At 45.4% G+C, this 142,415-nt stretch overlaps 11 protein-coding genes, 1 long non-coding RNA gene and 5 pseudogenes across 14 annotated transcripts; 8 read left to right on the top strand and 9 right to left on the bottom strand.

Annotated features, from left to right (window-relative positions):
• Positions 1-13,093: 13,093 nt before the first annotated feature.
• LOC101774899 (heat shock 70 kDa protein BIP4) lies at positions 13,094-15,097 on the bottom strand. The gene is made up of 2 exons (XM_022826670.1): positions 13,958-15,097; positions 13,094-13,918 (listed from the first exon to the last, which is right to left on the bottom strand). Exons 1-2 carry the CDS (start codon positions 15,095-15,097, stop codon positions 13,094-13,096), a joined length of 1,965 nt encoding a protein of 654 aa, XP_022682405.1.
• Positions 15,098-15,749: 652 nt separating this feature from the next.
• On the bottom strand, positions 15,750-17,853 carry LOC101784743. The gene is made up of 2 exons (XR_215229.1): positions 17,688-17,853; positions 15,750-16,181 (listed from the first exon to the last, which is right to left on the bottom strand). It is a non-coding gene; the product is annotated as an uncharacterized LOC101784743 (long non-coding RNA).
• Positions 17,854-33,813: 15,960 nt separating this feature from the next.
• On the top strand, positions 33,814-35,159 carry LOC101784344 (annotated as a pseudogene).
• Positions 35,160-42,645: 7,486 nt separating this feature from the next.
• Positions 42,646-45,641, bottom strand: LOC101783938 (protein IQ-DOMAIN 1). Of its 2 annotated transcripts, none has more exons than XM_012846564.3 (6): positions 45,456-45,621; positions 45,262-45,372; positions 44,649-44,924; positions 44,053-44,268; positions 43,770-43,889; positions 42,646-43,641 (listed from the first exon to the last, which is right to left on the bottom strand). In XM_012846564.3, the coding sequence occupies exons 2-6, from the start codon at positions 45,334-45,336 to the stop codon at positions 42,967-42,969; spliced, it is 1,362 nt and encodes a 453-aa protein (XP_012702018.1). In that variant the 5' UTR covers positions 45,337-45,372; positions 45,456-45,621; the 3' UTR covers positions 42,646-42,966. The 2 variants fall into 2 exon arrangements, with proteins under 2 accessions (XP_012702018.1, XP_012702019.1); XM_012846565.2 differs by having other exon boundaries at positions 42,967-43,641; positions 45,262-45,353; positions 45,456-45,641.
• Positions 45,642-50,498: 4,857 nt separating this feature from the next.
• LOC101774098 lies at positions 50,499-55,712 on the top strand. Of its 2 annotated transcripts, XM_012846533.2 has the most exons (8): positions 50,499-50,664; positions 51,500-51,571; positions 51,939-52,011; positions 53,629-53,936; positions 54,022-54,100; positions 54,196-54,743; positions 54,915-55,003; positions 55,472-55,712. In XM_012846533.2, exons 4-6 carry the CDS (start codon positions 53,748-53,750, stop codon positions 54,738-54,740), a joined length of 813 nt encoding a protein of 270 aa, XP_012701987.1. In that variant the 5' UTR covers positions 50,499-50,664; positions 51,500-51,571; positions 51,939-52,011; positions 53,629-53,747; the 3' UTR covers positions 54,741-54,743; positions 54,915-55,003; positions 55,472-55,712. The 2 variants fall into 2 exon arrangements, with proteins under 2 accessions (XP_012701987.1, XP_012701988.1); XM_012846534.2 differs by lacking the exon at positions 51,500-51,571.
• LOC101771259 lies at positions 52,347-93,720 on the top strand (annotated as a pseudogene).
• LOC101782711 lies at positions 56,914-59,624 on the bottom strand. The gene is made up of 2 exons (XM_004968815.2): positions 58,677-59,624; positions 56,914-57,354 (listed from the first exon to the last, which is right to left on the bottom strand). Coding segments are annotated over exons 1-2 (801 nt in total). The 5' UTR covers positions 59,477-59,624; the 3' UTR covers positions 56,914-57,353.
• Positions 67,249-68,106, bottom strand: LOC101773691. Its single transcript, XM_004971833.3, has one exon. It carries the CDS (start codon positions 68,095-68,097, stop codon positions 67,249-67,251), a length of 849 nt encoding a protein of 282 aa, XP_004971890.1. The 5' UTR covers positions 68,098-68,106.
• LOC101782306 lies at positions 70,747-71,562 on the bottom strand. The gene has a single exon (XM_022826669.1). It carries the CDS (start codon positions 71,548-71,550, stop codon positions 70,747-70,749), a length of 804 nt encoding a protein of 267 aa, XP_022682404.1. The 5' UTR covers positions 71,551-71,562.
• On the top strand, positions 77,674-78,887 carry LOC101772863 (1-aminocyclopropane-1-carboxylate oxidase homolog 1). The gene is made up of 2 exons (XM_012845984.1): positions 77,674-78,504; positions 78,630-78,887. The coding sequence occupies exons 1-2, from the start codon at positions 77,674-77,676 to the stop codon at positions 78,885-78,887; spliced, it is 1,089 nt and encodes a 362-aa protein (XP_012701438.1).
• On the top strand, positions 79,955-83,836 carry LOC101772462 (annotated as a pseudogene).
• Positions 84,511-85,755, top strand: LOC101772057. Its single transcript, XM_004971830.1, has one exon. The coding sequence runs from the start codon at positions 84,511-84,513 to the stop codon at positions 85,753-85,755; it is 1,245 nt and encodes a 414-aa protein (XP_004971887.1).
• A 4,204-nt stretch (positions 93,721-97,924) lies between the features above and the next one.
• On the bottom strand, positions 97,925-98,825 carry LOC101770873. The gene has a single exon (XM_012846257.2). The coding sequence runs from the start codon at positions 98,761-98,763 to the stop codon at positions 97,960-97,962; it is 804 nt and encodes a 267-aa protein (XP_012701711.1). The 5' UTR covers positions 98,764-98,825; the 3' UTR covers positions 97,925-97,959.
• Positions 98,826-100,398: 1,573 nt separating this feature from the next.
• Positions 100,399-103,706, top strand: LOC101770456 (annotated as a pseudogene).
• Positions 103,707-105,673: 1,967 nt separating this feature from the next.
• On the bottom strand, positions 105,674-109,219 carry LOC101781908 (G-type lectin S-receptor-like serine/threonine-protein kinase SD2-5). Its single transcript, XM_004968813.3, has 3 exons — positions 108,945-109,219; positions 108,407-108,866; positions 105,674-108,299 (listed from the first exon to the last, which is right to left on the bottom strand). The coding sequence occupies exon 3, from the start codon at positions 108,227-108,229 to the stop codon at positions 105,791-105,793; it is 2,439 nt and encodes an 812-aa protein (XP_004968870.1). The 5' UTR covers positions 108,230-108,299; positions 108,407-108,866; positions 108,945-109,219; the 3' UTR covers positions 105,674-105,790.
• Positions 109,220-118,590: 9,371 nt separating this feature from the next.
• Positions 118,591-119,627, bottom strand: LOC101781504 (E3 ubiquitin-protein ligase RNF149). The gene has a single exon (XM_004968812.1). It carries the CDS (start codon positions 119,525-119,527, stop codon positions 118,952-118,954), a length of 576 nt encoding a protein of 191 aa, XP_004968869.1. The 5' UTR covers positions 119,528-119,627; the 3' UTR covers positions 118,591-118,951.
• A 5,585-nt stretch (positions 119,628-125,212) lies between these two features.
• On the top strand, positions 125,213-131,718 carry LOC105914403 (annotated as a pseudogene).
• Positions 131,719-142,415: the final 10,697 nt, after the last annotated feature.

The raw sequence follows: 142,415 nt of genomic DNA, 5'->3' as shown, positions 1-142,415 counted from the left end.
CCTGGAGGAGCCCGGTTTTCCCAAGTTACTATTTGCCTGCATGGACCGCCTTGGAATTTATGAGCGTCCGGAGTACACCAGCAGCGAGTACGAGGACCGCGGGACCCCTCGGTGTGAGATGATTATCTACATCGGGCGAAGCAGTCGCTACCCCGACATCCAGCCATGGAATGTGACCGCCACCGGCTTCCGACACAAGGACACTTGTCAAGTGGCAGCCCGGAAGGCCCTCCGTTTTCTGTGCCAGATCTAAAAGAGTCACATCGGCCACACTCCGATGAGGTTTTACCCGCCTGTCAAGAAGAGCTGCCCGGTTTGGCTAGCCTGGGTGAGGACTTTGGAAGGACGTGGACAGCGTGAGGACAACCCCACCGTGCTCCACATGGCTGCCTACCTTCTCACCTTGGACGAGCTCTACGACGAGCAGGTTGCTAAGCTGAAGCAGCAGACTCGTAGAGCCGAGGACGCAGAGGTTATGGTGAGGAGGCTTCAGGTGAAGCTAGCCACCGCCGAAGCACGAGCCGCAGCCACCCAGAGCAATGAGGCTGCTGCTGTCGAGGCCCTCAAGGAGGCTGAGGATCAACACTCCAAGGAACTGAAGGATGCCCACCTCACCATTCGAGCCAGAAGGAGGATGGTGGCCATCGAGGATGAAGAGGCCCCGATACTTGAGGGAATTCCCATCGCCCAAGGATCCGACAAGCGGAAGAGCCCAGATGCCACCCCAGCACCACCGCCTTCGGAAAGGAACTCTGAGGTGGCCGATGGTGAGGCACCGGAACCCCTCCAGTGGGCGGGACTCTAAAGGATGAGGTGCTGGCCCTTCTCATTCCGCTAGAGGACCACTCCGTCTAGGGAGAAGACTCGCCCTGCGAGTAGCGTGCCTAGCCCAGAGTTGCCCAAGGGAATGAAGCCGTCACGGTCTGCAGCTTAGAGTTGTACCCCTTTAGTTGTGTTGTTGTACTTGGTCGTGTAGTGCGTGTTTTAGCCTTACCCCAGAAGTGTGTACCCCCCCCCCCCCCCGTGGCAAAATAAATAAAATTGTTTGTGCTTGTTGTTTGTTAGTCTGTGTGCTTGTCGACAGGAGGTGGATTTCGTCTCTTCGAAAATACAAAATAATTACCTTAAAGATCACTAAAATCCAAATCCTACTCTCATAAAGTCTCGCTCAATCTGCAGATGCCGCCCAAGTGTGCCACCAGGACCTCCCCGAGTCAGGCCCATGCCACCCCTAGTGCTGAAAGGCAGCCAGAAAGGCAAGAACCGCCTCCGGCAGTGCTTCCTGAGGAGCAGGAAGTAAGTCAGCCCGAAGGCAGGGGAGAAAGCCAAGTAGGAGCACAGCAACCACTACCCCCACCGGGCATTGATCTGGTTCAAGTGATGAACAACCAGACCCTTCTGCTGGAAGCTTTAGCCAATGCCATCACCCGCCAGTGGCCCCGCGGGCAGAACATGAATGAGAAGTTGACGGACTTCCTCCGGACCAAGCCACTCACTTTTGGCGGGTCCGTCAACCCTCTAGACGCAGATGACTGGCTGCGAGTCATCCAGAGGAAGCTGGAGCCATTCGATTGCGAGGGAAGGGACAAAGTCCTCTTAGCTGCCCACCAGCTCACCGGGATCGTTCTAGCTTGGTGGGAGAACTACTGCTCTGCCGCCCAGGATGCCTCCACCATCACCTGGGATGAGTTCGTGACGGAGTTCCGTCGCTATCAGATCCCCGCAGCTACCATGAAGCGCAAGGCGGATGAGTTCCGTGAACTCCGCCAAGGCAACAGATCTGTGGAGGAGTACACCTTCCAGTTCATGGAGCTGGCCCGTTACGCTCTAGAGGAGGTGGACAAGGATGAGAAGAAGCAGGACATGTTCAAGAAGGGCTTGAACGCAGAACTGAGAACCCTGCTCACCCCCCAGATCTACCCCAACTTCAACACCTTGATGAACATGGCCATCTTGACTGAGAGGGCCAAGGCAGAAGAGCGGAGGGACAACAAGCGTCGATTCCTGGAGAGCAAGACTCACCAGCAGGACCGATTCCAGAAGCCGAGGAGCTTTGGTCACCCCTTGCCCAGATCCCAAGCTCCCATGCAGTACCGGACTCAGTCCCAAGCATCCAGTTCCCACCAGACTTCTGCCCCATTCAAGAGCCAGAACCCTACCAAGGCCCCACAGAGCAGCGCCAGCCAAGTCACTGGCAATAGCAGGGCATGCTTTAACTGCCGAGAGCTAGGGAATTTCATCACCAACTGCCCCTATGCCAACAAGCCAGCAGCATCAGCCTTCTCCAACTCGGTGGCTGGACCAAGGGCAGCATTGTCAGGAGCCAACCGTGTGCCAGTTTGCAGCAACACCAACCCAGCAACAACAATAGCCAGCAGATGAGGCCGCCCCAGCAATCATTCGGACGAGCCCGCGTCAACCACATCAGCGCGCAAGAGGCTCGCGAAGCTCAGGGCATGGTACTCGGTGAGTTTCTAGTCAGCTCAGTCTTGGCAACAATACTTTTTGATTCTGGAGCATCACATTCCTTCATATCCTCAAGTTTTGTGGAAGAGCACAATATACCTACAGTACTACTAAAGTTACCCCTATTAACCCGGACTCCTGGAGCTGACATTCGATGTCAACTAGGTTGTTCCCGGGTAAGGATCAATTTAAGAGGGGTAGAATTTTTAGCAGATCTAGTAGTACTTAAGTCTAAGAGGATAGATGTGATTCTTTGAATGGATTGGTTAAGCCTGCATAATGGTCATATAGGGTGTGCTGATAAGGTAGTGCACTTGACCAATCGGGATGGTGTACAAGTGACTTGTCACACTCGAGGAAGTGGCCCAGACCCCATGGTTTTTAGCATGGAGACCAAGACCATAGAAGAAGTCCCGGTAGTGAGTGAATACCCTGATGTCTTCCCTGAAGAACTACCTGGAATGTCCCCAGATAGGGATATAGAGTTCATAATCGACCTTGTCCCTGGAACCTCTCCTATAGCCAAGAGACCCTATAGGATGGCAACCTCAGAGTTGGCCGAACTGAAGAAACAGTTGGGGGAATTATAGCAGAGTGGTTTTATTAGGCCTAGCTCATCCCCGTGGGGAGCCCTAGTGCTCTTTGTCAAGAAGAAAGATGGGAGCATGAGGATGTGCGTGGATTATCGCGCACTGAATGAGGTCACCATCAAGAATAAGTATCCACTCCCCAGAATAAATGACCTGTTCGACCAGCTGAAAGGAGCCAAGTATTTCTCCAAGATAGATCTGAGGTCAGGGTACCATCAACTCAAGATCAAGGAGAGCAACATTCCGAAGACATTTCTTTGTCACCCGTTACGGTCAATTTGAGTTCACTGTGATGTCTTTTGGATTGACCAATGCACCTGCTTATTTCATGAACCTCATGAACAAGGTGTTTATGGACGAGTTAGATAAGTTTGTCGTAGTCTTTATTGACGATATACTTATTTACTCCAAGAGTGTCTAGGAGCATGAACAACACATACGGGTAGTGTTAGAGAAATTGAGAGCCTACCGACTCTATGCTAAATTCAGTAAGTGTGAATTTTGGCTTGAGATGGCATTCCTTGGTCACATCCTGACCGCGGAAGGAGTCACAGTTGATCCGGAGAAAGTTGAGGTTGTCTCCAACTGGTAGCAACCCACCAATGTTAGTGAGATCAGAAGCTTTCTTGGTTTAGCTCGGTATTATAGGAGATTTATTGAGGGATTTTCCAAGATAGCCCGGCCCATGACAGAGCTGATCAGGAAGGATAAGAAGTTCACCTGGACAGAGTCATGTGAGAGAAGCTTTCATGAACTGAAGAAGAGGTTGACGAAAGCCCCAGTGTTGACCTTGCCGGATATCCAGCGGGACTTTGTCATCTATCCCGACAAGGATTAGGATGTGTCCTCATGCAAGATGGGAAGGTAGTGGCATATGCTTCCTGCCAACTCAAGCCTCATGAGCAGAACTACCCAACCCATGACTTAGAGTTTGCAGCCGTAGTGCATGCCCTCAAGATCTGGAGGCATTATCTGATTGGGAATAAGTGTGAGATTTACACCGACCATAAGAGCTTAAAGTATATCTTCACCCAACCCGCTCTGAATTTAAGGCAAAGAAGGTGGTTAGAATTGGTAAAGGACTACAACCTAGAAATCCATTACCACCCCGGCAAAGCTAATGTTGTAGCTGATGCCTTAAGCAGGAAATCCTATGGACAGCCTAGACCCGAGAATGCCCGCCTACAGGAGGAAATGGCCCGGTTGAATGTGCACATTATTCCCCAAAATACCATCTGCAAGGTAAGTGTACAACCCACCTTGGAGGATAAAATCCGCGAAGCCCAAGGTTCAGATCCAGACTTAGTAAAAATCCGCAAGCAAACCGGAGAAAATAAAGCCCCGGATTTCAGAGTGGATGACAAAGGAACCTTGTGGTACAAGAACAGAATTTGTGTCCCCAAGGAAGGTGACTTCCGGCAAACCATCATAGATGAAGCCCATAACTCGGCGTACTCCATTCATTCCAAGTTCACCAAAATGTACATGGACTTAAAGCAGAAATACTAGTGGAATGGGATGAAAGCGGACATAGCTCAGTTTGTCGCCCATTGTGATACTTGCCAAAGGGTCAAGGCCGAGCACTAGAAGCCAGCCAGCTTGCTGCAACCATTGCCTATCCCAGTTTGGAAGTAGGATGAGATCGGCATGGATTTTGTAGTGGGCTTGCCCAGAACTCAGAAAGGAAATGACTCCATATGGGTAATAGTGGACCGACTCACTAAAGTTGCTCACTATCTGCCCGTACGGACCACTTATGGTGGAGAAAAACTAGCCCGACTCTACGTCGATAACATAGTGAAGCTGCATGGTGTGGCCAGCAGAATCGTCTCGGATAGAGGGACCCAATTTACCTCTAAGTTTTGGAGAAGTTTGCATAAAGCCATGGGTACTAAATTGGACTTTAGTTCAGCCTATCACCCCCAGACCGATGACCAAACAGAGCGGGTGAATCAAATCATGGAAGATATGTTGAGAGCATGTGTCCTCACCTATGGCAAGGATTGGGAACAAAGTTTACCCTATGCAGAGTTCTCATACAACAACAGTTACCAAGCCAGTTTGGGCATGTCGCCATTTGAGGCCCTCTATGGTAGAAAGTGCAGGACCCCTTTGATGTGGTCAGAAGTAGGAGAAGGCTCTCTAGTTGGACCTGCTTTCATCAAAGAAGCAGAAGACCGTGTGGCAGAAATCCGAGAAAAGCTGAAGGCCACATAGTCCAGACAGAAGATCTACTCGGACAAGAGGAGACGGGAATTGTGTCTCAATGAGGGAGATTTTGTCTACCTCAAGGTTTTCCCGATTCGGGGTACTCGAAGGTTTCAGGTGCAAGGAAAACTAGCCCCTCGGTATATTAGACCATACTAGGTGGTAAAAAGAGTTGGAGCTGTAGAATATCGTATCCAACTGCCTAAAGAAATGTCGGATATACACCCGGTATTTCATGTCTCCCAACTGAGAAAATGCTTGAGAGTACCGGAGGAACAAGTACCGGTGGAGACAATAGATTTGCAAAAGGACCTTCGGTATCAAGAAGTGCCTGTCAAGATTCTGGACACCGTCACCAGGAGGACAAGGAATTCAGTAGTCCGGATTTGCAGAGTGCAATGGAGTAGGTATGGTGAAGAAGAAGCCACGTGGGAACGCGAGGACGCATTAAAGAAGGAATTTCCCCATCTTTTCAGGACTCAGCCGAATCTCGAGGACGCGATTCAATTTAAGTGGGGTAGGTTTGTAACATCCGAAAAATCATCAACTAAAACCACCTGTTAAAAATCACTTTCAAAATCTTTTTATCGTTGAGTTTCTGAAAATCCAAACACTTCCCGGCAATTTCGCCGTCCCGGCACCCAAGCCGACACCATCATTTTATCCTCTCCCGTAATTCTCGCCGTGTGCCGGTCAACAGACCGCCGCGCGTGCCGCAATCGCCACTGGTTTCCCTTTTCTTTTCTCTTTCCCCCCCTCCCTTTTCTTTTTCTTTTTCTCCTTCTCTTTCTTCTTCCTTCTTCTTCCTTCTTCTTCCTCCTTCCTTCTTCTCTCTCCTCTTCCTTTCTTCTTCCTGGTTTCCTGGCGCAACTCCTCCGGCCGGACCCCAGCTGGCCCATCCCTTCGGGCAGTGCCCAACCAGCCTCCACGACGCATTTACTCCAGGCGCTGGCCCCAACCCGGCTGGCCCCCGACCTCAGCCCCTGCGCACGGCCCCAGCTCCGCCGCCCCTTCCCCCGGCGCGCCCGACGCCAGCGCACCCGCCGGGCCGCCCGTGGCCGCCCCTCCCCTGGCGCCTCGGCCCCGCCCCACATCGCCCCAGCACGGAGCCCCGCCGCCGCTAGAGCCTGCCCGGCCCCCACCGCCACCTCCGCACCGCCCAGCGCCTGCCATGCGCCACCCGCCGGCCCGGCCTCCTTATTTGCCGCCGGCCGTCGCCCCTCCGCCGACTCTAAAAGGGCCCAACGCCAAGCTACCCTCCACCACCTCCCATCACCAACGCCCCAGCACCCGTCGCCCACGCCAACCGCCGCTGCCCGTGCGCCGCTCCTCCCGTGCCGCCGCCGCCGCACGAAATCCATCACCGGCCCCCCTCCCCCATCACCGGTTCTCCGAGGTACAAGGCAAAATGAGACCTCCTAAGTCCCCTCCACCTTTCCCCAACCGTAGGTGCCGCCGGTGAGACCCTGGCCGGCCGGCCGCCGCCGGCCCTTCTCTCCTCCCCACTCTCCCTCTCTATGTTTCCTGGGAGAAGGAGTAAGAAAGCCCCTCCTTTCCGATCTAACCCCCAGTTTTTCTTACTTCGTGAAACCACCCTTCCACCACTCTCAAACACTATTCATAGATAAGCCCCTCCACCTCCAGAAATATTTACAAATAGGTTCCTGGTTCCTCGCAAATCAATCCTAAACCTCCTTTTTAAGCCCCTAATCCATGTTTAACTCGTCATTTCATGCGCCAAACTTCCTCCAATTAATCCCAAATTCGACCACGTCATCCTCCAGTATACTTCCGCCGATCCATATCCAAATTTCCCAAAAATACTCTTTCTACCTATTTTCCGTTCGTGTTTTCTGTTCGGAGCTCAACGGGTAAAATCTTATTTTCTTTTATTTATTTGCGTGCCCGTTTGTGTGTGCCGTAGATCGTGGAGTACCCGAGGAGGAGCACGAGGAGGAGTTTGATCGCGAGCCCGAGCCCGAGGACCAGCAGTATGAGCCGGAACTCCCAGAAGGCTTTGAAGACGGCAAGTCCAATCTCACCCTTTGATGCATATTTATTCCTAGTTTTTCAAACACAACCTATCGGCCTGTTTTATAAAATGCATATTGTTTTATTGCAAGACATGGTTGGATAGCCACCCCTTGATTGTTATGATTACTCCTTGTTATCCTATGTTTATCTCTAAATATGACTTGCTCTGTTTAGATGATAACTACTGCTAGAATGCTTAGGAATTCGTTACTCCACTTCAATCATGATTACAATGGTTTATTTGGAGAATAAATGCGTGAGTGTGTTCAAATGGGAAAATGGGTTTCCGGGTTCAAAGGCAAGGAATGTGTAGATGAGATGGATGGGCGTTTCTGAGTGAGATGCCAGAACATTGTGCTCGTACCTTAGTGGTTGAGCAAAGTTGGGAGATATCCATCTTGTCATGGTTAAGGATCGAGTTGATGTGTCATCTTGCCTAATTCAACCATCGTGCAACCACTCGACCGTTGTATGGGTAACGGCTTAGCATAAATCCCACTAGCTGAACTGATAGTCTTCAGGTGTGCTAGTGAGCAAAGGGAGTCCATGGAAAAGGAGTAAGATCTTGGTGATATAGGTCCCAGTTACGGCCTTGTGGATGAGTCATTAACCCCTTGGGTGCTTCCGTGTTGGCTAGTCAGTCTTAGCTAAGGTGGGTAATGGCTTTGTTAGGATCCGCACCGGCACTAAGGTGATCGTGCTGCGGGTACCCTACTTGTGGGAAAAGTGTACAACCTCTGCAGAGTTAAAACCTATCGGGGTAGCCGTGGCCACGGCATTGGACGAGTTACGGCTTGGTCACATAACTAGCACTTGGGAATGGATGGTTTCATAGCGTGTGTTGGATTTTGGAAGTGTCTGGCAGTTGTGCCGTGAGCTATGGCGGACGGGGAGTCCGATTGCAGTAAAAATTTGGATCCTTTGTGTAGGATCAACCCCACTCAATGTTTCAATTACTAAAGGAAAAGCTTTACCAAAAACCCTTTTGAAAACAAACCCGTGCATGTGATGAAAATCTAGCTTTATTGCAAATGAACCTTAGCCTATACTTGTTATATCCTGTGCATATACTTGATTGTATCCCCCCTCCATGGATGGGGTTGGACTTGTTGAGTACTTTTGTACTCACCCTTGCTTCGTTGCTACAAAGGAAGACCCGGACTTCACCGCCGAGGAGTTTGAGTAGGAGGTTGTGTCCGCACCCAACGCTGCCTGTGGTGTTGACCTTTCCAAGATGCTTCTGCTGCAGTGTAGTCTCGAGTGCTGTCTTTTGGCAGTCGCTTGGTTTGCCGCCGTTATTTATTTGCTTCTTATCACTGCGTGGCTTTCACACCCACTCCCTTGGGAGTTGTACGGTAACTGAATTATCTGTCAAATAAATGTGTTATCAGCCTCCTGGGACTGATATTTGCATCACATTTAGTCTCTACTTATGTGGGGACGCTTCAGACAAGCAGCATTATAATAATGATATATATCCATTTATTTTTGTCCATTACTAATACTATTCTAAGTATTTGCTCCTGGATAACGGAAGAAAAGTGAACAGAGTGCACTACGCTTTTGTTCTGTTAGTTCGTAAAATTTGTTCGATGTCTATATTTATTTTGTTCTGCAAGTTCGTAGAATTTGTTTGGCTCTATATATCTCAGATAATCTTCCAACTTGATGAAAAATGTTAATAAAATTTTTTATCCAAATATAGTCAAGTAGGATCTTGTTTTGAAGATTTTATTGTTAGAAATCTATTGGTGGAATCGGAATTTAATTTAGATAAACGGTTTAAGATATATAGATTTTTTAGATTGAACTTTCTTTGCATGTGGGGTGATGCCATCAATTTCATCATCTATTGCAGGCATACACCGATTATTATTCTTTTACAACGTAAAAGTCCAAACTAGATTGAAAATGGTACAGCGACAGGCGACAGGTGTAAATTTATCGCGCTTTGGCGATGTATAACCGTACACGGGCAACGTGCGTACGGCAAGGCGCGAAGCCACCTACAATTTGTCAATTTGATGCTTGGGGGGTCCTGCACGGCCAAAGCTACATAGTGCATACATACTGCTGTACTTTTCTTTTTGTGCCAGAAGCCACTACCCTCCATAGGGAGTGTACTCATTTTGCAATTGAAGGGAAACATGGGGAATTGATGCACATATAACCTGAGCATACCTCGGACCGAGCTAGTAAAAAGCTCAGTTTCTTTTGAGTCCAAAATCTCCGTCCAAACCTGCCCATTAACTTAACCGGGCTAACAAAATTGGACTCAATTTAGGCTGGGCTCAGACCGGACCACCCATCATTTTCTAATGTAAATGTAATTCAATTTATTATTCGGGCTGAGCTCAAGCCCGCCCATTTTTCGGGCTGAGAAAATTAGCGCCACGCCCGACCTTAAATGAGTGTCAGGCCAGACGTAGCCCGTTGGGCTCGGGCGGGGCCGTCAGGCTGGGCCTATTTTGCTACCCTTTTCTACATTTTAGTTCCCATTTTAAAATAGATGAATGCAAGATTTTATCTTCGGCTCGTCCCTGCTCCTTCAGAAATCAATTTAGCTTAGTATTTCTCTTTTCTTTTCAGTGTAAAAGTAAATGTTATTTTCTTTCTTGCTTGTATCCACCACCACTTGGATAAGCTTCCTTCCCAAATATTTGTGCCCCCATCATCTCTTCTAGTAACATAAGCATACTATAACGATATGATACCCATGGAAAGCTGCAAAAGCGAAGGAGCTTACTTTTTAGGTCTCCTCGTTTCTCCCACGTTCGATCCTTCTTGCTTTGCACGCTGTTGGTATATGAATATTACTAAAAAACTAAGCATATAGATACACATACTCTCTATTAGAATTCATTGTTGATGCATGCTAGGAGATGAATTTGGCAGGTCCTTCCATTTATAGATTGAAATGCTTATGTTTTTCATATGCTATTCTGAAGAGGTTAAACCATGCACGGCCTGTTGGTCCGCAACGTAAAGGCGGCACCACACAACTCTGGAAGCCAACACAAGAGCCCAAGACGGCAAAAAGCTTCGCCTCGCCTCGCCTCCCCTCCGCCACTCCTCGGCTCTGGCATCCCCCGTGTCACGCTTCCTCCATTGCGCCACCCTCGCATTCGCCAAGGTGCTAGGCCACACGTACAACCTAAAACCCTACACCGGCCTGCTCCCTGCCTTCTCCATCCCATCCGCACGCGGTCACCTTGCCCTCGCCCGTGCGTGCCCGGGGCTCCGCAAACTCAACGTGCTGCTCACCCCAGAGGCCTTCCTTCTCGACGCAACGCATGCGCTCGGCGCCGCTGCGCTTTGCCATAGGCCCATCTCCAGCAGGCTTACCCACATGTTCCGGGACCTCGCGCCGGAGTTGATCGCAAAGTCTTCGGCGGAAGACGCTGACAGAGCGGAGGTTTAGCGCGTATACTCAGCTCTGGTCGACGCGGAGGATGGCCGCTTTCAGGCCGCGCTCAACGCCCTTGCGCAGATCGCCACGGAAAGCCCTCACTGCACCTCCGGGCTTGTTAGCGCTGCTGCATTCTGCGACCTGATCGGACTAGTCAACGAGGGCGATGAGTGGATCACCAAACCAGAACCCACAGAGACTTCCACGATCCCCGCTCGTGCCTCGACGATTCATACCAGCTCCCCGTGGTGATGGCCACGCTTGGTGGGGCACCGCGTGCTGTCAAGGGCTGTGAAGGGCAGGTGGTCTCCGCAGCCTTCGGATGCTAAATGATGCTCTGCGGGAGAGAGTCCACGACGGCGACATGTCCGTCTTCAAGAAGGTGCTCATTGGAGAGCTGTCGCAGTCGCAGTCGCAAGCTTTGCTGTCCACCCTGGTGCTTGGCCCTTTCCTGAAGACGTCGCAGTCGCAAGCTTTGCTGTCCACCCTGGTGCTTGGCGCGCTCCCGCTGTCCGGAGCGTGCATTCGTTCCGCTCTGCGCGTCGCCGAGCGCGATCTGGCTCGCGCCACGGAGGAGGGGGACGCCCCCACTATCGCCGACCTCCGGCTCCTCGCTGCCCTTCTCTCCTCCCGCGACGGCCGCTTAGAGGACGCCCTGGAGAGGTACGCGGAGATGGCGCGGGATGACCCGTCCGATCCGCGGCCGCACTTTCACGTGGGCTTGGTTTGCGCGCTTGCCGGGAAGAAGGCGGAGCACGACAAGTGGCTCGCAAGGTGCGCGTCGCCTCGGAATCAACAGTTGGCGATGCGCTGAAGACCCTCAAGGAGGAGCTGGTGATCGCGGTGGTGGTCGGCGGCACGCCTGTCGACTTTGATGAGGAGTCCACCCCCCTGATTCGCCTCGTCGTGGGCGCCGCTGCGAAAAGGGTGGACGCGGCGCTAATCTCTGCATTGCGGGACAAGAACATGTCACGTATGGAGCGCCTGGAGGTCCGGGCTGTTTGCACGTTCTTGTATGCCGGGATTTGGTCTGCTCTCAAGAAGTTGAAGGGGCATCCACGGTCGCAGTGACGCCGCTACCAACTGATCGAAGCACAAGGCTCGGCAAGGGCGACAAGACATTGTTCAGCTAGCTAGTCAGTAAGACAAAAATATTAAAAAAGGATACGTAGATATTAGTCAGTAAGACATTGTTCAGTTCGTATCGTTTTGAGTTAGGACTTGCTAATTTCCTTATGCTTTCAGTTAGTTCCGTCCTTCAGGACATTTTCTGTTAGTTCATTGTTTGGTTGCCCAATGTCTTTGGCAAAGTAGATTGGTGTTCCAACATCGGGGGTTTAATCTACATAGTGGTTTCCAGTTTTTGCAAAATTCATCCGATGTTTGTTAGGATGCCACATGAATCTAAAAACCTGAGCATATATTTTCGATTTGGTATCATTTATCAATAGATGAAAGTAACTGAACATAATGCTTATGATTTTACCGTGAGCTAGCCATTTAACTAGCACAGTTCGTCATATACAGCTTAGGAAATTGGCATTCAAAGAAGCGATGTTTCTACGGACGACGGACGAATATATCATTTATGAATGTAGAACAATGGAGTGAAAATGTGAAAAGGGGTCGAATCGAAAGCACGCATTCATGTTCTGTATAATGAAATGGAAAGTCCTTGTTTTCTTGAGATGCTTAGCGTGCTACAGTTACTTTGTAACTCATGTTTTAATATTGTCTATTATACTCTGAGCAGCATTGTGTTTGTTTTTCCCAGTTTATTGTCTCAAAACTCTAGTACAAATTACCAAAAGTTTAATTCTTTGTACTGAATTGATAGTTTCTAACATGAAGTAGGAGTGCTTTAAAATACTACACGGTTTTGTGAGTTTCCGAAAAAAATATGGTCATCAGATTTATACTGACACTGCTGATGGCTGTGTATTTAATATGTAACATGAAGCAATTGACGTACAATCCAGGCTCTGGATCCCTGTTTGAGTACAAGTTGATGTTCATCGTTGCAAAACAGTCTCATGTAGACAAAGAGAAACTATTGGCTGCTAATTAATGAACCTTACTTTCAGTTAGTTCAGCGTTTGATAGCCCTGACTTTGGCAAAGTAAGATTGGTCTTTCCAACATCAGTGTTTTAATCTACATGTTGGCTTCCAGTTTAGCGAAATTCACATGATGTTAGTGAAGATGGCATAGGAATATAAAAAGCTGAGGAGCATATATGACTTGGTTCAATAGAAAAAAGTAATAATTATAATAAAAACAAGATCATACTAAAATACTAAATTGAGGTTAGAAATCGAAACCAGCTAGAGGACTGTAAGTAAAACTACTTTGATAATAAAATAGCTAGTACAAGAAACTAAAATTGCCTAAAGTTCATCATGATCATCCTCGTCGTAGTTGTCTTCCCCTGGACTGCCGGACGACTTCTGGTACACCGCCGAGATGATAGGGTTGCACACATCCTCCAGCTCCTTGAGCTTCTCCTCGTAGTCCTCCTTGTCAGCATCCAAGGAGTTGCCCTCGAGCCACTCGTTGGCTTCCCTGACTGCCTCCTCCATCTTCTCCTTGTCCTCGACGTCCATCTTGTCGGTCATCTTGGTGTCGTCCACGGCGCTCTTGACCTGGTAGATGTACGTCTCCAGCTTGTTGCGCGCGTCGACCCGCTCCCTCACCTTCTTGTCCTCCTCCGCGAACTCCTCCGCCTCGCGCACCATCCGGTCGATCTCCTCCTGGCTCAGCCGGCGGTCGTCGCTCGTGATGGTGATCTTCTCCGACTTGCCAGTGCCCTTGTCCGCCGCCTGCACGTGGAGGATGCCGTTGGCGTCTACCTCGAAGGTCACCTCGATCTGCGGCGTGCCCCTGGGCGCCGGCGGGATCCCGGCGAGGTCGAACTTGCCGAGGAGCCGGTTGTCCTTGGTCATGCTCCGCTCGCCCTCGAACACCTTGATGCTCACCGTGGTCTGCCTGTCCTGGTACGTGGTGAACACCTGCGTCTTCTTCGTCGGCACCACCGTGTTCCTCGTGATCAGCTTCGTCATCACCCCGCCGACGGTCTCCATGCCCAGTGTCAGCGGCGCAACGTCGAGGAGGATCATGCCTTGGGTCTTCTCGTCGACGTGCCCGCTGAGGATACTGCCCTGGACGGCAGCGCCGTACGCGACGGCCTCGTCGGGGTTGACCCCCTTGTTGGGCTCCTTGCCGTTGAAGTAGTCCTTGAGCAGCTGCTGCACCTTGGGGATCCTGGTGCTGCCGCCGACGAGCACGATCTCGTCGATGTCGCCCTTCTGCAGGCCGGCGTCCGCCATGGCCTTCTTCACCGGCACCATCGTCTTCCGGAACAGGTCGTTGTTTAGCTCCTCGAAGCGTGCCCTGGTGAGCTGCTCCGAGAAGTCGACGCCGTCGAAGAGCGCCTCGATCTCGACGCGCACCTGGTGCTGGTTGCTGAGCGTGCGCTTGGCACGCTCGCACTCGCGGCGCAGCTTCCCCAGCGCGCGGGCGTCACCGGCGATGTCCCGGCCGTGCTTGCGCTTGATGAGCTTGATGAAGTAGTCCATGACGCGCTGGTCGAAGTCCTCGCCGCCGAGGTGGGTGTCGCCGTTGGTGGCGAGCACCTCGAAGACGCCGTTGTCGATGGCCAGGACGCTCACGTCGAAGGTGCCGCCCCCGAGGTCGAAGACAAGGACGTTCTTCTCGGCGCCCTTCTTGTCAATGCCGTAGGCGATGGCGGCAGCGGTGGGTTCGTTGACGATGCGGAGCACGGTGAGGCCGGCGATGACGCCGGCGTCCTTGGTGGCCTGGCGCTGCGCGTCGTTGAAGTAGGCCGGCACGGTGACGACGGCGTGCGTGACCTTCTCGCCGAGGTAGGCCTCGGCGGTCTCCTTCATCTTGGTGAGCACCATGGCGCTCACCTCCTCGGGGCTGAACTCGCGCACGTCGCCGTCCCTGACCTGGACCCGCATGTGCGGCTTGCCGTTCCTGTCAACGACGGCGTAGGGCAGCAGCTTCATGTCGCGCTGCACCACGGCGTCGTCGAACTGGCGGCCGATGAGCCTCTTGGCGTCGTAGATGGTGCGCTCCGGGTTGGCCGCCGCCTGGTTCTTGGCGGCCTCACCGATGAGCCGCTCGCCGCCGTCGGTGAAGGCGACCCAGGAGGGCGTGATCCGGTTGCCCTGGTCATTGGCGATGATCTCGACGTGGCCGTTCCGGTAGACGCCGACGCACGAGTAGGTCGTGCCCAGGTCGATGCCGATCACGGTGCCGGTGTTCTTGTCGCCGCCTCCTCCATGAGACGGTGCGGCAGCGTGAATCGGGGCTACGAGATTAGCGAGCAGCAGCGCGAACAGAAGCGTCCACACGCGACCCGGCGCCATCGCGTCGAATCTCTTGCAGCTAGCTGATTTTTTGTTGGTAAGAAGAGGCGATACGAGACGAGGAGGTAGGCAGGGGAAACGCCTGTATATAAAGCCAGCTGATGGGCGTGTCAAGGTGAGCCGGCTCGGAGGCGGTGTCCTATTCCGATCGACGTGCGACTTCCAATGGCTGCCGGACGCGTGGGTTCAGCGATCATAACCGTGCGTTTTGCCAATCGAGCGGCCAGGGGAGGACCGTGACGTGGTAATGCGTTGGCTGTACTTGTTCCGAACTAGTACTGCTTTCCTAATGTTTGGACGCCAGGATTGAAACCGTTGTCGACTGTATATGTGTCCTCAATGTATCTCTAAATGTCACTCAGAGACGACGAAATCCGTTCGGCCTCAGCTATAAAATTTCAGCCGGCTCCAACTTGTTTTATGAGTTGGAGTTTTGTTCTTTTTCTAGAACAACGTGTGCACGCGTTTCATGAATCAGAGGTACAAACGTGGATTGCAAGACTAACAGAGGCTGGAGCTTGTCAATTAAACATGCAAACATCCCCGGTTGTGAGTTGTGACGTGAAATTTTTGCCAGTACTAAAACAAGAACAACACAAACTATTTTTCTGAGGGACAATACGGAGTACTTCGAGAAGAATCAAACAAGCAGTAAAAATATATAGTTTTTTTTATTTTAGCTTGGATGACACATACGACACATAGCACACACATCAGAAAGACACATACGACGACATACTACATACGCATGTAGTTGCACGCTACACTCCTGCAGCTGTCCATATACCGACGCATATTGTTGCATATGCACGAGGCTGCTGCTGCTTTATTCATCTTGAGGTGACGACGAAACTTGTTTAGGGGCCGGAATGATGCCTACTCAGCTTCTTCGGCGCAAGTGAAGAAGGTGGGCCTGCTGCAGCTCGCTTCTCCGGCCTCCGTCGCCTTGCCGGCGTCCACCCTAGTGACGATCCTGGCCATCTTGCTCCGTCCCATCAACGCCACGGCTTGCCTCTTCCTGTTCTTGTCCAGCTCGCCGAGGTGGTAATCATCCCTGCAGCCCCGTGAGCAGAACCCCATGCTCCTGCATGCATGCCGCCAAAAGATTATCATCCTAATTAATGTTTAGTTACTGGACAGTAGCTAGGCAAGGAGTGTCGTAATAAAGTCATTAACAGCTCAGCTAATTAAAGGCTTGTTTACATGTACACGTAGACGGTGCGGCCGTTGGTATTGCGGCGGCAGAGGTTGCAGGTGAGGAAGGACATGTCGACGGCATGGGACGGGGTGGTGCGGGTGATGCAGCATAGCTTCGCGGACAGCCCTAGGGTGATGTCGCGGGCACTGGTGCGTGCAGGCTCGGCAACACGGACGAGGTGAGCCGACGCAGGAGGCTCCACGACGGCGGCCAGGAGCCCGACACGGGCGGTCTCCAAGATACAGGGGACCCCCATCGTGAGTGCGCCCACGAAGCGCTTCTTCTCCGTGGGTGCGGGTGCGTGCTGTGGCAGTTGCCCTTGCATCGGCATAGTTTTGGGTGCTAGTGCCTGCACTGTGTGCTCGAGAGGGAGAAGGGAAGTGATCAGATGGAGTGTGGTGTGGTGGAGGGATGGTGGGGGGTTTTCATAGGGCCTGAGGGACAGCAGGGGAAGGGGTGTTCCTTGTTGTGAATTTCTATCTAATTATTATGTGATTTATGTTTCTCTGGAGAAATCTGTTTTGTTGGCACCCTTGGTGTAGCTAGAGAAACATCATGATGCTACCCACAGGTCCCCGGGTTGTTATTGCACAGGAACATCTCGATCTAATATTTAATAGTCTTTCAAGAATTTCGAGTCCAGAATTGGATTTTATCTAGACGATAGGCGGAGATGTATATAAGTAATGGTCAAGCGGTAGCGTAGATATCTTCCAGACCTTGTTTCCAGACTTGACAAAAGGCGCATCCTTAAAGCGAAGCCGCTTTAGAAGTTGCGCACATGTGCAAGATTCTTTCATTTATAGTTGATTCAGAAAGATTTTCCACATTTGAAGTTCTTAGATACAGTACATGTTTAACATGACGATATTAAGTGCACCTACACTCGATATATAGATACGAATCTGTTGTGGATCTTTGGTGTTGAATTTAGAATAATGTGCTCTATATTCACCATTGACAAATTCCTCGACCTTGATTTTGGTAAACCTTATCTGTTGTTACCTATTCCGAAAGCTACGATACCAATTCTACCATTGAGACCAATGGCGCAATGATGAAAAGTATTTACATACTTATTCCTGTAATTGAGATCTCATATCAATATCAATTGTATCACCACATACAATATCTAGTTTCTGCCATTGCTATTGTACTCTGGATCTTCAAAGCCCTTACCTATATGGTATCTTTTTATGATATTACATATTTGCTCACAAATATTACATAGGCATCACTTGTTATAGACACTTGTGTTATTCTTTATGTTTTGCTCAATAAACTTAGTTGAATGTATATAGATTATCAAGGCTCCTATCGACACATTGCACCCAACAATTTCTTAAAAAAATGAAAAAATATAAAAAATATGGTGAGCTCATGTATTCTTACCATGTACCGATCCGCAACTCTCCTCGACAAGGTGAAAATGGACTATGAAATAATATTCCCTTATGGAGCTCTAGTATCTAGCATTCCCTCATTACCTGGCACCTGATTTGCTCTTGAACGAACTCTTGAGCAGCAGCACTTCCCGTGGCTAACCTAATCCGCAATGCACATTCTAGGCGTTCAAGGAGCCGAATCCTCTACTTTTATAGATGCGCATGACACATCATTTCAACTACGCTTTCCTTATATTCATATAAGTCCCTAAATGTATCGGCATTTACAACAAGCAAAGATATTGGCACGGTACCGCTGCACGTGTAGGGTGCAATTTTGAATATGTGTAGGTTAAGTGGTGTACACCTACCAGATACCCAAACTAAGAAGCAGGAGAAGTGTAAAAGTGAGGTGAACTGTAGCTAATGCTAAGGTTGCTGAGTCACTGACTTGCTGGCCAACACACATGTCATATGTGACACTCACAACAAACCTGTCATTGCTAGCTGCTGCACACAATAGCTTATGTGTGCATACCAACCTGTCCAGGTCATGCATCTAGGGACTGTTTGGTTCCAGCCTGGGCGGAGCTGCCTGAGCCCGGCAGCTCGGTCCAGCCCCAGGCGCTCAAAATCGAACGCCTGAGATCGTTGCTTGGTTCAGGCAGGTTTGCAAGAACCTCAACCAAAGAAACCCCTAGTCACACAAAACCTTGTTGTGGCATGCGTGTCTTCTCCTCCTTTATTTTGGCATTCACTGCAGCGCACAACTGCCTTTGCTCCAAGGACATGAGGCCTGCTCATCTCATGTGAGACTCCCAGCAGATCGTATAGTGCTATTTCGGACGTGTAAAGGATAGGAGAGTTACAAACGTAATCTGTTAGACCTCCGGCCTGACATTGCCTGGAGAGAAAAGTGAAGGTTAGCGTGCATTACTAACATTCTGGATAGGAGATGACCTCGCTTGCCGGTGGAGGCTTGGTTTCAGATGAGAGCTTTGCTGTAAAGTTTTGGCTCAACCAGAACAGACATTGTCTTAATGCCTAACAGATTTTGTATTGAGGTTAATTGCTTGTCTTCTAGCCTTCAGTTTTAAACAGTGGCAATAATTGCTCTGAGTGTAAGCTTGTGCTGTTCTCGTACATGCATGTGAAACGTAGGCGAATGAAAATGTGTAGTCGTCATTTTCAAGCACTAGCAGGCATATAGTGTGCCTTCGAGAGAAAGAAAGTTGAAGGTTAGTGTGCCTTGATACATTCTGGACACGCGATAAACTCGGTTACCAATGGCGGTTTGTTGTTACGTGAGATCTGGGCTGTAAAGTTTTGGCTCTACTAGAAGACTTTTTCTTGAGACTTCTGTACTGAAATTAATTGTTGTTGAGTAGATAATCTACTCGGACGTGTAAAGGATGCGGTGAGTTGCAAAGGTAATCTAATAGCGCATCGGCCAAACAGTGCGTTGAGAGGAAGGTGAAGGTTAGCACGCCTTACTAATAACGTCCGTGGCAGGATATGTCCTTGATTACCGTTACCGATGGTGGCTTGGTTTTTATGTGAGAGCAAGGTTGTAAAGTTTTGCCTCAACCACAACAAACTGTTTAAAGATCTAACAGAATTTGTATTGAGCTTAATTATTTTTTAGATTTTATTTTTGAGTGATGACGCTTGCTTTTTTGAGTTGAATGTAGATAGATGGAACGGAAAAAATAAAAATAAAAGATGACTCTCTGGATTATCATCCGGAGAGCCCTAAGTGAGCCGTTCGATCTAAAATGAATGGGTTATATCAAAGTGAACGAGGACCACACATTTACTACAGCGAGCGGATAGCGACAAAAGATAACTTCTTCTCTCTTCCTCCGCCGCATTCACCGGCGACGACAAGCGGCGTGCTAGCGCCATTAGGGCTTAGGGTTTCGAGGTTCCATGCTAGATTTCTTGCCCCCAACCATAAAAGATTGGAAGAAAGGGTGGACCGATGGAAGGGTAGGAGGTGGGCTGAGCGGCCAACGGCGGGTCGTTGCCGGCTGTAGCCAACAGTGGATCCTGGTGGGGATGCAGTGGAGAGGGATTTGGCTTAGGAATTTGGGGTTTCTAGGTTTAGGGAGGGGGGTTTCCATGACCGGCAGGCTTAGAGAGATGCTCGGTGGTGGCAGTAAGTCCGGCAGTGGTTGCCGGTTGTGGGCGGCGAGGCTGATGGCGATGGCGCCGCTAGTCAGGTGGTAGAGGACCCCGATGGGCAGTGCCAGCGGCGGGGCAAGCGACTTCTGCGGCTAGGGAAGGGCAGCGTCGCACGCAGGGGCGGGCCAAGCGGCGTGGTGGTGAGTCACCGCCAACCGCGGGCAGTGGTGGAGGCTAGTGGCGGGAGGGCTACACGGGCTGTTGCTGCTGCAGAGAGGAAGAAGGTGTAAAGGAGAAAGACAACATCGGTCTGACGTCATGTGTTTATGAATCTGGACAGGTTTCGTCTTCTGCTAAATCGAGAGGACTCTCCCTCTAGTTGCCTCCTAGATGGAAATTGTGATATTCTTGGACATGTAGAGCGTAGGTGGATTGCAACATAGTCATTGTTCTCAAGCTGGAAAGTTTTGCCTCAACCGGAAGACTTTGCCTTGATGGTTACACAAATTTTATATCAAGCTTATTAGGTGTGTTCTGTTTAGGTTTTCTTGTTGCTGACAATTGACCCTTGAAATGGCTTTGTGCAGTTGTAGAGGTCGGAGATTTATCTTTTTCAAGAAAAATAATCCTCGAGTAGATAATGTCTCATGGTTCAAAAGGAAGCTAGTAGGAGTTATCACAATTATTTAGCGTTCGATGGATTGTCTATATTCCTAATTTGAATAGTGCAGTGAATAGTAACTCGAATTTCAATATCCAAGGTTGCCAGTCCTAAAGATTTGTGCGCGGTCTGATTTTCGAGTCGCTTGAAGTTATAGTCCCCCTTTCAAAATCGCTGGTTACTATTCAAATTGAGGGGCACTATTCAAATTCAGGTTACTACTATAATTAGGAATATGAACAGCGCTCGGGCACTCACCACGAGTGGGTGGAGCACCTCAGCATGAGCGAAAAATGGCGGCACTATTCATTCACTATTCTACACTATTGAGCAACTATTTGGGGTCTCTTTCAGCAACTATACAGTAAATATGATATGTGCGGGTGAGCACCTCAGCATGAGCGAAAAATGGCGGCACTATTCATTCACTATTCTACACTATTGAGCAACTATTTGGGGTCTCTTTCAGCAACTATACAGTAAATATGATATGTGCGGGTGCGTGATTGTGGCGGAACCGTCCAAATTAACCTAACTAAAATGCACTTAAGTCGTCTGACATGCGATCATGCACTTTAAGCAAGTCAACTTGGTCGTCCGTCGGATTTCATCCGATAAACCACTTACACAAGATTGAGAAGCATTCCTCACACGAAGGTGAGTAGCACAGAGATTACAACATTTTCATCACATTAACATAGTTTAACAATTTATTACATCAGAGTTTTCGAAATTCAAACAAGTTTGCGAGGTTCAACAAGAAGAAAAAGCAACGGAAGCTACACGACGATACATAATACCATGGCGAAGCCGACCATGATATCCCTTCAACGATCTCCGCTGTCTGAGGCGGGTGCCCACTCAACCGACCAATCCGGAGGGAGCTGGGTCGGTCAAGTCAGGCTGGCAACCATTTCCTCATGCTCAGCACTTCCTGAAAACACAGCCACAACAAGGCTAAGCAACTAATACTCAGCAAGACTGACCCGACAAGTGACTACTTCACCACCGACTCCTAGACATGCAAGGCTTTTGGCTGTGGGTTTGTTTTTGCCAAACGCCTAATGTTGGTCCTTACTTTCAATATTTTAGCTCAAGTTCTAAGCTCATTATCTAGTCTAGATTAGCAACTTATACTAAGCAAGCATAGTTTCCAAACAATTAAAGAACAAGCATCAAGATTAAATCATCCTCATGTTCCATCTTTACTCAGTGTAGAATAGAGATCAAGCAGTCCCAAACTGTGAGAGGCAGACGAATCAATTCGAATTTATTAACCATGCATGGCGAACCTAATCCCACGACATCCGCACACCACGAAGGGTCGCTTCATTTGTCAGCCATCCCCATCGATCCCTTAGGCACGTGTTAGGGCCAATTTCCTTTGGCATGCAATGCTCCATAATCCCGGCCTCTGCTGTACTATGACCGCACTTACACCCACATGATGCACCATGGGAACGACGTTCCAAGGACAGTCGGGGGAGGGTATGACACGCCCTAGTTCAGGCAGGTATAGGCTTCCCTATCCCATACTAGGTATGAGATTAGTACTTTCAAACACCTGATCACGAACGCCGACATGTTTCGACCTTAGCAAGTTCATTGCTAGACAGACGGGGCAAACCACCACATCAGAACCATTCCCGGTCCCATCCATCATCCTTATAGTTGTAGAAAGAGTAAACAAACAACTCCTATAACTCGCGAGTGACAGGCAATCACTCGACTTTTACCGAGTCCTATTAAGCATTGCATCTACGCGACTCATCATGCTAGTGTTCAGATCAAAAGGAAACTAAGTTCATGCATCTAAGGTGTCATTCAACTCCTATAAATGTAAATGCACAATCATAAGCATCAACATATTGCATAATTTAAAAATAGGGAAGCATGCACCGGGGCTTGCCTTCAGGAAAACTTAGTGGTTCCTCGGGGTCTTGATCTAGCTCGGGCTCAACTTCAGCGTGATGTAGCTCCGCGACGGTTTCCTCTTCCAATGTAGGGTGGAGCTCATAGGTCCCATCAGCGATATTAGCTTCTACATGACATGCACATGCAAGAGTTAGATTTATCCATGCTTTTGCACAAACGATGCAAGGCATGAATTATTGCTAGAAAGAAAGTCGTATTTAGGCCACATTCACCTAAACAAGGTTTTAACTTTCATTAACTTCATAAAGTAAGGTGGGGTCGGTTCAAACTCGAGGTTGACTTTGATGGCGATTGTGTATATATATAGATTCTTACAACTTAAAGTTGTATAAAGAAGGTGGGGTCGTGTTTGGGGTGGTTCAAGTGCATTAGGACTCATATTTCTTTTATTTCTTTAACCCGATTTCTTAGCCTAGATTTGGTTCCATAAGCAAACAGTAACAAAAGGCACTGAGAAATTTACAGCACCTTACTGAAGTCATTACTAAGTTACTGTAAAAATTTGGGAGCCATTGGATTACCACACAAAGAATTAAATGTATTTTACCGCCACAGGTAGCATGCACTTAACTATTTTTATCTCAAAACCTACAGTGATTCTGAGGGTGAAATTTTAACAGTAGTTTGCAGGTGTGTTACAGATGCTTTGGTGAAGTTTTCATAATTTTTGGAGAAGGACATCTATTTCCCATATTTATCTCCTATTTATCATGTTCTATAAGGAAGGTGGATTTCTTTCTGATTTGGACCTCAACCCATAATTTTCCTACAAACTATACTGCAAAACTAAGCTACTCCAAGTGGTTTCACATTTTTCTCAGGTTTGGATTAAAACTTATGCAAAAAGAAAGATTTAACCCTAGATCTCAAATATAAGGTTAAAACAGAGACATTAAGTTCTACTCCAGGGCACAAAGTATTTTTCTGAGCTTCTACTCACTGAAACATACACCACAGAGTTAGATTTACCCTTTTAGCATTTTTCTTCTATTTACTATGATTTAAAAGGTCTAAGCAAGAAATAAAACTATAGGATATTATTTACAATAGTAACATGGGAAAACTTATTTTTTTAAGAAACTACACAGAACAAGGATTCCAACAAAATTTATTTCGTATTTTTCTGATTTTTCCTGATTTACTGGGCATTCCCAAATTTATCCTATTTCCTGCCAATTTTTATTAATTAACCGAAACACATTTGCATAGGGGCCCTACAGACTTTTCAGAAATCACAGCCATACCCTCGATTTTAGCATTCACACCCTAAATCTACTTTCACGATTACACCCATGCCCTTGGCGGCGCACGGTGGCGGGCGGCGGCCGATTTCGGCGATTCGCCGGAGGGGGTCGGGCGACAAGTGGTCGGGGGTGCGTATGGGCTCACCTGAGCTCGACTTGGCGAGGTTGGGGCAATAGAGATGGCCGGTGAGGGTCGGAACACGGTGGCGGCGACGAGCTCAGGCACGGTCGCGGCGGCTTGAGGTGTTTCGGCAGCGGGGCGGCCTCGGGCAGTCGTCTGGCGGCGGCTAGAGCTTCGGGGGCCACTGGCGGTGTGCAAACGGGTGGTGGCAAGGGGGTTTGGCTGGCGGAGGGAAGCTCTTCATGGCGAGGTGGGTGGCGGCGTGCGAAACAGAGGCGGCGGGGAGAAAAACAGCGAAGGGGTGCGGAGGGCTCTTCCGGCGGCTCCTTTACTCCTTTTATAGGGCCCGAGGGAGCGGCGAAGAGTTCTTGCTAGCCGGTGGGCCGGGAGGGAGCGAGGGGCGTTGCTGGTGCTCGGGATTGGGCGGCGGCGCCATTGGCTCTGGGAGCGGAGCTCCGGGGCGTATCTCGCCGTGGTTGGTCACGGGCGATTTTTAGCGTGGGCAACCGGTTTGTCGGGCGGGCAAGGCGGAGCGCCAAGGTGTTGGTTGGGTGAACGGGCAGAGGCGTGGGACGACGGCGACGTGGTGGCTTTTTCGGCGAGCGGGCAGGGCTCCGGTTGGCGGGTGTGGATATGCGACAGGGCAAAGGATGGGCTCGGCCGGCGATAGGGTAGCGGGGAGCTCCGTCGGGTCTTGTCGCGGTACTGGTTGGGCGTCGGGCTCACCGTCCTGTTGCTTCCCCGCCGGGGATAGGGTGCCAGCGAGCTGCCGGTGATGATGCGCCACGGGGTAGGCAGCGCTCTGGATGAACATGTCGGGGCGCTCTGGCGTCGAGGCGAGGCAAAGCAGGGATAGGGTCGACTTTGGGGACCTCTTACTCAAAATTTTTAAACTAAACGTTCGAATATCCCTTTACCAAACTTGTAGCCCTATGGTCGGAGTTCAAACTTTACTAAAGGTGTTTGTCCAGATTTTGAACGGATTTGGAGATAACTCGAGCCAAAGTTTGCCAAAAACTAGAAATTTCGGACTTAGCATATTTCGGCCGATTTGGTGGAATTTCAGGAATTTGGATGTCTTTGACGTGAATTTTGGTTAGCTTCTGAGTTGAATTAGACTAAGGTGCTATTGAAGGTATTGTTCTTCAGTCTTAGTACTTCAACTTCTATTAAGGACTTTTCTTGAGTTCAGTTTAAAAATTTGGAGGAACAAACTCGCCAAGAGGCGTGCTCTAGATGTTTTCCAGACTTGGTGCTGGAATGCCAAGAAGGCCGAGTTGACTGTTTTACCCGACTTTGACCAAGTTTTTGAGCAGGTTAGGTTACGATTTGGACCTGGGTCAGTGTAACAAAGTTAAAATACACTCAAGAGACTACAATTGTGAGATATCAGATTGCAAAGTTAAGGAAAAACCTAAATTCTACGACTTAGGTCATCTGTAGGGTTTTAATATACTCCTGGTTTGTTTCTTGTTTTTGGCCCTCTCCTACTCCGAATTAGCCAAAGTGTTATTAACAAAAGTTGTTTGAAATTAAAAGTTTTACAACTCTTATTTGGGCAAAATTTTAAGTTTGTATAAAAAACTCAAGTTTTATATTTAACTCCAAAAAGAGCTTTTTAGGGGCAAAATTGACATTTCACCTCTTTTACTTAGTGACTAATGACTTGCTTAAGTTCAATTACACCTAACTAAGGCAGAGTTGTTACAGTGATTAGATGTATAGCTTAATTATATTGATTCGCATGATCTTTGCGGGTTGGCGAGATCAAGGATTCAGCCGGTCATGCTGTTATGCTTTGTGTCACTCCTACTCGGTACTCACCGCATGCGTTGCTAGCTTGCTTCAGGACCAGGACAGCCCGGTCTTCACCCTCACCGTCCCCAACCACGCGCACGTAGGAATCAGGCTCTACCGTCTCCCTAGGCAGTTCCACCCGAAGGGAACACTTCTCTGCAGGGTTCTCCTCAGACGCCGCTACCAGGGCTAACACAAGAACGAGACACGCAGAGGTTTCTCCTCTAGAGTCCCTAGCGTAGAGACATCGCCCCATACGAACGAGTTTAAGGGAAAGTAGGGATATTACCAGGACAGCTTAATCCATTTCCATGGGACAAGCTTACATATGGCTTTCCCTTTTGGGAAACCCCAAGCACTTCGCACAAATCTTACTTACCTTACAAATGGCGGGATGAGCTTCGACAGCCTCCCTTTATTCTAATATTATAAAGGTGGTAGAGTGATACAACAGTAGTGGGGTGTTACTAGTAATGGTGGGTATCCCTCAGGGCACTTCCGAGGTGGTGGTGTTCTTCATGGAGTATTTGTAAGTGGAGTGTGAGTGGAGGTCTTCTTCTGAGCGATTGCTTCTTCTGGTCTGGTGGTGCCGTGCTTCTTCTTGGTGTTCCTAATGCTTTGCCCGGCTTCTCGTTTTATAGCCGCAGTAGAGGCTTCGGGAGATTCCTCAATTATTCACCTCTTCTGTTGCCTGGACAGCTGGACGGTGCTCTGCTCCTCAATTATTGTCCTGGCTTATACAGTGGAATCACTGTTTATTCCTTTTGCCATGTCCTTTATCGCGCACTGCCTTCTCGTGACCTTCTGGATGCTACCTTGTATGGTCTTCCTTGCCCGAATGATTGACATCGTAGACTTCAATCACAAAATCATGGCATGTAGTAGTATTTTTCCCCCGGCCGAATTGTTGTTAACACTTTAACAACAGAGGGAATTTATTCTTATATGAGACAAAATATTCTTTTATGCAAGTTATATATTTATTCTCTTTCTTCAATATCCGATTCTTCTGATTGCCATAATTCATACCATGACAACAATTCACGATATTCCTTTTTTTAGTTCTTATTCTTGGCTATCACCTCGGATATCCATCATATCATCATTAGATATTGGTATGTCCATTTTTAATTCATAATCTTTTTGCATATTTTGGAATTTTTCATCTATTTCAACCCTTATTTCTTTCAATATTTCTTCTTTTAAATTTTTCTTCCATTGGGGAATTATTGATTCAAACTTTTCTTTTAACTTCTTCTCAATATATTCTTCATTTGATGAATTTGTTTCTTTCTTCAGAACTTCTTTATATGTTGGAATCCTAGATGGTCCATCTTCTTTTATATTAATTCCAGGTGAGCTTGACTTAATTTCCCTTATTTTTTTATATTTTTGAATATATTCCTTTGCTATAGGTTATAGAAAATAATTTACTCCCAAAATATTTCTAGCATATGAGAGTGCTTGATCAATATCAGCGTATTTTCTCCACAATATTCTTCCATCTTTGTCATTTTCTATCTCTCAAATGATACATAAATTCTCGTGACCTTTCCTTTATATATGACATATATAGCTCTTTTCTCTATATTTTCAGGTATCTCTTTTGGTTGTATTAACCCATCAATTGTATAAAAATATTCAGCTAAGCTATTTAGAATAGCTAGCATATAGCCTTTATCTTCTCTTTTATTATTATATTGGTACCAGAAATTATCTAGTATGCATTCTTGTACTTCATCAAGTACAATATGATCTCTGGGCTTAAATTTATATGTATTTGGTGGAAATATTCTTAATTTATTTTCTACCCCAAAACAAAAACAATCACCCCCTATAGGGCTTACTCCTTTCTTCATTCCTGCAAAATAGATGACTGAGAAAATATATCAGGAAGGGTATTATCCTTTCCTTTTATATGCTCAAATATTACTTTATATCCATTTCCAGTAATAATATCTTCAAATAAAACCCATCTTCCAGTTGAACTTTTCTTACTATTAATTTTATTGTAGTATCTGCATATAGCTTCACAATCTGTCCTTACTGTGAACTCTTTAAATCCTAGATATAATCTAAAAGCATTTATTGCATTTATTACAGCTAATATTTCCCTATCGGTATTATTTATTGCCTTCAGATTATATTTCCCTGAAGCGTACCTGCATATTTTTTCTTCTATTTTTGGATAGTATTTATGTGGCTTTTATTTTAATATAGCACCCATCTTATTTCAGATACATCTGTCTCTATAATAAAATAATAGTCATCTAAAGGTAAATCTAGGGGTTTTAATTCTTTTACTTTATCTTTTATGATTCTTACTAGCTTTATATCTTCAAAATTGAAATGCTTTTGCCCAGTTTTTCTTAACTTTGCGTATAATGGCCCAGCTAGTTTTGCTAAATTTTCTATATAATTTCTAGCATAATTTACTATTCCTAAAAATTGTTGTAAGGTTTTCTAATCATTCGTAGCATTAGGAAATTGCAAAAATTTCTTTATGATATGATCTTGTAAATAAATTTTTCCCTCATCTATTTCATGGCCTATAAAATTTATCTTTTCTTTGCATATTTTCATTTGCTTTTTAGAAAGTATTAACCCATGTTGTTCTACCTTTCTAAAGAATGTTTCCAGATGAGCTATATGTTCTTTATATGATTTTGAAAAAACTAATAAATCATCTATATAAACTAATATGGAGTCCTGATTTTCATTAAAAATATTTTGCATTTTTCTTTGAAATAAAGCGGGGCATTTTTTAAACCTAATGGCATCACCAACCATTCAAAATGACCATGAGAACATGTGAATGCAGTCCAGCCTATTTCTTCTGCCATTTTTACTTGCTAGAGCCCAGCTTTTAAATCAAATTTTGAAAAAAAGTTTTACTTCCTTGTATTCTATTTATCCATTCTTGCTTATTTGGGATGTTATATCCATCATCTATAGTATTATCATTTAGTATTTTATAATTAATAACCATTCTTAACTTTTCTCTGACTATTTTAGCATGATTTCTAACTATAAAAGCAGCTGACCTATGGGGACTCCTACTTTCTCTTATGGCTCCTAGCTTTAGTAATTCTTCAATATGCATCTTGAATTCTTATATATCCTTAGATATTGCTTCTATAGGACTTGTCTTAATTATGTAATCAAGATTTATTATATTAAGCTTACATACATACCATTCTTATCCCAATATTCCATTGGTATTTCTCCGATTGTTTAGATTTCTTCCAACCTTTGTACTATTTTATCTATATTTTTTTTAGATTTTATATTTCTATACCAGTTTGCTGATAGCGATTGCAGACTGATGCATTCTATGCATGAATTTCCTATGTATTCTTCTATGCTTTCACCTAACTCTTCATCTGTATAGTTATCAGTGGTTTCATTATCATCAGATTCGTGAAGTTCTAGTTTAGATTTTCCAACATTAAAACTTATAGTTTTTCACACTTCTGTTATGTATGGAATATTATCTTGATAAGGAACGAAGGTAATTCCTTACTCATGTATAATCGTTGTTTGTAAGGAAAATTGTAAAAATCTTAATCCTAATATCATATCATCATTTATCATAGATAGGTCTCTTACTGTGATTTCATCCATTATATATTTTGTATTATTTATTTGTATTTCAATGTTATAGGCTAACTGATTATGAAGCTTCTTTGTTCCTGAGATATCTGTAGATATTTCTACTTTATCTTGATCTATCGTATGCACTATTTTTGGGCATCTCGCGAAATATTTATCATGTATAATATTCTTTGTACAACCAGTATCTACTAATGCTAATATTTTGTAGGTGAATAATTGAGCAGTCTCCCGAAGCCTCTGCTATGGCTATAAAACGAGAAGCCGGGCGAAGCATTGGTAACTCGATAGAAGCACGGCACCACCAGACCAGAAGAAGCAACATAATCAGCTGAAGACCTCCACCCACACTCTATCACTCCACCACCTCTGTGATATTAGAATAAAGGGAGGCCGTTGAAGCTCATCCCGCCGTTTGTAAGGTAATTAAGGTTTGTGCTAAGTGCTTGGGGTTTCCTGAAAGGGAAAGCCGCATATAAGCTTATCCCGTGGAAAACCCCAAGCACTTAGCACAAACCTTAATTACCAAGACGGCTTAATCCATTTCCACGATATAAGCTTACATACGGCTTTCCCTTTCGCAAAACCCCAAGCACTTAACACAAACCTTAATTACCTTACAAATGGTGGGATGAGCTTCAACGGCCTCCCTGCATTCTAATATCACAGGGGTGGTGGAGTGATACAACGGTAGTGGGGTGTTACTACTAATGGTGGGTATCCCTCGGAGCACTTCCGAGGTGGTGGTGGTCTTCATGGAGTTATTTGTGAGTGGAGTGTGGATGGAGGTCTTCCGCTGGTTACGATTGCTTCTTCTGGTCTAGTTGTGCCGTGCTTCTCCTTGAATGCTTCGCCCGGCTTCTCCTTTTATAGCTCGAGCAGAGGCTTCGGGAGACTCCTCAATTATTCACGTCTTCTGTAACCTGGACAGCTGGACGGCGCTCCGCTCCTCAATTATTATCCTAGCTACAGTAGAATCATTGTTTATTCCTTTCGCCCTAGTCTTTATCGCGCACCGTCTTCTCGTGACCTTCTAGATACTACTTGGTATGGTCTTCCACACCCGAATGATTGATGTCGCACACTCCAATCATAAAACCATGGCATGCAGTAGTGTGTGTATATATATGTGTGTGTGTATATATATGCAAGCGCAGTGTGTGACATTGCCACGGTTGACAATATTGATATCAGTTTCCCAAACTATGTTCTTTGTGCAACCTCTTTCAGCAAAACACATGGCAAGGTAGAGTTGTAGACCACACAGTGACACCGCGAGGACAACTAGCATCCGTTTTAACCTTGCTTGAGGAAACATCGCCTCCGCATTTCCCTCCCGGCATTCCGCTGCACCGCGGCAGCGAGCGGCCAGGAACAGAGCGCTGCGTTAAGAGCCCCCGGCCCTTCCGCTGCATTGCCCTCTTAGGGCACTCACAGTCCAGACTCTATCCATAGAGTCTATACGTTGAAGACTCTATCACAAGAAACTATGCTCCATAATGCAAAGTTTGTAATAATAGTTTCTATGGATAAAAATTTTTATTATGCAACACAAAGAAAGCTGATCAGTTGTGGCATCTTACCATGTGATCCACCCTGCACCTCAACAGCTTGCAACAACCATATACGACATGATTAATCGGCAACTGAACAGAGGCATCCAGAAATACGGTGTTGTGATCAAACGGCAATTGAACTGACGCATACAGGATATATATCACCAGAAGCACAACACATACTTTAACACATACAAGATATATCAGCAAACGCATATAGGATATATATCACCAGAAGCACAACCCATACTGGCAAACACAATGCCTACAGTATACACTGAATGGCAAACAAACTCCACAGAACTTCGATGAAAGTTTAGATAGTAGCAATGAGTCATCCATTACAATATATAGCAATGGAAACTAAGATATGAATTGCAAACTGAATAGATAATACTAATATTTAGATAATATTAAGCCATCCATCATCATCCTGCATACAGAACTCCATGTCCATCATCCTCCAGCCACTCCAAGCAGAACTGTTAAAAAATAAGAATGGGTTAGTAAATTAACAAAATTGTACAGGTGGTTGATTTAACAAAATCTCAATGGTTCAGTAAAAAAACAAATATCAATGATTTTTGAACATGAAGGCTAATGTGTGTATATATATATATATATATATATATTTAAATGCATAACTCTACCTAATTAGTTCGATTCCCAAACTTTTGCCAAATGTGATCAATCAAATCAGATTGTAGTTGCCTGTGAGCTTCACGATCACGAATCTCGGCACTTCTCTGTATTACCTCCTCCATCACCGGATCATATCCATGAGCGATTGTAGACGCCTGAACAGTAGACGTGGTTCCTTCCTCGTTCAGGTCAAACGAATCATCCTCTATATCCTTCTCGTCCTCGATTATCATGTTGTGAAGTATTATACAAGCTAACATGATATTCTCAAGATCCCCTTGATCATATAGACGTGCCGGCCGACGCAAAATGCAAAAACGAGATTGTAAAATGCCAAATGCACATTCAACATCCTTTCTTTCCCCCTCTTGATGTTCTGAATACAGCTTGTGCTCAGCTGATTGTGGTGCGCGTATGGATTTGACAAAAACAGCCCAATCTGGGTATATTCCATCTGCAAGATAATAACCTTTGGTATATTGCCTTCCATTCACAAAGTACTGCACCTGTGGAGCTTCTCCTCTTAATTCCTTGACGAACAAATCAGAATGACTCAGCACATTGATGTCATTGTTGGATCCCGCCACTCCAAAGAAAGCATGCCATATCCATCGGTCATGCGAAGCAACAGCCTCTAGAATGATGGTTGGTACACCATGATCACCACGAGTATATTGTCCCTTCCATGCATTGGGACATTTTTCTGTGGTCTTGTTGTATTCTGTAGTCACATCTTCCCAATACCGCTCTACCTTCTTGCCATTTCCATCGACTGGGTCCTTTGAATTACGCAACCAGGCACTGGCCAATCGTTTATCTTCTTCAACGGTCCAGTTCAAACGCTTGTCGGTTCTAGCATCGTCATCAACATTAATTGATTCATCTTCTTCTGCACCTACATCTTTCACTGCATCATGAGATAGACCATCTTCTTCTTCTGCTGGAGAATGAGTTCTTGTAGCACCCAGGTCAATTGGAGACACTGAAGACCGATTCATTGCAGCACCAACAAAGTGGAAATTCTCTGGAAGATTGGTTCCATTAGGATGGTTAAGAAATGGGTTGGAATGCAGAAGATTTGAGAACCCTCCTTGTGGGTATAACCTGCAACCATATTGTTTGTTGTGTGGTAAGGTTGTCTGTTATTATCGTAACTTCAGAGAAAACTGAAAGCAACAATATATAGTGGCTCAATCGTAACCAAAAAGGAAGAGGTGATATTAGCAGTCACCTAATCTCTTCAAAATGAGAGGAACAGTATTGGCAAAAGGCATTCAAACTATTATCCATGAAATATATATATATACTAAATTACTAAAATCCACAGAATGCATGCCATAAAACACTTCAAGAGCAACACACCGACATGGCAAATTGAGAACAACATATAGGAAAAATAATTGCTATGAAATTGGCATGCCTAGCAACACCACGGCATGTCATTTATGCATATATACATTTTTCACATCTGTAACTAAAATCTAAAATCTATAACTACAATCTATAATCTATAACTACAAAGAAGCTGTGACCAAAATCTATAACACCACGGCATGCCATCCACGCAATTCATCTAGTTAACACAGAAAGCTGTGACTATATATAAAATCTGTAACTACAATGTGCATAGACAATCTGTGATCCATAGAAACGTATTTCTGTTGACATACCCTTCACTAGGAGAAGATGTTGGCCACCATCCACCAAAGGGGGAAGCACTGATTGGAGAACTGGTGACGGGAGCAGCAACACCTGCTGTTGCAGCGCTGCCAGCGGGAAGGCTCCGAGTTGCAGAAGCACCTGCGGCCGGAACACAGGTCCCAGGAGCACGGATGGCCGGAGGTCGGGTTCCACGGCCACCACTGCCCCGCCGGGAACTAGGCTTCGTCAATCGATTCATCCCTAATTCGAGATTTGTGTATGGATTTGGGTTAAAGCTTGTTGGGGAGGAGATCAGTTGGGGAGAAGATTTGGGGATGGATTGGGCGTACCTTGATTTGGAACTGGGTTCCTTTTGTACAGCGGCGACGAGCTGGAGAGCGCGGGGGACGAGCTGGAGAGCGCGCGCACGGGAGACCTTGCACGCAGGAATCGGCGGGCTCCGGCTCGCGCGCGGGAGATGGCGCGCGGGAGAAGCGGGAGGAATTTCGACGGCGGCGGCATGGCGTACTGGATCCGTAGACTCGACCTTCCCCTCCCCCAATGCGGAGACTGGTGGAGTCTTCCAGCCTCGAACGAATCGAAGACTCGGCGTCTAAATAAGACGTCGTTTCTCCGTTTTTGCTCCTCTCTCCTCGTTAAATTACTTGCCACATCATCCAAATGCTTACATGGCAGTGCAATTAATAGGGATAGACTCCACGATGAAGTCTGCATTGTGAGTGCTCTTAGAACCTAGCTAAGCTGACCTTGCAGAAACCGCACGCGCGAGAACCGACGAGATGGCCCGACCGTGCCTCCTACTCCCCTTGCTGCTCGCCGCCGCGGCGGTGCTCGCTTGGGCGCCCGGCGGCGCGCTCGCCAAGTCGAAGCTCGCCAAGAAGAGCGACGACATCGTCAACGGGCCCCTCCTCACCGAGAAGCTCAAGGCGAAGCGGACTCTGATCGTGGGCCCGGACGAGGAGTTCAAGACCGTGCAGTCCGCCATCGACGCGGTGCCCGCCGGCAACACCGAGTGGATCATCGTCCACCTCCGCTCCGGCGTGCACAAGGGGAAAGTTGTGATCCCGGCGAACAAGCCGTTCACCTTCGTGAGGGGCAACGGCAAGGGCCGGACCTCCATCACCCACGAGTCGGCCTCCTCCGACAACGCCGAGTCCGTCGCGTTCGCTGTGAATGCCGACAACGTCGTCGTCTTCGGCATCAGCTTCAGGGTCCGTGCACTATTGATGATACGATCTCTCTCCCCGTTTCTTTAGCCTGAACATCATATTGGCGCCACGTCATCGTCCACTCTTGAATGATCGCTTCTGACTGAGACGATCGATCGATCCGCTGGCCAACAGAACAGCGTGCGCGTCGGGCTCATCAACGACCAGGGGATCCGCTCGGTCTTCGCGATGGTGGCCGGCGACAAGGTGGCCTTCTACCACTGCGCCTTCTACAGCCCCCACCACACCCTCTACGATAGCGCCGGCCGCCACTACTACGAGAGCTGCTAAATCAAGGGCAACATCGACTTCATCTTCGGCAGCGGCCAGTCCATATTCCAGGTAACATACAATTAAGAGCTGTTGGCATTGGCGAACACTCCTCCAACACGTGGTGATTGGTGAACGCGTGCAGTGCCCGGAGATCTTCATGAAGCCTGACCGGCGGACGGAGATCCTGGGTTCCATCACCGCGCAGGACCGCAAGGCCGACGACAACGGCAGCGGCTTCGTGTTCCTCAAGGGCAAGGTGTACGGCGTCGGCGAGGTCTACCTGGGCCGGGTCAGCGCCCCCAACTCGCGCGTCATCTTCGCCGACACCTACCTCTCCAAGACCGTCAACCCAGCAGGGTGGACAAGCATAGGCTACACCGTACCGGCAGCACCGAGTAAGTTGCGAGCAATAGTCGTAGCACATGCGCCATGAAAAATCGTGATCGTGATTGGTCTTTGTGGTCAACTGCCCGGTGACACGCATGCAGGAAGGTGATGCTCGCGGAGTTCAACTGCACCGGGCCGGCTCCGATGCGGCGAAGCGCGTGCTGTGGTCGCGGCGGTTCACCATGAACGAGGCGTCCAAGTACCTCACCGTCGACTTCATCAACGGAAAGGAATGGCTGCCGCCGTTCTACTACTGATGATCGGACTGAATGATGTGATCGAACTTGTACACACATGTGTTGCTGCCGTGCTGGGAACTTGTTGTAGCACTTCTCTTCCGTGTTCCTCTCGTGTGTACCCGTAAAAATTCTGATTGAGACCGAACGACCCATTTCTTGCCGTATATATAGGACTGTGATTGAATTCAATTGTTAATTCTGAGCTCGTCAATTGCTGCATATGTATGATCATGCTTTAGAACATATAAACTGAGGAAACGCCATCTCTAGTCATAATTTCCACTCTGAGTCATAGCTCCAACTCTATTCACCATAGCAATACGCACCCAATGTTACTTCTAGAATCGGAATATCCACCATACCAACCACCACCGGTGCCCATACCCTCGGTTCCTGCTAGCCTCCGCCATGGGACAATTGAAAGATGTTTCTAACCTTCACAAGTGGGTGGGATGATGGATGCAAGATGACGCCCATTGAGAGGGTGCCAAAGTACCCTTTTTCTCATTTTTGTTAAGTGTGCCACACCTTATTTAGCCCAATATCTCACGTCGTTCGATCTTCCCATTATTTTTACTTTATTGCGATCCCCACCACCTAAGATTTTAAATAGCGGACTAAGACCTTTAGCGGTTGGTTTTTCAGAGGCCAAGGAAAAGCTATAGCAGGCTATAGCCGTAGCTAACCCATTTAACGGTTTGCAAATTGTGCTCAGAATTTTGGATATTCAACACATAAAATCAAACAAAGACACATGTCACAAACACAGAAGATCTTGCATGTGGTCATTTTGGACTTTGCATGACCTATGTTAAATTCGACCCAACTAAGCGATAGCATGATTTAGCGAGCTAAATGCAGCTATTAGCGGATTATGTCGCTTAGCGCTAAAAGGACCATATCATAGCGTTATTCCTTCACAACAGCTATATCTGGCTATAGCGGAGGCTATAGCTGGCTATAGCGGAGGCTATAGCGAGCTATTTAAAACATTGCGACCACCTCTACCTAACTTTTTCTAAAATATTTATTTAGATAACTTTTTTTAAAAATTATTTACATCACCTTTTTAAAATACTATGTAAATAATTTTTTACTGAATAACCTTTAAGACGAAATATAAGAAAAATTATATAAATAAATTTTTTAGTAAATATATGTACTGAAATATTTAAGTAACTTATCTAGAATAAATTTTAAGGAAAAAATATTCCTATACATTTTATTAAAAAATATTTTAAAATGATTCTCTAGAAAAATTAGTTAAATAAGCTTTTGAGGAAAAAGTATTTCATAAGAACTTTTCAACATGATGGGACATATATAAATTTAAAAAGAAACAAAAATATTATAGATAATTTTGAATATTTTTTTCCAAAAAATATCTTTAAGCTCATAAAAGAAATTCCTACACAAAACATAACAAAAAAGATGGGAAAAAATGATCAAACTTATGGTGCTTAAATGATATCAAAACTTTTTGCTCTGCTTTGCGCAAGAGATATAAGATTATTATAATATAGAATTCATTTTTATTATATTCGATCCTACATAATAGACTTTTGTCAAAGATGTGGGAGGTGTTTATGATAGAATTGCTAGTGGTGGATTACCAGTAGAAGAAATGTAATTCTGAACATTACTAGTTTAGTTATATGTTGTGAGGAACACTCTTACCCTATTGATAGAATACTACCATATTACCAAACAACGGTAGCACTTAAACAAGAGCATAAAAAATTTCAATCAAAATATGAATGGATTAAGCATACATATACAATTGAGCATGAATAGAAACTTGTGCAAGGAGAAACAAAAATAGAAATCACCAAATGCATGGTAACGGGTTGCAGACCAGAAACAGGTAGTTGCACCTTCAAACTATTATGTACTGATACCACTCTCTCTTTTTTCTTTGGTTAAGTTTTTATTGAAGCTGAAATTTTGCATGCATGTAGATGATTGCATGCTACATTATTCATCCTGGTTGGAATTTTAATGCAATGATTTATGTGCTACCATGTTTGGTAATATGGTAACAGGAGAGATGTTCCTGTGTGCTGTGGCCTGTGAATTACAAATATGAACATACTTTGGGGTAGAGTGACCACGACTTTGAGGAATTGGCAAGTACAGGATCAGAAGACTGTGGCAGAACCACCCAAATTAACTTGGTTAAAGTGTGCTAAACATCACCTCAAATGCGAAATGACATTTTAATCAGATCAAGATGGTAGTCTGTCGGGTTTCACCCGATACAACCACGTATTTACGATTGAAACAAGCATACAATACTCGTACGAAGATAAGTCTAGAGATTACAACAATCCAGGTGAAATATTACAGAGGTCCCAAATTATTTATTACAAACCAAGTTCAAACATAAAGTAGCTCAGAGTTCAAATACAGTGGAAAATAATGATAAATCTAACATCGATACACGATACCATGGTGAAGCCATCCATGATATCACTCACCACAGTCCTCGCCCACCGACAATGGGTCCCACTCAACTGTCCATCCCGGAGGGAGCTGGTATGGTCAAGTAACACTGGCAACCACATCATCCACATCATTACCTGAAAACATAGCCACAAGTAAGGCTGAGTATACTAATACTCCATAAGACTTAAATCCACCGACTCCTAGACATGCAAAACTTTTTTAGCTGAGGGGTTTGTTTTTGCCAAAAGCTTTTAAAGTGGATCCTTGCTTTCAAGTTTTAGCATCAAGTTCTAGTTGATTAACCATTTTATATGAGCACCTACTCTAAGCAAGCATGGTAGAACAAGCAATCTAATTGAGCAAAATCATCATTGTTCATCTTCTTACTCAATGCAGCACAGTGATCAAGTAGTCCCAAACTGTGAGAAGCAGATGATTCGAATTGAATTTCTTAACCTTTACAAGGTGTACCTAAACACACGACATATGCATACCACGACGGGTTCACATATATCAATGGTTCCCATCAATTCGCGGCACTTGTCCAGAGCCCACTTCCCTTGAATACAAGGCCCCACCCATCCCTGGAACGACGCCGTGCCGTGGCCGCACTTATACCCACATGAGGCCTCATGGGAACCCGGTTTCAGAGAGAGCAGGGTAAAGGTCCACGCCGGTTCTATCAGGTACTAGGCTTACTGATTCCCCATACTCTCAACATGTGTTTAGTACGTTCAAACACTTGACCACGAACGCCGACACGGTAGGACCTTAGCAAATTGTCCTCTATACGGACGGGGCATCCACAATTTCAGGAACATAGCACCATGCCCCGCTCGTCAACCTTATGATTCCAACATAAGTAAAAAGGCAACTCCTATAGCTCAAGAGTGACAGTAAATCACTCGACTTTTACCGTGTCTCTAATTAGCATAGCAACTAAACGACTTATCATGCTGGTATTCAAACATGGGTACTAGGAGCATGCAACTAAGGTTTCAATACAACTCCTAGGAACTTAATGCACAAACATAAGTAAACAGGATATTGCATAAATTTGAAAACTAGGGTTATGCTTCGGGACTTGCCTTCTTATCCTAGGTTAGCCTTGGGCTCTTTTGAATATAGGTTTGGGTCTTGGGTCACCTCGATCAGGTTCAGCTCAGCAGTAGTGTGTCCTTCTTTAGCTTCCGAGACCAGCTCGTAAGTTCCGTCAGCGAGATTAGCTTCTACACGAGCATATGCATAAGATTTCATTTATAATCTTTCATGATGTAGGTTTCGTTTCGTTAATCATTGCAAAAGTATAGGGTGTATTTTTGGCCACATTCACCTATATAAGTTTATAAACCTTTCTTTCCTTTTGGCCACCTTTTCTTCACAAAACAAGGTTGGTTGGGAAGAAAATATGGATTTTATTTTGATGGTGATTGTGCACATATATAAGATTCTTAGAAGCTTATTATTCAAAAGACAATAGGTGATGTCATGTTGGTACTGTTTAGCAACCTTTTTAGGAGTGATCATATTACTAATGAAAAGCACAAATAATTAGTTGTGAGCCTCCAAGTTCTAATAGTAATTATTATTAATAATTAAACTAGCTTTCAACATGAATAAATGTTTTAGGAAGCATATGTTCATATATGAACATGAAATTTTTACAGGAACTTTCCCCGTACACAAGATATCTACTATAAAAATTTAAGAAGAATTTGACAACCATAGAATTTATTAAAAATAGAATCCGGTTATATTGCAGATTATGAGGAATGATTTTTAACTAGAGTTTTATCATCATTTCAGTTCCACAAACTTTACAAAAGAATTTCCAACACTAACATATGCTACTATGAATTTTTCAGAGCTTTATGAGCATGAGAACTATTTATCCCACAATAACGAGATTAAACAACATGTATTTTATTAAGAAATAAAAATACATATTTCACAGGAATAAGTATTTTTCCTAGTCAGGCATCAGCATCCAAAGTCTAACAAAGTTTATTTTGCATTTTTATCGATTTTTCTTATCATACAAATAACAATATTGAGACAGCAAATAGGTAATTAGATTTAAAAACAATATAAACACCATAGATTCTACTAACACAAGTTGCAGATCTGGAACATGCATGTTAAATGGAAGCTAACAAAATTGGTTTCACAATTTTTGGACCACCATATGATTTATAAAGCATTTAATGCCTTTTAGACAAAATAAATGATAGGACTAGATACAGAACAGTAACATGCACATAAATATTTTTGAAATAAACTAGGCATAATCACAAACTTAACAAATCAAGTTTCATATTTTTATCATTTTCCTACAATTTTCTAGGCATTGTCTAAGTTTCAGTCGTTTTAACTAAATTTAAAACCGAAAAGGGAAAAACATGTTTTGTGACCAGAACCTTAGACTCTTCAAAACCTCACAACGATGCCCCTACGTATTTGGATCTAGGCCCCTGGAATCAAAGTTTCGTTTGCAATGTGGGCCTCGGCCGGCTGGCGGCGGGCGGTGCAATTCCGGCGAGGGGCCACCACGGGGGTGCGGGATAAGGGTGCGAGAGTGGTGAGGGACTCACTGGAGACATTTCCATTGTAGGTCTTGAGGCGGGACGATGGCCGGCGAGGGAGCTCGGCGGAGCAGTGGCGGGCACGCTGCTGCGGCTCTGTCTCTAGCGAAGGCGGTGGCGGTGGTGGCCGGCTGTGGGGCGGGGAAGGTGAAGTGAGGGTCGGGGGCGGCTCTGGTGTGCTTGGGTGGCGGCAGGAGTGGTCGGAGGTGAGGGCTCCATAGGACGATGGCAATGGCGGACGGCGACGGGGTGAAGGACGGCCGAGCGATATGGGCACGACTCTTTTATAGCCGGCAAAGGGAAGGGATAAGGAGGCAACGTCCAGGCGCGTCTTTCTGCGCATTGGCAGTGCCGGCGGTGGACAGGCAGTGGCGGGCAGTGGAGGGCGCGCGTGAGTGGCCGGCGGTCATGCAGTGCGTCGGTACGCGGCGTGGCGCGTGGACAGCAGTTGGCCAGTCGGGATATGGCATGCCAGGGGGGATCGTGCGCACGTGGGTTGGCCAGTTGCGGGCTTGTGCTGTCGCGGCGTGGCTGGCAGTTGGACGGCGCGGCGGGGCAGTGGGGCCGCATGGCGCCAGCGAACTCACCACGGCGCGGTGACCGCGCCCAGGGGCGTGGCGCGCGCATGGCTATCCTATGTGGCGCGCAAGGGGTTGGACTTCTGTGCGATTTTTCTCCCAACATTTAAACTACACAGTCAAAACTCCAAATACAAAAGTTGGAGTTCAAACTATAGGCTCCAATTTCTATAAAGGCCGATAGGTGAAAACTTGACAGATTTGGAGATAAAATCATGGGAACTTTAGTGGAACGCCGGTCAAACCGGTTTTTGAATTAAATTTGAATTTTGATCGAACTTTAACCCAGTTTTTGAACATCTTCCACTTAAAATCAGAAAAAGTGATAATTATAAAAGTTGTCCAATTTTAAGAGATATACCACTTTTATATTGGCCAAAATTTGAGTTCCTATATAAAATCTGTTTTTATTCTCTGCCCAAGTGAACACCATTAAGGGGTGTTTTAACACTTAGCAACATTTGATGTGTTTTTTTATCGCAAATTTGAAGTTAGCTTTGATCTAGTCTCTTAATTACTAGGGATGTCAAGGCTCATTTGAAAAAGAAAAAGACTCAACTTTGCACATGGCCCTGCGTTCCGATTTTTTGGAGAGGATCAGCAACGAAGTTGTATGGCCTTTGTGGAGCAATAACGACTGATGTAGAGACCCTGAGACTTGCCATCTATCTGAGCTTGTGTCATTCCTCTCAAAAAAAGAAAAATCTGAGCTTGTGTCATCATTGTTGCTGTGTAGAAACTCCAGCATATGTTCCTGGGTAGTAGATGCTTGCACTTCGCGTTGCCAAGCATAAACTGTAATAACTGGGCCTAAACTGTGCATCTGGTTTCGTTTCTTAATGAAACAGATAGAAAAAGCTTGATTGCAACATTGTGATGATTCAAGACTCTCAAGATTTCACATGTAAGAGGAGTCTAGGATCACATGAACAAGAAAAAAGCTACGGCGCGTGGGATCGCGCCAGCGCACGACCTGCGCACGGCCTGCTGTGGCATGTGGGCTGTTATAGTTCATACTTTTTTTTTATTTCACTTTAAAAAATGCAATAACTTTCTAATGGAGGGTCCATTTTCAATTCCGTTTTCACCACTACATTTCTTGTGATGAGGTCTACAAACAAGACTCATGATGTATATATTTTAGAGTACTTTTTTGTGTACTAGCAATTATATTAAATGTAGTGTAGTTATTTATGTACTAAGTATGTAGCAACTTATGTGTAAAACTCTTAGCAACCACATTTGTCTCTACATAAGTTGATATCAGGCATACTACATAAGTTGTCATATTGCTTCACACAAGTTGTTACAATCCTTTACACAATATGACACATTTATCTTAATATAAATTTGTTACTAGACAATAGACATACAATATAAATTGCTACGCTATCTCTGTGCAAGTTTGATACATTGCCTACACATAAGATGTTACATTGTATCTAAAAAGCTATCTCTTAGTCTGTATATTAAGGTTCACACATAAGTTGTTGCACAGTTTGTATATAAGTAGCTACTATGCACTAGTATAAGTGACAGCCACCTAAAACAATTTCAAAATATAGTGAATATGGATCTTGTTTCGTAGATCTTGTTGCAAGAAATATAATGGTGTAAACGGATTTGAAAATGAATGCTTAATGAGAAAGTAATGATCGGTTAAAAAAAGCATCTACTTTTTCATCAATGACACGCTAATATCATCCAAAAGCGACATCCGCACATGTGATATCCTCCTTCTACGTGTCACCACATGATTTGTCTACATAGGTGAGAAAATATTGTACTCCTTCTCATACATACAACTTTCCTTTTACTGAGCTTTTAATTTCTCAGCATCACGGAATAGGGTCACGCACTCTTTGAACGCGCGACGGGTCGTGCATTATCCTGGTCCCATGAACAAATGTACGGCTCACATAAATAGAAAGCGTGTTTGAGGGACAATCCGATGTAGTTTTGCACACGATAAATGGAACCTTTTTTTCCACTACATATCTAATCAAACTGACAAACCGTGGATCTTTTCATACATCAAAACAGTGAGGTCATAATTGGTTAAAAATACAAATGCCAACTCTTCATACAGCCAGTATAACTATAACTTCAACCTTTGCTCACGAATGAAATATATCTGCAGAATCCATTGCCCCTCTCACCATTTGTCATATGAAGCATTTGTTTCCACCATTAATTACCAAGGCCTCTGCTTCTGTTGGCTCAACAATATTCACCACACTCCACCTTGGGAGGGCCAGAATGCCTCCTCATAGGTGAGGGAGATGACATTCCTGCTTGGAAGGACAACTTCTTCTTCACCGGTCCAGCAGAGCCTCCTTTTTCTGGTGTCTCTGCACCATTGGTCAATGCCGAACCCTGGAGGCGGGACTTTGCCCTTGCAGATTCTGTGGGAACCATGTAGCTTGGGATGGATGGAGAGCCTGCAACACTATCACTGTCCCGTGCAGCTGAGGTGGCTATACTGTGCCTCCTTGGTCGCTCAGACTGAACACTGAACACACTCCTTGCATCATCATCCACCAGCGAAGGGCCATTCTTTGGTGTGGCGGATTTCTTCCTCGCAAAGATTGGTGTCACTCTAGGAGATGGTGTCGAAGGGGACTGCCTGGAGGCTGGACGGATCAGTTTTGGAGTAGCTGGTGATGACTTGTCTGCCTTGGAGTCCCGACGGTTGAAGGCCTTTGTGATCTCACCCTCTCCAAGGTTCAAGGTCATGCTTTTCACGGATCCACGGTCAATGTTGCTCTCCTTGTCAGTCCCACTCCGGCCCTCCCATGGCTTTGCTGCCATCCAACGCTCCAACCAGCTCCAGCCCCACTGTAAGTTGTTTGGGTCTACAAACATTGGATTGGCAGACCTTGAAGTGCTCTTCCACTGCAACGAACAAATTTGAAACATTAAAAGAACACTCTCGTAGTCTGAGAACAAATATAAGACAACTCGCATAGTATTAGATGAAATATATATATTGGCATCTTCTATGATGAACAAAGCATGCTTACTTGGTGAGAAAATGCATATGCAAGCGCCCTCTCTCGTCTTACTGCAGCCTCTTGCTTGTTTATTAGGCTTGCCTCGATCTGCTCCTTGGATTGAGTGCTATCATCCCACTGCTCACCCATCTGGTGTTATTCACAAAGTGAATATATTTAAATTTAATGTTCTCAACAACATTTTGTGATTATCTCAAGCCACAGAGCAAGGTAGAAAATAATATTACTCAAATGAAATGAATAACAGCAGCACATTAAATAATTTGTGCAGGCTTTGTGATGATTTACCTACCCTGAAATTCTCCAATTCTTGTTTCAGTAGGAGCTGGCGCTGCAGGGCCTGGTTTTCCTCGGACATTTTCAGTCTTCTTGAACGTATCTGTGATTGTACCCGTGCTAGAGTTTGCATACAGCGCAGAGTGCTTGCAGCTTGACGCTTAATAGAATTACCTTCAACCAGTGCCTTCAATCTAACAAGGCCCCGTAGGGCTCTTAATGCCCTCCTTGCCTGTATTACCAATGAAGTGATGGTAAACACATATTCTTCTTTACAGATAAGCAAACTGAATTTCCATTCATCCCAGCAAATGGATATTTTGCAAGAAAAGAAAGTAACATCATGTTGATGTGGAGAGAAATCATAGGAAAAAGAAAAAAAGAACAGTAACCTCAATCTGCAAAGACCTAATCAGCAGCCAGGGGAAACAAACAATCCATCATCTCTACTTTTTTCACACGACCTAGATATAAATATAAGTGAAAGCAACCAGTGGAATATTTTAGCTGGCACAATGAATTTTCTTATATGAACATTTCAAAATGAAGTACAAGGCATCCATATTTCCAAATGGCCTCAAATAGTTTAATGCAAAACTCATTTCACATTACCAGGTAACCCCGGAAGGCGGTCTGGATCTTGATAGCAGCTAGCTCTTCCCTTGATACACCAGGTGGCATCACAGTCATCTCCACAGGGGCAGCAGGGGCCTCCTCCACAACATGGTTGCTCTGCTCCTGCACAGCTTCAGGGACCTCAACCTCCTCTATTTGGTGAAGAGATGGGAGCGCTGGAGGGGGTGGCACCGAAACATTGACTTCCAAGGAGGCGGATGGGGTTAGATCTAGTGGAATGGGATTGCTAGCTGCTAGCTTCTTTCGCAGTTTCTGTTCATTTCATGAGCAAAATTAGGTTCGTGAGAACAATTCGATCCAAACTTGAGTGAGCAAAAAGGTGATACTGGAATTACTGAATGTGAAACTAAAATAACCCCTCTCCTCTTCCATTTTCAACAACACGACGGCCTAATTGAAAAAGGGCCACGAGTGTAAATTGTCTACAGCTGTTAGTGAAAACTTGACGATTCTATCATGAACATTTGAAACCAGCAGATCGAAATATTTGCAGTTAGGAGACAAGGGAATTTAGATCTTAAATGCGAGTACAACCCACACAAGAAATCCGAAACAAAGCTCCGTGCAAGAGAATTCCAAGAACCGTTACCTCTTCCTTCTTCTCTTTGGATTCAGGACTGAACACCTTCTTGACCGCGCTAAACCACTTCCCTTTCTTCCCCATGACTCCAACTCCAAACCCTTCGGCAAGAAAGAGTCGCTGGTGAGGACAGTCACCTGGATCAGATCTGCGGCCCACGTAGATCAGGCAAAGAAATTCAACCAAGCAAGAATACTACTGACCAGCACAAGAAGCGAGATGAGGAGCGGGGCCGACGGGTGGAGGACCGTTGGGCAGAGCCGGCCGGGGCCGGCGGTGATGGGTCGGGATTCTTGCGCCGGTGGGAGGACAGGAGGAGCGAGTGGGACGGGTTCTTTTTTTTTCCCCCTCTCTCTCTCTCAGAGCTGACTGGCTGAGGCTGCTGCGCTCTGGGCCCAAACGTCTCGCGGGGCCACCAGCCCACCACGGATAAATATCTGCTTTCACATGCCTTTTCTGATGTACTTTTTTTTGCCTACCGGAGTCACGAAGTAATTAAATACTAGATAGTGGCACGGTTGAGAAAAAATTTTGTGTCGTGATAGGTCTTTCAAAATGTTATGACAGGTGTTCTAAATTGTTTACATGGACTCTTATTCTGAGAGGTTGAACTCGATGCCACTTGCCACTTGTAACTATTATCTAAATATCTTGTGTAAATTTCACAAACAAAATAGTATTTTATCTTCCTTACGAAATTACATGTTTCAATGCAAGCTAAGGCCATAAAATTTCTTATGATGAAACTTGTCCATCTGAACTCGACCATCGACTCGAGATGGGTAGGGGTGGCTGAAAAGCTCAGCTCGGCTCATTAAGCATAGCTAGATGAAAATCGAGTTTGTCAAAAAGCTCGATTCGGCTCATTTGTCTCATGAGTCTATCATTTTTCAAGATTAATGTCAAGAACAATGATGATATTAACCAATATATAATAATTTAAATATGGTAATAATAGCTAAAAGTATAGCTCATAATGATATTGTGAATACAAATAACACGAATCAATAAATTAGGATAAATTAAATTGAGCACTCAGACATCTTCCAAGATCCACCACACAATATGAGGTCAAAAGGAAAAAAAACAAGTGATTCATTTTTAGTCCTTATAAAATGAAAACGGATTCTTGAACCTCTTTTACGCTCATGTCACGTCGAGGTAAAAAAAATATAGGTTTAGGTCATTGCTTAACTTACTTCTGCATCATTTTCCTTTGCTCTCAAATTCATCTCAATTGACTAAGGTCAGGATCGGCTAGTGACCCAAATAGAAAATGATAAACTTGCATCTTTACTTGCAACCCATCCTAGGCTCTAGAAATGTAAGAAAGGTCCAGCATTTTCCAACCCTTCCGTCTCTGTTTATCACCACTCGGCGTCATAATGCAAACCAAAGGTCGGTGAGGATAAAAAATAAACGGGTTATTATGTTGCTGCCCTTCTTTTAAGTCCTAATTGTAGTTTTATCCCGTTTTCTTCCACTTTGTGTTTTTACCCTTGCTTTTCAAAAAATTCAAGGTTCCGTTTACTCCTATTATTAACTCTGTTACCTGCATCCGGAATAAAGCAATTTGAAAAATAACAAAAGCCTTGCGAAAAGATAAAGTTGCCCCTTATATCCTTTTCATGCTGCTTCCAAAGACTGGCCCGACCTATCTCTTGGCCGCCTCTCTCCCGGGTCCTCTCTCTCTTAATCCTCTCACGGCTAGGTGTGGTGGCAACGGCACGAGGCCAGCGCGTGGCTCGGGAGGCCGATGGCCTAGACGCACAGGGCGGCCTATGAATTGGCGCCGCGGGAGGAGGAAGAGGAGGAGTCAAGGGCAGTGTCACCGGAGTCGATGTGGGTGAAAAGCGCGTGGGAGATGGCGATGTGGAGGAGGAAGATGGTGGAGATCGGGAGGACGAAGGCGGCAGCAACGCGCGCGAAGAGCGCGAAGGAGGCGTAGATGACTGCCGCGCCCAGGAACTGCAGTTTTCTCCGGCTCGCACTCCATGGATGTTTGCTTGGTTCAGCTCAATCTGGGCCCCAGATTCTAGGGGGATTGATTGATTTGGGATTGGTTGCTTGGGGTAGGGATTGGGGAATTTCTGGCTGGGAGGAACAGGGATGAAAGGCATGTCGCAGCCAGCAGCAGCCCGACTAGGGGGCGTAGGGGCATGGGCGGGCAGAGTTAGGCAGGGCGACGTCCATGAGCACTTGAGCTATGCATTTGTCCAACATTGGTGAAGACCTAGATAATCTTTCCCGTTCGTGTGAATATGAATGTCCAATTTCAGTTTCTAGGAAGATAAATAGGAGGATGAGGAGGGAGATTGGCTACATTATTTCTGTCAAAAAAATGTTAGCAATTTTCAATCAAATTTTTGTTGGTAAATTTATGTTTAAATCTATTGAAATGCTGCTTAAATATATGTAGTTAAACAGGGGGTATAATCATAAAGTTCTCAAAAAAATATGGGTATATTTGCAAGGGCAAACTTATCATCTTTCAACTTTTTAAACACCGTTACACGATGTTCATGGAGTAGGGGTAAACTGAGCATTCGTTCTTAAAAAGTAGGATAAAAACACAAAGTGGAAGAAAACAGTGGTAAAATCACAATTGAGGATCAAAACAGGGGTAAGAACGTATTAGCTCCAAAATAAAAGTAAGAAAAGGTCGCTGAACAACCTAGAGTCGAAAATTGTCGGAGAAATCTTGTTCCGTCCCCTCACACCGCTCGTTTTCGTACTTTCGAATATATCCGAATTCGGTACAAATGGAATTGGGATATGTTTTGTGGTAATTCCAAGACTAAGACATCCAACACACCAATCAAATATCGGACGCTACGTGACTGCGTCTCATCCATTAGCTATCCACCACCTGACTGCTCCAGTTAAACTCTGCATCCTTATCCTATCCATCTCTCTCTCTCTCTCTCTCTCTATCTATCTCTCTCTCTCTCGTGCGCACGTGCCTCCACACATGACATCTCGCCTGAATTGGTGCGGCCCCTCCACCGTGCACGACCTTCTACTAAGCAAGGTCAGCGGTAGCTCAACTCTTCCCACGAGACCGGCGGTGATGCAGCAAATATCCGCGTGCGAGATCCTAGAGCTCGTCCATGGCAGCAATAGTACCTCCACAACTCCACGGTGGTGATGGCCTCCTCGACGAGGATCTTCTCTATGGCCGTAAGCCCATAAGTTCCTGTATGATATGGGCAGCCACGCTATGAGCAAACTTCTCCATGGCAAATGCAAAGGTCCATGGCTCGTAGCCGTCGTGCAAGGCTCCGTTCCAGTTCCAGTTCCAACAAGGAGGCCAAGAAGTTTTCAAAAGGGCTCGATTCCCATCGGTATGTTGCATGTGTTTTTTGGAATTATTTCAACATCAATTTTTCATGTTGTAGCCTTGCAATCATTTCAAAAAAAATGTTGCTGCTTTTGCAAGTGCTTTTCAGCTAATCTTTAATAGAAATGTGTAATTAATGTTGCAACAATTCCTTGGATTTGTTGTGAGATACCTTTGAAAATGTTGCAATCACTTGATTCATTTGTACTTGTTGTAATAACTTTTTTCATATGTTTCAATAGCTTAATTCATATGTTTTGGTAACTACTCGTTTGTTTTGTTGTAGTTGCTTTTCTATTTGTTGTATAGGTTCAAAAGACTTGAACATTTGTTTCTGATGTTTTAATAATTGATTACCAATGTGGCAGATGGTAATTTACGATGTTGCAAAAAATTTCAGCTATTTTGATTTGATTTGGCCCTTTTTTAGGGGGACATGATCTGACCAATACAACATTTTCCAATCTGCTTGAATTCACCGACACATGATTCTAAGCGGGCGTGTTCTTATATGGATTTGTTGTCCACATAGGTTGAGGCAGTCTGAGATAGTGGGAAGGGTTCATGTTGCATGCAACATTTAGCAAATGTTGCAGCAGGATTTTTGCTGGTTTCGCAGACGTTCGGGCGCTAGCAGCTCCGTATATTTTGACCGTTGATCATCATCTTCTTCGGGATGTCCCATTTTTTCAATTTGGATATCTCCCGTTATGACAACAGGAATAACAGCCACAGCACTTCTGCGCTTGCTCGGCCACCGCTCGCGTCATTGGCCCCATGCGCACCTCCTCGGCCATATCTCTTGGTGCCGCTGCATCTGCATATTCTGGAGAAGATGGTCGAAGTAAGAAGGGAAGGGATATGGTCCAGTAGAGAATTGGGCCACTCAATGTTATGGTAAGAGAAGTAAAGCCCATTATGAAAGAACAACAACAATCGAATTTGATACCCCTCTCTTCTACCGGAAATCCTATCCATCCTTCGGAAGAAAATATTCAACTCATCTTCCACTATTTAAGATTAGTGCAAATTCCAACCAACGGACGAGATTAAAGCTGAGGGAAAGAGCACCGTGAGCATGCATGGCTTTGGGGTGGACCTGGACACGTGTCAGCATTCGGTTTGCTCCTTTGTATGGGTGGGATGGAGAAAATCTTTTTGGATTTAAAAATTTGATCTCATTTTTCTCTCGAACCTTAAATACATTTTGGATTCCTATAAACTACTGTGTTCCTATAACAAAATGAGATCCAATATAACTACATTTTGTTGTATTTTTAAAAATCAACATTTTAAATGAACTATCTCAACCTTTTTTAACTAAAAAAATGCTGGTGAATGTCAAAAAATGTTGGTGAATGCAAAAAAAAATGTTGGTACATGAAAAAAATGTTGTTAAATGTAAAAAAGGTTAGAGAAAAATGTTGGTACATATATGAAATGTTGCTCAATATTAACAAATGTTGGTGATAACTTTTTTAAAAAATGTTGATAATGTCAACAAATGTTGATAAATATCTAAAATGTTAAAGAAAAATATTGTGCATGGGCTTCATATGAGTTTTAAAGATACATTGCTTATCTACCTTCTGGTAGTCATATAGGAGCCCCCACAGACTCCGTCCCAAAATAAGTGTCCGTTTAGAAAATTTCAAATACACTAGTAGTGATGAGAAATATTTATATTGCCTCTAATAACTAATATATACTAAGGGCCCGTTCAGTTTGGCCGGAATGGCCTGGATTGCAGCCCAATCCGGGTGGATTGTAACGGTCCGGAATGAATACGACCTACTACAAAAATTGTTGTTCGGTTGGCCTAGCCCGGAACCAAACCTGGGCCGGAACAATTTCAATCCTTCCTTCCTTGGCCCGGAATCAATCCGCACCTCATCCCTCCTGGATCGCTTCCTGGCCACACGCGACGCGAGGAGACGGACGCTCTGCTGGCGGCACGCGAGGTGACGAGGCGGTGGTGAGAGGTGGCGGCGTGGCGGCACGAGGTGACAGCATGGCAGCGTAGCACATCTTCGACGGCCACCACCGCGACAGCGACTGCCGCCTTCTCGCCGGTGAGCCATCGCCTTCTCTTCTCTCCTACTCGCCCTAGGTTTCTCGCTCTGTCGTGCTGCCGTGCGCACCTGTAGTTGGCTACCATGGCCTGATTACGTTTCTTGATCTCGCGTGAGAGGCACTCAAAGGCGAATCACCAGCTTTCCTTGGGCTGGTTGGTTGCCTCCGCGTGGTTGCAACCGATTGGGGTGGGGCGACACCGTGATGGTAGTTCCTTTTCCTCTACTTCACTCCATTGTTGGTGGATTCGTGCGTGGACTATAGTTGGCGGAGGAGCCAGAGAGCCGAGATGCAGATCTGGTGTTCGTTGAAATGTCTCAGTGGACTGTAGTGGCCTGATTTGTTGTCTTGTGTCTTCTTTTCCTAAGTCAGAAACCGATGTGTGTTAGGCACTGTTTTAGTATTCAACTATACATGGGCCGACTTGTACTTGGAAGAATTTATCATTTGAGTGAGCAAACAAGGGTATTTGTTGACTTGGTAGTTTGAGCATGTGCCAATCCATGACTTAGAACTGTGGAAATTAAAGAACTTTCTCACTAGAACCTTTTCCTAAATGATGGCTTGAGGAGAAAAGAAAGATTGAGTTTTTTCAGTCTACTACTAGCATTAATCAAACGACAGTGACTACATACTGTCAATATGTCACTCTGAACAGCACAAATGGAGTTAATTTACGTTATATCAGATGCATGGTGTTACATAAACAGGACTGTGCACTTTACTGTGTTAGGCACTGCATACTTTGTTCAATCCTTTGCATTGCAAGTAGATCAAGAACCTAATCGAGTTATTGGGCCAAGCAGCTGCAATTTAATCAAGTGGACTGTGCAGGAACCACACGCTTTTCTACGAAGGCAGGAGATCGAGTGGGATCTGGGATGTGATGCATGAGGAGGAGCAGAGGTGCTGTAACTGTAACCCCACAGCCACCAGAATAGCATATAGCATATAGAATCGGAACGAGGCCACGTTTCCTGAATAGCATATAGCATCAACTTCGAGTGGAATCTTCCTACAATTTTCTTTTCCCATTGCATTGGTGATACTGACATCTCCTTTTGCTTCACATCTATCATGTGCAGTTTATTGTATCATATATGTTGTCATGTTTTCTTTGATCTTTACCTTTCCTTTTTATGGTAACTGATTTTAGATTTCCATGCATCATGCATTTACCAACACATTAGTTTTGGCTATTTATTAATATTACTTGTACCTGAGATGTGTGTTCCTTTTGTGTGATGTGCCGACTTTTTCTTGTTACTTGTAGATCCCACCAGCACCATTAAGAGTTGGGGAAGGTGAACCACCCCCTTCTTGGGATCCGGTACCAACTCCAATAGGTACATAATTCTATCTATGTTTAAGTCTTTCATTTTTTTTCTATTTAACCTGTTCAACCTTTAAATTTTTTCTATTGCAATGAGTAAAATTGCCATGACAACCTGTTTAGCCTTCTATTTTATCTATTTAGCTTCTATCTGACTATAAATTTATATGCTTTAGTTCTGCAATGAATATCTCATTGAGAGATCGTATTAGAAAGAGGAGGGAGGAAGAAGATGATGACATGATGATGTTTCTATTCCCTGCCTTATATCTTATGGGTTCTGCTAGAGAAGGAGGAGTGAAGAAGAAACGTCATACATCAGAAGAAATGGGAAAGGTTAAGGTTCGTCGACTCCTTGAGGGACATATCAAGAACTGTCAAGTTACATTTAGAATGGAACCCCACATCTTCAAAGAGTTGGCGACTTATCTTAGAAGGAAAAGGCTCGTTGTTGATACACGGATTACGGTGGAGGAGAAGTTGGGTTTCTTCCTATACATGTTAAGTCACAACGCCTCATATGAGGATCTTGCAGTGACCTTTGGGCACAGCAACGACACCTTCCATCGTCACATCAACCACTTCTTCAAGAAGGTCATTCCCACACTTTCTCGTCATTTCCTCCAGTCCCCCGATCCTAATCAAGTGCATCCAAAAATCCAAGATAATCCTAGATTCTATCCATTCTTCAAGAATTGTCTTGGTGCCATTGATGGAACTCATATCCCTGTTTCCATATTCCCTGAGAAGCATTCTCCTTTTAGGAATAGAAAGGGCACACTAAGCATTAATGTGATGGTGTCATGTGATTTTGATCTTAACATCACTTTTATTTCTAGTGGATGGGAGGGATCAGCTACAGATTCCAGAGTGCTAAGATTGACTATGAGCAAGGGCTTCCAGGTACCTCCAGGAAAATTCTATTTGGTTGATGGAGGGTATGCAAATACTCCATCTTTCCTCGCTCCATATCGAGGGGTTCGATACCATTTGAAAGAATTTGGAGCTGGACATCGAAGACCACAAAACTCAAAGGAGCTCTTCAACCACCGCCACGCACTACTGAGGAACCATGTCGAAAGGACTTTGGGAGTGCATAAGAAGCGCTTCCCCATTCTCAAAGTTGCCACATTCCATACGTTGGAAAATCAAGTGAAAATACCTATAGCTACATCCATCTTAAACAATCTAATCCGATTACTTCATGGAGATGAGGAATGGTTGGATCATCAGCCAGATAATATCAATCCAACACACGTTGTTTCTTTACCCAATGGCGATCAAAACAATGACTCAGGCACTGCACAAGGCAATGCTTTGAGAGATACCATCGCCTAAGAAATGTGGGTTCAGTACCAGCAACATGTAAATTAGTCTTCATGAATTAATAAGCTTGTATCATGAATAAGTTGATGAATAAATTAATAAGCTTGTATCATGAATAAGTTGATGAATAAATTTTTTCTTTAAAAAGCGATGGTTGGAAAAGGCTCCCCAAAGCTCAATGTGATTGCAAGGGGGTCGCCAAAGTTGATGAATAAGTTTAATGTTTCTTCATTCTTTCTTGTAAATTTTGTGTTATTGATGCTATGAAATTTCTGTTACTAATGCTTGACCATTGTTTATGTAGGAAAACAAAGAGCGGACTGGAACCCAACTCTTGAGAAATCACTTGTTGAAATTCTGCATGAGTATAAAGATAGTGGCCATAGAAGTGACAACGGTTAGAACACTGAAGGGTGGAACAAAATGGTGAAGGAGTTCCATCTGAGAAACAAGTCTATCTCGTACACAAAGGCACAAATTCAAGATAAAGAATGTCAGCTTAAGAGAGACTACAAGATGCTCAAAGCGGCAAGAATGCAAAGTGGGTCAAAATGGAATGAACAAAGAAATATGGTTGAAGGATCAGCAGCAATGTGGGAGAACCTCATGGTGGTAAGTTAATTTCTTGAAGTAATTCTATGGATAACCTCATAGTGATAACTTTGTATTTGATCAATTTTTTTTTTCAAATATGCAGACTTTCCCCAAAATCAAGAAGTTTCAAAACAACAAGGCAAGCTTTCCGCTCTTTGATGCTTTGGGAGAACTCTATGATGGTAAATTCTATATAGTAAGCTCTTTCCTAGTCAGATCTCTATGATGTAAAATAGATGCTTGTCCTATTTCTCTGAATGCATTGTGCCAAATGTAGGTCATCTGGCTGAAGGGACATACAATTTCACTTCTATTGAGTCACAACGTGTGCAAGAGCCCCTTCAACAAATTGATGTTGTAGAGGAAGAAGCCCTACAGGAAATTGAGATACATGATGAAGAGGATGAAGAAAAGGATGCAAGAGATGAAGAAGAGGCAAGAAGTGGAGAACAAAGAATGGTTGCATCAAGAAAGAAACCAGAAAAGGAAGGACAAAGACCTAGGAAGAGTGCAAACATTGAAGCCATGATGGAAAGATTCCTTGAAATGAGGACAAAGCAAGCAAAAAATGAAGCTAAACAGCTAGCAAGAGAAAATGAGACAAGAGAACAGGAAGCAAGAGATAAGGAGGCTGCTAAAGGTGATGAATACTCCATCAAAAGGTGCATATCGATTATCAACATAATGGAAGTGACCAAACAGGAAAAGGCCAAAGCTTATGCAATCTTCGCCAAGAGCAAAGAAAACAGAGAGACTTTTATTTGTGCCAGCGAAGAAGATGAAGAATCCGCTTTGATTTGGCTTAGGAATGAGATGACATAGCAGGTAAAGTCACTGTCTACTTACCTCATGAATTCACTGTCTACTTAACTCATAAATTTGTTGTCTACTTATAAAGAGCAGAAGGTACACGTTTCTGTTAATTGTACTTAATGATATGCTTGTTCAAGTAATTGTGTCATGCTAAAGGATGTTCATCACTTCCTCTTATTTCAGGCTATACCAGCTTCAAGATGGCAGAAGATATTGACGATGATGAGGATCAGTACTATGAAGGCACTGCATGAAGTAAAACTCTTTTCAGGGTGAGCTATGACTACTCTTGTGTTGAACACCTTGCTATATGTCTGCACTATTTTCAAGCAGCAACTGCAACAAACCATTCATAAAACTGAGAAAATCAGTACAATGTTTTGCTAGCTGTTGATCTTGTTCAGAGTAGTACTATTGGCCTAGTACTGAAATCACTATTTTTGTTCAGAATAAGGTACCATAAGTTTTATCTGAACTTTAAGAGGCATGGTTCTGAGTTTAAATTTTATATTCATATTATGCAATCAGAACTATGGAGCTCCTGTCATTTGTTTTTTCTGCTCAGATAGTAGGAATATCATCTGATGTTGTTTCTATGTTCCAATTACTTGTCACTTTCTGTTTTGCATTGCTTGTTCTTTATGTCTCAAGACCATAGTGATTGAATGTGTTAGTTTAGCACTGAGCAGCAGGTATACTTTGAAGCTAATGGGTGAATATTTTTGTTTTGAATTTTTCAGAATCGAAGAAAGATGGTGCTTGGTTGAGCAAGGTTCTTTAGTACAAGTTATTCTGAAAGAATTGAGATATTGAGTTCACCTAGTGGACGTACTGAAAATAGCTATCAGTTCTAGTTCATCTATGTAATATATCCAGAATTGTTTGATTGATCTGACTATCCAGAATTGTAATGTTAAATCTTCAACATGGTTCTATGCGATCATAATGTATTTTTCTTTTAAATGGACAAGTAAACTTAAACTTGCTCCTGTAAACTTACTGGTTTATTCCTGTCCAGCTGAACAACACACATTTTAAAAGCTGGAATAGTTCCTGGACCAGAATAGAACTGGACTAGGATTGAGTTAAGGAGCCGGATTCACTCAATCCGGCCCTGGAATGGTTCCTGGACAGGAAACATTCCAGAGGAACCGAACGAGTCCTAATTGTGATTGAAAATTGTGCAGTTTGTTTAATTTTCTGGATCTTAAATAAATGCACGTTCATTGGGACCAGAGAAATAACATCAATTGATCATTTGATTGGCTCTATGCGCTTCTCCATATGCTTTTTTTATCAATGTGAGTGTTGCTTTAATTAGACTAGGAGGTAAAATATATTCTTTGTGGGATAAATTTTAGAGTCTAAAATGACACTCTTTGCGGGATGAAGTACTATCTATATTCCACGCAACATTGTTCTCACTTATGTAATAAATTATTAGTAAATGATACTGTAATAAGATTACTGATGCTAAGGTACCATCTGATTGTTCTTTACGTTTAATATGACTATTACATGCATATGCGGTTCTTTTTTTGTTACGTTTGTCCTATATTACTTGATTCTACGGGTAGATATTCCCAATTTGCTTTTTTTATCCCGATTGTTTTCAACACAGTCCCGCTCGAATTAGTTTATTTTCTGATATCCCGTTTTCCATTTTTTATTTTGTTTTCGTATTAAAATGTAAAAGTGAAAACAATAATGGGCTATACCGACTGCTTCCGAATTCGTACCTAAAATTATCACACCGGGTCTAGCTTCATACGGATTTACAATTGATGGTATCTTCATTGGACCTCCAATCTTTCTGCCTGAACTTCTGATTAAGATGCTTTTTTGCCTTTTTTAAAATCACTTCGGCTTATTCTTTAGGACCTCATGTACTGAACAACGAACATGTTTGCAGTTGCACTAATCCTTTTCCTTGTACTATAGCCCTTTTTTTCTGTTCCATTCCGCATCCCATTGTCCGGTGTACTGTAGCACATCTAAGCATATCTAAGCATCGCGGGAACAATGACCTCCTACCATTTCAGAACTTGCAGGTGGCTGTTTAAAACAAAAGCATGCACAATAGTTACAGGATAGGCTGAAGCACAAACAAGCAGACGCTGAGATGACATCAAATCGAAACCCATCTTGGCTCATCAGAAAACCAGAGCGCATAACTGCCTAATGCAAAGATGGGAGGTTATAATAGCTTGCATACCAATGCGTAAAAGGTAATCGTATCTCCAGCTCATAATCTTTGAGAAAATAAAAGCCATAGTGAATAAGGGCTACATGCCTAGGAAATATTACAGTCATCCTTCGAGCATATCACCAGTAAGCTGCAGGAAACAAAAATGAACTGATCTCTAATGCCTGAAAGGAATTGACAGTCAACTTCGAGCATATCACCTTGTAGCAGGAAATTCTATTTGAGCAGTATATGAATTAACATTCTTTTGAAGCAGTAACCTAGCTTCTGTGGTTAACAAAACTGCTAGTTGAATATCTCTTCTTACAATCTAGAACCTTAAAGCTGATGCATCGAACATGACCTCCATAGTAACTTGTGATCAGGTACTTCAGAAAAAACAAGAACTGTCGACTTTTGTGGTTATGTCAACCTCATCTGCGTAAAAAGGTAGCAGAAATTTAATCACCAGGTAAACATTTGTATAATTTTCTGAAGAACACTTTTAAAAAGGTCAACAAGCAGATCAGTCATGAATTTTGCATGCAATATATGTATTTTGGACTACCTCAGAGACAGAATAAGATTCGCTCAATGTCATGTAAATTTTAATAAAACCAGAATAGAGGTTTGTCCATTAGTTAGTAGACAAAGAGTTCCCCAAGTACATAAAATTCACACGCGCGCGCGCATGCATGCATGCACACAGTCACACACAACACATACTATTTCCCAGCTTTTGCTTTTTCCACAAATTATATCTGGCATTATTGTTTATGCATTTCTCTGAAGTCTTAAGAAACTGCCATTTCTGTTTCAATTTATCATTAAGAAAAGGGAGCCTTCATGTTGTTAGAAATGTCCGATAGTGTCATACATAGTTAAATCAATTGAAAACCTTTTAGGTTTTTACTCATACATATTACACTACCAGAAAATTAATTAAAAAATGTACAATAATTTTATATATATCAGCAAACAAGACACTGCTCTGTTTTCAGTGAACTAGACCTTCTGCATCCATGAATGGAAGAATGAATTAATACAACCACACAGGACAGTAGAAATTTCTGAAAAAGTATATATGCAATTCAGAAGGTACACAAGGCAATGCCACATATTATTGTTCATTGGCAACAACAAATGGTTCTGCTAGAAGGATATATATCATTTATCCTACTCATTGGCAGCTTCTGTTATGCTTCAATTTATTGGACCCTAATAACTAATGAACTGGTCTATGGAAGAAACAAATCAAAACACAGCACAACTAGACACAAAACTAATTAAAATTGTGAAATTATATCATAATGTCACCAAACTCAGCATCTGTTCTGTTTTAGTGAACTGGACCTGACTTATGCATTGATCAAATTAATGAAGAATCAATAGAGCACACTAACGCACACAACACCTATTTTCTTATATTGCAAATTTATGTCAGCATTTATGCATGCAGTTGCACTGACATAATACTACCAACCCAGTTCATTGTCAACAACGTATAGCGTTGCACATGAAAATGTCCATTGATTCAGTGAGAAGGATATATACTACCAAAGCAAGAATTATTAGTGTTTTGATTTGCTGTACTAACTGATGGTGGTATTTAGTTGTGCCTAACAGATAAACTGATCAAAGGAGAAGGAAATCAAACAAGATGCACTCTACCTGCATACAAGTATACAATAGTCTGAATGATCCAATCCACCACATTCATGCATCTGATCTGAGGATGGGACGAGTGTAAGTTTGCTTACCATGAAACAGGAGATGCCTCCGCATCACCGGCGGCCATGTCCTGTGCCTCCTTCTCGATGAGAAGCCGCACCTTGGCGTGCAGATACACGCGGAGAGCTCGGAGACGAAGCCTCTCTGTCGCTGGCGGCGCCTTGTCCTGCAGCGCAGCGACTAGCCCCTGGTCTACCGCGCCGCAAGCCACGCGCATGACGACGGCCCTGTCCTCGGGGTGGCCGAGGCCGCACACGCCGCCCAGCGTCGCCGCGACCAACAGCTCGCGGACGAGCTGCCGCGTCTCGTCGGACTCCAGTCCGGGGACCAGGCTCTCGCCATCGATCACCGGGACGAGGCGGCGGTAGGCCGCGCTCCACCGCACCGACTCGTCCTGTCGCCCGTCGGCGAGGCAGAGGTGGTACGCGAGGGCGCGGGGGCGGGGGTCGAACGGCGCGTCGCGGGCCGCCTCCTCGTAGAGGCGCAGGGCTTCGTCGGCGCGGCCGTCGCGCGCGGCGAGGAGCGCGAGGAGGAGACGGAGATCGGCGGCCGCGGCGGGGTCGCCGCCCTCGGCGCGGTCGACGTCGGCGAGCGCGAGGTCGCGCTCGGCGCGGGCGCGGACGTCGCGGAGGTGCGCGCCGGAGAGCGGGTGCGCGCCGAGCAGCGCGGCCTGGAGGCCCTGCGCGGACTCGAGGAGCATGAGCCTCACGGACGGCACGAAGGGAGAGAGCTCCCTGGGCGGCGTCCACCTGGAGACGGCGTGCAGGGACCCCGCCGCCGCGGCGGCGAGGCCGAGGGCGGTGGCGCGGAGGAGGACGCGGCCGGCCATGGGCAGAGGGCGGAGGCCGGAGGGAGGTGGTATTGGGGTGGGGCCGTGGGGGTTTCCGTGTTTGTTGGCGAAGAATGGGAGGGGCTGCGTTGCGTGGCTTGCTTTTCTTGCTTGAAATCTCAGCGTGCAGCGTTGTGCCTGCTGGCTGCTGGACTAGTAGCTCCTCTGATTGGCCAGCCAACAGAGGTTGGCACTATTTCTAGGTCAACGAACGGAGAAATGGGAAATGCCAAATTTTCGGAACACTCCTCAGTCATTTTATTATCTTAAAGAAATGCTTGTTGCAGCTCCCTGTATTCCTGATTCCGCCCTTTTCAAAAGTCATTGAACAGACTCAAAAAGTTGATAAAATGAATTAGAATAGCAATTCACATAAATAATTTTGGAGTAAAAAACAAAATACATTAGACTGGCATGCCATTGTAATTAATTAGCTGATCCAGGAAACACTATTAGGTACCCAATTGTGTCCCTAATAAATTAACCTAGCTGATTAGTTTTTTTAAGAAAAAAAGAACAATGGAGATCAAACAGTTGTAACAAGATATTGGTTTACACTGGGATGAAAGATATCCTACCGAAGAGGTTGATGGTTCCATTTGTATTCGAATCTGGATATTCAACATCCATACTATATCCGAATCTGGGTAACCAAAGTTGGATATTTAATATGTAAATAGGACGAATATCAATATCCGACACATCTTGGCACTATTCGTATCCGAATTCGATCCGAGAAAACATAACTATTTGTATTCATATCATATATCTGTTCGTATCCTATTTGTTTCCACCCTAGTTTGGACTTTGGAGAGTGTATTTCAAACAAAATGGTACTGAGCAGTCCAAAAAGGATGTGGAAAGAAGGCATCTTCACAATCACACCCACACGAAGAGCTGCAACACGAAGCAGAGTCCATATAGTTTTCTCGGTGTTTTCATCCCTAGTTTGGACTTTGGAGAGTGCATTTCAAACAAAATGGTATTGAGCAGTCCAAAAAGGATGTGGAAAGAAGGCATCTTCACAATGACACCCAAACTGAAGAGCTGCAACATGAAGCAGAGTCCATATAGTTTTCTCGGTGGACGATGAATGTCGAATGTCGTTATGTCAGGGGAGCTCAGAAGGTGGCAAAATTTGGATAGCGTCGCATACAGTGACGTGGACCTGCTTTAATTTAATTTGTTAGCGATCAAAATTGGCAGGGACCTGTTTTAATTTGTTAGCGATCAAAATTGGTAGGTCTGGGCAAACCGGTCTAACCACACAACGATTTGGGTAATAAGGTAAATTAGACTTCAGCATTGCATAATTCTTCGAGACGATTAAAATGCATATGTAGAACATACAATTTGGAGTTCAAATGAGGGAGTTATTACTTCAGGAAGATATGCACCTAAGAAAATCAATCGGACCGGTTTGCTAGGGTGGTAAGATTGATTTTATCTATTTAAATCAAGTTAGGAGTTATATTTTGACAAGGGATTTGTAAGAGTTTCGATTTCTAATGGGGCAAGACCTCCCCTCCTTATAAATGTAAAGGGTCATAACTGATTGGGAGAATCTAATCAATCAAAAATCAATCTATTATTTATTTTTACTCTTTTCCTATTTGCCCATCTTTTCCGATCCCATGCAATATTCTTCTCTTGTCTCCACGGCATGAGGAGGCACTCAAACTAGCCTGCTGAGCCTTCAAGGCAACTCAAGGTGCACCTGCCCCGACTGGGTCCCTCCCAAGTGGACGTCCGCTGGTTCTTCACCAGTGATCCGGCAAAACTGGTCTAACTATCTTGCCAAACTAGTCCGACCGGTTTGGTGCAAGGTGCTGCAAGGAGATTCTTTGGGTACTTGTAACACCTCGTGTTAATGACAGCCTAAGTGTGTCAATGAGAAGTTAATGATGACTTTTGGAGCAAAAGGAGGGTAATTGACTCAAATTCAAATTTGAGCCGAATTTGACCGAAATTGCAATTTGGAATTTTAAATTCGGATAAATTTTGCAAAAATATAAAGTTGAGGCTTGAGGATGTTTAGAACTCAAAAGAATGCAGTTGGAGACTAATCCTAGTCTTAAACTCTTCAAGAATGCAACTAAAAAGGAAATCAACCGAATTACTATTCCCCATCCGAAAATATGCAATTCTGAAAATCATAATGAGTACCCAACTTTGGAATTAATTTCTGCCTAATTTTCCATATAAGTGGACAAAGGTGTCTGAACATTAGTGAAATATGGCCCTTAGACAAGCTTAGTGGGATGTTGTTGGCCAGAGAAAGTGGAGGAATCAAATTTAAAATGGGACTCAAAATCGGCAATTCAGCAGTTTTCAGCCAAGTTGTTGAAGTGATTTTTCCTAAGTCTGAAACAGCAGTGGATGACCATGTTTGGAGCAAGTTTCAGGGAAATCTAGTGCAAAAGGTATATGAGTTCATGTGCAAAATGGAATCTTTGTTAGTTGTAGAGCACGAATGGATGAGGGTTTAACTATATGGAGTAAGTTTGAGCTACTCAAATCGAGTCAAAAGAAGGGCAAATGGCCCTGTCGAAATGAATCAAAGTGATTCAGAACAGTTCAGTTGTGCCCACAATTGAGACTTAAAAATTTCAGCCCTAGAGTGTTTATCTCGGGTAGAGGCCAATATATCAATTGAAGTACTCGAGTTCCTCTACAAGTTTGTCTAAAGGACTTTCGGACCGTAGGATTTGAAATCGACCATTTTTGGAGGTCTAAATTTTGGAGTAAAAGAAGGGGAGGGGAAGCAGGCAGAAGCAGAGACGTGTCACCGTCGGCACTCTCGCCCGTCGTCCAGCGCGATGCATAGGGCCACCTCCGCACCACGCAAGCCTACAGCTAGGCCACGGTGGCACTCATGCACGCGGTAAAAATTTCGTATATGTACTCTCCCGCAGTTGCACTTATCCCTTTTACTGCGTCACTCTGTTTTTCACCCTCACGAACAGCACGGCTGAGCTTCTGCCGCCGGGCGATTTCCGCCGTTCCACTGCCTCCCACACCAATTCCTTCCACCCAAATCCCCACCAACACCTCGCCAACAACCGTGCCTCCCCGTTTTCCAATTCCCCGCCGGCGAGCTTCTAGTCACCGCCGTTTTCCGTCCGCCCGCTGCCATCACGGTGAGCTTTCCCTTGCCGCCATCCTCTCTCCATGTGGTAAGTCTTGGGTAAGTCCTCAGTTGCTAGGGAGCCTTAGGAGGAGTCAAGGGCCGTATTGGTGCCATTGTCGTGCTTGGCCACGGCCGGCCGTCGGCCAAGCCGCCCGCCGCCGTGGAGAGGCCAGCTCCGGCCGCCTCCCGGGGGGCCGCCGCCGCCCACGGGTGCGCCGTGGCCTGGGGGTGCCTCCCCGGCCCGGCCCTATCGCCGGCAAGGTGCCGGCCGTCGAGCCGCGCTGCCCCCTGTCGCGCCCTGCTTTTGGCGTGGGGGAGAAGAAGACCTGGCGCCAGGGGCCACGCGCTAGGGAAAGAGAAGAGGGAAAGGGTGGGCCGGCGGGTAGAACAGGAAGGGAAGGTAGGGTCGGTCCAGTGGGCCCAGCGCATGAGAGAGAGGGGTAGAAAGGAGTGGAGTTGGATAATCTTAGGTTTTTCCTTTTGTAGATAAATAGTGTAAATTCGGTTTTCACCATTTAAATCACAGGAAATTCTAGAAGTGTCCAAAAATAGTGAAACCAACTTTATTAGGATTGTTTTATTTTCCTTATGCATTAAAATTTTTAAACCTTAGGAAAATAATAAAATTTATGTATTTATTTAATGCCTTTTGATTAAGGTATTTAAATAAAAGCTTAACCTTTATTAAATGCATAAAATTTTGAATAATGTTTTCTTACTCACAAATTATTATTAATCTATAGGAATTAAGTTTTGAGATTAGAAAATAATTATAATGCTTTCTAAAAATAAAAGAAAAAGGCCTAAGATAGGTTAGTAAAGAGAATAAAAATGGTGGGTTAATCTTTATGGGTAATTTAGTGTTGGCTTACTACTTTATCAGGATGATAGCTTGTATAGTCACTAGTTGGCTTGCAACTTTATCATGAAGGAAAGTTGTATAGTCTTGTGTTCAAAAATTTGCATCTCTAACCCCTGCATGTACTAAATCGTAGACACCGAAGCTCCAGAAGGGGAATTCTTGGATTTATCTGAAGGACCTTGAGAGTTTGAGGAGATTGTTGAATTGATCCCTTGTGACGCCAGTCCGTCGAACAACGCTAACCTTTTTACAGATCAAGGCAAGCCCCGGTGCATCTATACCTATCTACTTTAGAGTTATTATTTCATGTGTCCAATTATTGGTTATTTTCCATATGAATGCATTAAGTCTAGGAGTTGATTGAAACCTATTCTTATGCATGATCCTACCTTGTTTAGAGAATATCTTTGCCACTTGTTCACTAATTAGTAACTATCCTATGCTTAGCAATGCTTAGATACTTCAAGCAACTTGGTTACTTAGCTCTAAGGTAAATTTTGGGTCATACATGTTAGTTAAGGAAAAATTAGCCTGGATATTTGAAATGCTGACAGAAGCTAGAGATGGTAGTTCTGTCTGCTAAGTTAAATTGGTTAAGGCCCGATTGTTGTCTTAACCTTTGATCAAGTGAGTTTCACCTGGTTGCTTACTGGGTATGGGACCAGTAAAGCCCGTAGTTGACTCTCTGATCGGGAATATTTCGTACCCGTGCTTGACGTGCTGGAGAATGGCAGGAGCGTAGCCTGAAACTCACATGGAGATCGGGCCAGATGTGGGGTCCCATGTGGCGGTGCGTTCCTAGGTTCGGGTAGTCATATTCCCAATATTTGGGTACGCTAATCGAAAGGTCGTTATGTGCAACCTGGACAATTGTACATAGTTGGTGGTCAGGGTGTTCTCCTGCAGGATGTAAATTGATCCGGATCACCGCAATTCTCGGTTATGAATGCACTTGATCACCGTTAAGCATCGTAGTGTAATCCAATTGAATGTAATGTTTTTCCAAGATTAAATATGTTGTATGACTTAGTTCAACTGGTTGCAAAAATATTTCTTTTCGCCATCTAGACTGGTCAGGTAACAAACTCAATCTGAAATAAAAAATAAAACTAAGGTTTCACTTATAGTAAGCTCTTTTCAGCAAAAATGTGAGTCAGCCAGTATACTAAACAACTATCATACAGTTTTGGAAAAACTATTATATTGATTAGTCGGGTTAGTCTTGCTGAGTACCCCATACTCAGGGGAATCCTTCGTTGCTATTTCAGAGCTGCAATAGGAGTCCGCCGAGGAAGAAGCCCCGAAGAACTAGGGTATTTTTACGAGTCTCACAATACCCTAGAAATAAAACTTAGATGTTTAACTTTCACCTGGACTCGTTTATGTTTTAAACTCTTAGAACTGCTCTGACCTGCATTATGAAGTTTGTTTCAACTATGGTCTGTAATAATTCGTACCTCAATATGTATGTAAAAATATAATATTTGTTGATACCTTCCCATCGTGGAAGCGATCCTGATGTATGGTAATGGGACACATCGTGGATGTTTCGAGGAGTCCTAGGGACACTCGACGAACTACCGGACTTATACTATTTTAAGCGCGTTTCGGATAATTGTTGTTCCGACAGCGATTAGACGCACTTAAACCAGTTTAAGTTGAGTGGTTTCGCCACAGTAGTGCATGTTTAAAATGCCCGAGTATTTGGCGCGGTACGTTTTCACGTCAACACAATCGATGTTACCTTGAGGTCAATTGGTCAAGGGCATTATGCATGGGGGTCATCAAGACAACATCGTTCGAGTAAGGAGAGGTGTCGTGTAGAGCATCGTTGGGACAATGGTCACTAGCAGAGATATAACTATGTAAGTATCTATGTGTGGATAAAGAAGAAACCTAGGAGTGGACTCATGACTCCTCGGTTCCACCCGATCAGACGCCTAGCACCAAGCGTGCTGTCATTAACCCTATCTGAACCTAGTCTACAAACACACGTATGTATGTTCTAATCCTTGCTTTGCCAGTAATCTTGGTTCTGGACGAAAGTGTGGCTGCGCCTTGCTAACTCAAAGTCACTGCAGGCGAATATAAAGTATAAACAATGGAAAATGACACCAGAAATTTGAAACGGCATAACATGCTGCTTTCCTTGCAGACCGCAACAGAAGTCATAAACAATGATTTAAACTTTTAGTGTACTAAGATTTGTAATCCTGAAAATTTGGAAGGGCAATTTTTTCACAGTATATCGATCCAAGCATCAAGACGTAAAGCCATCAAGTGATACAGCTTTCACATTACTGTCAACTCCTTGACTACTAAACCAGAGTAAGCAGTACTTTTGGATCAACCATTGGAGACCTTGGTAGTGCCAAGATAAAACTGAAAAGGTCAAACGACTATATTTGCATTACAGCATTGGTTTATGATAACAGCTACTGATAAGCACCTCACTGTGAATATTCATTCAGTGTTAACCAAGGAATCTTGTGACTTCGTCACCTAAATCTGAGTGGACTTCTGAAGACAATTCAGCTCCTGCAAGAACAACAATATTCTCTGTTTTCAGGACTAATGGGTCGCAATATAATACATTCAGAACAACAAATATGAAATATGCAGAAGAAAAACATTTGACTGAATTGCAAGTCATTCTTAACAGAATATTCCGTGCAAATTTGCACGCTACGCATGTTGTTGACATTCACACAAACTAGCAAGAAAATAAAAATATGAATAGCATGAGCTTTTTACTTTTGAATAATCAATCTTAACATACATGCGTGTTATTCATTATATAGCACATATCATTTACTGTGCTGTCAAAGTTTTCTAATACTAGAGCGAAATGTATGGCTAAACACTAATTGCAAGGTAATCAGAACTCTGCACTAAAAATATGACAATTCAGGTTAATGTGGACTTTGTAATCCTGAACACATTGAACAGAAAAATGAGCCTATTATGCCCCCATTAACTTTTGTAACAAGATCAGCAAGGTAAAATATGAAATAGTCATTGACATCTATCAAGCAAAAGTACCACTCACTAATGCACTAGGATACAACTTTTCAATGAATCACATTACAACCACCTCTGCAATTCTCAGACAAAATTGATGTGGCCTTTCCCTGGACCTCAATTATACACAGGAGTTGCATGTTTTCTTTCTATCTATTACAAGGGAAATACGATTGTTCCTGCACACAGCAGAATGCATTTCAAACAACTTACTGAATTCAGTTCCTAATGCAACCACACGAAATTGTTGCACTGCTCTCCTTAACAGGTAGTAAACTCCACCCAACTAAAGTTTCTTGCTGTTGCTCAAAAACAACACATAGGTGTCATGTTTTACATGGACGAATTGAATGAATACAGCTGCAATGGCAAAGCTAGATAGAGTTGCTTTATTTTTCACAAAAAAAGATAGAGTTGCTTTATTAGTCAAAATGCTTGGAATCAACAACTGCAAACTCTTTGGCATAAAAACATGTAGAGCCCACCAACTTATTCATCACCTAAATGGACACTATATCAACATATTCAAATTTATCAGATTGATTTTACTTCAAACAAGCTCAACGAATCAACGATCATGGCATGGAGGAATTCACCGATTCACACGAGCAATAAAAGTTATTACTGAGTTAGCAACACATCAAACACTGCAGAAAACTGCAGGAACCTACGATTGGCTGCATCCAATAGCATGACATGACTGAATCAAGGTATCTGAGTGAAATTATCGAGTATCATCTCACCTAGGCTAGGCGGTAGCTACGTTGGGGTGGCGCCCTGAGATCCCTCCAGTGGTGCTGACCCATCATCTCTGCGTAACTTCCTCGCCACGATGCCCCGCAAGAATGCGATCAACGCCAACACCTCGAGCCTCTCCGACAGATCGCCGTGCTTAAAAATGGACCACATCGACATCTCCACCAGGCCTAGCGTGCTGACCAGGGCCAGCTCCTTCGAGCCCGCCACGGCGCGCGGCGCGGAGCCGAGCGTGGAGACAAGGACGGCCTCCACGAACGGCATCTTGTGCTCGAAGCGGGAGAGGTCGGGCACGGCGGCGTCGCGGAGCCACCGGGCCCCGTCCTGGTGCCGGCCTAGCACGTGGCAGAGCGCGGCGGCGTAGAGGCGCGCGGTGGTGTTGCCGGAGTGCTCCGCGGCGAGGCGCGCCATGGCGTCGAGCGCGTCCTCGAGGCGGCCGTCGCGCGCGTCGAGGAGGGCCACTTGGATCCGGGCCGGCACCACCTGCCCCGCCGCGGCGTCGCCGTGGCACTCCGACTCCGCGGACAGGATCTGCGCGTTGAGGAAGTCGCGGCCCTGGCGGAGCGTCCCGGGGTAGAAGGGCGCGCAGCGCAGGGCACCCGCGAGGAGCGCCTGGGTGGCGTCGACGAGGAAGGAGGCTGGTGTAAGCATCGCGTTGAGCTCGCGGAGGCCCGGGTGCGCGCGGACGAGGGCGAGGTGGCCGGTGGCCTCGGCGGGGCCGACGGGCGTCGTCGGAGAAGAGGAGGGAGAGGCCGAGAGCGGGAGGGGCGAGGAGGGGCTACACGAGACGGCCGAGAAGAGGCTCCCGGCCGCTGCGGCGGCGACGGCGGCGGGGCGGAGGAAGTGCGACATGGCCGGAGCAAGAGCAGGCGAAGAGGTTTGTGTTGTCGCTATGTGCGTGCTCGTGGCTTTTGATTCTCCTGGGTGGGGCCGGAGCTGAGCGGAGTTGGGGGACGACTTGCGTGTGCGCGCACCACCTAGGACGGGTGCCTGACGCCTGAAGCCAAGTGAGCAACGGAACAGAACAAGAACGATTTTTATGCCGCTCGACATGTTCAATCGGCAATTAGGCTGAGCTAGCTTGCTAGACTTTGATGATTGAGTTTCATAATATATGGTTGCTCGATCACGAAAATAAATTAATCTAGTAGTGGCGTAGCTCAATTGATTAGATTTCTTATGGCCAATATATCTACTGTGTTCAAATCTGTGACTCTGATGATGTACAAGCTAAGTAAGGTTGTAACTTTATCAATATTAAGATTTGTCAACACAAACCTTTATTGTGTTTTTTTTAATTTTTTTAAAAAAACTACTAAATATGTTTATTTCTATCTCACTTAGAAGAAACAAGGATGAACTTGATAATTTGAGAAAACATCTGAATTTTGAGGAACCGATGATTTTTAGAGGAGGTACGAGCAGGCACAGGCTCCACCTATACTACCGATTTTTCAAAACTTGCACTATGCAATACACATCTGGTTAAATAATCCATCAGAGCATCTCAACAGTCCCTCTATCCAAAGTTTAGAGGGAAGTAAAAAAACACACTTTAGCAGGTCCTCCACTTGCTGTGGTCTTCAAAAATCCCCCTCCACCCTCCTTTCCTAGGGATCTCTAGGGAACCCTCTATTCATAAGGGTTATTGCTGGAGTTGGTGGTATTTTTGCGGTCCTGGAAAAATAGAGAACCCCATTTGACCTTTCTAGAGTTGGTGGTATTTTTGTGACCTCGAAAAATAGAGAATCACATTTGACCTTTAGGAACTTTGATTTAAAGACTATTGCTAGAGTTGCTCTTCCTTACCGGCTGGTTTCTAATTTTATTTTATCTCGCCTACATTTCCTAAAGCACCATTACGACACTGATCTATATTGTGTTGCTAAAGTTTCAAAACTTGGCATTTTCTAAAAACTTTTGGGAAAAACTAGTAAACTACTATTGTCACTTGCATGTGGCAAATGACGAGGTACGCAGCGTTGGATAAAACTGAAACCAATTAGCATTGTCACTGGAGCGACCTATAATCGTAGGAGCAGTATGTAATCAGAACTCAGAAGTAACATTTCAAACGTTGCCACCAATGCTTGCTGAACATTATATTTCAGAGAAACGAAAAGCATACTCATGTTGCTGCTCCCTTTCAAGCATATCACCACCAATAACCTGTAGGATATGTAAGTGTGATCTCTAATAACCGATGCAGTTCTGAAATGAACAGACATGTGAAGCTGTAACCTAGCTTCTGCCAACAAAACCCGAAGTAGAATTAACATTGCTGCTTCCTATACAGATCTAGAACCTCATCAAACCAATGCCACGAACATGACCTTCAAATTAGCTCGACCAAGCACTTCTGGAAACACAAGAACTGTTCCAATGTCAAGTTGTCAACACATCTGCATAAAAAATGGCATGGGTTTAATCATCTGCTACAGCAAAATATTTGTGATATGCTGCAAAATTCTTAAAAGTAAATAGCCATTATGGGCTTATGGCCATGCATGTTTTTCTTGTTTGGCATAATATTCCTTCTTCGTTGTGAGCAACATATGACAGACTGCCTTAGAAAATAAGCAAATATCATGCAATCTCAGGCTTTCAGCTCACTTCAACCAAAAGATCATAGAAAGTTGCTCATTAATCTGAAAAGGTAAAGACTAAAGAGTTATCCAACTACAGTTCACAAACAGGAAAACATCTACTTGTCCAGATCTATAATTTTCTGAAAATTCGTTTTCATATTATTTCTCCAGTCATAAATGCATTTCTGTTAAATGATTCTCCTTAAGTTTGTAAAAGACGTGACGTGTCGATTTGTAACATTTGTCAAGTTAAGTATTTCATTATATGTGATACAACACCAAATCTGACCCTTGTACATTTAAAACGACACTAGTACGTAGCACATTAACTAATAAACATTGACCCAATGCTGTGATCAAGTGAAGAGCAAATACATATATTATTAACCAAACGGATCAATATATACATGGCACAGATCAATATATTGTTCAAGCTTAACCTCTGTTATTCAATTTACTGGAACTTGCTTATGTGATCAATATATTCAGACAGCACCTAAAATACTGATCCAAGAAATTGAAGAAATAACCAAACACGTTGCATTAAGACATTAACTAGCCTACTGGACAGCATGCATTACTCACACTGAAGAAATAAAATATTCTGCTGGAACACATTAGTAGATTATTTCTCATATTTCAGTTTACTGGCCGCAATGTATTGATAAACGAAGGAGGAAAGGTAGATTACACGGATTAACAGATCGGCATTGGTGTATAAACTATAAAGTAAACACAGATTAACAGATCCGTGCATTGCCTCAATTGTGTTTTTCAGTTTTCTGGACCTTGCTGATGAATTGATCCAAGTAATAATTGAAGAAACAACACAACTTCATAGCTAGCCTACAAGCAATTCATTCTCCACATGAACGATGTATCCGACCTGAAAGTGACACGAGTAGCTCACCAATTAAGAAACCGGAGCTGCCTCAGCATCACTGCCGGCGGAGTCCCGTTCCGCCTTCCTGACGAGGAGCCACACCTTGGCCTGCAGGTACACGCGCAGCGCTAGGAGCTGAAGCCTTTCTACGGCGGGCAGCGTCTTGTCCTGCAGCGCAGCGACCAGCCCCTTGTCCACCGCGCCGCGGGCCGCGGGGATAAGGAGCCACCTCTCATGCGGGTCGGTGACGTTGTACACGCCGCCCAGCGCCGCCGCTACCACCAGCTCGCGGATGAGCTCGCTCGTCTCAGGGGACTCGAGTCCCGGTAGGTCGGAGCCGTCGATCTCGGTGGGGACGAGGCGGCGGTAGGAGGCGCTCCACCGCGCGACCTCGTCCATCCGCCCGGCGAGGAGAGAGAGATGGTACGCAAGGGCGCGGGGGCGGCGGTCGAACGGGCTGTCGCGGGCGGCCTCCGCGTAGAGCCGCAGGGACTCGTCCGTGCGCCCGTCGCGCGCGGCGAGGAGCGCGAGGAGGAGGCGGAGGTCCGCGGCTGCGGCGGGGTCACCGCCCTCGGCGCGGTCGACTTCGGAGACCGCGAGGTCGTGCTCGGCGCGGGCGCGGACGTCGCGGAGGTGCGCGCCGGAGAGCGAGTGGGCGCCGTGCAGGGCGGCCTGGAGCCCCTGGGTGGAGTCCATGAGGACGCGCTTGACGGACGGGGTGAAGGGAGAGAGGGGCCACGGCGGCGTCCACTTGGACACGGCGTGCAGGGACCCCGCCGTTGCGGCGGCAAGGCCGAGTGCGGCGGCGCGGAGAAGGACGCGGCGGCCGGCCATGGGCGAAGGGAGGGAGAGATGGATGCGTGTCGTGGGCAAATGAATGGCCTCCACGTCTTCCTAAGAGCACGGAAATGCTAGTAGGCTAGTAGCAGCCCAGAGGCCCAGCCAGACTCAACGGCCAACGTGACATGTCCGTTACAGTGCATGCGCGGCGAAATCGGTCCTGTGAATGGAATTCTTGGTCCAGAGGGCAAAATGGCTAAACATAAGCAAAGTTACTTTTAGTAACTATAAGTGGGGAAACAAAAATTGGTATGACGATGTTTTTCCTGCTCGATGAATATGATGTACTTTCGATATAAATATGATTCTGGTTTGAATTATATTATCTTTTCGATATAAATATGATTCTGGTTTGAATTATATTATCTCTACAACATGTACTGTAATGCTTCGGGTCGTGCGTCCGACGCGAGTGCGAGTCGTTGGACAGTTCTACCATGGACCCAGCTGCCCTGCCTGCCCACACGTTCACACCTGCGGCTAATTATTTTCAAGCGAGTGACCTCTCTCCCATCCACAAGACTACTCAAAACCACGCGTTCTTATCCATTCAGCAGGTTTCTTCCCATCCTCTTCGAAAGTATCACCATGGAGGTATGGAGGTCATAACAATCCACCTCCCTAGCTCCCTTCCCCTCTTCCTCCTTGAAGTGCCAAGTTAAGGTCTAGCAACTCCGCAGCCTATCCATGGCCGGCTGATCGCCCCATCGCCTGCGGCGGGCGGCGGGAGATCCGGGGTGGTGGCGCGCAAGGCCGATAGAGGGAAAAGCTAACAGTGGGAGATCCAGCGCGGCGCGCGAGGCCGGCGGAGGGTGAGGCCGGTGGCGGGAACTCCGGGGTGGCGAGCCCCGCACGAGCGGTGGCGTGCGAGGCCGGTGGCGCACGAGGCGAACTTTGCGCTCTCGACTCCATATTGCATTAGGTACCCCATGATGTTGCAGTAGATTTTTATGGATGTTGCAAAACGTTATAGATGTGTGCGGTATAAATGTTGCAACAGTTGGGTTTTGATGTTTCATATGTTGATGTTTCATGTTGCAACTTTTGTGTTTTAGTGTTTCACCATGCTCAAGCTCAACCTATCATATGGTTGAGAAATGTTGCGCGTTCCATGTTGTGGAGGAAATTTCTTTCCTTTAGAATACGATGTTTACATTGCACTATATTTTTCACATATTTTTTCAATGTTGCAATCTTATGTTTTCGATGTTACGAATATTTATGTTGGATGTTTCAACGGAGCGTCCGATGGGTAATTCCTAGCAGCTCCGCAACATGTAATGAAATGTTGTCTGGAAATGTGCTAAAATTGGATATAGGGAAATAATAGATGATCATGTTGCTGAAATTCTTAGATAAATGCATGTGGTATTGTACGGTTAATTTAGTCAAATGCACGTGGAAAGTGTTTACCACAAGCAGTTGACTTAGGTACAAGGTATTCACTCAGTCCCAAATTATAAGTTGTTTTGGGTTTTTAGATTCAATGTAGTTTTTCTATATACCTAGATATATACTATGTCTAGACACATAGAAAAACTATGTATATAGATAAGTTAAAATGACTTAGATTGAGTAGTAGAAAATCACATTAAGTATATACAGCTCCTTAAGAGCTTGTTTGGTAGGACTTAAGCTCCTGTGAAAATAGCTCCAGCTGTTGCTTTTCTGGTGAAACAGCTTCTCCGATATAAAATGTTTAGCAAAATAGCTTATATGTTTCTCATGAATAGATTAAAAATGTCAAATGTCCAACATTTTCATGTTTTCTCTTCATTTATAATGCAACTTCAAAAAGATTAACAAATAACTAGTGCACCAAATAAGTGTTTTGCATCCTATATCGCTCAGCCAGTAGCACCATTGGAGCAACTCCAAGAGTTTCCTAAAAAGTTCTTCCCCAAAATTATGTATTGGGGGCTCTTTCAAAAAAAAATTCCCCCAAAAATATGTCAACTCACAGCAGATCGTTAATAACTAGTCCCCAATATTTCAAAACAAGCCAACCTTCTTTGACTTTTGCTCACATTTACTGCATCCTGACCGGCCAATCATAATATACAGTAAATTTTAAGAAATGTTTGAAGCCAAAAGAAAAGCTGGATCTTTTCGTGCTCATCTCACTCACAAGTTCTTGATTTCCTCCCAATGTTATCTGCAGGTACTACTACAGATGCACCTTTAAGGACAACATGAACTGCCTGGCAATGAAGCAGGTGTAGCGCCATTGTACGCCTTCCTCCCACTCTCCCCCTCCGAGTTCCAGCTCCAGACCTCCTGGGGAAAAGCCGTCTCCATCTGCTTCGACTCGTTGTCCGGGCCGGCGGCGCAAGAACCACCATCCGCGGCAGTAGCGGCGGCTTGCCATCCAAAAGCGTCGTGGTGCGGGGAGGCACGCCCCGGAGATCAGCAACCCACCGGTGCTTCGGCGTTCGGAGACGTACCCGTTGGGCGCGGGCGCCGTGGAGTAGAAGGCGGCATCCTGCAGCACCGAGTGCCACGACGCGTTCGCGGCTAGCGCGGGCGCGGTGCCGAAGGAAGTGGTAGATGCAGGCAGATTTGGGTCCATCAGGTGCACATGCCAGGCGATTGGGGAAGGACCGGACTCCCGCATATATACGGGGCGGAGAAGGTGTTTTTAGCGTCCGCACATTTTTACGGATGTTGGAGGTAAGTTTTGTTTCTTTTTCCCCTAAATAAGATTTTAGAGCAATTTTAAGGAAGATTTTGGAGGTACTGTTAGAGGCCCAATATGTAGCGCAAGGCCCGTCAAAGCATCGTCGGTCGTCACCATCATCATCACTTCATCAGTCCCTGCCTTATCCATCCAGGCAACAGGAACAAATCATCGTCTCTTCCCTCGCCCCGCCAGGTCACGCAGCTGCGCCCGCAGGCCCGCTGAGCTATGAGCCCGTGGATCGCCGGAGAGGATTCATCACCGCCAACGCTGTGTGTTTACGAGTGTGTGAGAGACAGAGAGTGCGTCTCAAGGCCGCGGTAGCAATTTTGCTGTAAATACTGCGAAGTGACGGGGACAGTTCGATGATGTTTAATGTGGGTCTGAGAAGGAGCCACATGGAGAAATGAAAACTAACTGTATTCAGGAGGATCGGCGTTGGGTCGTCGAGACATCGACGATGAGGCTCCATCTATCGTCGGCTGCTCTTGCAATCCCTGATGTGGAGGGGCCCACTGTATTTTTTACTGTTTTGTGCATCCTGCAAACCCTCCATGAAATCCCATTATTTAGGTACCACACCGAGCCATGCTTCCAACAAGCCGACCTGAGCCCGAGCAATGTTTCCGACAAGCCGATCACGATCTAGCCTGCCACCTCACAATCCATTGTGGATAAATATGGGACGTGGCTGGATTTGAACTGATACGCACCAAAGTGATAAATTCTTGTATCGGATTAATCAGATTATAAGTTCCTGGATCAATTTGTAGGCACCTGCATAGTTCTTATACTACGGATGCAATTTACTCATTTTTCTTACGTCTGTTGAAATCACCCATACATGCTTTGAATCATATGCTGGTTACTAAGCGTGTGTTTGGTTTACTGAATCAATTGCAATACGTACATGCACGACACCATCTCGGATGAGCGGCCGTCCGCGTGTTTGATTTCCTGCATCGAACCAGATTATCCAGGACACATTCATCCAGGCTACAGGAATATGCCGTCCAGATGCTGAACCGTCTCGTGCGTCCAAAACTCCCGAACCATGCCGTCCAGGACGGGCCGAGCACGGTCGAGAGGAGAACGGTGCTGCCCTTTTGCCGAATCGTCGTCGCCATTCAGGTTCAGGTTCAGGCAATCAAACATGAAGGCGTACCAACTCATGCAATTGTATATACAGCCAACCAAATAAAATAATTGTATCATTTAATTCAGAATCATTCCATCCAGTGAACTATCTCATACATGATCAATTTGGTTCACTCATCCAAACACATCCTAAATGTCTCTGGAAAATGGATTATCACCTACTTGTACAAAATCATTTTTCTAGTAGTGTCCTCTGCGTGCCAGCAGCGGAGACTCTCCCTATATAAGCAAATAAAAACACTGGAGTTGATAACTCGACTAAAAAGTAAAAACCTACATTTCACTATATTGTGTTATAGGAGTCCGAGAGAATTTCAAGTAGAAGAATAGATATCATACGAACATGTAGACATGTTTAATGATAAAAATTAAAATACATTTCGGTGTTAAGCAAGGGTAGACCGCTAATTAGTTCTTGGTGTGCGCTGGGATGTGAACATACTTAGGGGTACATGTATGTGAGCGTCTGACTAGTACTGAAGCACCACAAAGAGCAAGCTAATGGAGCCGAGAAATATCACTGTGAGCCATTTATTAGAAATTTGAGAAATCATCGGTTATCTTCATGGTCGCCCCTTTAAACCCTTGCGACCAGATATTAAATAAAAAATAAAAAAAAGTTATTTGCAAGCAAAAGCCAAATGATGAACTAAAACTGTCTAGCCAATCGTTTCAATTTGACGAATTAATCAAACAATTATTGGAAGGTTAGATAAATCAACCTAATTGATTAAAATGTACCTAGCTGTATTCGAAACTGCTGGTACACACATCCACGCTATGTATTGTTACAACTTGGGTAAAATTTCGTTGCACGTCCTTTGTCACAGCTATATAGTGGCATTCAAAAGCCATCGAAACACACACCGATAAGTTAATTCTATGATGAATCGCGGATCCTGATCCCGCTCTGTATATTCGGTAGATTTGGAAATTAAAGTCTCTATAATTTTGTTTAAGGAAACGTTCCATCCTAGTAAATGCACGGATGCACCTGGTGTCCGGTAATCGCGCGAATTCTGTTAGGATTCGGAGTCAGAGATATGTCCGTCGATATCCAGCGACCGCACACGCATCGAATCGGAAGACCAATAGCAACGTAACCTAGTACAACTGTGTGTGAACTATATTATGTCACATACAAATATCTAAAAAGACAGCTTGTACAGTGAGTCGTCTGTTTAACTGTCTGCAAGCTATTTAATTTATTCATAGAGTTGGTAATCAAGTATACATTTGACCTTTGTAGCCATTTTGGTACTTGAATGAGAGCATACTATGTACCACAAGCAGTGCATACTATATACGAACCTTGTGCCTTGTGCTTGAATTTCTAATAAAGTACTTTGAGCAAAGATCAAACAAGCTTTTCAATCATATAGAGTTGCATACTAAGTTTGGAGGAGACCAAATAAAATGGAAAACTAAATGAAAAGATCATAGTGCCCTCAAAATCTTATTTCTTTACCGTGCCCTGGGAGACCGTGACTCTCGCCCGTCTCTCTCGCATCCTCCATCTCACCCGTCTCTCGCATCCTCCCTTCTCTCTCATGGCTCTCGGCGGGATCCAGCAGGGAGGGGTGCGGGCGAGCTTAGCGCGATGGGCGCGCAACACCACCATCTCGGGGTGCTCCGGGGAGAACTGGTACGTGCTGGTGGAGCAACATCATACGGTGCTCGTCGGCGACGCTGGCCATGGTGTTTCGGCAGCATCTGGTGAGTGGGGCAGGGGATTTGGCATGCGCGGAATCGATTTTACTACCATCCTCGTTGATTTCTCGCGCACCGCAGCTGATCTGGAGGAGCCATCGTTGGCTGGCAACAAGTCGTACAACAACAACTGCACTGGCTATTGGTTCTCGGAGAGCACGAGTCTGTGCCGTCGCCTCATGAGGCGACAGCCTCCTTCTCTCTCATCATTAAATAACCGTACACGTCGGATTTCTTTACTTCCATGGCTCCGTTTGTCTCGCCGTTGTACTTGCACAAGGGGATGGCCTCTGTCGGCGACGCTGACGAGGAGGCCGCGCTGGCCGTGCACAACTGTACAAGTTCCACGACTCCGGAAGCGGCGCCCGCGGCCACGTCGAGTCCGACGGTGACACCCCGTAAAACAAGGCGTGAAGACGTGGGACTTCGCTCGCCCCGTGATGGGTCCACCAGCGATCTACGCTGTAAGAGAAGACGTGATGAAGACGAGGAAACTAGTCCGCCCCGCGATCGATCCAGCGACCGCGAGCGCATCTCATCGGGAAGACCAACGTAACGCTGGTTTACAAGGGATGGCGCCCTCCGTCGCCGACCACGACGCGCTGGCCGTGTTCGAGTTCCACGAGTCCCGCGGCGGCGTCCGCGGCCTCGTCGAGTCCGGCGTCACAACTGTGCCGCCACTGTTCCTGGCGCCCGTCGCGCCGGTGTCCTCGGCGGCCGGGAACTTCTCCATCCCGTCCGTCGACCTCTCCCTCCCGCGCCCGCACGCCGCCGCGCTCGTCCGCGCCGCCGCGCGCTCGTGCGGCATCTTCCAGGTCACCAACCACGGCGTCCCGGCCGGCACCGTCGAGTCCGCGCTCTCCGAGGTCAGGGCCTTCAACGAGCAGCCCTTCGCGGCGCGGTCGCCGCTCTACTCCGTCACGCCCATCGGGGCCGTCACCTACGCCACCATACCTATCCCGCGGCCCAGGGATGTCCAGCCCGCCGCAACCACTCCGCCCCTCATGTCATGGCGCGACTCGCTCATCGTCCGCTTCGATCACCACCCGGGAGGTCCCGACCTCCGCATCCTCCCTCCAGCGTGCCAGGAGTCCCTGCTGGAGTACCATCGGTCGGTGACGAGGCTCGGGAAGGAGATCGCCGGCCTGCTGTCGGAGGGGCTCGGCGTCGAGGCCGAGCGGCTGGAGCCGGTTGAAGGGCACCTGATGCAGTGCCACTACCACCCGCCGTGCCCTGAACCGGAGCGGGTTTTGGGCAGCCGTGAGCACACCGACGCAAGTTTGTTCACGGTGCTCGCACAGGACGGGGTCGGCGGGCTACAGGTGCGGCTCGACGACGGCGAGTGGGTGGACGTGGCGCCCGCGGCCGGTGCAGTTTTAGTCAACATCGGGGACGTGCTAAAGGTACATATGAGTTTGTGTTCATCGTCTATATGTAGTTTCTGCATTAATTATATCATCCTCGATAAAGTCCAAAATTAAATTTGCATCCTTCGTGAAGCTAACCTACACAATGATCTAATTTGCAGGTTGTTTCGAATGACGCATACGAAAGCGTGGAGCACAGGGTGGTGATCAAGTCCGCGAACGAGCCCAGGGTCTCCATTGCCCTCTTCTTCAACCCTGCCAATCATGGCGAGTCTGATTTCTTCGGTCCTCTCCCGGCGCTGGTGACGCCAGAAAAGCCTGCGCAGTACCGGAGTTTAACCTGGCGGGAGATGCTGAATAACAGAATGGAATTGGGGCACGCCAAGCCATCGTCACTTGACCACTTCAAGGTCACTTGAATTGATTGTCGAGATTACTACTGGTGGTTAAGTTAGCAACGAGCACTCGTTCATCAATTTGCTGAGAAACTATTTATCCTGCTGATTGTTAGCTTTGGAACGGAATGGATCATTAGCTTAGTTGGATATGTTTGATGACCATGAGAATCCGTTGTTTTATGGGGCAATTTTGTTCCTACCCCACTATTTGTGACTGTAACTGTGACTTTACTTCTACTGAAACTTTATAAATTTGCCCCTGGGTTTTCAAATTAAATATTGAATTTGCCCCTATTCTGATAGGTGCACTTAATAACAGTGTCAATTTAGGTGTAAAAATACAATTATACCCATGCGGAATTTTCACCCCTTTTTTGGGGGGAATTTTGTGATTTTTACCCCTATTTTGGCATCGAGTATTTAGCCAGTATTTTAACAAAATTTCAAAAGAATTTTGATAACAAACTAGATGGAATTTACATATATTCAAATAAGACCAAACTTTGACAACTTTTGATTCTATACGTAGCCTAAATGAACATGTGGCCAGAATTATTTGAGTCCTAGGTTTTCTAAGGTTGCATTGTGATTTCGCCCAAAAGGAAAATATATAATTGCACTCGTCACCACTAACCATAAAACCTAATTGTCACCACATATAAATTATTATCAATAATCTTGCACAGTAACTACAAAGCGGCTACTCCTCTACTGCTTAATTTTTAATACTAATTAATATGGAAAATTATAGAAATAACATTCAAATGGACCAAAAAAATAGAAATATACCTACACCCTCTACTGAGAAGAAGAAAACAAATTATTGTCCGCCCAGATGATCAATGAAAAAACACGAATTTTCATCCAACTACTATACATTGTGTTTGTGTTGTGTGTGAATATTAATAATCTTATAAATTATATATTCATGTATATAGTGTAAACGATGTATAAATCTTAGAAATTATGTATTAATTAAAGTATTAGTCGGTAGTTGGAGTTCATAACCGTTTTAGCTTTATATGAGATGATCTATGAGACCCGTAGCAATAATGTTGCTACCCTCGTGCCCTTTCCGAAGGTAGCGCATGTGGTGTGTTGTGGACCTCCTCACGCGGCAGATCTCCCTGGTCCCTGCTCGGACGTCGACTGGACCTACGGTGAACCCGTCGAGAAGATCACACGCCCCTCTGACGCAGAGGATGGCAGCGGCAGCGTCGGAGCGTCGGAGCCTACATCGTGCGGCTGCCATGCGGGCCCCACAAGGAGTCCCTGCGGCCGCATGTCCCCGAGTTCGTGGACGCGCACGCGCTCGGTGACCAGCTCGCGGGCGGCGGCGGCGGCAGCACTGCAATGCCGGTGTGGCCATACGTGATCCACGGGCGGACGCGGCGGAGGTGGCGGCGCACCTAACGATTGTCCATGGTCGGATTGACGGGCCGCTGGGGCCGAACAAACTGGAGCAGCTGCTCAAGCTCTGGGCCAGATGCCGCGCGCCGAGGTCCAGGGCACGTACCGGATCGCGCGCCGAGGTCCAGGGCACGTACCGGATCGCGCGCCGGATCGAGGCCGAGGAGACGGGGCTGGACACCACGGATGTGGTGGTCACCCGCGCCAAGTAGGAGATCGAGGAGCAGTGGGGCCTCGACGACAGCTTCGATTTCATGGTGGAGCGGAAGCTCCCGGTGCGCCGCCGCAGGGGCGTCAGCTGCCTCCGCCGCTACACGCCGCGCATGGTGGTCATCCCGTCCGGCATGGACTTCAGCAACGTCGACATGCAGGACCTCGCCGATGGCGACGGCGACCTGCAGCTGCAGATGCTGAATTGCTGATGAGCAACGGAAAGGCCAAGAAGCCACTGTCTCCCATCTTGTCAGAGGTAATGCTGCTGTTGTGCTGCTGATTCAGGCTTTGCTGTGAAATTCAGCTTGGAACAGAGCAGCGGGTATCATCCTGGTGCTGTCGCGGCTCAAGGGCTACGGAGAGAGCCGCCGCCTCCGAAAGCTCACGAACCTGACGCTGATGGGGAACAGGGAAGACATCGAGGCAGTGGCAGATGCAGGAATTTAAGATTGGGTGTACATAAAAATTTGCAAACCAAGCATACGAAAGATATCTCTAAATAACGAATCCTGGCCTGGGTCATTCTGCGGGTGGCTAACGGGTCCACGTTGCCCATTAGCGAACGAGCCGTTAGATCCGCCCATCTCGCAATATGGACCGTCCGATTGCGGGTCGATTCGAGTTCCCGCCCATTAAACCATACACCCGCGCGCTCGCATCAAATTTGTTGGCTGAGTGCCTATATAATTAAATGAATATGCTTCATCAAATTCCAGATTCATAGGATATGAACTAATTGCATCGAACATGAGTTTGAACTACAAATCCATTGCTATTGCCCAATTTGCATTTCAGATGAACCTTTGGTGCTCCTGAATTTGCTGTGGTGGTAGACGGTGCCTGCTACACCGGCGTGGTCTCCTCCTCTGCGCCTACTGCGGCATCGGCAGCCACTGTCCCCATGGCCACCGGCACGCGGCCTGCGCCTCCGCATCTGTGCCTTCAGCCGGCGCTGCTTGCGTTGCATCTGCGCTCAATGTGGCAGCCATGCCGTCGTCGCCGTCCGCGACAGGCATGGCCCTTTGGCCAACAGCGAGCGGCAGCCCACGGTCGTCGCCCGGCGGCTCGAATCCCCGCCTGCGAACAAGGATTCAAGGTACAATCCAACGCGAATCGGCAAGACTCCAAACCCTAGCTTCAGTTGGAGGAAGATGAAGAGAAAAATCGATCTCGATCTGTTCTGCTGCTACCCGAGAAACTCACAAAGAGCAACGAGAGAGAGAGAGAGAGAGAGAGCAGCAGGGTTCTGCTGGGCCTGCGGGAGTGCAGGTGCTGTTTTGGGCCAGCCCAACACGGTTGGGGAAACAGCAGGCTGGTTTGCTTGTTTGGGCTCCAATATGCACAGTTTGGCCTATTACTTCTATACATGTATGTATATATATAGTACATGGTATTTTTCTTGCAAAATTATTGGGTGTACATATCCATGTCCATATACTGCGTCCGCCCTGCATCGAGGGGATGTCCGGTAGCGCCGCCACGGTGCAGACTGCTGTGCTCAAGCTCAACGATCACTGCGACATCTACGGCCAGTGGCCTACCCCAAGCACCACAAGCAGATCGACGTGCACATACACCCACTTGTCGCCAAGAATGTACGCCGTTTTTTGAAAGTAAAAAAAAAAACACACACAACCATTTCAGAATACAGTCAAATCTTTTTCTTTAATTTTCTTGATCGTTTTGGAGATTAATTAATTTCTTGACCGTTTGCAGCGAGTGTTCATCTGCTCTTGTGGAGCCATTCGGCCTCACCCTGACAGAGGTAAAAATCTCTTAACCTCACCCCGACAGAGGTAAAAATCTCTTGACATGTTCAATTTCAGGGTCAGAAATTTCATTTGACTATTTTTTAGATGAAATTTGTTTTGATCTGGTTGTGGCACTGTCAATATAGGCAGGCCACCAAGAACGCCGGCCGGCGGACATCATCAAGGCGCTGCACAACGGGCTGCTGGTGGACCCGCACGACGCAGCGGCGATGACCCACGCGCTGAGGCCTGCTGGCCGACATGGCGCGGTACGGTGCCGCGGTGGCTTGAATGCCGGCGCAACGGCCTCCGCAACATCCATCTCTTCTCCTGGCTGCAGCACTGGCACTGCCGCCTCTACCCGTCCCACGTCGCCGCCAACTGCGAGTCTGCGACCATACGGCGCCGCACCAGCTGCTCCGTGTCCCTGCCAGCCCGCGCCGCAGCCGCCGACGAGTCTCTCTCGGACTCGTTCCGCCGGTGCCGTTCCACGGACCGGCCGGCCATCTCAGCCAGGGCGATTGCTTGGCTTCGCACCGGGCCGGCGGCAGAGCCTCCTCGTCCTCGCCGCAGACTCCTACAACGGCAGCGACGGCAAGATGGCACCGACCAGCTGAGGAAAGCTGTCGACATGGCACCACCGCCGGCGGCGGCTCCGGTACGTGCTGTCGACCGGCATGATCATCCCGACGGCCGCGGACCCGCTCAGGCCTTGCGGCACCGACCCGGCCGCCTTCGACGCCCTGATCTGCAGCAGCGGCGCGGAGCTCTGCTACCCGTGGATGGAGCTCTCTGCGGACGAGGAGTATAGAGTACTGCGGGCACGTGTCGCTCCGGTGGCCCGAGGAGCACGTGAGGTGGTGAGGGCTGCCGTGCCCAGGCTCGGGAAGGCCAAGGTGAGGGTTGTTTCTTGTTGGACATCTCGTTTCATCTCCTTTTCCATGGCGACGGCCGACGGCCAATTTACTGCTGATTCTGCAGGTGAAGAAGGTCGATTCGATCGACCCGGCAGTCACTGCGGTTCAGCGGATCCGGTGCAAGCTCGTGTACACGCGCGCGTGCACTCGCCTCAACGTGATCCCGCCGGCGCCATCGGCATCGCGGCCGCGCGCGCTCAGGTGACAACTGACATCTCGCATCAGGCTGAGACACGCGTTGCTTCAACGTTGCCAACTTGCCATGGCCATTTCTGAATTCTGAGCATCTGCTGCTCTGTCTACAGGTACCTGTCAATACAGTGGGGCACCTACCTGTCCAAGGTGGCCGTGCAGCCGTGCTCGTCGGCAAGAAGGGCGACACGAACCGCGAGCTGCTGCTCGCCGTCCTGCACAACACGCTGGTACTTCCGGGCTTAGATAACCACGGCAGCGAGGAGCTGCTCCGCGACGAAGACGGGTTCTTGACGGAGGACGTCGTCGCCAAGGGATCTAAACATCGCAGAAATCAGTTAGATCGCAGAAATCAGTTATATATCTTAGTACTCCCTCCGTCCTAAATTAATATTCATTTTGACTTTTTAAAGATACATAATTTTCGTTATGCACCTAGATATGTATTGTGTTTAGATATATAGCAATAGTTACGTAGCTAAAAAAATCAAAACGAATTCAGATTAGAATGATTATCATTCTAGTTCATCATGACAAATGTAACCTTGAATTGCAATTTGCAGCGCACACAACGTAACCTGGAAAATATCTGTGTTATACCGATAATTCTGTAGTACACAATTTGTGTGGCTTTGCAACTCGCAAATTTTACATTACGCCTCACATGGAAATTTGAAACACTGATACAATTACAAATTGGTGTGGCAAATATCAAAACATGAACATTAGATTTAAATCATCACCTTCTGAATGTGATAACTGATAAGTAGATCCATTTCCATCAAAAGAAAAAAAAACTAATTCCACGTCGTGCATACACGCAAATATGTGACATGGGCCAAGTTACTTTCCCTCCACGGTCAGGGTCCAAGCTTGCGCATGGTCAGAGTCCAAACCCAAATAACTACGGCCCAACCCAACAATACTTCCACGGCCAGAGCCAGCGACAACACGTCAACACAGGCTGTCTTCTTCCTCTCTTCCGCCGCCGGCTTCTCCACCAGAACAAAAGGGAGGGGATTCGAATCCCTCAGGCCTCAGCGCATGCGCAACGCCCTCCCCCTTTCCACCGCCTCCTCTTCTTCTTCCGCCAACCTGCTCTCGGCAGCAGCAACTCCACCTCCATCCTCACCCTCCGGTTCCCACCCATCCTGCGAACCCATGGCTGCGCCCCCACCTCCGCAGGCCCTGTCCATGGAGGAACTCCCCGAGGAAACCCAGCGCCTGATCCTGAGGCACATCCCGTGCAGCGTCGACCACGGCCGCATGTCCCTCGTGTGCCGCGCGTGGCGTAACATGATTCGCCGGCAGCGGAACCAGCTGGTGGGGCAACTGCTCCCGCAGCGGCGGCTGCTCCCGTGGCTCCTCCTTCGCGCGCCCTTCCCCGTCGGGAGCACCCGCGTCGCCTGCGTCCTCAGCGGCTGCCGTGTCCACCACTTCCTCAACATCACCCCGCTCGAGGCGCGCTGCTTCGGCTCGCACGACGGCGCCTGGCTCCTCCTCGACACCCGCGAGCTGCGCCCCCACAAGGCCCTCAACATCCGCACCGGCAACGTCTGCGACCTCCCGCGAAAGCTCCGGCGCCGGACCGATCCATACGTCCACAGAATGGTCATCCACGTCGCCGCGCTCTCATCCTCGCCGGAACACACGAACTACGTTGGCGCCGCCATCGTCACATCCTGGCGGAACCCAGCCCCTAGCGTCGTAGCCGCCCTGCCGCCACGCCATCGCTGCGTCGCGCTCTGGCGCAAGAATTGGCGGTGGGTCTTTGATTTCGTGCCACCAGGCGATGGCGACGTTGCATTGGATGTTGAGGACGTCCTCTACCTCTACAGTGGAGCCTTCGCTTTCGTCACCCAGGGCGAACATCTCCGCCTGTGCAAGCCATTCCGGCTTCAAGAGAACATGCTGACAACAAAGTGGGAGACGCTCCGGTTCCGTCCCCGTGGACGCCTCCACGACCAGTACGTCCGCGCTCGCTACCTCGTCGTGTCCCGCGAGGAGCTTCTCATGGTCGTGAGGTTCACGCCTCATCCTAATCAGCCGACGTCCAAGTTCAAGGTGTTCCGGGGGATCGAACGGAACATTGCTGACGCCGACGCCAACTTCCCCGTCGATCTGTACCCCTTCGAATGGAGCGAGCTGGACACGCTGGGTGACCAGATGCTGTTCGTCGGGCATGGCTGCTCCAGATCCTACAAGGCGGATGAGTACCTCCAGGGAGGCATCTACTTCTTGGATGATGGAAAGTTCTATGACGATGCGGTGATCTTCGGCAATGGCAATGTGAATCACTACCCCTGCAGCGACAACGGGATGTGGTCAGAAGGCGGCCATGTCCAGCGCTGCTTCCCGAGGCCAGACCCATTGGACCAATCTGCTCCAGTTTGGCTTCTCCCTTGAGGCAGCAACAGGTGTTTCAGCTTTCCTATGATCCGTAAGTGGATTTGCTTGAGATCATGTTAGGTGGCGTGTTGAGGTAGTTTCTGATTGCAATGTTCAGAGCAGGTAATCAATGATTGCGGTATTCAGAGTGAAGTAGTTTCTGATTGCAATGTTCAGAGTGAGGTAGCTTCTGGTTGCAGTATTCAAAGTGAGGTAGTTGTTGATTGCAATATGCAGAATTGCAGAGTCAGATAGTCGTCGAAATCGCAATGTACTGCTTCAATTGCTGAACCTGCATACTACCATGCATTTCCAATTTTCCAGTGCCTTGTAGTTTCCACTTTCCATTCGGTTTTGTTAACTGAATGCAAAACAGAAAGTAGCTCGGATTTTCATTATTTCAGCTTGGAAATGTGTTTGCTAGTGCTCTGTTTTTTCCTTATTTCAATACAGCATGGAATTGGAGTTGCATTGAAGATGAACTAGTGTGATATGGTACTTAACACATTACAGTCATAATGTGATGATTGCTCATCATCCTAGTATAATGCTATGGCGTGGTCCATACACCGAAGCTAGGAAAGCTTCCTTTTAATGGGAATAAATATTTGTGAGATCATTTAGCAAGCCTCCTTTTCTTATACCTCTTCTCACTACTCTATGTGTTTTTTATGTTTTGTTTGTTGGTTTTCATGGACTTATGCAGAAGATGTGCATGGAATTGGAAATGTGACTATTTCATAATCTTAAGCTCTTGCAGTACCCAAACTCATTGTTTGTCTCTATGTTTGTCTAAAGTTTGTGTTAGCCTTAAAGTTATGAGCCTGAATGTGGATTTCACATTTACTAAATGATGGCTCACTTATTGTTCATCCTTCCATGCCCTGATAAATTAGCATTTGAAATTCTCTGCTTTTCTAGTGAGGAAATCAGCCTTTCACATAACTTGCAATGTATGTCATCTTTGGATAATGGACGTTTTTTTAATAATAATTCGGTATCTAGCTATCTGCATAATTTTCTAGTTCATTATGACTGTTCAGTGACATGGTATTGCCATTTGAAATACACGTATTTTTTATTGCTGAGAACAGTGATTTGTCATAAACTCATGATATGTTGATTTTTTATGAGTCCGGGTAAATTACCTGAACTTTTGTCTTTCTGATCAGATCCCAGATGCCCCCATAGTATCATGATTGCTGATTCCTCTAGCACAATGCTATTAGTATTATCTGAACTTTATCTGCCACAAGATAGTGTACTTTCAGTTTCTGGAATCTTCTTTTAATATTGGATTTCATAAAGTTGAATGTAGAAATGCCGGCTAGCTATGAAATAAAATCAGAAATCCTTACTCCTTTGTGATTCTGATGTGTCCTCAAGCTCTTGCAGACTTACAGACTTACAGTACATTCATTTTATCATAAGCTCTCTGTTCTAATCTAAAGTAGGTAGCTTTGACCCTTGTTTTTCTAAGCCGGAATGCAGATTTCACAATTTCTAACTGATGAAGTCCTTTCCGTATGTTGATAACTTTGCATTCAACTGCATTCTACTGAACTTTCAATCTAAATCAGAGCTGTGTAGAGTACATATTTATCTTAGTTTGGTTCTAGTTCATTAGAACAGAAGCGACATGCATGGTAAATTGGTAATGCAATTTGTAGTACACGATAAGTTAACTAGTAATGTCCTTTTGTTAATTCTGTATAGTACAAATGCTTATACTGAACCACATTTTCAAGGAAAATCTTGAGTTTTCTTTTCACACTTTTTAGAACAAATGACAAGTGGGGACACCATGACTGTGTCGAAATTGCACATGGTGTCAAAACGGAAAATTTGAAGGGGCCAACATCTGGTATTTCGTTCTGGGGTGGTAAATCGAACTCCATCCATAGTTGAGGCGACAAATAGATTTCTTTTTTCATAAAGTGATTGAAAAACAAAAGAGGAAAAAAATGTAGGGAATGGTCACTGGTCTATTGGCCCGTATCATATGGACTTGTTGGCCCAACCAAATGCGGCTCAACCAATATTGCAGCTGCTAACAAAACTGCTAGTTGAACATCTCTCTTTACATTCTGGGCCTGTTCGGTTTCCTCAGAATGGCCCGGAATGAGGCCCGTTCCGGATGGTTTGGAGTGGCCCGATTCGAAGCCAGCTTGCATTGAAAAAGCTGTTCGTTTTGGCCCGGCTTGGAAAGAAAACCGGCCTGGATTGGACTCCTCCCACACTCCACGGCCCGGATCACAACCTACCTCCTCACCCTCGGAACGAATCCACGAGCGCTGAGGCGAGACGCGGGGATGCGAGGGCTCCGCTGGCGGCGCACGAGGTGACGAGGCGGCGGCGAGAAGTCGCGGCGCGAGGTGACGGCGTGGTGGCGTGGCACATCCCCAACGGCGACCGGCTCCCGTCCAGCCTTCACCCTCTCCGCCACCTTCTCACCGGTAAGCGCCTCCCTCTCTTCCTTCCCCTCTCCCATCCTCGCGTTCTTATTCTTCATAGCCGGAAGTTTCCCTTGTTGCGCTTCTTTGGTTGGTGGGCGTGTCGCTGTTTTGCATTGGCGATTTGGTTGGTGGGCGAGGTTCGTATGGATTCGCCGATCTAGGTAGCCAGGCCGGGCTGGCCGGTTCTTGTTTGCTGTGGGCGAGGTTCATTAGAGCAGGGGTACCAGCCTGGGGTACCAGCCTGACAGCATCAGCACAAATGATTCAACTTAAACTGCACACATCAACCCAAACTATATCAGCTTTTATCTCAACCTCCTACTCTAGACTTCTTTATTGCACCCTGATGATGGTTGAAGCTCTGTTGCTCATCCCCAAATGACATTGTGTCCATCATGTCTAATTCCCATTCTCAACAAACTTTGAGGTCTAATTCCCATTCTCAACAAACTTTGAGTTCCTGCATAAATGATATAAATGAAGAATATCAATGATCCTGTTCTTTGAGAACATTAATTTCAAATGCTATATTGTTCCTTGTCTTCCTCAAGGCCCAGCAGACTTTCTAAACCAAATATGATGAGTTCAATTTTTACTACAAAACCTTGAGCCAACCAGTTATTTGTGTCTTGATGAGATCATAAATAAAACCGGTGTACACACCGCCAACCAACTGCATCTCTGATAAGTTTTATGTAAAAAAGAGTTTTTTTTGGCATTTGCATTTGCATTTGCTAACGCTGCTTGCAATGTTTAGAGCCTGCCTGGACTTGGTTTTACCTAGAAAAAGTACCATATCGGAATCTCAACATTGAGAGGTGATTTTGCATTGAAGATGCATTCACAAATTAGGGATACTCCCATGAATTAGGACTGCATACGTAGGTATTGGAGTACAAAAGCCCTGTCTTGTAGCAAGAGTACCATCCTGAATTTTTGGAGGGGAAAATAATCAAGTCTCAACTTCTCATATAGAACTTTCTGTCTTGGAATTAGTTTATGCATTTTTCCCTGAGTTGCTTCTGTTGCCATAATAGTGAACATTCCTGTAATGGCAACTCACGTGTATATTTAGTTCATCAAGGGATTGGTTTATATACATGCATCTCCTTTTCTGGGCTCTGTCTTCTCAGGCCTCAGGATACAATTTGATTGATATGGTTATTTTCGATGCGGTAGGTTGTGATTCTGTGTGAGGTTTGTTGTCTCTTGACAATGATTGGGCATCACACTATTTAGTTCATAATTGATTCTGATTTTCAAGTCAAAAGATTAGGTAGGTCAAAACATTACTTGTTTCCTATTCTCTGCTGTGGTCACCAATCCATTGTTTTGGCTCTCTTTGTTGCTTTCCCTTTGATCCTCGTTTGGTCTTGTTACTTAACTCCAGGTTGTGATCTTGGTGCTGTTAACTGTTATTGTTTCTTGCGAGTTGCAATAACCGTGCAATGTATTGTGTTTATTGTCACAATCAAGGGTGGCAAGGGTGTTTATCCAATGGGTTTTTTTAACAAGGGTGTTCCGCAGTCTAGGGGCCTCCTGATACTCCCATCCTTCCAACGTTTGGCCATTCTCTTTTACATTTGTTGGAGAAGCATGGCACATGCCATGGCAGATGTCAAATGCTAGCTTCCCAGCAAAGAGAGGAGAGTTCCTCTGACCCAAAACTATACCATGGCAGATGTTAACATTTATGTTTTTACTAGTCGTTTGGCATATTTGGCGCCTAACAGAAGATGTCTATCAAAGTCATTTGATATCAAGGTTTGAGAATTAATTAGGGGTGCCACATTTACTAACAGATGTTATGTTCAGCCTTGATCTTCGAAGGGATTGCATACTTGGTTAGCTATGCGATGCAGAGTACATCTGATAGAGCGCTAATTATGATTTTGTGCTGAACTCTTAAACAATAACATATTTTGCATTAAACAATATACCCTTTTCTTATTTCTTGTAGATCTCTCCAGCACCAATTAGAGTTGGGGAAGGTGAACCTGCACCTTCCTGGGATCCGGTACGAACTCTAGGAGGTACTTAATTCTGTCTACGTTTAAGCCTTTCATTTTTTCTATTTAACTTGTTCAGCCATTCATTTTTTCTATTGCAATGAGTAAAATTATCATGTTTAGCCTTCCATTTTATCTATTTAGCTTCTATATGAAAGTGTATTTAGCCCCCTAAGTGGATTTTGGTGTTGATGACATGCATGATTAAGGGACTAATGACTTTATCGAGTGATTGACATGTTTAAATTCTAAAAAAGTGCAAAAGTGTAAGAAAAGAACCCCAATTTTAAATAAAGAATGGTGTTGAGCTTAAAAGAAAACTTTTCTATAATTTCTAATTTTGAAATTGAGTATAGCAACACCGTATTATAAACGGGGATGCAGATGGATAGCTTGAAGATATTAAAGTGCTTATTTGAGATGCTAACCACCCATTGAGAAGACACAATTCACTCACTTGCATACTTATTTTCTCACAATTGCTGTGAGTGTTGGAAGTTCCGACAAGGGGGTCGGAAGTTCCGACACCGACCGGATGTTTTCAGAAACTTCTAACCGGGGATGCTTAGTGGATTTAATTTGACACTGTCGGAAGTTTCGACCTTGTGTTGGAAGTTCCGATAATATGCACCGGAAGTTTCTTATACCTTCCGAAAGGAGGTTCCTAGCCATTTTAGTTTAACTATGTCGGAAGTTCCGACCCTGTGTCAGAAGTTCCGACAAGCACATAATAGCATTGTAACAGCTAGTTTTTAGGGCTCAGGTATAAATACCCCCTCAGCCCTCTCCTTCATTGCTGCTGACCTAACTCAAGCAACACACCCCATAGACATTCAATACACCTCCCACTCCCTCTTTGAGCTAAATCCTTGAGAGTTTGAGCTAGGGATTGGGTGAGAGCAAGATTGGAGGTGTGAGACTTGAAGCTTTGAGTGTGAGGTTCAACAAGTTCATCTCAAGAGCACTTGAAGCATATCCGGCCTTCGATTCGCGTTTGTTACTCTTGAAGCTTGTTTCTAGACGGTTAGGTGTCACCTGTTTGAGCACCCTCTTTGTGTGGTGGGCTCGGGAACATTTGTATCACCCCATCATTTGTGGATTCATAGTAAGTAACTCAATCCTCCTTTGTGGTTGATTGAGAGAGGTAAAGAGTTAGTGAGGACCCGGCTCTTTGTGAGCTCCTCAACAGAGACATAGCTTCCTTTGTGGAAGTGAACTTTGGTAAATAAATCCTTTGTCTCATGTGCTTATTGTGTTCATTGAGTTCATATTGACTTAGAAGCTTGATTTGAGTTGATCTATAAATTTGTGAAGTTCCTTGCATATCTATCAGCTGTAGTAGTCTCTACTCATCATTTATCATCTTTTGATTCAAACAGAATTGGCAGATTAAAGTTTAATTTTGAATTTTGTTCAGCTCACTTCCTGCCGTCGGAAGTTCCACCCCTGTACCGAAAGTTCCGATCCATCGAAAGTTCTAGCACAGTGTCAGAAGTTACGACGTATCTAATACCGCTGCGAGTTATTCAGGAAAATTTTATAGTGAGCCTATTCACCCCCCTCTAGGCATCACAAGATCCTTTCACTATCTAATTTTAAATTTATATGCTTTAGTTTGCAATGAGTATCTCTTTGCGAGATCGTATTAGAAAGAGGAGGGAGGAAGAAGATGATGTCATGATGATGTTTCTATTCCCTACCTTATATTTGATGGGTTCTGCTAGAGAAGGAGGAGTAAAGAAGAAACGCCATACATCTGTAGAAATAAGAGAGGTTAAGGTTCGTCGACTCCTTAAGGAACATGTCAAGAACTGTCAAGTTACATTTAGGATGGAACCCCACATCTTCAAAGAGGTGGAGACTTATCTTATAAGGAAAAGGCTCGTTGTTGATACAAGGATTACGGTGAAGGAGAAGTTGGATTTCTTCCTATACATGTTAAGTCGCAACGCCTCATATGAGGATCTCGTAGTGACCTTTGGGCACAACAACGACACCTTCCATTGTCACATCAACCACTTCTTCAAGAAGGTCATTCCCACACTTTCTCACCATTTCCTCCAGTCCCCAATCCTAATCAAGTGCATTTGAAAATCCAAGATAATTCTAGATACTATTCGTTCTTCAAGAACTGTCTCGGTGCCATTGATGGAACTCATATTCCTATTTCCAGATCCCTGAGAAGCATTCTCCTTTTAGTAATAGGAAGGGCACACTAAGCATAAACATGATGGTGGCATGTGATTTCGATCTCAACATCACTTTTTATTTCTAGTGGATGGGAGGGATCAGCTACAGATTCCAGAGTGCTAAGATCAACTATGAGCAAGGACTTCCAGGTACCTCCAGGCAAATTCTATCTAGTTGATGGAGGGTATGCAAATACTCCATCTTTTCTCGCTCCATATCGAGGGGTTCAATACCATTTGAAATAATTTGGAGCTGGACATCGAAGACCACAAAACTCAAAGGAGCTCTTCAACCACCACCACACACTACTGAGGAACCATGTGGAAAGGACTTTGGGGGTGCTTAAGAAGCGCTTCCCCATTCTCAAAGTTGCCACATTCCAAACGTTGGAAAATCAAGTGAAAATACCTGTAGCTACTGCCATCTTCCACAATCTAATCCGATTACTTCATGGAGATGAGGAATGGTTGGATCATCAGCCGGATAATATCGATCCAACACACTTTGTTTCTCTACCCAATGGTGATAACCTCAATGACCCAGGCACTGCACAAAGCAATGCTTTGAGAGATACCATCGCTCAAGAAATGTGGGTTCAGTACCAGCAACATGTAAATTAGTCTTCATGAATAAGTTTTAATAAGTTAATTAGTTAATAAGCTATTTTTTATGGTTGTAATGAGTTAATAAGCTTGTATCATGAATAAGTTGATGAATAAAGTTTTTCTGTGAAAGCGATGGTTGGAAAAGGCTCCCCAAAGCTCAATGTGATTGCAAGGGGGTCGCCAAAATTGTGTAGGTTCCTGCCTACAGCAAGTGCTACTAAAAAGAAGCTTTCTCCTAAATGCAGTGGGGCAAAGAGGAGTGGAGGTTCACCAAGAGGTATGGTGTTTAATGTTTCTTCGTGCTTTCTTGTCAATTTTGTATTATTGATGCTATGAAATTTCTATTACTAATGTTTGACCATTGTTAATGTAGTAAAATAAAGAGCGGATTGGAACCCAACTCTTGAGAAATCCCTTGTTGAAATTCTCCATGAGTATAACGATAGTGGCTATAGAAGTGATAATGGTTGGAACACTGAAGGATGGAACAAGATGGTGAAGGAGTTCCATCTGAGAAATAAGTCTGTCTCGTACACAAAGGTATATATTCAAGATAAAGAAGGTCAGCTTAAGAGAGACTACAAAATGCTCAAAGCGGCTAGAATGCAAAGTGGGTTAAAATGGAATGAAAAAAGAAATATGGTTGAAGGATGACAAGCAATGTGGGAGAATCTCATGGTGGTAAGTTAATTTCTTGAAGTAATTCTATGGATAACCTCATAGTGATAACTTAGTTTTTGATCAATGTTTTCTTCAAATGTGCAGACTTTCTTCAAAATCAAGAAGTTTCAAAACAACAGTACTTAGCGAAGTCTGCCTACGACACTCTGTTTATTGGGTCTACTTAGTTTGGACCTTGTGATAGGATTTGGAAAAGTTGGGCCCCGGGCAAGTGCAAATTCTTCTTGTGGTTGGCTGCACACAACAGATGCTGGACAACAGATCATCTATCCAGAAGGGGTCTCCCACATCCTGATCGGTGTCCCCTTTGCAACCAAGAGGATGGAACAATAAATCACTTGCTTGTCTCATGTGTTTTTACTCAGCAAGTCTGGTTCAGGCTGCTTCAAATGGTGGGCTTGCAAATTCTTACCCCACAACAGGATGTAACTTCTTTTGATGACTGGTGGGAAAAAGCAAGTGAGAGAGTTTCAAGTCAGGTCAGAAAAGGGCTAAATTCTATCATCATTCTAGGTGCATGGACTGTTTGGAACCATCGTAACTGGTGTGTGTTTGATGGTCTTTGCCCTGATTTGAATGGAGTTCACGAAGTCATAAGAGAAGAGCTACGTCTTTGGGCCATGGCAGGGGCTAGAGGAATTTCCTTTCTCCTCGCCCTAGTGCCCTTACAAGAGCAGCCTGGGTCCTGGATCTGGTTTAGGTTTTGTGTTGATAGGAAAGTATAGTTCCTATTTTTGCTAGGGGCTTTCTGCACAGGTTTGCCCTTTTTCATAACGTGTGCTGTAACTTTGGGGTTTTCTTTAAACCCTACTCTTCTTAATATATTGATACACAGCTCTCTTGCGTGTTTGAAAAAAAATAATGTCACATTCATCAAGTTCTAAGAGTAATACCAATAAAATATATCTCATCACATCTGTCGCGTTAATCAATTTCTAAGAATAATAGCAAAAAATATACCTCATGGGATCGGGGAGCCCCATTTCCATCTGTACACTTAAGCCCAAGTTCTCTTTATTTTGTGATGAAAGAAGTCAAATAGACAAAATTATGTTAGTGGTACGAAAAATGAACTGGCAAACAAAAGTGATACTATTGATGAAAATTTCTGTTTGTTCATATGTCGCCGGAGTTGCGGGGTCATAGAATGTAGATATCTTAACTATGGTAACTGATTCTGTACTGTTGAAGTGTTTGAGAGGTTCCTATATGTAAACAGGCTTCTGGCATGAACCTCACACCCATGGCAGTCATGCGCTCCTGAATCCATTAGGAGCCACTTATGTGATATGTACGCTGACCTGCTGAAAGGTTAATTCACTGTAGTGTTTTGATATGCATGGTACCGTGTACTTGCTGAATAATTGACCTGTACGAATACAGGCCCAGAATTCGATTGTGCACTATATAGCTAAAACTAATCATGAGATTCATAGACAAGCTATTGCTTCTTTATTTATTTCATCTCCCTTTATTCTGTTGCCAGGAGATAGTGGATTGGTTCAAGTTTCTTGCAGCTCATATTGCAAATTTGGGTCGTGGAGGAGACCAAATGCCATCCCATCATCTTTGTGCTCATGAGGGAGAAGTTGTCTACTGGGAGAGTGTGCTTCGGAAATCAATGCGTAATATTTGGCCAGTTCTCATTTTGTTAATGGGAATGGTAGGGGTAGGTTTGTTTAAAAGGACTTAATTAGTCATCTGCTTAAGTATACTTCCTCATGTAGTTTGTCACACACATTTGACTTCATCTCTATTGTGAACAAGGTGCCATTGCTTATTTGTTTATTGGAATTTGCGCGGACATTTTACTTCACTCTATACTTAATAATTATTCAATTCGGCTGAATTATCTTTTTATCTCAAAGGATGCATGTGCTTGAATCTGGATTATTCAATTATGCAACCCCATCTGCCTAAAAAGGTACCAGAGGTTTAATCACAAGGTAGGCATTTCCAATTGGCTGAAGAATATTCTTAAAAAGGTAAGAAATGTACTCCGTCCGTTTTAAATTGTAGGTTGTTTAGCTTTTATAGGTTCATAGATGTTTATATGCATCTAGACATACACTATATTTAGGTGCATAGCAACAGCTATACACCTAGAAAAGACAAAACGACCTACAATTTGGGACGGATGGAGTAGCAGTCATGCCTTTTGCATGAAACATATGCGGTTTTTACTGCCTAAGAGAAATAATAAGATGTCACGCAATCTTAGAAATTTTTTTAACAAAAGACAAATGGAAGGTTCATCAATAGTTTGTAAACAAAGAGTGCCCCGAGTCAATTCACAAACAGTATGCAGCTTTTGCTTTTCCGACAAATTGTTTTTCGCATTTTGCTGTTTGCAGCTCTCTGAAGTCTTAAGATAATCCCATTTCTGTTTCAATGTCTCATGAAGAAAAGGGAGCCTTGATGTTGTAAGAGATGTCAATTTCTCATTAAGAATTATTAGTGTTTTAATTTGCTGAACTGATGGTGGTCTTGGTGGTGCCTAAGAGATAAATTGACCAAAGAAGAAACAAATCAAATACGCTGCACAACTGGCAAGATGAATTGACTAAAGATCATGAGAAGCATCCACAATAATATATGAAGTTCTCTGACAATATTATCAGACTTGCTTTGTATCAAAAAATATTTTCATATAGGAAGGGAAAAATTGACTGATTCAAATCACAGAAAAGAACAAAAACCTTCTCATAAATATGTTACGATTATGTGTGGCTATGGCTAGCAAGTAAACTAATAATGCCTTAGAAAAAACAAAACAATGGAAAATGACACCAGAAAGAAGATCGAACAACACAAGATACAGCTCTGTTCGCATAATAATCTAACAGAAGCTATATCTACGCAAACTATATTTAAAATGGATAAAGGGACGACAATACTTAAAAACAAATATATCATGAATATTTTCACAGCATATTCAGTAAGTCATACAGCCTTCATACGGCTGACTCAGCAAAAAAAGAACAAGAAGCAGTATTTTCGTATCAATTCATGGCACACATGAATAACACCAAGATAAACGTGAAATATGGTGAGGGCAAGAGGTTAAATGTCAAAACTTGCATTACAGTTTTGGTTAACAATATTAATCCGAACTCCATACAGCATTCCAAAGAATCGGGAGACTAGCATTTCACAAAAATCGAGTATTCAGTCTTTAGCCAAAGAATCATCTCGCAGTAGTCCACCTAAATCTGAATGGGCTTTGGAACTGACAATAGATCTGCGAAAACAATAATTCTCAGTGCTTTAGTCCACAGTAAATGACAAGGGCTAACTGGATGGCAACAGGTGGAGTTTTGAAATAACTGATGCTACATATACATGGAAAAATTGAATTGAAATGCAACATGATCATGTTGTAGTTATCAGAAAAGAATTATTGCTAGGTAATGTTACCATCCACACTAGTTTTCAAGAAAAAGGAAATACGGGACGTCGTCAGTTTCAGAATTCTAATATAAATGTGTGTTAGATTCAAAACATAAGACACATAATTAATTTTCTCTCGATATTCTAAACATAGAGGAATAGATGGTCAATAACTTGTTTGAACGTTGTCTTCACTCTGCATTGCAAATATGGAAAATTGCAGGTTTATATGGACATTCTATCAGTCCTTAACAGTGAGGCCCACCTGTTGATTTGCCAAATGAAATATCTTAACAAATATAACAGGCTTTGATTACCAACCCTAACCACATGAACAACTATCAAATACATTGTGCCATATCCTACTGTAAGATCTCAAATACACACAAGAGTTGCATATTTTAATTTCATCCATTCTTACGAGGGGAAATTATTACATTAAACAATTTTTCCTGCAGAGCAATATATGTCATTTAAAAGAATTTCCTTAACCCATCTCCTAATGCAACTAATTACATGTTCAATTGGTCACCTCTACCATCAAATCATTGTTAAAAATTAACACTACAATAAACACTCTTCATACCGGAAAACATACACCAGACACTAAACTAATTAAACACTTGAATTGGAACCGTGTAGCAACATATTCAGATCTGTGGGATGGATATCGTTTCGATCTAGCACAATGGTCATGGTCTGAACAAGCAAATTAAACACGAGTGGCAGCCGAGGCAAACTCTATAGAACAAAGCAAATTCGCAACCGGAATCATGTGAACACGTAAGAATCGAAGTATCTGAATGAAATTGTTTAGTTGATCTCATATCACCTAGCTAGGAAGCTTGGGGTGACGATGCGTCCTGAGATCCCTCCGGCGGTGCTGGTCCATCATCTCTGCCTAACTTCCTCGCTACGGCCCCCCCGCAAGAATACCATCAACGCCAACACCTGAAGCCTCTCCGGCAGATCGCCGTGCTGGAAAATGGACCACATCGTCAGCTCCACCAGCCCGAGCGTGGTGCGCAAGACCAGCTCCTCCGAGCCCGCGACGGCGCGCGGCGCGGAGCCGACCGTGGAGACAAGGACGCCCTCAACGAACGGCATCTTGTGCTCGAGGCGGGAAAGGTCGGGCACCGCGGCGTCGTGGAGCCACCGCGTCCCCTCCTCGTGTCGGCCGAGCACGTGGCAAAGCGCGGCAGCGTAGAGGCGCGAGGTGGTGTCGCCGGGGCGCTCCGCGGCGAGGCGCGCGATGGCGTCGCTCGCGTCGTCGAGGTGGCCGTCACGCGCGTCGAGGAGGGCCATGTTGATCCGGTCCATCGCCGCCTCCTCCGACGCCGCGTGGCCCTCCGACTCCGCGGACAGGATCTGCGCAGTGAGGTAGTCGCGGCCCTGCCGGAGCGTGCTGGGGTAGAGGGGCGCGCAGCGCAGAGCGCCCGCGAGGAGCGCCTGGGTGGCGTCGACGAAGAAGGAGGCCGGTGTGAGCATCGCGCCGAGCTCGCGGAGGCCCGGGTGTGCGCGGACGAGGGCGAGGTGGCCGGTGGCAGCGGCGGCGGGGCCGACGGACGTCGACGGGGAAGAGGAGGGGGAGGCCGAGAGCGGGAGGGGCGAGGAGAGGTTCCACGAGACTACTGCAGAGGACAGGCCCCCGGCCGCTGCGGCGGCGAGGGCAGCGCCGCGGAAGAAGCGCGACATGGCCGGCGGCGCAAGCGGAGGCGAAGCGGTTGGAGGCGGCTCTTTGTGTGTGCTCGGGGCTTTGGCTCGTGCCGATTGGGGGATGGTGCTAACTGGTGACTGCTAAGAGGAGGTGGGGACGGAGAGGCCTTTTTGCGTGCGCGCGCACGCTAGCTGTGAGCCTGTGACGGTGCCTGACGGGCGACGGCTGGAGGGGGAGGGGAACGGAATAGAGCAATGATTCCAAAACTGTTCGGCGCAGCGATATAACATGCATCTAAAGGCTAGTTTGGAAGCCTAATTTCCTGCAAATTCCCGGCCATTTCCCGCGACCTTCTTCTGCGCGGAAGAGTTCCACGGGCCATCCAGGCGGTGAATTGGATGCCTGCTAGAAGAGCCCCCCGATGCAGCCCGTTTTCACTGTGAAAACTCACTGATTTTCTTTTCTTTTTTTTATAAAGATACATAATCTCTACTCTAAAAAAAGCAAAAGGAAGACATTTTTTCGTACGTCATTCCTTCCGCTCGACTTCGTCCCGCACTAGAGGCGATTTGCGCCGTCCGATCCAGACTTTTTCGCCGTACGTCGTGCGCCTTCCATCCGTGGCCCTCGCCCCGAGCATCTCCTTCCGTCCAATCCCCCTCCACCCCTCCGAGCCGTCCCTCCGCCTGCCTCCCCAGTTCCACGCTGCCATTGCCTCTGCCAACGCCACCATCCCACATGCATCCGTGCCTCCGCCGCCTCGCCTGTGCCGCCGACCCTGGCATCCCCCCAAAACGAGTCGCTGTCCGTAGCCTTGAACCCCGCCGGCGCCGTCATCTCCAACCCCATCGTCCGTCGCCTCCAAGCCGCCCTCCTCTGCTCCCTCCTCGGTGACCCATCAGCTGTCTACGCCACCGCCGCGTCGTGGTCGCGGCGCGGGAGGATTGGGAACCGCTGCGAGTGTCCAAGCGGGCGCACTTCACGTCGGCGCACCACCACTCAACGTCGGCGGCGGTGACGGCGACGGCCACCACGTGCCTGCACGGGTCCGCGCCGTCGGCCGCGGCGGTGGCGCTGTGCCCGCCGCACCTCCTCACGGTGGCGTCCCCGGCATCCTCCTGGTGGAGCAGATTGTGCCCTCCAAGATCTACCAGAGCACCTACTGGAAGGAGCAGTGCTTCGGCCTCACCGTCGAGATGCTGGTCGACTAGGTCATGGAGCTCCACAAGGCCAAGCACGAGAAGAGCCTGTAGAAGAGGAGCCCTCAACTAATCGGCTGCCCTTGCTGTCCCTGATGTGTAGCCGCCACCGGTGATGCCAGGAAAGGGCCAAATGTTAATCTCCGCCGGTGATGTGCAGCCTGTCCCTTTTTTGTTCGTACTTAAACGGATTAGCATTACATTATTCACATCTTTACCATTAAGATTAGATCACCATCTTGATGCCTGTGGAGATATGGTTGTCGTCTTTACCATTAAGATTAGATCACCATCTTGATGCCTATGGAGATATGGTTGTTTAGACCCGACGGAGATTAACAATCACCGGCATCAGTGTCTAAATCTAATAGTATTGTTAGATGAAACTGTTTATATGCATGCTTGATGAAAATTTATACCATTGAGAGAAATAATGCGCTGGGGTAACGACTGTAGGCTTGCCCGTGTGTTGCCATGGGGAGATGTAAGTTTCCGTACCCGTGCGTTGTTTATGTATTTGTACAGTCAAGTACAAAATCAAGCTACTTGATGAATCGATAGTTGAAGAATCTCCATAAGAAGGATCAACCTTCTTTGTTAATGAAGGTAATTGCACCATAATCTTTATTCAAATGATTAACTGTTATAGAGCTCTTCTCAGTAGTGTTCATAATGTTCTTGTGAAGCCTGAAAACAACATGTATTGGATGAGAAAAATGTTCTGTTGTGACGTGTGAGATTGAATCAAATTTATGTTTTTTTCAGGACACGTTTGTCCAGCACTGCCTAAGGTCCCAAAAATAATGAAGGAAGGAGAGAGAGCTGTTGTGATGGTGCAATCACAATGTACATCTCAAAGTTATATTTATATAAAAAATTTCTGCCTTGTCAGTGCTTCGTGCAACCCCTAATGTTGTAAAACAATACTTGTATTGGCGCCAGAAATCGGTTGATCGAATTCCCAGCGTCGGACACACGACCCGGGAGAATCTGCTTAGCTCCTGTTCGGGTGATCGCCCTGGTGCGGTTCACGCGGCGTGCCAGCCAATCTGACCTGTTGATTGGCAAGGAAAAAGACGTGTCAGATCTCAGAGGTTGTGATCGGCTAAGGTTCCGATCTCGAGAAAGCTTATCAGCGAATCGGCCGATTTGCCGTAATAAAGAAATCGGCTATGGCACAGCCGATTACCAGGCAGCGTTGATAAAGAAAACTGCGGGAGTAATCTAGACAGCGCTACAGCAACAACACTAGGAACAGATCTAATCGGCTATGCGTAAAATAAGTAGATTAAATGACGAAGTACGAGAAAAAAATCGAAATTGTCGATTCCTAGCTGAATAACTGGTGATAAAACTAGAACAACAGGCAAAACCTAGAATTCTAGTAAGTATCGATAACTGATGAATAAATCTAAACGAAACGACAGCGATGCGCCCGAAGTTAAAGCTTAGAATTTACTCGATAAGAGGAACTTACAAGATCGGCCGGAGGTCAAGTTGATGCAGCCCCGCCAACTCGTACGAACTCGTGAAAAAGAAGAAAAGTATTTGGCGAAGTCACCTGCTTGAAAGTAAGTACGAGAAAATAGTAGTTTGTTGTATTGAGTTGATGATGATTATAGATCTACAAAGGTGGCTATTTATAACCTGTTACAAACGACTTCTTATCCGACTAGAACTCTATCTCTAAATTTAAACAGAAAATGAATATTTACAAGTACGATTCGCACTAGGTCGATTATCACGCGCTTCATGGGCTGATTCCCTCTTCATCTTCATAATCCTTTTTAGGCCCACACTGGCCCAACTATTCCAACCTCCTAATCGGCCGATCACCTCATCGGCAAGGGACAACCGACTAGGACCCATATGTCGAGGGTTCAGACTACTCCGACCTTGGAAACTAAGGTCGGGCGAGGCGGAACTCCAAAGGTCAATCGGCCGATCCTCGACTGTAGCACCAACCAACCGATCCTTGACTGTAGCACCAATCGGCCGATCTCCAATTGTCGTCCTTGCATCTTGCCGCATCTTCTAATTTCTTCCTCTCCTGATGCCGATTTTACTTGTGTCGAAATCTGGAGTCAACAACTTGCTAAATTTTAACATTAGTTACTATCTTATTTTACTTAAAAAAAGAGTTACTATCTTTCTTACTACGTCTAATTGAGTAAGAATTTTCTCCTGATGCAACTGATTCTATCAGCTAGCTGTGTTTCAATGTGTAACATGTACACAATTCCATTAAGTCCATATGACAAATATTTATTTGAAAGTTGACTGGTTAACTTGTTGCACGCTGTCAGTTGAGATATTTGAAAATTATCTGGGATGCAAGTAGTATCTCGACACATGTGAGACATGTACACATGCAATGTAACACTTACCTTTTTTGAGGCCTCCCTAACCATGAGACTTGTGCACTGTTTTTCTTATTCTCACTGTGTTTTTCTGTGGTACTGTGAAGTCACGCTACACTTGGCATTATGTGACAGAGAGCTCAATAGTGACAACCAAGTAATTATACTCACTCCATAATTTATTCCACCAGTAATGTTTAGCAAGTTAAATAAAAAGATACCAATTGATTTTCTTTGGACTTTTTTATCTACTCAGGCATGCCTTTGCAACTTTATCCTTCATTGCCGAGATTTTCCTTTTCCTGTATGTTGGTATGGATGCTTTTGATATCGAAAAGTGGAAGTTTGCCAGTGACAGGTCAGTTTAATGCACTTTCAGCTATAAATACCTTTTTTTTATTTATGAACACTCAGTTTTGTTGTTTACCATTTGCAGACCTGGAAAATCCATTGGCATAAGCTCAATTTTACTAGGATTAGTTCTGGTGGGAAGAGCTGCTTTTGTTTTTCCCCTGTCTTTCTTGTCCAACTTAACGAAAAAGACACCTTTGGAGAAAATAACATGGAGAAAACAACATGGAGAAAACATGTGAGCAATTGTTTAGATCTTTTTTTTGCTGTAATGACTTTTTCCTATAGGATCATTTGGTTGTCGTCTTGGAATAGCAGTTCACAAGATCTGGACACGCTCAGCTGCACGGCAATGCGATAATGATCACCAGCACAATCACTGTCGTCCTATTTAGCACCATGGTGAGTCATCTTGTTCCAATATTCGTATAATGCAATGTGTCAGCTTATCATGTAGTATGCCCTGATATGCATGTATTCACCATTAAGCTAACCCAAAAAGGCTCCAGGTCGATTGTCATATCAAACCAGTCAGTGTCTAGGGAATTAATCTGGAAGCTTGTGGTAGTGAACAAGATCTTATCCTTTCTAAATAGATAACTGATTGGAATGCAAGGTTATGTTATAAGAACTCATAATATGGTTCCCTATTATTCTTACCCCTTCTGAAGAGATCACCTTGCTTTCTTTGATTACTCCTGTTCACAGCATGGCTTTCGAAATATCAAAATAGCTGAAGAAATGCTATCCGCTACTTGTCTTTCATGGCCACAAGTATTTCTTTTGAGAACTACGGTCACATGAATATAGCAACCATGTTTGCTAAAAAGAATGAATATGGCAACCAACTTTATTCTATGAATGCTTCTGAAACTTTGCAATGTTTACCAGGTGTTCGGGATGATGACGAAGCCATTGATCCGGTTCTTGCATACATCTTATAAACCTTTGTGTACAGATATTGTAAGTGTTTCATATTTTTAAGCCATCCTATAAATCTTATACTTATTTTATATTTGTTCATGTTTCATATTTTTATTATCCTGTTGAATCCAGTGTCTTGTAGTATAAATATTTGGTTGCCCGTAGCAACGCACGGGCATGATCCTAGTTAGAATATAACAAACGAGGCGAGGTCCGCGGCAACCATGTCGGTAAATTTTTTTACACCATCAGATCTAGATTTTACAGCTTACGTGATTGGTTGGCAGTCCCGCATGTTGCCATCTCTCGGTGAAAACAAAACTTCCCTCGAGGAAACTTCCTCCCCGGCTTGTCTGCTTCAGGAGCTGTACTGCAATTAGGGGTGGAATTTTGGAGCACCTCTTTTGCAGCTCCAAAACCACATCTTTTGAATCTTCTCGTGAAGTTGGTGCGTAATTACCCACCAATACCACTAGTTACACAAAAAACGGTTCGATTCTATTTTCCCTGAGCCCCCCGCGTCGTGACTCCCTCCCTCCCGCGCCGTCGTCTTCCTCCCCCACCGCTCCTTCTCCTGCCCTTCCCGGCCGCCGGCCGGCCCCTCCTGCCGCCCCTCCCGGCCGCCTGACCCCCGCCACCCCTCCTCCTGCCCTTCCCGGCCACCGGCCGGCCCCTCCTGCTGTCCCTTCTGCTACCCCTCCTACCGCCCTTCCTGCTACCCCTCCCGACCGCCGCTGGTCGCCCGACCCCCGCCGCCCCTCCTGCTGCCTCTCCCGGCCGACCCCTCCTGCCGCCCCTCCTGCTGCCTCTCCTGCTGCCCCTCCCGATCAATTTGGAATGCGGCGGTGGTCGGGGCACGGGCCATGAGCGCCGGGGCAGCTCGCCGGCTGTGGCGAGGAGAGACTTGGGGATCCCGGCGATGAGGTCTTGCGAGGCGAAGGGAGCGTTGGGGCAAGGAAAAAAAAGGAAGAAGAAGATGGGGATAGAGAGGATGACAAGTGGGGCCTGAATTTGGGGGCAACAATGGCAACCCACATTGAAATCGGTCTTTTTTGGAGCTGAGAGCGCTCTTCTGACCAAACACCCCATCTAGACCGCTCCAACTCCACCCGAAGCTGGCTCCACCCGGAGTTTTGGAGTGGAGCAGCTCCACCCAGAGCTGTAGCCATACCAAATAGGGCCTCAATCACGGCCGTCACTCCGCTTGAGCCTTCCGCGCCGCCGCACATCTACCCCTCATCCCCGGTCCCCGCCGCTACTCAAGGCAACTCCAACTAAAGGGGACGTCCGCAGTCGGCCCGGGACAAAAGGGTTGCACTTTTGTCCCGGTTGGTGGTTCTAACCGGGAGTAAACTTCAATCGGGACAAAAGGTGTTCCTTTTTGTCCCGGTTGGAATTTTAAACTGGGATAAAAACTCATCCCCGATTAAATCCTAAGATAGAACCCTTTCTTCCTCCTCCAGGCTCCAGCCGAGCCAGTCCACTCCACAAAGACAGAGAGCTTCACCTCATCTCCATGGTGCCGAAGCAAGTCTAGGGAAGGTGCTGCCCGAATTTTTTCCCCTAATTTCTGTGGGGATTTCACTCATCCAAAGTGTTGTGAAGCTTAGCTACTTCATCCTCATGTTATGCTTTATTTTATGATTTAGAGAGGGTGATATGCATCCTACCAACCGGGACTAAAGGCCAATTCTCTACTAGTGCAAAGTTAAGACAGTTTTTGTAAATCCGAACCGTCTGTTTACGAGAGTCCAGTAGATGGGTCTGTGCGTCATCTACGTACGGTGTTTGATGGTACTAAAACCGTTTGTGATGGACTCAACGCAGAATGCTGATTTCACCTTTTGTAACAGGAGACCATATACCCTCTCGTCTACACTCCATGAAAACCGTCCGCTACCTTCTTTTTAAACAGTTTGTGTTGTATGAGTCTTTTTGGCGTAGTGCTTACCAGTCATTATGGGCATTCGAGAGTGGGCATGTGAGAGCAAACAAGAGAAACACGCATGGAACTGGTGTCAAATACTATGCGTTTCAAACAATGGCAACAATCAATAAAAATATTCCATAATCTCACTAGTTTACTGTGGGCATGCGAGAGTATTATGGGCATGTGAGAGAGAACAGTGTGCCACATCCATATCATCTGACCATGATTTCTTCATATGCTACATTAAGACATACATTAAAATGAAAATTAGCAAATGAACCAAAGGTAAACAGACACTTCATCACCTAGGCCCGGATAAATGTGACTCACAAGGTACATAGGAACAACTTGATCCCACTACACCGTTGTTGGTTGATGCAAAACTTGGGACGAAATTGCAGTCAGGTGTGTCATCTAAGCTCCTCACACCTTCCAACACCTTGGCCACTGTGGACATCAAGGGCCTTCTGCTGCTATCAACCTGCAAGCACCACATTGCAAGCTTCATTGTTTCCATGACCTCCTCCATATGGGATTTCATGTCATTGCTGCTACAGTCCACCAAATCAGACAGCTGACCGGACCTTGCCCTCTCTTGAAGCAGGCTTATCAAGTGCATGCTCTCCTCGGGCTGTGATTCATCCAAATTTTCTCGACCACAAATAATTTCAATCATCACAATTCCAAAGCTGTAGATGTCAGCCTTCTCAGTGATTTTTGAGCCAAGCCATTCAGGTGCTAGATAACCACGCGTTCCTCGCATTCGGGTCATTATTTTGCTCTGGTCCCTGGTTATCATCTTTGAAAGTCCAAAATCTGAGAGTTTTGCATGGAATTTATCATCCAGGAGAATATTTTGTGGCTTGATGTCTAAATGGGCTATCTTTTCCTTGCATTCCTCATGGAGGTAAGACAATCCTCTAGCAATTGCAATGATGATGCTACGTCTAGTTTTCCAAGAAAGAGTGAAAACTGGACTTGCGTGAAAAATCCATTTATCCAATGAACCATTTGACAAGTACTCATAGACAAGGAGCTTATGTGATTTCTCAGCACAAAATCCTACTAACCTTACGAGGTTAAGGTGATGCATTCTACCAACCGTCTGGACCTCTGCCAAGAACTCTTCTGTTCCTTGTTCGACACCCTCCAAGCGTTTGACAGCAACGGTATCCTTCCCTATCATGCCTTTGAAGACCGACCCAAAACCACCATGTCCCAGCTTTATAGTAAAGTTCCTGGTAGCGACCTTCAACTCATCAAAGGAGAAACTCTTTGGTGTCCCAGGTATGCCATCAAAGAGAGGTTCCTTCTCTTTCTTGCACTTTTTCCATATGACAACACAAACTAATATCAATATTAGAGAAAAACCTGCAACTGTGGAGCAGACAATAATAACCACCCTCCTTTTTTCTGTGAGATTATCCTGTACCTTAACAAATGCCAAAAAGCGATTTGATGAATCCTCTGCAAACAAAATTAGCATCTGCTCTGATAACAATAAGCAGTAATCAGCACCTATGTCGGAATAATAAATCACTACTTTGCAAGAGCAATTCATTAAACAAGATTGCTTGCAGTCATTTTCTGAATAAACAGAAAATGCTAATTTTGAAAACGAACTGTTACTAAAGTATGAAATGTTGTTGAGTGGTATCAACTTGTGGTGGTGAGCATGTTCGCAGGAGATGTTTGATAAGGGTACACATCCAGCACCTGGAAGCCGTTCATTTTGGAACCTAAAAGAGCTCAAACTAGGACACGAACATTGCCCATTATTGCAAACACCATAATCACCACAGGCCAACGGGTAATCGCAGAAGGCAATGACTGTGCTTAATACATCAAACAACATCTGCGGTGATTTACGCTCCTGCATCTCATAAAGCCTCAAATGCCCATCAGACTCTAACCTCATGAACTGCAATGAACTTGCTGAAGGTAGTGAGAAGATCTTATCTGGGAACCCTAGGCTGCCATTGACAAATGCATAACAATTTGACGGGCTAGAAGTTGGTGTAGGTGTAGCTTTAGCTTGGAACAGCTGTGTATAAGCTGCTGGACTGAAAGAGTGCTGCAGCCCATTCCACTCTGCCGAAAGATAAAACCTGGAAGATGACCACTTTGGTTTTGAGGGTTTCGCAGTAAGCTTCATTCCCCTACAAAGTGACTGCCCCATGACCAAAGTATCTGTTGGGTTGTCAAAAGACTGCCAGACTGAGGAATGATTATGATCAAAAAGCACAAGGTTTCCTGAAAGATCAAGGCCCATGCCTGCGACTGACTTGTTCGACGTGTCTGTGGACCAGATCAATGTGCCAACATCTTGGAGGAGCAAATTCCCTTCACCGGTGAAGCTCAAGACAGCATCCTTCCTTACAGGATTGTCAGGGTTGGCAGACCAGACGACAGGACCTTGGGGTCCCGAAAACGCTACAACCAGAATGAATGAAACACCATCCATGGTATAGAAGCCAAAATAAGTTCCATACGAGATTCCACTATTGTAGAGAACAGGAAGAATATAAGTGTTTCTTGTGTCCAGGGATATATTACTTTGCATTTTGGAAATGACCCAAAAACTTTTGGGAGGTGGGAGAGGTAACCATACAGTGGAGGGCTGGGCAACTATGGTCTGGGGAAAACAGAAGCCAAGCAACAAAACAAGGGCTATCGTTTTATACTTAAGATAATCATCAATAACCTTTGCAGTCCGCTGAAGAGATCCTATATAGCACATCTGATTTTTCTGGAGAGAATCACAGGCCACAGAATCCCTTTCTTTGCGAAATCTCCACCGTATACAAAAACTGAAAGGCAGAAGAGACGCCACAATTAGGAGCAAAAACTATGAGGATACAGAGGAAAAAATTTGAGACAAGCCTTAAACAGCATAAATAGAAGATCAAGGATGTACCTCTGTCCCCCCGTAGAAGTCCTCAAAGAAAGATTGATACGGGAATCAAATAGAACAATAGAACGATTGTCTGGTGATATGAGCAACCCAATTTTTCTGTCATGCTTTAAAGAGCACTATCCTTGTAACAAACCAGAAACTTAATGATATAAGATTCTTCCACGAACGGGAGTATATACGCAGGGCACAGGGCAGGGAAGAAGGGAAAAGGAACGCCCTTTGACCACCAGTCCAACATGTCGGCTCTTCCGCCTTGGACGCTTTCCAATGTCAAGAGTCAAGACACAAGAGCACCACAAGAGGGCGTCCCAAAAATATCCAGTAGCACAAAGACAAAGTTGAATAGTCACAACCCGAATAATGCAGCAGGTTTCTGTTGAAGAAAAATGTTGACTGGATGCTTCAACACCCTGACAGTGACAGTATACTCTGCTATTTTGCCCTGAGAAATTTCATCTTTCTGGTTGCAGAGTGTAGACGGTTTTGTAAGATATGTAGAACAGCACTAAAATTGTAAAAGAAGCAGGCAGACACTCACTTCATTTGGTTTTCCTCGTTGAATGGGATTGGTAGCGCCAGCAGCGGAAGGGAAGATCCAGAGAGTGGGAGCGACGAACAGAACAGAACGCCGTCTGTGATTGATCCAACTATTCCTCACAGGCCGGAATATCAGATAGATCAGGCGAACGGAGGAAGGGGAATGGCCGTCGAGCGCTACGCTGGACGCCGAGGTATTCATTAAGCAACAGCGCGTGTCGTTGGCAGACAGATCCGTATGGCTTCCGGTTCTAACAGAGCGGGCGAGGTGGATGTGGAATTGTGGATGGCAGGATGGGATCCAGCTGCCTCCAGTGGAGTAATGCAGCGACACGGATATGGATAGGACTGAGTTATCGCGCCGATCGCACTTCCGCTCTGCTTTTTCCTAAACAGGATATAATCAAGTGAGGTTAAATAACATGTATTAAACATGAGAAATTTTACAGTACTTGAAAATTTTAGGAGCCGTCCATGATTTCAAATCCCATGGTTAAAAAGTGAGAGGAACATATTACAAGGAACCTAAAATGTGGACTCGTACCTATATTTTGTCCAGGAACTATTTTAAAAAATAAAACGAAGGGCATATTGGTCAATTAGCTGTCAGCCATATTCAATCGGCCCAAAACCAAAACCCAGCACGGTCTCCGGCGCATCGCCTTAGCCTTTGGACGACGGTGGAGATCACCACGGAGGACGGGAGGAGTCGCCGCCGCATCGCCCTTGCAGCCGACGCCGCATTGCCCTCGCGCATTGCCTCTGCAGCCAACTTCGCCGCATCGCCCTCGCTATCGGCACGGGCGAGACTTGCCCGTCTTGCTGCCATGGCGGTTCGCGCTAGCCCATCATCCTCGCTGCCGGCGCTGCCGCGTGGAGGCGGCGCTGCCGCGTGGAGTTAGCAGTTGAAGCATTCAGCACAATCTTAACAGGTTTAGCTGTAAAGATAGTAAAAAAAAACATGCCCCCACCATTCAAGACTACACAGATTGAAATTTAAATTGGAATGGGGATATGCCGCAATTCTGAACTTGTTGAACTCGGATTGAAGCGCAAGCTTGTCCAGAAGATTGGTTTTTGCAATGTATAATTTCAACGAGACAATAAACTGGCATCGTTTTCAGCAGGGGCTGCGCGGCATCGACGTGGAGCTGTCCGACGCCGGGTGACAGCTTGTTGTTGCGGGTGGCTGATGGGCGTCGTTGCAGGTCGCCCATGGCCGGCGGCGACTCCCTGTGCAAGCAGACATCGGCAAGCCCCTTCGCAACACACGGACAAGAGGAATTTGTTCGATCCCGGATCGACGATCCATTCTCGGTGAACTGAAAAGGCCGTGAACTGAACCGTGGACAAGAGGAATTTGTTAGAAGAGGAAGAATTACTATGCTACCCAAAGGGCTGGAATTAATTACGGAGGTTCCTCCCAAGCACCGTGACAAAGCTCAACTTAGAGCATCTTCAGCGGTCTCCATTTCTCCAATCCAACTACTATATTTGGAGAGTTGATAAGAAAATAGTACTCCAACAATCTCCCTTTCCCTTTTTCTTTTTCTTTTAATTATTGGGACAATCCAATAATTCACCCCCAACTATAATAAAGAAGGAGTTGTGACTCTTCCAATACAGTAGTTGGATTGGGTTAGGATTATTAGTAGACGGCAAAAGCAACTCTTTCAATAATAATGAAAGTGATATTGAAATATCCTTATTAACTGGTTATTGGGAAATATTTATTGGGGGACTACTGGAGATTCTTTTGTTAAGGATCCCCTACATTTCAAATTATTAATATTTATCATTGCGGACTGCCACCGCACCGCAAAAAGCCCCCGCTCCCTCCACCTCGCCGCCATCGGAGCGTCCTGGCGAAAGCCCATCCGGGCGCAAGGATGATGGTGGCAGGGCCTCCTCCCTCAAATCTCCTCCATTACACAGCCTTCCTCTCTTCATCCCGAAGGCAAGCATGCCGGTGTCCCTCGGGTCTGCTCTGGCGACTAGCTAGCCCTGCAACGTGCCGGCGGCTAGATCCACTCCATACCGGGTCGGATCTTGCACCCTCCCTTCCCCTCTCTCCCTCCTTTCGCCATCTCTCACTTGGTGTTTTGCAGCGTCCAAGGCCATGGCTGCCGCCGAGGTAGTGGATCCAGGGCCTCCTAGGACAGGTCCCGCCCCTCCCCTATCGGATCTAGTGCCCCTAGGCTTAAGTGTCGGGTGGGGGATCCGCAACGGCATTGCAACAGCTTGGGCTGGAGCTCCTACGGCTATCAGGCTAGCGTGGCACCTTGCTGCTCGCGCAAGCCGTCGAAGGGCTCAAGCAGCGAGGTGCTGGCTCTCCCCCCCAGGCGGCCGCAGCAGTTGTGCGACGGTGGGGATGCATCCCTCGTCGTGCAAGGCCAGATTCTGGCCAGGAGCCCAGCAAAGCTTCCCTCCCCTACTGCATCTTGCTGCTCGAGCAAGCCACCAAGGGCTCAAATAGTAAGGTGTTGTTGAGTGGGGCATTGCCGGTGTGATGGCTAGCTTCCGGTGCCTTGGCATGCGCTCCGCACAACTCCATGCCCGTGCCCTGCACTCCGCATCTGGAGTTGTGGGCGGTTCAACATGGATTGGCCGTGCAGTTGCAGGATTCGGGAAGCTCCAGGTGAAAGCCATGCCCAAACTCTATTGGGCTTATGACGGGTGACGATCTCGAGCAAGGTGTTGTCATACAGCTCTCCTCCCACTGCAACCACAGGTTCCTCCGAGTGAAAACCCAGTCCAATTTTTCTGGTTCGATAACGGTGGCATCACTGGTGTCACGTCCTTCCTGTAGGCGTCACTTGGAGGTACCTCACCAGCTCAACACCAAAGATCTTTTCAAAGTTCTTCGGTAAAATCCTTCTCTGTTGGTTGGACAAGCTCCTTGCTAGCAGGTGCCTGCTGCCAGTGGCTATGCCCCGCCCTCGTTCATGTTCCTTGATTGCATCATCTCATCAAACATTGGGTCCTGAGACCATGATCCCCTCTCTTGGATCTCCTCATTCTCCTATTGACGGCCCTCCCCCTTTGAGGACTCCTCCCCTCAAATGGTGTTGGCGGGCACCATAGATGATCAAGATCATGACTATCGTCTATTGGACTAAACTTAAAGCTTTACAGTCGCTTGTGGAATAGATAATGTTGGAGTATCGCCACCTAGTGTTGGCACTGCTCGGTGAATTTTGCTGTGAGGGAATAGCCCATTGGACAAGTAGTAATGTTTGTGTGTGCTGCGATTTGAAATCCTCTATGGCTCCCTTTCTCTTCTGCCAATATGTATCCTAGTCACCGCCTCTTAATTTTGGGGGCATATGTTTGATCTTTAAACCCACTTTGATGGAATAAATTTGTTCGGGTGGGCCTTCTTGGCCCTATTGACAATTCTTAGCACGTCAATTCGTGAACTGCAAGCGTACGGATCAGTTGTAGCTCTTCCCTCAGAGTACTCCCCAAAGTTTATTAATCCGTGGAACTTATAATACAAGATCTATTTCAACTAGCATTGTTAGTATGAACTTGGTGTTGATGAGTGATTCAGATCCAATCTACTAAGCATATATAGACACATAATAGATAGAGCAGAGGTAATAAATCTAGAGCAACCTCGACTATGCATATGTTATAATTCTGAGCATGGATAGAAAAGCAACACATATATGATCTTAGAAAAAGCATCTTTAAATCTACACCTCCGGTCCAACTCCTGAAAACCCCCATCTTGCACAAGAAAGATCCCATCATGATCCCCTCTATCAGCATAGGTAGATTAAGGGCACGATCAAAAGAACATGTTATACTCATCGGTAGATCAGGCATGCAAATCCAGTCACCACGACCACAAGAACATCCTAAGCAATCTATCATCGATCATAGATTAAAAGTCAAGCAAACCCGAAAGAGCATAAAACCATAGGAGGAGACAGCTAGATCGCTAGAAACAAGAACACGTCTATTACTTCACCATGAATGATTGTACATCACCAGATTTCCACTGGGATCCTACCTTGATCTGATGATCCTAGCTCCAGAACTCCAACATGGATCTTCCTCGCAGGGTTCCCACATTGGCTAGGGGCTTAGCTACGCTAATCCTTAGACAAATGCACGGCCGTCAGCTCTCCAAAGTGGTGTCCCTCAAGCTCCTTCTGCTTCTCTGCTACTTCAACTCGAATACATCATCTTTGATATGGTGTGCGATGGAAAATTGGGGTATTTATAGTCTGGAGGACCCGCGGTTTAAATTGGAAGGTGAGGGGGTGAGGAAACACCCTGGGCCAATCAGTCTGGGTGGGTTCAAGCTGATCGGCCTGGGCCTTCCTTCTGCCCTCTCGCATCCTACTTCGTTCCCAATTCTTCTCAGGTGTTCTGGAGAATTCTTTTCACTTGCATACGGATCTGGCACGTCGATAGCTTCAGGAAGAGATTGATCTTTGATAACTTTTCAAATCTCCACTTGATCCCCTTTGATCCTGAAATCATCTTGCCATATCTTTACAAACGTAACCCTTAAGTCATCTCGGAGGAGTGCTTGCAAAAATGAACATGGAGGGGCTAGAGGACCCTAGGCTGATTGGCCTGGGCCTCTATAAGTGGATCGGCCCAGGCTCTTTCTGAGTCCGTTGGCCTTTGTCTTTGTCTAGTTCGTTGCTAGTTCAATATTTTATCCAATTATGCTCCATTCAATCCAATTTCCTGCAAAATCAGAATATCCTCCAAAATATGATGCACATGTGAAAATGACCGGTTTGTTAGATGTGATCAATATTTTAGGTATTAAATTCATGTCATTATTGACGATAAATAGGGGTAAAAGTGTGTTAATAATGAGCGTCAACAATCCCTCCATATTTAAATCTTGCTCGTCCTCGAGTAAGTCTTCAATAGATATCTGCGTTGCCTTTCGGTGTTCAATCCTGCACTTGATCATACACAAGAAAACTTAATGCTCTCAAAAGATTTTTCAATTAATATTCAAGTTGTTACCAACCTTTTCTAATATGGAGGGTAGATATCATTTAAGCACAACCCACAATGAATAAATTCTTTTGCTCTCAATTTTAAACAAATCTCAGATGATTTTCAATAGCAACTTTTTCAAAAGAAAATGAACCAAGATCAACAATTTAAACTTCTATGCAATTGCTCATTTTTTCTCTCACATCACCAAATGTCTCAAACATATGCTAGAACTTTTCCAACATATCATCACTCATAAAAATATGTGTAAGGCTTATCTAGAGCTTGGGAAGGTTAGTCCTAGCAAAAATATTATAATCAGGATATTATCAAAAAAAGAAAGACTTCTTATGGATCTTACTGAGATTTCTAAAAAAGGTCATGGAAAATAATTTCTTATGGAGAGGGGGAAAATAAACACACACATTTAGATAGTGAATATGTGCAAGGGAAAAGGGTGATCGCAAGACACAAATGAAGTTCTCTTAATCGGATTGCACATGATTAGAAAATGAGTATGGAATAATCTTTAATCTTGAAAGCACGGGGAACTTTAATGAAGCTCAAAGAACTGAGGAGCACTTTATTCTTTTTCTCTTTTATTTTTTTCTTTATCATTCCTTTTCTTCTTTCTTCTTTCTTTCTTTTTCCAAATTTCTTCTCTCTTCTTTATTTCTTTTTCCACATTTTTTCTTCCTTTATCATTCCTTTTCTTCTTTCTTTCTTTTTCCATATTTTTTCTTCCTTTTCTTTTTGCTCCTTAGAACTTCTTGCAACATTGTACTTTACTCAGTAGTAGTCAGAGACAATACAATGACTCCTCCCCCCATGCTTAGACGATGCTCGTTCGTGAGCATGAAAAGGAAGAAGATAAACTATTGATGTAAGTATCAAAATCTTTATTCTTCTACAGAAAATTATTTTATTCTTTTGGAGGGGCTTCCACGCCAAATTTCAGAGGGAACAGAGGGGAAAACATCTGTTGACGGTCCTTATTATAGAAATCCAACCGTCACACTACTCAAAGAATAAAGGAAAACTAACACTTTTTTCTTGCATATTTGTTATCAATAACCTAGTTCCACACGATTGGCAAATAAACAATTTCAGCAATACAAGTCTATACAAGAGAGGAAACGTGCGCAAACATGAACGAAACACACCGAAGAATACTTGACACGTACATGACGGTTAACAGGGGCCACATGCCAAAGCAAACTAGCCCAATCTAGCATTGTTCCACAAGGAAAAAGGACCAAGGCGCACCAGGCAGCTCACTAGACAAAGGTGGCGGCGAGGTGGCCCAGTCAAGGGTCGGCCAAACCCCAGGTTTGGTCGAACCTGGACAGTGCCCCCTCATCCTTATCTTCCACATGGCGGTTGCTGGTTGACTTAGGATGGTGGTAGGAGAAGATTCCCCGGAGATACCTCCCGGGAACCACCCTCAACCACCTATAAAAGGAGGAGGAGACCCCCCCCCCCTCTACACACACCACACTTGAAGCCTCTCTCCCTCTCTCTCTCTCTAGTACTCTTATAATCCTTAGGCTAGTGGAGCTAGGCTAGAGTTGAATTCTTGTAGTGCTAAGCTAGTCTTCGGGTCGGTTAGGGACGTAACCTCCGACTCTCGGTATGGCTTCATACTTGACTTGTCGATATCCTATCTATAAAGAGTATGGTTGTTATGCTATTTCAGTAGTATGCTATGCCATGACTTGTGCTTTATTAAGTTATACTCATATGATTAGGCTGAATCTATGTTACCGCATCGGTTCGTTGTACATTCAGGCTTGCTCTAGTTCTATGCTGTCGATCATCATGGTTGGGGTTCCGGAGGGGCTAGAGTAGTGATCATGTGTACGAGCATAGTGCTCGGGCATGTTGGGATACATCGAATATGACTGTACCCCACAGTCTGAGAGGTAGGCGGCAGGTGGTAACAACCCTGTCCGTCCCTCGTAGTCCACCATGTTCAGGTATGGTATAGGAGTTCTGAAAGATATCTTGCTCTGGAAGATCGAGGAGGGGCATTCTCCTCGTAATGTTGTATGCCTAGAGTTAGCTCTTGTAATGTGCTTGTATGACCCTTGCTAGTATAGATAGATGCCACAAGGACCTCTTGTATGCCTCGCTCCCGCTAATCTTAGACTTATTCCTTTATTCTTTATTCTTGAGATTGGCTATGTGTGTCACATTACCCTCATATATTTATCATCGCTTACCCCTGTATGAACTTTGATCTATTACATAAGCATATCGTCCTGGATATGTACCCGATAAATCCTTTTACACCAATACCATCCTTTGGGAAAAGTATAAATAACGATACCCTGAGTACTCTCCAGGTGAAATGCTACAACAACAGTTGCGGATTTATTCGTAATGTTAAGAAATACCAACAAGTATTTCTGGCGATATTGCCGGGGATGGGATTGGTTAAAAGATTTATCAATACATGTTCTTGACTTTATGACTAAGGAATAGCCATTGCTTATATAGACTAACTTGTCTTTGTTTTCTCATAATGGATGAAAATAGGGTAGTGTATGTCGGTGTTTAAATTTGGTAACCTACCGAAGGGGGTACTCGAGGTAGTGTTTTGGTTAGTGGGGCTCGCTGAGATTAGTAACTCAAAGGTAAACGCAGACACATGATTTAGACAGGTTCGAGCTGCTGAATAGTGTAATACCCTACATCATGTATGTTAATTGGATTGAATTGCTTTGGAGGGGGTCCCTGTCTCACCTTATATTGCCAGGGGCAGGGTTATAGGTCAGTTGGTTAAAAAATACTAGTCGGATTCGACTTGGAGTTATACTCTTATTACTACGAGTACTTTACTAATCTCCGACTAGTTTTTGTCTTCTCATGTAGATCAAAATACTAGTCGGATTCGACTTGGAGTTATACTCTTATTACTACGAGTACTTTACTAATCTCCGACTAGTTTTTGTCTTCTCATGTAGATCACGCTGTCCTACACCATAGTATCCATGTCAAATAAGTCTTGGTGTCTAGGGTAGTGTATGTCGGTGTTTAAACACGATGGGGTGCTCGAGGTAGTGTTTTGGTTAGTAGGGCTCGTCGAGATTAGTAACTCAAAGCTAAACGTAGATACATGATTTATACAGGTTCGAGCCGCTGAATAGCGTAATATCCTACATCCTATATGTTGATTGGATTGAATTGCTTTGGAAGGGGTCCTGCCTCACCTTATATTGCCGGGGGCAGGTTTACAGGTCGATTGGTTACAAAAATACTAGTCGGATTCGACTTGACGAGTTGTACTCTTATTACTATGAGTACTTTACTAATCTACAACTAGTTTCTATCTTCTCATGTAGACCACACTGTCCTACATCATAGTATCCATGTCAAATAAGTCTCAGTGTCTAGCTTCATATTTAGGACAGTCTAAATCTACTGGTGGGCCCATGTCATAGTATTTATATGGCTATCATGATTGATGTGGCCTATGGTATGAACTACTCACTACTAATTAGTTGTCGCAACGGAAACTGTTCTACTTGGCTAGTTGACAAGTCTGAAGAACTCTGAATGCTTTGACACTGAAGCTAGGAGGGGAACTCAATGCTGGCCCAAGTTCAGAAGGGAAGGAATCCAAACTAGATGAACAGAGAACATCAGGGGTATGTAACTGGTGAAAGTGGTACTTACACTTAACCACAGAAAAAGGAGAGTGCACTGAAACCTAAATCTAAACAAAACCAATTTAATTTTAACTGCTGGGGGTACTACTTCAACGCCTGCCTGTGCCTACTATTACTGTCTGAATTCTGAACCTATGAGTACAGATAAAAAATTTATCACTTGGATTGAAAAATAATGAAGAGACAAATGTGAAACATTTTTAGCCTAACACAATAGAGCTTTCCAGTACCGAAATGCGCTGCTACTGCAAAATAAATTGGAACGACGTTTTCAGATCGGAGAACCTCAAAAGAAAGGAAAATGGTGCATTCTTCAGCACAACGCCATACGGGCCATTCAGAGCTCATCCCCTACTGAAATATGGAAATGTCTCACTGGCATGATGGGAGTAGAAGATCAGATTCAAGAAAATCGATGCATCAACTGTTCCTGATACTAACACACCATGGAATGCTGGAACCTAACGTCATCACCTAATTAGCCATTTCATACATCAAAACAGCAGAGAAGTCATGAAACTGAACATTGAGAAGGCACATTCCCCTACTTCTGCTTCAGACTAGTAAATTGGCACCATCAGTCATATACTAGTCTTCAGGTAACAGTACAAGCAGTAGCTCCTGTTGCCATCACTGAACTAGAATGCAAGAGCAATCATATGAAGCAAACAAAACGGCATCAAAATAAGCAAAGCAGGTCACAAGGTCCATTGATCATGTGTTAGACAAAAAAATCTTCAGAGTTTGGGACTCAGATAAAGAATTACCAGAGGATTTTGTTTTGAGGCGGCATTACCAGAGGATTTCAAGCAGTACCGCAAGAAAAATCAACAATGCATTATACCGTTCTGACCAAATCATAAATTTCTCGGCATAAGATGCCTTCTAAGCAGTATCAAATGGAGCAGATTATTAAAAGCGACTAGCCAAGAATCCACTGAATTTCATCAGAACATTATAATTGATCCAAGAACTAACAAATCACCATTTCTTGACCACATTCAGATGATTAGTACATCACAGGTGAACGCAGCTCTGAACAAAAGAGCATAAACGCAGGTAAGCTCAATCCTTTCTTGACCAAATTCTTCAGATGTTTAGTACATCAGAGGTGAACAAAAAACAGCTCTGAACAAAAGAACAGGAATGCATCTAAGCTCGATCTGTTCCAGGAAAGAAAAATAGCGAAACAACGAAGGAATCTTTCAAGAACTAATCCAGACCATCAGACAAGACGCACTACCGTCCATCAGTTCCAACAACGCAGAAAAAGAAACGATGAAAGAATCCTTGAAAAAGCTCCCGAAGAACTGATCCAGACCGCCCCACAGGACGCACCGTTCCATCCAAGCTCGATCGTGCATGTCTACTGCGATGGCGATGGCGATGGTGATGGCGATGGCGGCTGTAGTGTATCCTCGAACCACTCCGACGGCGGCCGCGGCGGTTGCCTCCGCGGTCGCGCCACAAAGGCCGACGGCAGCGGTAGCTGAGCCTCCAAATCAGTCGTCGACGGCGACCGCGCGGGCGCCGGTGGCGCGGATGCCGGCGGCGGCTTCCATGGCAGCACGGGGTAGGCGATCTTGCAGCAGACCGGGCAGCGCATGCGGTTCTCGCGGAGCCAGCCGTCGATGGTGTTCTCGCACTTGGCGCTCTTGCGGAGGTGGAAGACGTGGTCGCAGGAGAGCGTGCGGACCTCCTCCCGCTGGTCCAGGCCGCGGCGGCACAGGGCGCAGTCGTAGTCCAGCGCCTGCTCCAGGGTCGAGACGCCGCCGAGCGAGCCGACGCGCAGCCACCACCACCCTCTCGAGAGCCGGCCCTCGCGGTAGGCCTGGAGCGCGCACCAGCTGCACGCGCCGGTAGCCAAGGCAGCGGAGGCGCCGCTCGAGAGCGCGAGGCCGGTGAGGCCGATGATCTTCGCGACGCTGTTGTCGTCCGCCATGGCGCCTTCGCTCCCCTTCCTCCTCCTCCTCGCTTCCTGCGTCTCCTCTCGCTCTCTGGCTTTCGAGTTCGCTCGCGTTGCTCTCGTTGGATTGCGCGTGTTTGGGAGGTGGCGTTGCCCCTGCCCGTGCCGGTGGGTATTTGTAGAGGAAGACGAAGACGGCTGGCTGATGAGTTTGTTAGTGGGTTGGTTACGATGTGGGCCCCAGGTCTCGGTTCCCGACGACAGCCGTACCGCACCGGACGCCGGAAGAGGCACACGCAGCGCGTGGGGGGAGGACGGAAGGGGATGCTGCAAGTAATTGCGTGCCCGTCAAGACATCACGGCCGTCAGATCTCACCGGGCAGGTTGTTTCAGACCAATTTCACCTGGCAGGCTCCGCGACAGGTGGAGGAGGATGGATTCTTTTGCCCAAGCACCCACCAGCGTGAAACGGAACATTTTCTTGGTTTGCCAAGGAGGAAGGAAAGAAGGAAATGAGGTAGAAAAGTGCCAAAGCCCAAAAGCTTTTGAAGCAACCCAATAGCAAGCGGCTCGACTGCATTTGCGGCCCAATCTGTCAACCGAAAAGCATCACAATCGCTTTTCGTCGAACATCTTTCCAATTTCAAAAACACTGGGTTGTTTGGATTTTTAGTCCGGACTAAAATTCATATCACATCAAATGTTTGGAGGCTAATTAGAAGGACTAAATATGAGCTAATTATAAAACTAATTACACAGACGGAGGCTATTCGTGAGACGAATCTATTAAGCCTAATTAATCCATCATTAGCATATATTACTGTAGCATCACATTGTCAAATCATGGACTAATTAGGCTTAATAGATTCGTCTCGCAAATTAGTCTCCATATGTGCAATTGGTTTTATAATTAGTTTATGTTTAATACTCCTAATTAATATCTAAACATTCGATGTTTAAGGAATTTCAGAAGGTTCTGAAGAACCAAACACCCCGAAAGCCTCATTTGGCAGGGCTCTGGGAGCGGCTTCTCCCGAAGCCTTGCCAAAGGGTGCGCACCCAGCGAAACAGCTCCAGCTCCAGCGGCGGAGCCCCGCGAATCCCGCTCTCGGGAACCCTTTCGCGGAGGCGGAGACAAAAAAAAGGCTCCCGTGGCTCCTCCTCATCCGTTTCCCACCCTTGCCCTCGGGGGAGGGTCGGCAGGCAGCGGAGGTGGTAGCATGCAGGTCGGAAGGCGACGACAGGGATGGTGGTGGAGCCCGGGGGCGGTGGCGAGCTGAGGCGGCACGGCGACGGGGGACCCGAGGGCCAGGAAGCGACCCGAGGCGGCGTGGTGACGAGGATAGTGATGGCGCCCGGGGGTGGCGGCGAGCCGAGGCGGGCGACGGGGAGCTGGGCAGCGGGGCACGCACAATAGGTAGAGAAGGGCGGCGGAAGCGCAAAGGAGATGGAAAAAATGAGGACAAGGCAAATGGAGGCAGACGGAGAACGTGGAGAAAAAGAGAAAAGGAGAATGAAAAAAAGAAAAAAAGACAAGGTGGAGGAAAAAAAGAAAAAAAAGAAAAGGAGAGATGAGTCCCTTTTCATTTATTTTTTTAAATTCAAATGGATTTAAATTATAAACTAATATTAAACATTCAATTCATCTATAAAAAAATATAAATCCAAGGGCATATAGGACATTTGACCTCTTATATCCATTTCTAAAAATACATGAGAAGCCGTTTTGCCAAACGCTTTCCAAAACGACTCCATCTACACCAGAGAAGCCGCTCCACCAGAAGAGGTAGAGCCGAAACTATTTAAGGAGCTGGAGCCCTGCCAAACTGGTCCTAAATCTGACTTGCAAAATCTTTCCAAGTTCGACGCATCGCCTATCATAGCTGTGTGAATGAACTGAAACTGCAATCTGATATGTACTAGGGCTGTGAAGGGTGGACACGAGTAGGCTTGGACCGAGGGACCCAAGGAGTCCGGGTGGAGTCATGGGCGATCCACATGGTGCATGGAAGAGCAAGAGTACACGGACGGTGATGGAGAGGGTGTCGGTCGAGTCAAGCAAGACGGAGGTAAGTAGAGTAGGCGACCCGAGAGCCGGGAGCGAAAGACTTGGAGGCGTCGAAGGCTTAGCGAAGGCTGGACATGCATCGACATCGGTGAGTCACGCCTTGTGGGGTGTGCAAGAGGGTTTGACCGGTTTGGCCTCAAAACCAGGGGTGAGTCCCACTAGATGGGTGTGCAGAGGGTTTGACGGGTTTAGTCTCAAAACCGGGGGATGAATCCGGTGCGGCTGGATAGTGTCGAGTCGGAGGATGCGTTGTGTCGAGGCGAAGCGAAGTCGTGAAGGCGTTGGGTCCATCCGATGTAGGAGGAAAAAGTTGGACGATTTTACCCCTAGGGGTATTTGGGTTGTATGGCATTTTGGACATTTGTCAAATGTCTATATTTCACACTTTTGTCGAATACGAATATGGAATTGGATAGAGAAAAATACTCAAAAATGGAATCCGGATACATCTATTTAATATTCACGTAAAAATGAATATGAATACGGATATTCATATTGACGTTTTTAGGGGACATGAAAATCGGATTTTCACACATGTATATCCATCCCTAGTTAGGCTAACGTGGCCACTCTGGGTCTAGGAGGCCGTCTAGACGGCGTGACCTCGCCACCTGAAATTATCTGATGTCTGCATAAAAAAAACGCCCCCTTGTCCCGTCAGGCCAAAGGGTATAAATAGTGCCGATCCACCACTGGAAGCAGTCATCGTCTTCCTCACTCCCCTCTCCTCTCCTGTCTACTTGTCCCAGTTTGCGTAGCAACGTAGGGCGTGCGGGCTAGTGGGGGCGGCGGAGCGTTGCGCAAGGCTCTCCTCCTCGCCTCCTTGGGTGGATGGACCAACTCGCGATCGAGCGCCTCACCAGCGCGGATTGGGCGGCGCCTTGCACCGCGAGTGGATTCTGCTTTTTATGTGCCTCCCATATCTGTTCGCACTGCTGTGGGCGGCACCAACAGTGTCACCATGGCTAGGAGAGGCCGCAGGTCGTACAGGTAGGGCACCGCGCAGTTCTTCATTGGTTCTTCTTCTGATCGGTTTCTTGCCTCTATCGAAGGTTTCTTGGTCGTAGAGGCGCTAGGCATTTCTGGTTCTACAGTTTCTTGCGTATATCATGTTTCTTGCTTTGTCAGGTTTTGGTTGTTGCTCGTGTTCGATTTGAGTCCCAATTTCAGTCCAGAAATCTGTTTCTTTCACCATTCGCGTCTCATTTCTTGAATTTAGAAACCCTTTGGTTTCTTGATTTCGAAGCTACTATACCTGTTCATTTCTGGGCGGCGGGGTTCTTTCTCCGTCGCATGTCGGGGCTTTGCATCCCAATTTGTTCGTTGAAGAAGTTCTACGGGTTGTTGATTATGATTTCTCATTTGGTGTTTACGAAACCCGTTTGTTTCTTGATTTCTCCAAGCAGCGGCGTGTTCTTTTTCATCGTTGGAGAATTAGTTATAATGTCAAGAAAGAAGACAGCCTAGCACAAAAAAGCTCGGGTGGCGGATGCATAGTATGACGCCCACTAGGATTAGCTCCCAGGCCGTCGATGTGGGGGAAGGTGAGGCCACCGGAGTGCGGGAGCTTGTCATCCATTCACCAGGACGCGAGGGGCATACGTCTGTAGCGGCGGGCGTAGATGGAACGACGCTGGTGACGAAGGCATACGCCACGGTGGGAAGGAAGAAGGACAAGACAGAGGAAGAAGAAAGGGAGGACGAAGATGAAGCCGAGGAGGCGCCCGTCGACAAGCAAGGACGAGACACGGATCGCAGCTCCATCTCGGGACGCCATGTCCAGGTAACTAATCAACTTCCCTTAGCTCGTCCTAGCTCTGCTTCGCCTTCCGCTGTTCCTTGCCCACAAGGTGTTCGACGCTTTGTGCCTGGAGAAGCAGTGAGAGAGTTTGAGGACCAGAGTGTGAATGCTAGGCCATGTCGGCGGCGGCTTACGCTGGCACCGAGAGTGGTGCCTGTCTCACAACGAACTTGCTCTAGCAAGCTAGTAGCAGTATCGGCCGAGGTAGAAGATGAAGCAACAGAAAGGGTTACGGGATGCAAGAGTTTGGAAGAGGAAAATTGGAGTCAGAAGGAAGAACATGCCTGCAAGAGATTATCAGATCCTCTTCTAGGATTACGAAAAAATGATACAGGATCTCCCTTCTGGCCACTGGTAAACGATGAAAACTCTGCAGATGAGGAGGAGGAGGATAGTAATATTGAAATTGAAATTAAGAAGAAGGTAACTATATGGATGGGAAAGAGGTGCGGTGAGTCCCTAGTGGAACAAAGGGCATCCTCAAGCAATGGAACAAAGGAGAAAGAAGACAGCCTAGCACAAAATTTGGGAATGAAACTGAGAAACAAAAACAAAATGATGAAGACTGGGAAGAAGATCAAGTCGTGGATTGGTCCGTTGCCTAGGAGAGAACATCTAGTAAAATGCTCACTAGGTGACATTTGGGTGAAAGATCTCCGGGCATCGGCATCACCAAATGGCTGCAGAAGTCTGGAGAAGTTCTTAGCAGATGAAGAAACAGTCATAATTGATGGTGAAAGCTCATCAGAGAACTGCTCAAAGAAATTAACAGATAGCAATTTTGAATTAAAAAATGAGCAATTGTTTCATCTTCAAAGCCCAATTACATGGGTGGGTGAAACATAATTTGTTCAGATAGGGGCCCACTCTATGTTTCAATGCACTAATGGCCTTGGACGGCTCTTTAAACATGGAGGGAAGCCCAAAGGATTCAACAGTTATTATCACACCAATTACCAAGGTGGTGCCTCAACAGGGGGGAGAAAGGGGAAAATGATAACTGGGGATAATAAAGACCTCACCTCTTAGCATCTCCCCATCCTCACTTTCGTCCAGACTGAAAACCCATCTAGTTAGGAAAGAGGCGCGACTGTGGCAGGAGGAGACGCCAAGATGTGGCGAGGATATGGAGCAAGAGGAGCGACAGGAACCAGAAATGTTCAAGGAGGCCGAGCAAACTGGGATAGGCTGCAGGAAGGGGAACAGAGAGAAGGCTTTGGAAGGGGGGGCGGTCTGGTAGTGGCCACACCATGATCGGGGACAGAGTAGGCATAGATGAGGCTCCTGGAAGAAGGTTTGTGTCAAGAATTAATGCTGGGGCTAACAGAATTCGAGAAGGACAGCACCAAAGCTATGGAGGATGGAGGGGAAGACATGGGTCAGGAGGTCCTAGGGAGAATCTGAGAGGACATGGGGGATGGAGCAGATGGCAAGAACGCCCACAAAGAGCAAACACGCAAAAAGAAGAAGGCAGAGGAAATATGGGGGCAGGAAAACAGCAAGAAGAGGAGATCAAAGGAAAGATGAAAATAAGTGATGGTGAACAGAAGGAGGATGGGAAACAACAGAAATGGACATCTTGATGATAGGAACAGCAGGAGAGGAAGAGAAGGGAGACGACACTAAAGCAGGTGTCAAATGTTCTAGATGCACAAAGAAGGGGCATGTGGCGGCAAGATGCACAAGTACTGTGTACTGTGTTATTTGCAATAGTGAGGAACATGTTAATCACAGATGCCCACTGTTGAAACAACCACGACCTGTGGCACACACTGTGGGATATGATATCCATGGGTTGGGTTTCTATCACATTACACACCCACCATTACCTAGGGCAAGGAAGGACTCCAAAATGGCCCTGATCAGAATTGGAGGTGGACAGTTACCCAAGGAACAGGTGATTACACAGCTTCAGAGATTGTATCCTGGAAAATGGAAATGGGAGCTTGAGGAGAATGAGGACAACACTTTCATCACTAAGTTTCCATCAAAGGCTGAACTTCAGAGGGCTATAGCTTTTGGAGGGGTAGATGTTAGAGAAGAAGGGGTGCAGACAGGACAGAGGTTACAATTTGAAGCATGGCATGAAAAGGAGGAAGGGTTTCTACTCCCTAAAGTTTGGGTAAGAGTGTTTGGCTTGAGGAAGAACTTGAGAGAATATATGAACTTATGGGCAGTGGGGTCAATGTTGGGATCGACCCAAACTGTTGATATGGAAGTGACTAGAGAGAATGTTTTTGGGAGAGTATGTGTGGCAGTTCTTAATCCTTTGATCATCCCCTCACACCTAGATGTAGTGATAGGGGATCATTACTTCGAGCTAGACTTTGAGGAGGAAAAGTTGGGGACAGATGAGAATGGAGAAGAGGCTATTTTTGACTGGAAGGGTGATGCAGCAGGAGAAGGGGAGGGAGAAGATAGTGAAGAGGATCATATGCAGGATGATCCAAAGATAAATAGAGAAACAAAAAGAAGGAAAAACAACACTGATTATAAAGGGAAGGAAAACAGCAGTACAGACAACATACAGGCTGATCAAGACAGGGAGCAAAAGGATTCTCTGAAAGAGAGAGTTCAGAATATGAATGACAATGAATTCTTGCTGCTTCTTAAGGAAAAGGCTGGGGAAATAATAGATAAGGCAGTGGATAAAACGTTGGATAATTTAGTAGATCAAGTGATGAATGAGAGAGATGAAGGGCAGGACTCAGAGAACAGTTGGGATGAGGAAGAGGGAAGAGATGAACTACAGAAAGTGGCTGCAATCCCAGAGGTAATAATCACACCAACAAGGGCTAGTCCAAGGTTGGCTCAATCTAGAGATGAGCACATCCTATCAAAAACAGAGAAGATGGCGGCAAGAAAGAATCTGGAACATAATGAAGGTAACACTGAAACTCGCTGTTGCTTATCTTTTCCTATGAATACAGCCATTCATAATGTTGAACAATTAGGGATTAGGGTGGGAGACAGTAGGCAGGAGATGGAAAAGATGATAAAAGATTTATTTATCTTAGAAAGCAGAGTTAAGAATCAGAATGATTAGGTAGATAATCAGAGTGAAATGACCATAGATAGTGATAAAGAGGAAGAAGACATAGAAGAGATAGAAAGTAAAGCTTTACAGTTCCTCTGTGGGGATTTATTGGAAGAGGTGTTTGATGATAATAGTAGCTATATGGGAGAATATACCAAAGTAGGAAAATACAAGTCATGTGCTAAGTCACATAGGAGGTACAAGTCATGTGCTAAGTCACATGGGAGGACTTGTAAAATAAAAATACCTAATGTTAATGCCAAAATTGTTTCTAAATGAAAGGAATATTCTGGAATAGCAAGAGGTCTTAGTGACTTGGCTAAAACTAGATTCCTCACTGATACTGTTAAAGAGCAGAACTTAGCTTTCATAGCTCTTTTGGAAACAAGAAAAAAATATTTCACACAGTCCACTTTAAATAACTTTTGTGGGGGTAGAAATTTTATTTGGCATTGGACACAACCACATGGCAGATCAGGAGGTATTCTCCTTGGAGTTGATCTAGATGAGCTAGATGTAGGAAGTATAGATGAAGGAGTTTTTTATGTGAAATTTAGACTGAGAACTAGGAAGGATAACTTTCATTTTGTGTTGTTGGCTGTTTGTGGGGCAGCACAACCTGAATTCAAAGAGGCTTTCCTCACAGAACTAGTTCATGCCTGTAGCAAGGAAAATTTACCTATTATGCTTAGGGGAGATTTCAATATCATTAGGAACCCAAGTGAAAAAAATAATGAAAGATATGATGATAAGTGGCCTTTCCTCTTTAATGCTATCATAGATAGCTTAAATCTGAAGGAAATAGAGATGTCATGAAGAAAATACACTTGGGCTAATTCTTTAAAGACTCCAACCTATGAAAGATTAGATAGGGTGTTGGTCAGTACAGAATGGGAACAACAATTTCCACTAGTCACAGTTGATGCTTTGAGTAGGGAAATATCAGACCATACACCTTTACTGCTTAGCACTGGGCAGGAAAATAGAAGCAGGAAACAACCTATGTTTAAGTTTGAGTTAAGATGGTTATTAAGGAATGATTTCTTTGAACTAATAGCTGATGTATGGAACAAGGAAAGAAAAGGATCTACTCCACTACAAAAATGGCAAAATAAAATCAGGAGACTAAGACAATTCCTGAGAGGGTGGGCAAAAAATATGAATGGGGAATATAAAAAATAAAAACAAGAGCTCCTTAAAAGGGCAGATGAATTAGACAAAAAGGCAGAATTACAGCTGCTAAGTCAGCAAGAAAGTGATTTAAAACAAGGTATCCAAGATAGGCTAGTTCAACTTTTGAGAGAAGAAGAGATCAAGTGGTACCAAAGAGCAAAAAGCAATAAAATGCTGAAAGGGGATAACAACACAAAATACTTCCATATGATAGCTAATGGCAAGCATAGAAAAACTAGAGTTTTCAGGCTTGAACAGGAAGAGGGGATTATTGAGGGGGAGGAGAACCTTAAAAAGTATATAACAAAATACTATAAAGGTTTATTCGGATCCCAAATGAGGAACAACTGTTCTATGAACGAGTCCTTGACAGAGGATATCCCTCAAGTAACAAGGGTGGAAAATGAGATTTTGACTGAAAAGTTTACGGAAAAAGAAGTTAGAGAAGCCATATTCCAAATGAAGCATAACAAAGCCCCAAGACCTGATGGATTCCCAGTTGAGTTCTATCAGGTTTTTTGGAGCCTCATAAAGAATGACCTAATGGCCATGTTTGAGGATTTCCATAAGGGTACGTTACCACTATATAGTTTAAATTTTGGAATTATAACATTAATTCCTAAACTTAAAGAGGTTAAGATGATCCAGCAATATAGGCCAATCTGTATGTTAAATGTTAGCTTTAAAATATTCACAAAGGTGATGGCCAACAGATTTACCCTGGTGGCTAATAAAGTGATAAAACCATCTCAGACTGCCTTCCTACCTGGAAGATACATTATGGAAGGGGTGGTAATACTGCATGAGAGAATACATGAGTTGTGTAGGAAAAAACAGGATGGGATAATTCTCAAATTGGACTTTGAAAAAGCCTATGATAAGGTTAACTGGACTTTCTTACAGCAGGCTCTAAAAATGAAGGATTTCTCTCCTACATGGTGTAAATGGATTGAAAACATGGTTAGTGGGGGAAGTGTTGGGGTCAAAGTTAATGATGACATTGGACATTTCTTTCAAACAAAACAAGGGCTAAGACAAGGAGACCCCCTGTCCCCAGTGTTGTTTAATGTGGTGGCTGACATGCTAGCAGTTCTAATATCCAGAGCCAAGGAGAAAGCGCAAATTAAGGGTCTAGTACCCCATCTGGTAGATGGAGGATTATGTATCCTCCAATATGCAGATGACACAATCCTTTTTATGGAAAATGATATAGAATAGGATAAAAATCTGAAGTTAGTACTAAGTACATTTGAAAAAATCTCAGGCCTCAAAATCAACTTCCATAAGAGTGAATTGTACTGTTTTGGGGAGGCAAAAAATATAGTCAAAGAATATGTGGAGATCTTTGGGTGCAAGGAAGGAATTATGCCTTTTAAATATCTTAGAATTCCTATGTACCATCGTAGACTTACCAATAAAGATTGGAAAATGGTTGAAGAGAGATTCCAGAAAAAACTAGCGAGCTGGAAGAGTAAATTATTGTCAGTTGGAGGAAGGCTGGTACTAATAAACTCTATCCTTTCTAGTTTACCAATATTTATGATGTCCTTCTTTAGAATACCTAAATGTGTTCTCAAAAGACTGGACTACTACAGATCTAGATTCTTTTGGCAATGTGATGAACACAAAAAGAAATACAGATTGGCCAAATGGAGTATTTTGTGTGTACCAAAGAGCATAGGAGGATTGGGCATATCAAACCTGGAAGTGCAAAATAGATGCTTGTTAAGCAAGTGGCTATTTAAACTTTTGAACGAGGAAGGGGTATGGCAAAAATTACTTAGAAGAAAATACCTAAGTAATAAAACTCTTACTCAAGTGAAGAAGAAAAAGGGAGATTCACAGTTTTGGGGTGGACTCATGGAAACAAAGGATCAATTCATGGCAATGGGTAGGTTTGAAGTGAATAATGGAAAGAAAACCAGATTCTGGGAAGATGTATGGATTGGAAAGAAAGCTCTCAGGGAGAGATTCCCATCTCTGTTTTACATAGCTAGGAGGAAAAATGACACTGTGGCCAAGGTCTGTGGAGCGGTTCCCCTGAATGTGTCATTCAGAAGAGCTCTCACAGGAGATAAATTAAATGATTGGCTAAAATTGGTGGCTGAAATAGAAGGTCATGGCTTGGAAGATCAGGAAGATAGATTTTGTTGGAGCTTAAACAAAAGCAAAGAATTCTCAGTAAAATCCATGTACAGAGAGATAATGTAAGCTGAAGGAACTCCCTCCTTGTGTGCAGAATGGAAGTTAAAAATACCTTTAAAGATCAAAGTATTCTTATGGTATTTGAAAAAGGGAGTGATCCTAACTAAGGACAATCTTGCAAAGAGAAGATGGCAAGATAGTACCAAGTGTTGTTTTTGCAACGATGAAGAGACGGTGCAACACCTATTCTTTGATTGCCATTTAGCAAGATGCATTTGGAATACAATTTTCTTTTCATTTGGAATTCAACCGCCTGTTAGTGGTCCTAATATGCTGAGTTCTTGGGCTAGAGGTTATCCCTGGAAATATAGAAACCAGATGATTGTAGGAGCTGTTGCACTATGCTGGGCTATTTGGTTGAATAGAAATGATGTGTTGTTCAAAGGAAATACCACTAACTCCTTTTTGCAGGTAATGTTCAGAGGGACTTATTGGGCAAGGGCATGGGCGATGCTATCTAAGGAGGAAGAGAAAATTGATTTGAAGAAGAACTGTAGCAGACTTGAAATTACTGCTTTGAATTTCTTCCATAAATATGGATGGAACTTTAGGAGAAGATTGATGACTTAGGCTATCTGGCGTCAGGGCAGATCTTGAAAGGTTTATGTGCTGATGGCATGGGTCTTTCTTCAGTTTACCTGGAAGCTGTCTCTAGACCTGGGACCTTGGTCTATTTTAGTTCGATCCTAAGAAGTATCAGAGATCTTGTTTAGTCTTGTCTGAACTTTGTTTTGGAACCAGACTCTAGACCTAGGAGCTTGGTCTGTTTTAGTTTAATCCTACCTTGTTTAGTCTTGTCTAAACTGTGTTTTGGCACTAGAAGTTTCAGGAGCAGCCTGAGAGCTGCTTGTTTTGTGTCCAGATTGTAAGTTGGTGGCTGTAGACATCCAATTAAGGATGATCGAGGCCGGACAATGTTCCTTAATCTAAAAAAAAGTTATAATGTCAAACGCCGTAAAGGTGTCTATGTACATTCTCGTGCGCCGTCGTAATTAACCTTTTGCTTGCGCAGGCTATTCAGTCTGTCGGCGGCGCGCCAGCTCTCCTCATCGAGGGAGTACCTGGATGCGGTTACGACATGACCGGCATTCAGAGAATCGTCTCAGGCGGGCGCAAGTATGTACCCTTATGTCCTGTTCAGCATGATGACTTAAGGATGAAAAACTTCTGCAACACATGTCAGTGCCCGATCAAGAGGGGCAACTGCCGTTGGTGTAGTTTAGGTTGTAAGGTGAGTACATGTCGTGCTGTTCTTTCTATCGGAATCGCGCTTGGATGCCTAGTAGATGAGCTTCTTTGATGCTCTCCTGCCGTATGGCCGGATTTGCACTGACTCTTGGACACTGATGTAATTACACGCAGGCGGAGGTTGTACTCGGAGGACAGCGGCGTGAAGCAGCTCGCCGGTTGGTGTGAGCTGGCGGAGGCGGGCCAGTTCAGGACGGCGAGGCACCTCAAGAATCGGTTCTGTACCGTTTGCGGGCTCACGTACTGCAACTCGTCTTGCCCCGAACATGCTCAACGGCATCATCCCGTAGCCGGGCCAGGCTCGGTCAAGACGGTCGTCCGCGTCGACGGTTGGGCCGCCGTGCCAGCTTCCGGCGGCGGTCGTGGACAATGTGAAGGTATTGTATTATCTTTGCTGTAACTTTTACTACTCTTGGTCTTGGCTACTCGAACAATGGCAAGCTGATGAGAATTGTTAACTAAACGCTATTCATGATTTATTTGCAGGAGTTGCTGACGGCACGGTGCTCTACCCGATTCGCAGCCGAGGAGCCCAAGCCGGCCACCAGGCTCCTGCTCCGGCGGCGATCCATGCGCCGGGCGTCGGGGAACCGCACCCCTGTCTGGGGGCGACTGCCCAGAGGTCTTCACCGGGCCCGAAGCGTTCTGCTCCATACGGTGCCGGCACCAAGCCGGTTAGGCTCATATGTTCATGACTTACAATATGTAGGAATGCAGATTACTGTTAAGCCACGGATTAGATAGTAATCCCGCTTAACATCCAGCTTGTGGTTTTCTTCTTCGAATGGAACTAATGCCTCGGGAAATGTAGTAGGCCTAGTGTTGTGGCTCTTTTTCCAGTTGTTATGTAGGAATGCAGATTACTGTTAAGCCACGGATTAGATAGAAATCCCGCTTAACATCGAGCTTGTGGTTCTCTTCTGTGAATGAAACTAATGCTTCGGGAAATGTAGTAGGCCTAGTGTTGTGGCCCTTTTTGCCGTTGGCTCCTTGAACTTGTGGACTCTTTCGCTATCTGGGCCGATTCCTCTTTTCCGGTGCCACTAGGGTGATAAGGGCTGGTACCGGAATATATAGCACCACTGTGAAGATTATCAATAGACATTAAGCTGATACTTTGCACATTGAAAGGAGCCTGACGGTGGCTCCCCAAAATTAACAAGTATATCCGACTGTTAAACCAGCATGCCTTAATCAGTACCACAGAAAAGTTAATACAGACGCACTGTAACATACATCAGACAAACAAAATAGGGCTTCATCTGAAAATTTACATCTCACACACACATTACAAATGTGGAAATTTGCGTCTCTAGTGACTCCCCTGTTAGATTTATATCCCGTAGGATCCAATTAGCGAAAATACATGAACACCTAATTACGGTTGGAAGCACCTAATTGCACTTACAAGGAGGATTGGCACATGCACTTAAGGCCGCCGATGTCCTCGTGTCTGCTCATGTAGTAGGCATGCGCGGTGATGTGGATGATGCTGGGCTCTTCTCTTTCTTCTACTTCCTTGCCGATGTGGATCAACGTCAATGGCATTGGCCATGGCTGCAGGAATGGACGGACACGGTCTTCCCGTTTCTACAGTGCCTACGTGATCGGACGTTGTGGGCTCGATCAACTCCCCCGGACGGGGAGACCTCTTTCTATGGCACTGAGAAACAGGGGACTGGCCGTTAGACTAGTTAGAGGCCCAACCGATCATGGGCATGGTCAAGGGTTACAATGGTTGACACATGCCACTGTAACCCAGTACCTACAACATGCCAATCTACTTTTATACAACAACAACATAGCCAATCTTCTTTGATAGGATACTTAAACATAATAGGGAATGGCTATTTACTTACGGTCCTATTGTGCATTTTGTTTTCATTAATCATCATGTGCACTCAGAAGAAGAAAACAAACCTATCATTTCTGGAATCAATATTTGAGATCTCAATTGTTCTTGAACTATAGCATTTCATCATTCTCATGAAGGCAAAATCATAAATATTATCCTTTAATATTCATAGGCTGAACATGAACATTAGAACATAAAATCAGTTCATCAAAAAATAACTCAATGCATCAATGATTTAATTCTGGATCCAATCTTTCACAACACAATGTGTTTGGCAGTACCATGTTGTTGTTACTCGAAAGAAAATTTGCACACTTTCTTCATGATGTGTTTCGGGATAGCATCTTAAGTCAAAATAAAGAACTTCTTATTCATAAACTAAACAATCCAAATCCACACAGCCTACTTGAGGATTTGTTACTTGCCGCATTTTCAATTTTTATCAATAATGATGTCATTGAAATTGGTTAAGAAAATATGCAACCCAAAGTAGCACTGGTCAGCCATGCATGAAAGGTGCATCATCAGGATATGAAAGATAACAGAGCTTTTATGTCTCAGAAGTTTATGATTCTCAACACACTAGCTATCATCCAGAGTAGATTCACAAGAGTTGGCCGATGACAAGCAGCTACAGTGATATACATAATAATCTCCAAATCTGAATAGGAATATTCAGCACATTGGAAAAGAAGGAAAGAAGAAGAGCTCCAGAAAATCCCTATTGCCTTGATCATGTGCTTTACCTTGCATCAAAGTGTATCATCTTCTCAGCAACTTAGTGTTGTTCTCCAAATCCTATTCCACCAGAGGAACTGACAGATTGGCTTGCAAACTCCTTTGACAATCATAGCCTTGTTAATTTAGCAATTAGAATATCTTCTCATAAAACTTGTGGTGACTCCACCTGGTTGAAGCTCTTGAACAGCATCGGCTCTACAAAGAAGAAAAGTGAAAACTAAAATCTCTACAACCATCGCGCTGGAACAAACAAGAAATAAGTAACAGCTGAATGCAGATCGTAAATCAAATATGTGGTGCCCCCGACATGTCTGTAAAACAAAACAAAACAAACAAAGTAGATGTGTCACTTAAGTTGAAGCCTTCTGCAGCTAGCATACCATGGAGCTCCTTTGCTTGTAGATAGGGCCATGACCAGCGGCCCTTCCCAGCCTTGGAGCCGACAGCTGATGATATAGTAATGCTAAAGGAGTTGTATAGCACTATTACAACCTCGTTACCAGCAATTCTTCCTGACAGCACAATTGCAACCTTGTCAACTCACCCACAAGCCCAATTGAACAAGAAGACATAAGATCAATGCAGGAAGCAGTGCGGTTTCATCACAGTCTCCGTGGACCTCCATGCTAAACGTTCGGCCACACTGTAACATCCCTAGTTTTGAGTTAGTCTTTAAAATCCTGGTTAGAGTGTTTAAGAGTTTGAATTTAGCACCTAAGTTTGAATTTGTCTCTAACTAAGTGCAAACTTCACTTAAGCACCTAAAACATCACCAATAGAGGCTAAATTTGACCAAATCAAATCAAACCAATGACTAAATATGAAAAGTACTCAAACCAGGGTTGAATGGTAGCAAAAATCTCAAAAACCTTAAAAGACCAAATTTGGATTTAAGTTCAAACACTAAAATGGACAAAAATACCCTCAAAAGTTAATAAGTTCAAATTTTATTTAACAACTCAAAGTTTTGCCAATATAAAGTTGTAGAACTTTTCAAACCTCACAACTCTTCTTATTTGAACTTTTGCTAGTTTTGAGTGAAACACTTTCAAAACTCGAGTCAAAGATTAACAAAATTCAAATACATTTCAAAATTGTTGTAAGTCCTGAAAACAGACATTCCTTCAAATTTTGAAGTTTTATATCTCCAAATTTAAACAAGTTTTGAACTTGATGTCTTTCTAAGAATTAGAGTTTGAAGTGTGGAAAACAAGTTTTAGATTTGAATTTTTTTCAAGTTTATTTTGAAAATTTTGCACAAATCCTATTTGAAGGTCGCTGCCTCCCGCGCCCTGCGTTCCAGCCTTGCTCGCCAGCGTGCGGTCACCACCTTGCCACGTCGCGCCGTGCCATGTGCATCCTCGGTGTTGTGCAGGACCGCTCACCTATGCATGCTGGCGACGGGACAGCACAGTGCGCCCCTTCACCCAATGACCCACCGACGTTATCTTATCCCCTGGCGCCGCATCCTTTTCACCCAACAGCCGTGCCGCGATCACGTGCCCGCTCACCGCCGCATTTGCCATGTCACGCCCCCTCAGCGGCGCTCGCCGCTCCGCCTCTCGCTGTCGCGATGGGACGGCATGAGCCCTACATCTAGCCAACCACAGTGCACGACAAAGAGCATCTTTGCGCTCTGCTATCTACCACGGCCAATGGCCGCGTACCACTGCCCCTCTAGCCAACTACCATGCTCGCTGCTGCTCCGCCAGTGGTGTTCCGCCCTACCTCTCGCACCCAATGCTCGCCCAAGCCTCCCAGCGCACCATTGGCTCCCCGCACCCCCTCTCCCTCCCCTTGCTATATAAGCCTTCAATCACCGCTCGCCAGTGCATGCCTAGCTCCGCCGCCCGAAAGCAGAGCACCGCCGCAACCCTCGCCGTTGAGCTCCGCCTTCCGAGCCTCCCTGGCGCCCGCTAAGCTCACCCCTGCACCACCCGTGACCCACCTTAGCCTCCCGAGCCACCCTTGGGCCTCCTTCGCCGTCGACCTCACCGGAGCAGAGGCCTGCCACCGCCGTTTTCTTCCCCACTGTTGACCACCGCCGCCGGACCTCCTCCGCCCTCAAACCTTTAAGCGCAAAGACCCACGGTGAGCCACACATCACGCCCATGCCCTTTCCCTCCCCTCTAGCATCGCCGCTCGCCGACAAGCCACTGGCCAGGCGAAAGGCCTATTTGAAAGAGGCCGAATTTTTCCAGGGCCCCTTGTGTAAAAGCCAGACTAATTTGTGAAGTTTCAAAACTTCCAGGGGCTTAAATGCAAAACATGTTTTCCTTTTTATTTTTAAAATGGTTTAAATCAGCTAAAACTTTGAAAATGTCTAAAAAATGTAGGAAAATGAGAAAAATGCAAAACCAACTTTGTTAGACTCTGTGTGTTGTATTGTTTCACTGAAAAATAATTTCGAGCATGTCACTATTGTGGATTTTTCTCTAGCTTTTATTTTGTGTTTAAGCCAATAAATGCCCCATAAATCATACAATAATGATAAAATGCCAAATCTACTCCTGTTAGTTTACTTGTGTTGAGTTTGTGTTAGATATAATTTTTGTAGCGCTAGTTTAGGTGTTAAACACACTATTTTGAATCAAACAATTAAGTCTTAGGTGAAAAATTACTTTTTGCATAATAAATGAAAGAAAATAGAGGAAAATATGAAATCACCTTTGTTGGATCAATAATGCAAAAACTTAGCTAAGGAAAATAATAGCCTTGCATGAAACTTAATGAAACTTGCTTAAACTTTTGTGTAAGATTAAATACAAGAAAAATATGCAACATTAGGGTGTTGTTTTATTTTTAATGATTTCTGTAGAAACCGAATGAGTCTCAAAATTTTACAGTAGCACATGATGAGGACATCGCCATGCTAGACATATAGTAGTTCTTGTCCAAGCTCCAGAAGGTTCGTGGATCATTCTGTGTGACCACGATAAGGTGCTGCATCACCTGTTTGGGCCAACTTGGCTTTGTATCGTGTCAGGCCTTAAGCCCATGTTCTGGGCACACCCCCTAGTCTCCCCCAACCGTAGAATGCCCCTTTTGCTATAAACTCAGTAGCTGCCACCTTAGAAACTCAAGTTTTGTTAAATTCTATTTTTCTTTGAGAAATTGAGATTGATTCATTGTAACTGTAGCAACAAGTCCTTTGATCCAGGGCCCCCATTCTTGTTCTCCTCGCCTATGACGATTGGTCCGTTCGAACCGAGAGCTTGAACCCCCATTGATCTTTGCTTCATCCATATTTGCAATTTCAGATTGCGCGTTTACCGTTCTCTTGCTTGTGTTCTTCGATTCGCTTGCAGGGAAAGCCTTCTCGGCGAGGTCAATCAAGTTGTGCTTGGTTGATAACAAACGGAGCAGTGGTGTAGCGGTTGCAGGGTTCAAATCGTGTCTGATTTGAAGCCGGATCATCAACATCGAGTCTCCACCAAATCGAGTTTATCACTACCTTTGGGAAGATCGGGCCAGTGCTATATCAAGTGGTATTAGGATTCCAGGTTACCTGTGAGGTATACTATCTGTTTCCCCTTTAGATTCAGTTTCTGTTCATCACCTATAGTCCACAAAAAGCCCAAAAGTATTTACACTTTCCACTATCCTATCGCCCTTTTAGCCTTTGCAATTTTCGTTTCAGATTCGCATTGTTGAGTTTGTGTCCGTGGTCCAGTCTTGTTGCTGGTTTAGTGTGTTCGTGGTCGTAGTTTCAACCGCGCCATCGCTGTTTGTTTGTTTCCACCGCTATCCCATCCATCATTACCCAAACAACAAGTCAAGCCACCACATTACTTGACTTGCCCCGCTAGCCACCTTATGTGAACTCTCACCATGCAAACCCTAGATAGGTTGTAAGCCGCATTATGACACCTTTGCATCGCAACCCTTCTTGTTTCATCTGGCGAATACCTATTACTGCATCTACCAGGGAAGATTTTGCCCTTAGATTGCTTGTTGAGACGCTTTGCTCAACCATGATTGGCGTTGGAAGGATAGGGAAGCTTTGTCCTAGCCGCCACCGCCTTACCTGCTGCGTTGTGCCTTCACAAAACCCTGATTCGGGCGACCTTCCTTAAAACAGGCATAACTTTTCGCTCAGACTTCTGATTGAGGTGAATTTTTTTTTCAGATTTTAAGAACAAAAAGTTACACATATGATGTAACTTCTTGGCATTTTTGCAATTTGCAGCAGCCCAAAAAAAATTCAGGAAGTGGCAGTTTTTAGGCCTCTAAGTTGTTGCACGGTTTTCAGCAAATGTGCCTGATTTTCTATGGACCACATCCTACCTTTGTTTAAGGTGAAAATTTTTGTGGTTCCATCTTTTGTGATCCCTGTTCGGAGAAAAATATAAAAAAAATAGTTGAGAAAAATAAAAAATTGGATTTCTACTAGTCATGGAAGGAAAATCAGGGAAAAGAATAAACACAATTGCATTGGGTGCTCTTTGCTTGTTAGGTGAGTTCTATCCATTGTCCTTTGCTCCAACTTGTTGTGCTACGTCTAGGGACATGTCTTAGCTAGTAACTGTGACTAGTACTTTGGATACTTATTGAACTTTGCTAATCTGCTTCGACTATTGCTATTCCTTGCTACCATATTGTGCCTGCCCAAAGCTCCACATATACTTCTGTTACTACAGGTCCACCTTGCAACTGTTACACCCAGGCTTGACAACAGATTGTACCATCCTGTTGGCTTTGGTAAGAACACTAGCAAGATGGTAGGAAGCCGCTTGAGATATTGCTTTCCACTTTCACCACTACCTAGTAGTTGTTAGTTGATAGGAATAATACTTTTGTGTTGTCTTTTTCTATCTTCTAACCATGTAACACTGGTAGAGAATTGGCCTTTAGTCCTAGTTGGTAGGATACAAATCTCCCGTAAATCCATCCGGGATAAACCAACCGAGACAAAAGGGGGGGGGGTCTTTTGTCCCGGGTCACTCAACCGGGACTAAAGACCCCCTTTTATCCCGGTTGGTAATACGAACTGGGATAAAAGAGGTCACCATGCCAGGCGCTGCAAAAAAAAAAGAAGTCCCGGGAGCGTCGCAAGTCACAAGTCACGCGATTTTTCACGCGGAATATGCGCGTGCGCGCTGCGTGGGATTCGAACCCACAACCTCCAGCCTCACGCGTAGCTTCCTTGCCATCTCACCTACACAGCACATCTGACTATATAGGGGATGCAATCCTTTTGTATTAACTCGTGGGGGACCCTTTTATCCCGGTTGAAAACACCAACTGGGATAAAAGACCTCCTTTTATCCCGATTGGTATTACAAACCAGGATAAAACGGTTCGAGGGATTTAGTCCTCTTTCAACCACCCCGTTGAGGACCCTTTTATCCCGGTTTGAAACACCAACTGGGATAAAAGACCCCCTTTTATCCCGGTTGGTATTACAAACCGGGATAAAAGGCTCTCGACCCTTTTATCCTGGTTGGTGTTTCAAATCGGGATAAAAGGCCTCTCAGGGTCTTTTTTTTCCACTAGCCTTGGCAACCGGGATAAAAGGTCCCGATTGGTGAGCCTCCCACCAGTGACCGAGCTTTAGTCCCAGTTGGTGAACCTTTTGTCCCGGGCCAACTTTAAATCGGGATAAAATGGGGCGCATGGAAGGTGAATTCTTTACTAGTGTAAGGGAAAGGGAAAGGAGTGAAGTCCCCTTCGGACTTCAATGAGTGTGTGTCCAAGGACGAGCTTACGAAGTTTCTTGCTGACCAGCTGTAACAACCCTAGGTTAGTAAACCATGTTTAAGCCTAAACGAAGCAATTAGAGTCTAAGAGAGCAATGAGCAGCTGTGTACCCAAGTAAAAAGACTCATTTGCCCCTCACAAGCTAAATCAGTGTTTAAGCCATAACTTGAATTTTTCCTTAAGAACTTAAAAATCCTCCCAACTACGAGTTGTTAAACTCATCATTTCTAACAACTTTTGTATTTGGCGCTTGAGTTGAATCTGAGCAGAAGGCTTTCAAAAACTCGAATTTCAAATCAGTGACAAAGTAAAGGAAACATGAAAAACCCAAACCTTGGAGCTCCTTTTCTCACAATTCCATATGGCAACTCAAATTGAACCTTTTATGAGAATTTTAGTGCTTTGAGTCCTTAACAACTTTGATTTTTGGAGCTAGGCCAAAATCTGCACAAAAGGTTTTCAAAATTGAGGTCAAACACAGCCAGTTTGGTCAACCCAGCACAATTCTGAAATTTTGCAAAGTCTGAATTTTTTTTGCCCGTTCTAGTAAAGTTTGCTAAGTTCAAAACCAAACCGTTTTTGACCAAACACCCTTTGTAACTTTTGAACCTGGATGTTAGGTCTACAAGTCGTAGAAAGGTAATTTTTCAAGTGCCGTTCAAAAATCCGAAGTAAAACGGTCCCAAAGACCGGCCCTTCGCTTTGACCCGCGAATCCCTCGCGCCCCTGCTCGCGCCAGAGCGCATGCGTCGCACGCTCCTCTCACCACCCGCCGCGTGGCTCCTGCTCACCGGCACTGTGCCGTTGCCCAACCCACGCCCGCAAGCTGACCATACGAGCGCCGCCTCGCCCTATTGCGTCGCCTGCCCGCCCCATCCCTGCCCGAGCCCCGCTGTGCCCTATCTCAATGCTGCAGCGCGCGCGCACCCCCGCAATGCGCCACTCGCAGGTTACTGCCGCCTTCGCCGAACACCAGCACCCGATGCGATGACTCTTCCTCGGCCTCGCCAGTCCAGTGCCACGGCAAAGCCCCTTCTCACGCTCGAGGTTGCCCTAGCCCAATGGCCGCAAGATAGCACCAGGGAGCTTGCGCCCCTCTGCGCCAATGGCGCCTGACCACGGCAGCTCCCCACTCACGAACCGGCTCCACTCTGCATCACCTCACCTCGCCCGGCCTTATCACCTCGCCCGGCAGCCTCTCCTCGCACTCATTCCCCCTCCCTAAGCTTCCTGTCTTCGAACCAAAACTCCGAGTGCCATTTGCAAACAACCGAGCTCCAGCACTTCCCTGTGTTCGCCGGCACATCCTCCACGCTCCGTTCATCTCCCTCCAATAGCCCGCGCTTGAAGCTCCTCCAGTTTCTCAGCCACACCCTCGACCACTCCCCGTCGTCCGCCGTCCACAGAGCCGCAGGAAATAGGAGTTTTTCCCCAACTCTAGGAACTCCCCAACTCATGCTCCGGCCATCATCATCCCCAACCATGTGCTTAAATCAAACCTAGGTGAGGCCCTGGTGCTCATGCGCGTGCTTGTTCTTCTTGTTGGCCGAGTTTCCACGGTCGATTTTGGGTCATGCCGCCAGCCGTGCGCCACCTCTCGCGGCGGGTAGGCTAGGGGTGCGGATTAGGGAGGTTGAGAGCAGGGGGGAGATGCGCCTGAAGGAGGGGAGCATTTTGGGGGAGTTGTTGGGGGAGGGAAGGAGCACCGACGCACCAGCACAGCTGCGCCGCCGCCGGTCCAGGCACCCCTGCGTGGCTGTGCCGTGCCTAACTGGAGGTAGAAGAAGGTGAGGGGGTGGGTTGTAAGAAGAATAGAAACGCAGGGGTTATGGGAAAGATAGCAGGAGTTATGTTTGAAGGTGAATTTTTCCCAGGGGTGTAGGTGCAAAATGCAGGGACTTTTACGCAATTAACCCATAGACTTGAGGGCTAGGTTGGAAGATTGCCTCGGTTTTCCTTTTTTCTCTATATCTAAAAAGGCTGAATATTTGGAAATTTGTAGTAAATTGTAAAAAAATTGTAAATTAGAAAATGAAGATGTTTTGGAATCCTTGAGTTGTGTAGTTTCCCATAAAAATAACTTTGCACATGTCACTGTTGTATGTTGTCCTCTAGGTTTTATTTATAGTTTAGCCCTTTTAAACCATAATAAATCAAGGAAAAATGCTAAAAAGATGAATCCAACTCTCAAGTGTATGTTTGAGAGTATAGAAGCTTAGAAAAATGGTTTGGAGCCTAGCATAGATGTGTAAGTCCCTGTTTTAGTTTTATAACTGAAATCTAAGGGTAGATTTTCTTTTTGCATAATGATTAAACCAGAGATGATAAAAATGTGAAACCAAATGGAGTAGGTCAGTGATGAAGTGTAGTTTATAGGAAAAACACGGAACCTGGTCAAAAATGGAAAGAAACCCACTTTCCTTTTTAGAGAAAGATAAATAGAGTAAATATATGGAAAATAGATGTCATTCTCTAAAAATCATGAAATTCATCAAAGCCTCTGTTTCACCCCTAGACCTCACTGTTTAAATTTTATATCCAGATTGATTATGGTTGATGAATTAAAAATATTTAATTGCATTCTACCTTAGGGTAATATACCAAATTTAATTATTTTTTGCACCACTAATGGACCCCAACTTTTTGCAGTAGCCTAGTAGTAATAAGGATCGGTTGCTGGTAAAGCTTCACCTTATTTTGTTGCTATTTGGTTAGTCAAACTAAATTTGGAAGATGAACCGGCTTATATTTATATGCAATAAAGAAATCGTTAATTAAGAATAAAGATAAAAAGGATATATTGGAAGAGGTACATAAATACATTCAGAAACTTAATGAACTTTCTAATCTGAAGTTGAGTCAACATGTTTTATATTTATGTGTACACAATCACCATCAAGGAAGCTGAGCGTTTAAATCATGAAAGTGTTGTTTTTACGCGAAATCGATAAGTGTGTCTTGCAAGCAAGTTTCTTTATAATAAAATATGAAATGCCATTCAGATCATCGAATCAAAGTTATCATCTCATTGCATTGCACCTCATGTAGAGTTGAACGTCACTGACGGCACGTACGAGCTGCACCCGGCGCCTGAAG

The sequence above is a fragment of the Setaria italica genome, chromosome V (assembly GCF_000263155.2).
Source record: "Setaria italica strain Yugu1 chromosome V, Setaria_italica_v2.0, whole genome shotgun sequence".
NCBI classification, from domain to species: domain Eukaryota; kingdom Viridiplantae; phylum Streptophyta; class Magnoliopsida; order Poales; family Poaceae; genus Setaria; species Setaria italica.
This window is presented reverse-complemented; position numbering and strand designations above follow the sequence as displayed.

Excerpts from the sequence above, each read along its gene's own strand:
- LOC101781908 (XM_004968813.3), bottom strand. The coding sequence starts at position 108,229 with ATGTGCTATATAGGATCTCTTCAGCGGACTGCAAAGGTTATTGATGAT.
- LOC101770873 (XM_012846257.2), bottom strand. The coding sequence starts at position 98,763 with ATGTCGCGCTTCTTCCGCGGCGCTGCCCTCGCCGCCGCAGCGGCCGGG.
- LOC101782711 (XM_004968815.2), bottom strand. The coding sequence starts at position 59,476 with ATGGCCGGCCGCGTCCTCCTCCGCGCCACCGCCCTCGGCCTCGCCGCC.
- LOC101783938 (XM_012846565.2), bottom strand. The coding sequence starts at position 45,336 with ATGGGGAAGAAAGGGAAGTGGTTTAGCGCGGTCAAGAAGGTGTTCAGT. Across the intron at positions 44,269-44,648 it reads CCGCCTTCCGGGGTTACCTG|GCAAGGAGGGCATTAAGAGC; the intron begins GTAATGTGAAAT and ends TTGGTAATACAG. Across the intron at positions 43,642-43,769 it reads CATATGCATTTTCTCACCAA|TGGAAGAGCACTTCAAGGTC; the intron begins GTAAGCATGCTT and ends TGTTCGTTGCAG.
- LOC101782306 (XM_022826669.1), bottom strand. The coding sequence starts at position 71,550 with ATGGCCGGCCGCCGCGTCCTTCTCCGCGCCGCCGCACTCGGCCTTGCC.
- LOC101774098 (XM_012846534.2), top strand. The coding sequence starts at position 53,748 with ATGGTGAAGGAGTTCCATCTGAGAAACAAGTCTATCTCGTACACAAAG. Across the intron at positions 53,937-54,021 it reads TGTGGGAGAACCTCATGGTG|ACTTTCCCCAAAATCAAGAA; the intron begins GTAAGTTAATTT and ends TCAAATATGCAG. Across the intron at positions 54,101-54,195 it reads TTTGGGAGAACTCTATGATG|GTCATCTGGCTGAAGGGACA; the intron begins GTAAATTCTATA and ends TGCCAAATGTAG.
- LOC101772057 (XM_004971830.1), top strand. The coding sequence starts at position 84,511 with ATGGCTGCGCCCCCACCTCCGCAGGCCCTGTCCATGGAGGAACTCCCC.
- LOC101774899 (XM_022826670.1), bottom strand. The coding sequence starts at position 15,097 with ATGGCGCCGGGTCGCGTGTGGACGCTTCTGTTCGCGCTGCTGCTCGCT. Across the intron at positions 13,919-13,957 it reads GCAGCACCAGGATCCCCAAG|CCCAACAAGGGGGTCAACCC; the intron begins GTGCAGCAGCTG and ends AACGGCAAGGAG.
- LOC101781504 (XM_004968812.1), bottom strand. The coding sequence starts at position 119,527 with ATGGCGGACGACAACAGCGTCGCGAAGATCATCGGCCTCACCGGCCTC.
- LOC101773691 (XM_004971833.3), bottom strand. The coding sequence starts at position 68,097 with ATGTCGCACTTCCTCCGCCCCGCCGCCGTCGCCGCCGCAGCGGCCGGG.
- LOC101772863 (XM_012845984.1), top strand. The coding sequence starts at position 77,674 with ATGGCGCCCTCCGTCGCCGACCACGACGCGCTGGCCGTGTTCGAGTTC. Across the intron at positions 78,505-78,629 it reads ACATCGGGGACGTGCTAAAG|GTTGTTTCGAATGACGCATA; the intron begins GTACATATGAGT and ends TCTAATTTGCAG.